This window comes from Pieris brassicae, chromosome 4, assembly GCF_905147105.1.
Source record: "Pieris brassicae chromosome 4, ilPieBrab1.1, whole genome shotgun sequence".
NCBI classification, from domain to species: Eukaryota; Metazoa; Arthropoda; class Insecta; order Lepidoptera; family Pieridae; genus Pieris; species Pieris brassicae.
Window position 1 is genome coordinate 4,535,176 of NC_059668.1, and position 142,192 is coordinate 4,677,367.

General features: G+C 33.1%; 16 protein-coding genes across 27 annotated transcripts; 10 read left to right on the top strand and 6 right to left on the bottom strand.

Moving 5' to 3' along the window:
• Positions 1-352: 352 nt before the first annotated feature.
• Positions 353-11,644, top strand: LOC123708629. 4 transcript variants are annotated; one of them, XM_045659431.1, is made up of 5 exons: positions 353-398; positions 1,372-1,490; positions 6,204-6,304; positions 8,531-8,715; positions 9,252-11,644. In XM_045659431.1, exons 1-5 carry the CDS (start codon positions 365-367, stop codon positions 9,710-9,712), a joined length of 900 nt encoding a protein of 299 aa, XP_045515387.1. In that variant the 5' UTR covers positions 353-364; the 3' UTR covers positions 9,713-11,644. The 4 variants fall into 4 exon arrangements, with proteins under 4 accessions (XP_045515387.1, XP_045515389.1, XP_045515388.1 ...); XM_045659433.1 differs by having other exon boundaries at positions 8,531-8,711; positions 9,252-9,659; XM_045659432.1 differs by lacking the exons at positions 353-398; positions 1,372-1,490 and adding an exon at positions 2,876-3,395 and having other exon boundaries at positions 6,187-6,304.
• A 2,492-nt stretch (positions 11,645-14,136) lies between these two features.
• Positions 14,137-26,235, top strand: LOC123708687 (general transcription and DNA repair factor IIH helicase subunit XPB). Of its 5 annotated transcripts, none has more exons than XM_045659512.1 (17): positions 14,139-14,246; positions 14,900-14,954; positions 15,038-15,103; positions 15,457-15,604; positions 15,916-16,056; positions 16,562-16,756; positions 17,498-17,646; positions 18,288-18,436; positions 19,349-19,515; positions 20,447-20,617; positions 21,682-21,902; positions 22,842-23,025; positions 23,253-23,596; positions 24,270-24,412; positions 24,947-25,030; positions 25,717-25,907; positions 26,098-26,235. In XM_045659512.1, the coding sequence occupies exons 3-16, from the start codon at positions 15,046-15,048 to the stop codon at positions 25,897-25,899; spliced, it is 2,337 nt and encodes a 778-aa protein (XP_045515468.1). In that variant the 5' UTR covers positions 14,139-14,246; positions 14,900-14,954; positions 15,038-15,045; the 3' UTR covers positions 25,900-25,907; positions 26,098-26,235. The 5 variants fall into 5 exon arrangements, with proteins under 5 accessions (XP_045515473.1, XP_045515468.1, XP_045515470.1 ...); XM_045659514.1 differs by lacking the exon at positions 26,098-26,235 and adding an exon at positions 25,980-26,091; XM_045659516.1 differs by lacking the exon at positions 14,139-14,246 and adding an exon at positions 14,309-14,404.
• Positions 14,149-26,435, top strand: LOC123708690 (chromosome transmission fidelity protein 8 homolog). Its single transcript, XM_045659520.1, has 2 exons — positions 14,149-14,246; positions 26,098-26,435. The coding sequence occupies exons 1-2, from the start codon at positions 14,227-14,229 to the stop codon at positions 26,414-26,416; spliced, it is 339 nt and encodes a 112-aa protein (XP_045515476.1). The 5' UTR covers positions 14,149-14,226; the 3' UTR covers positions 26,417-26,435.
• A 5,180-nt stretch (positions 26,436-31,615) lies between these two features.
• On the bottom strand, positions 31,616-39,558 carry LOC123708686. The gene is made up of 5 exons (XM_045659511.1): positions 36,785-39,558; positions 36,425-36,600; positions 35,884-36,094; positions 35,285-35,428; positions 31,616-33,315 (listed from the first exon to the last, which is right to left on the bottom strand). Exons 1-5 carry the CDS (start codon positions 39,296-39,298, stop codon positions 33,157-33,159), a joined length of 3,204 nt encoding a protein of 1,067 aa, XP_045515467.1. The 5' UTR covers positions 39,299-39,558; the 3' UTR covers positions 31,616-33,156.
• On the top strand, positions 33,442-35,123 carry LOC123708689. The gene is made up of 3 exons (XM_045659519.1): positions 33,442-33,585; positions 33,846-34,025; positions 34,300-35,123. Exons 1-3 carry the CDS (start codon positions 33,493-33,495, stop codon positions 34,732-34,734), a joined length of 708 nt encoding a protein of 235 aa, XP_045515475.1. The 5' UTR covers positions 33,442-33,492; the 3' UTR covers positions 34,735-35,123.
• Positions 39,559-39,856: 298 nt separating the features above from the next.
• Positions 39,857-41,770, top strand: LOC123708688 (leukocyte receptor cluster member 1 homolog). Its single transcript, XM_045659518.1, has 2 exons — positions 39,857-40,059; positions 40,174-41,770. Exons 1-2 carry the CDS (start codon positions 40,037-40,039, stop codon positions 41,009-41,011), a joined length of 861 nt encoding a protein of 286 aa, XP_045515474.1. The 5' UTR covers positions 39,857-40,036; the 3' UTR covers positions 41,012-41,770.
• Positions 41,771-42,727: 957 nt separating this feature from the next.
• Positions 42,728-49,148, bottom strand: LOC123708901 (WASH complex subunit 5). 2 transcript variants are annotated; one of them, XM_045659907.1, is made up of 11 exons: positions 48,847-49,148; positions 48,516-48,618; positions 48,249-48,440; positions 47,971-48,182; positions 46,340-47,757; positions 46,010-46,269; positions 45,814-45,941; positions 45,104-45,505; positions 44,818-45,038; positions 44,008-44,158; positions 42,729-43,919 (listed from the first exon to the last, which is right to left on the bottom strand). In XM_045659907.1, exons 1-11 carry the CDS (start codon positions 48,966-48,968, stop codon positions 43,778-43,780), a joined length of 3,351 nt encoding a protein of 1,116 aa, XP_045515863.1. In that variant the 5' UTR covers positions 48,969-49,148; the 3' UTR covers positions 42,729-43,777. The 2 variants fall into 2 exon arrangements, with proteins under 2 accessions (XP_045515864.1, XP_045515863.1); XM_045659908.1 differs by lacking the exons at positions 46,340-47,757; positions 47,971-48,182; positions 48,249-48,440; positions 48,516-48,618; positions 48,847-49,148 and having other exon boundaries at positions 42,728-43,919; positions 46,010-46,303.
• An 80-nt stretch (positions 49,149-49,228) lies between these two features.
• On the top strand, positions 49,229-51,138 carry LOC123708902 (peroxisomal membrane protein PMP34). The gene is made up of 3 exons (XM_045659909.1): positions 49,229-49,661; positions 49,731-49,791; positions 49,864-51,138. Exons 1-3 carry the CDS (start codon positions 49,605-49,607, stop codon positions 50,580-50,582), a joined length of 837 nt encoding a protein of 278 aa, XP_045515865.1. The 5' UTR covers positions 49,229-49,604; the 3' UTR covers positions 50,583-51,138.
• LOC123708900 (nuclear pore complex protein Nup160 homolog) lies at positions 51,137-66,244 on the bottom strand. Its single transcript, XM_045659906.1, has 27 exons — positions 66,011-66,244; positions 65,814-65,919; positions 65,527-65,743; positions 65,355-65,460; positions 64,889-65,084; positions 64,377-64,549; positions 63,818-63,981; positions 63,196-63,289; positions 62,773-62,924; positions 62,238-62,377; positions 61,765-61,846; positions 60,718-60,841; positions 60,063-60,244; positions 58,567-58,690; positions 58,135-58,231; positions 57,568-57,708; positions 55,983-56,195; positions 55,627-55,745; positions 54,915-55,087; positions 54,533-54,628; positions 54,046-54,178; positions 53,424-53,585; positions 52,942-53,108; positions 52,462-52,543; positions 52,254-52,387; positions 51,785-51,982; positions 51,137-51,276 (listed from the first exon to the last, which is right to left on the bottom strand). The coding sequence occupies exons 1-27, from the start codon at positions 66,102-66,104 to the stop codon at positions 51,172-51,174; spliced, it is 3,774 nt and encodes a 1,257-aa protein (XP_045515862.1). The 5' UTR covers positions 66,105-66,244; the 3' UTR covers positions 51,137-51,171.
• A 1,144-nt stretch (positions 66,245-67,388) lies between these two features.
• Positions 67,389-71,821, top strand: LOC123708729 (cAMP-dependent protein kinase type I regulatory subunit). Of its 4 annotated transcripts, none has more exons than XM_045659578.1 (7): positions 67,389-67,658; positions 68,172-68,333; positions 68,441-68,641; positions 69,180-69,399; positions 69,553-69,675; positions 69,958-70,132; positions 71,670-71,821. In XM_045659578.1, exons 1-7 carry the CDS (start codon positions 67,485-67,487, stop codon positions 71,752-71,754), a joined length of 1,140 nt encoding a protein of 379 aa, XP_045515534.1. In that variant the 5' UTR covers positions 67,389-67,484; the 3' UTR covers positions 71,755-71,821. The 4 variants fall into 4 exon arrangements, with proteins under 4 accessions (XP_045515534.1, XP_045515536.1, XP_045515537.1 ...); XM_045659580.1 differs by having other exon boundaries at positions 68,178-68,333; XM_045659581.1 differs by lacking the exon at positions 67,389-67,658 and adding an exon at positions 67,827-67,998.
• A 3,052-nt stretch (positions 71,822-74,873) lies between these two features.
• LOC123708558 (ATP-dependent DNA helicase Q4) lies at positions 74,874-78,843 on the bottom strand. The gene has a single exon (XM_045659331.1). The coding sequence runs from the start codon at positions 78,750-78,752 to the stop codon at positions 74,874-74,876; it is 3,879 nt and encodes a 1,292-aa protein (XP_045515287.1). The 5' UTR covers positions 78,753-78,843.
• A 465-nt stretch (positions 78,844-79,308) lies between these two features.
• LOC123708211 (F-box/LRR-repeat protein 16) lies at positions 79,309-88,010 on the bottom strand. The gene is made up of 7 exons (XM_045658794.1): positions 87,816-88,010; positions 86,545-87,208; positions 86,352-86,474; positions 86,103-86,271; positions 85,805-86,000; positions 84,891-85,039; positions 79,309-83,576 (listed from the first exon to the last, which is right to left on the bottom strand). The coding sequence occupies exons 2-7, from the start codon at positions 87,115-87,117 to the stop codon at positions 83,428-83,430; spliced, it is 1,359 nt and encodes a 452-aa protein (XP_045514750.1). The 5' UTR covers positions 87,118-87,208; positions 87,816-88,010; the 3' UTR covers positions 79,309-83,427.
• A 2,232-nt stretch (positions 88,011-90,242) lies between these two features.
• On the top strand, positions 90,243-109,613 carry LOC123708210 (nucleoprotein TPR). Its single transcript, XM_045658793.1, has 14 exons — positions 90,243-90,476; positions 91,861-96,750; positions 97,030-97,223; positions 97,455-97,544; positions 97,870-97,999; positions 98,783-99,069; positions 99,357-99,485; positions 99,740-99,844; positions 100,106-100,283; positions 101,265-101,364; positions 103,226-103,383; positions 104,877-104,977; positions 105,975-106,071; positions 108,713-109,613. Exons 1-14 carry the CDS (start codon positions 90,299-90,301, stop codon positions 108,793-108,795), a joined length of 6,720 nt encoding a protein of 2,239 aa, XP_045514749.1. The 5' UTR covers positions 90,243-90,298; the 3' UTR covers positions 108,796-109,613.
• A 364-nt stretch (positions 109,614-109,977) lies between these two features.
• On the bottom strand, positions 109,978-111,457 carry LOC123708910 (gamma-aminobutyric acid receptor-associated protein). Its single transcript, XM_045659919.1, has one exon. The coding sequence runs from the start codon at positions 111,307-111,309 to the stop codon at positions 110,956-110,958; it is 354 nt and encodes a 117-aa protein (XP_045515875.1). The 5' UTR covers positions 111,310-111,457; the 3' UTR covers positions 109,978-110,955.
• Positions 111,458-111,613: 156 nt separating this feature from the next.
• Positions 111,614-113,229, top strand: LOC123708306 (general transcription factor IIF subunit 1-like). The gene is made up of 4 exons (XM_045658972.1): positions 111,614-111,883; positions 112,136-112,363; positions 112,785-112,949; positions 113,061-113,229. Exons 1-4 carry the CDS (start codon positions 111,770-111,772, stop codon positions 113,196-113,198), a joined length of 645 nt encoding a protein of 214 aa, XP_045514928.1. The 5' UTR covers positions 111,614-111,769; the 3' UTR covers positions 113,199-113,229.
• A 3,818-nt stretch (positions 113,230-117,047) lies between these two features.
• On the top strand, positions 117,048-120,399 carry LOC123708782 (E3 ubiquitin-protein ligase rnf146). The gene is made up of 6 exons (XM_045659666.1): positions 117,048-117,298; positions 117,445-117,530; positions 117,778-117,931; positions 118,353-118,544; positions 118,719-118,866; positions 119,194-120,399. Exons 1-6 carry the CDS (start codon positions 117,283-117,285, stop codon positions 119,252-119,254), a joined length of 657 nt encoding a protein of 218 aa, XP_045515622.1. The 5' UTR covers positions 117,048-117,282; the 3' UTR covers positions 119,255-120,399.
• The last annotated feature ends 21,793 nt before the right edge of the window (positions 120,400-142,192 follow it).

The following is a 142,192-nucleotide window of genomic DNA, read 5'->3' on the forward strand; positions in this document are numbered from 1 at the left end:
AACCAAAGTTTCTTTCCGTAAAGTATACCTACCTGAGAAGACAGGTATGGACAAGCAGCATGAGCAAGATCACCACGTGGCCAGGTAACGCCAGCTGGAGAAGTTATTTCGGTGATCGGTGGCAGGCCCCGGCAGACCGACACCAGACGTCGCCGCCGCCCCCGCGCTCTTCTAACTACTAAAAATAACCGCGCTGTGCATTCTTGGGCGAACAATGTCGAATTTTTGTTAAGTATGTGCGTCCGTGCAGAATGTTTTGGCCCTAGGGCGACCCTTGACCGCTCCGCTTTACTTACATCTAGGTCAACTGGGATGTACATACTCGTAATTTTCAAGAGCTGGGGAACGACTGAACGAGGAGGAAATGGTGAAACAGCATGCGTCCAGTCAGAACTTCGGTTTGTTATACATAATACATATAATACAAGAAATATTAAATGGGAAGATAAATGAATGTAACATATAAAATGACCTTAATATCAAAATACATTAAAATATTTGCCGTCCCGTTGACACACTCTCATGAATGACGTGGCTTGGTTTTTACAGGTTCTCAAAGGAGAAATTTTATTACTCCCACCTATTGAGAAATTCATAAATAACATCCACTAAAGATAGAATGCCTGCATCCTTTATAATAATTGATAGATCTCGGCACTTTGTAAATAATGTAGTTTTGCTTGTTACCTGATAAGTTTTTAACGTTTTGAATAATTCTATTAGCTTTAACCAATATATCAGAATAATTTCATTTGAATTTAGATATTAAGAGTGTTCCATTTAGGTCACTTTTTCAATTACGGTGGATAACTAGAAGCACGTGGCCTCACTCTTCCTTATTTTAGCCGTCACCTCCCAGAGGTCGTTTCAGTTTAATAGTATAAACACGTGTAATCCTATTTGTATTGTAACAGAAGTATGCATGATCTTTAAATAAAATTACTATTGTAGGTGAATGCTCGAAACTCTGTGATAGTCCTACAGTAAGCGAATATCTAACTTTTGGCTTAGCAGAATAATACTAAAATATTTGTATAACGTCAAATTACTACGTATATATATCTTCAACTAGAAATCACCTTGCTTGGAACACCACCTTTCGAAGAATTTCTCTGTAAATATGTACATTGTTTATGGGTCTTAAAAGACAGCACAGACCGTCCATTATTTAAAGGGTAACAAAAACTAAACAATTTGTATTGATTTATCCGAGTGGATATTGTATCGGGTTCTTCATACATAAGCCTATCGTTTCTTTAACGATAACTGTTTAATTTTTCGTATTATTTGTGTTATGGCCTTAGGTTTCGGAAGGAGAATAGAAACTACAGTCGCTTATAGATTGTGAAGAGGGTTGTCTGATCGTTCCAGGGTGGTGGTGGGCGGGCGCATGTATCGGCGGCGCAGTGTTGCTGTGCGCCGCAGGTGCGCTGGCACATCCGCTGCTACGCCGGCGTCTCGCTGGAAACACATATACCACAGCCAACCCCGTAAGTACGCTACCATTATATATGGAATATTGTTTTAAAGTAAAATCGAGATACATTGAAATGAAATTACTTTAGATGTTGTAAGATTATCTTCAAAGTGACCTCTGGAAAATTTTATTCGGTTTGTGCATGGGATTATTTTTGCATCGAAGAACGGTACTCAAGCCTACTTCAGTTTTAAAAGATTCGAAATTCCCGTATATCAAAAACGTATTGAATTATGTCATACGGGAGTCATAGTTACCCTTAGAATTTCTATTATATTCTCTATATTACACTTCTACTATATTCTATTCCGTCTTTTATAAATATATAATTAATACGTTGTATTGTTATAACAGAAAACAATGTAACTTACCTACCGACTTTTACTCACATAATTTGAAGAAAATTCCTCGCGGTTTTTAGGATATATTCACTATAAAAACTTGGCAGATACATATACAATATACATATATGGTAATTAAGTGTTGCACGTAATTGTGGGAGCAAATTCTAATGGGTATTAATTTTCTAATTCCACAGGGAAATAATTAACCACTAAATTGTTGACGTTACCTTAACAAAAGGAAAAAAATTAAAAAGGTAAAAAGAAAACTTGCAAGTAACTTCCAAAGGCTACATTGACACGTGACATTTTTTACTTCACCTTTTAAACTTTATGACTGAATATCGACCTGACTGGAAATTAAAAGACATTCTTGTTTTAATGGTTTTAATTAATTTTGTACTGGTCATTTTTAATGTTTAACTACGATATAAGAAACCCCGATCGCGTAAAAATCGTAAAACGCGAAACAAGAAAAATAGAAACAGGATATATTTAAAAAAAGTGTTGATGACGAATTGAGCTGAATTTTCAGTGATAAGCGCATGAGTCATAATGACGTTATTTAATTTATATATAATATATATATATATGTACTACATATTTTCAAATCTTTGATCTCACGTTTTAGTTGTAAATTGCGTTAAGCCTTTTATTCATAATGAAAAGGAGTAACTAGAGTAAAAAACAAGTATTTTTTTAACTACATCTTAGGATTTTGTTTGTTACGTTTAATTCTTAACTCCCGAGTACAGCTCAATCATTGAGCAATGCCAACCGTCTCGTCTCACGAGCCGACAAAACGCGTCATCGCTTACTATTACATTATTATAGGTGCGCATACATAAACGCGCCGGTAGCAATCGAGCTTTATTCACTCGTGTGCTACCCCATACGTACACATATGCTACACTCACTGTCGTCTAGTACCACGCACACTAGTAGATCCGTCGTATCATCTCGGCTTCCAATTGAGCACACCACTACAAGCAGACGGCGTGTACGTGTAGAGGTGTTTGTAAGACGAGGTCGATGCGAGTGTGTGCGGCGACATCGGGGCAGCCGGTGCACCCGCGTCGCCCGCCCGTTCGCCCCACTACGCGACTGCGAACACCGCGCCGCGCCGCGGTCGCGTCCGCGTCATTGAACAACAAGACTCGCTCGATGGCAGCCGTATTACTGCCAATATGAAAAAAAGAGTTCATAGAAACTCTGTTACAAAATTCGCGATAGTGGATATTACATGTTATCTTTGTTTTACAAATTATTTATTTTTATAGTGTTATTACATTCAAAAACGATATATTATTTATTAGTGAATGTTAGTTAATTATTGTAAAGTGCTTTAAGGGTGTTGTAATCTCCGTGTATTGCCCTATGATTGTTTTGTTTAAAATATTCTAAGGTCTTACAAGATAAGTTGTAATGTGTGTGATAGTGTTGCAACCAGCGAGCAAGTTAAACATGATAGTGTAATCGATTCGCTTACAAGTGACTCGAGGGTCATAGAAGTTGAAATATACACAGTTCTGCCATCGATAGAAAACACGGCATTGTGGACAGCACTGACTCAAATAGTAAGTTTATAGCACGTAAACTATACATACGATGTAGACAACAATCTTAAAGCTTATTGTTTAATCTTTTTCGTGTTTGTTGTTAGCCATCCGGAGTAAACAGAGCTAGCTTAACGAAAGTGTAAGCAATCAAAACGTATTGTAAATTATTAAAAGAATAAAGAAAGCAAAGAGAGAATAATGTTTGTAGTGTAGCGAGTGAGACTCGAGTCCGATCTCAGTGGAACGGCCGCGAGACGGCGGGAGCGTGCCAAGTGATAAGAGCCGCGGCGATAGCGACGTCACGCCCAGACGTTGTTTGTGTGAATTTAAATAAATTTTCATGACAGACAGTTCCGTAATCACCTCTTGCGATAGTCGTGACATGCCAACTCGATAATATCAGTTGTATTAATAATTCGATATAATCTAAAATTTTGTTTCCAATACTTACTACCTATGTAAATTAGAAAAAATGTTTTACACTATTCCTAATAACTTTAATCTTTAAGATACTAAAAGTATACCTTTTAAATATGTCGGAAGAAAAAAGTAATTTCTACTCAAAAACACGTTCATTCAACTACGTTTTCATAACTAGGTAATTTATATTTCTAACTCAAATCAATTTAACAACACGATCTTCACACACCAACTTTCTTTCTTCCTTATTTAAAGCTTTGTCATAAATACAGACGTAAAAACGACTTATGCTCTACATATAAATGTATGCACGGGTTTTTTTTTCGCTAGCCCAGTTCTATATTAACGAACGTTCTGCCTTATCTTTAGTAGGCAATTAAGATTATTTCATACACTGATCTGTTAGTAGAAAAATCAAGCTTTAGCAAAAATATAAACGCAGGGCAAAAATACGCAAATATTCTTATTCATTTTAAAGAAAAATACTAAGATGAAATAATTTGAATTATGCCTCCTAAAACAAATGTATCATCTCTAAGATACACATAATGCATACAAACAATGATGCACTTGAAAATATGCACTTTGTAAGCATTGGTTTCGTAATTTGAATAACAGCATTTTATTTGTATATAAATTATCATTATTTTTAGGCAGATTAGGCTGAATGATAAAAACCAATTGTTTCGTATGTCTTCGAATAGCTCGCACCACATAGGTGCGCTGCTCGATCATCTGGAGTCTATTAATGAAAGTGGCAATGTCGGAAACTTCAATACTTTACATCAAAATTTCTTCTCGAAATATGATTTTGGTTTTAGGCATACTGTAAGAACAAGAATAATATTCTAAAATATAATATACTAAAACGATATGTAAAACAAATATTTTCTAAATCGCTATCCTCATAATTACATTAGATGTAAATAGGTACGGATTACTTCGACATGTTTTGCGGATATAGAACTTATAATCTAACCACCTTAATATTAAAAAAAATATCCACTGCATATATAACATTTATTCAAATTTTCTTCGGTCAAAGAGTATGTCTAAATAATCGTCTATTTGTGGGCTGATTATTTTGTTGTCTGGCTATATTTTTGTAATTTTCATTGTGGTCCATCAAGCATGTCATATTTCTCAATATAACCACTATTTAATTTGCAAGTACATTTTCTTAGCATTTTTTTCTTATCCATAAGTAGGTAAATAATGTGTTTACAAATAGGCTATCGTAATTTTATTCACTTTTAATACTTATTGTAAGTTGTAGCATTTCTTAGAACTCAAATACGCAAACGTATTACGAGTCGAGGCATAATAATGTACCCGAAGTTTATAAAATAAACAGAATCACTTTCACCTTATATCTTCATTTTGTTCTGAATGAAGAAACATTATTTCTCGTAAAATAAAATATCGTTTTGTTAATTTTTTGTTTCTTGACTATTTTTACATCCATACACTTAGAAAGATTTGACATAAACAACCGAATAATAATAATACAGTGGCTACCTCTATATGGGTCGTGGCTGTAGATCCGTTTCATTAAGATTTTTTTCTTACATGTCGTCTATTTATATGACATGCCGGTTTCGGCACGATATTTGCACAACTATACATTACACATTAAAAGAAATCTATTGGTTCACAGTCATGAACTGAACGCACAGTAGACAGTCACACGCTTTACCAAACACCACTTACGAAACTTGAAATCATTGAGCGTAATTTTTTAAATGTAAATAATTCAATTAATAATTAGTAGGTAGACACGAATTGGGTCAATGGCAGTATCCACGCCTGAGAGCAATATCCTAACTATATCTACCAATAAGCTAATAATAAATAGTGTCGTATGAATGTACCAAGTAACATTTCCCTCCCATTTTTCATTAGCTTCAAATTACAAAAGCGTCGAAACATTTTCGTCGTCCCATATCTAAAACCTAATTTAACTTGCATTTGATTTCAAGGTCTATTAAACTAGTTTTCTGGAAATTTACATTTTGTCACCATTTAATAGTAGATCACGTCTTTAGATTCTAATTTTACCTACCTGGGTAAATTATGTCACTGGATAGTGGACATGTCTAGCATCATAAAGCCGAGACAATGTTACTAATGCTAGAAAGCCCTGTCCGAAACCTAAAAACCCAGCAAACTGAAGCATTCGGGAGGGGTTTAAAAAATATAACAGAAACCTAGACATTTAGCTGGAAATATACTATTATAAAACTCCTTTTTTGTAGCCATTATACATTATTTATGATACCGTACGTATATGTGTACGAAAGTGTATTTGTTAGTGACAATGTTTTTTGTTAAATATGTGTCTTATAAAGTGTAAGTTCAAGCTTACATAGGACCACATAAGTGAGAGCAGTGTGTTGTGATTTACAGATGCTCTCGGTACAAGTGCCGGGGTGCGCGGGCATGGAGCGGTTGGGCGCGCCGGGGGGGACGCGTCTTCGTCACGAACTCAGGCACCATCATTCCTCATTGTAAGTATACCTTTGTAGTCCTAAGGTCAATATGCTTCAACCTGATTTACCACCAGAATCTTATTATATCGGCACCATGCCTCTACATTCCCCCAACTTCTTTTAAAATCTTTTTGTATTGGCTCCTCTAAAACCTATATATATCACAGTATATATGAAATTCGTGAAAGAAATTATCGTGTTTGTCAGATTTGCAAAGTAAGACGGAGAAAAAAACGGCTGAACGAAAACGTTTTTTGAAAACGCTGCCTTAACGTTGAGAGATATATGATTGAATTTTAGAGAAAAGTTTACAATAATCTCCATTATATAGAATAATTTAGGTAAATCATTTTTCTACGTTTACGGGTCACGGTTACCTGAGCGAAGCCGGGGCAAGTCGAAGTAGATATACATATATTTAATTCAGGTCAATTTTGAACACTTATGAAAGTAGAAAAATTACTCAAATATAAGTCTAGCTTTGTACTCGATACAATAGCACTATATTGACTGGGGCATCACGATCAAATGAACCGTTGAATGGCCACTCAAAGCAGATCAATCCCCTTGATCTTCATCCCCCAATGCCGAAAACAAAAGTGAATACCGATTAACAAACCCCCTTTCAAACGATTAACTTAACCCTCTTTCAGGGTATAACGATACATTGAAACAAAAGAAATACTTTAAATAATGTAGTAGCTAATAATTCCTTATATCATATGGTTATATAATAAATGTTGAAGTCGTAGTTTGTAGATGTTACTATACATTGCTAAATCAAAAAAAAACCCAGTGGCCTCATATTTCTGTATGTGTTCTGTGATCATTTATTTTTTCTAACGGGTAGGTAGTCAGCCTTCTGATCCTGACACACGAAGTCGACTTTTTTGGTCTAAGGTATACCGGTTTCCTCACGATGTGTTCCTCATAGTGTTAAATGTTCATATAGACAGAAAGTCCATGAGGGCTTATTTCGAACCAGCCATTCTCAGGGTTAAGAGTCGAACGCTGAAGCCACGTAATCAAAGAAGAAACAATTGTTATTTTTTCATATTAGAATGCAATAACACAATGTGCAATTCGCCCGGTATCTCATTGCAGGGTTTGTTAGAAATTTCGTACGATTATGATTACTTTGCGAACACAAAATCTTATACAGTTAAGGAAATTTTGATAAGCTATAACACGCTAAAGTCAAAAACTTTGTTTCCCCTTTATCTTCGGAACCACGTTACTACTGTAGTAGTAGAGTAGTCTACGATATTGGTCAAAACGTTTGCGATAAGGTTATATTTAAATAGGCCTCATTCTTTCTCTTCTGATGGTCCATGCGGATGGTAAACAGCCACGTTGGTAATCTTTTGCCTTCTTTTCATGGCCTCTGCGCATTGTATGGCCTACATTCGTTGTCGGCATATAGTAGATAAGCGAGTGCGCTTATGCAGTTTATACATTATCATTTATTCAATTTTGCGGACAAATATATATATTTTCGAAATCATCGTTGATTATAATGGATAGATATAATGTCATGCATCATATCTTGCTATTATCATCACCAGTTTATGATATATAAATTAAAATAACTAAATTTGCAATGTCATAGTTTTAATGACAAAGTTTTACCAAAACTAATGTATGATTTATATACAAGACACCTCAGTACTTCCATCAAATGGACAGCATGCATACATTCAGACAAAATAATATTAACCATTGTTCAAATCAATAATCAAATTACAAAAACGTACATGACCCTAATATAATAATTCATTCTAAAATATTCTTAATATTATTTTCGAATTCATTATTAGTAAAGTCCAATCGATCAGGCATAGGACTACTAAACAGCTATTTGTAGTATGTTAATTGCAGATGTTATGGAAAAAAGAGCAAGCCAAAGAATATGACTTGCGAAGTGGTAGTAAATATAAATTTATAATTTAACTTCTTTTCTGACGTTCATAAGTGTACTTTTTTACCTATATGAATAAAGTTATTTTGAGTTGAGTTTATTAACAAAACACATTATTCAGTCTAGTAGATATAAATTTCACGCGTAATTAGTCAATAGAAATAGGCTATGAATATCGTTATAAAACCTTAACAATTTAAGCATTGACTGTGGTTAAGAAATGTGTCGTTCTTATACTATAATAAAATATTTTTTTCTATGAAAATGATAATAACCGCGTTTCAATTTAATATTGTCCATATTATAATAAAAATCATTCATTTCAGGGAATGGGAGAAACAGCAGAGGTTGCAGGCGATGGTTGGTCGTCTGCAAGAGATGGTGGAGCAGGAGACGCGCGCGCGGTCTGCCGCAGCAGCGGAACGGCTTGGCCTGCCTCCCAGCATACAGCTGCCGGACGGCGAGTACGGTCAGGACGCACACCTACAATTACGAGTCCCTTATCAGGTCCGTAAGTACATTTACTATTATTGTAGCTTGTATCGTCTTAGTATATATATATATATATATAAAAGTCGATTATATTTGCATGCAGTTTAAAAATTCTGCAAAAAATACATAACTCTTCCGCGACTATTGTTCCGATTGTTATATATAGCTATCTAAAGAATAATTATGGTTTGGCATAATATACAGTTTATGTACATTATGCCTATTATACAGTATGCATTATACAGTAATATACATGTTTTTGACAGAATATGGCGGAGAATTTAGTGTTATAATAAATATTGAACTTATTAACTACTATAAGGAAAGTGAATACAAAGCTGACCTTTCTTTGTTTAATTTCTCGCAAAACCTACTGAGATTTAAAAGAAACATTATATATTTTGGTATCCGTTGTAGAAAGTCCCGACGATAACTATTCAGACATAGATATGATATCTTTTTCCTTTGATATTACGACGAAACAGTTTTTAACGATAAGCCTTGACAGACACCGATAATTGTCCATTTATTTAACTATGGCTTGTGGTGTTCCAGCAAGCCGAGCTGACGAGAAGCAGCTTCCAGCCGCCGCCGAACAAGTGCGTGAGCGACGTACCCGAATGGGCGGTGGGCGCGGCGGAGCCGGTAGGCGGACGGCGCGGAGCGGGCAAGAAGGACGGGCTGCTGCAGAAAGCCACACGCTGGTGGGTGCGCATGGGTGCACGGCCGGCGTCGCTGCTGCCGTCGGCCGCTCCGCCACCGTGCGTGATGGTGCCGCGTCGTTCCGCGCCGTCACCGCCGCCCGACGCGTGACGTCGCCGCACCTGTGCACCTCTCTACCATATCACGCTTACATTCCATTATCGGGACGACCAGACTCGCCGGCGGGCGCTCGCGTCCCGGAGTATTATAGACTTGCTAATTTATTTATTTGGGGGCGGCGCTGGGCCGGCCGACGGAGTCCCGCGGCGCCGACGGAGACGACGCCGGGAGAGCGACTAGTCTTCGTACTTTAATCGGTTAGACGTAGGAATGATTGTTTCTGTTGAAATTTTATGAAACGACGAGGTCTCACCGCCCGCCGTTCGTGTCGAAGGTGTGGGAGGTGTGGGTAACGTGAAGTGTGCGTCCGTGTTCCTCGCGCTGTCTTTGAGTTTTCTAAAAACTAAGACTGAAATATAATAAAAATATAACACTTTAAAATCTACATTAAATGATAATACTATGTTGTCTTAGATAAAATTAATTCAAATAGAAACAATTAAAATTATATAATATTTAATGAATCTTTGAAATGTAACCTTTGATGATATAGTATATTTTGAAGGTCAGTCAAATGTACGCTAATCGTCTTGCAATGTACAGTAACGCGTATAAGTAACCTATGTTTATTTCTCTCCAGCAGCTAAACTCTGATTAAACAACTTTTATATTTATTTGTAACGATAAAGGTGTATAAAATTATAATGCATATCAGTACAGTAACGGCAAGGAATATTACTTTACAAAGCATAGTTGACTATTTTATTGTAAATATTTTGTCTTATTTAATACTAGAATAATGGTGACCGACGTCACAATGGCGGTCACTTCAATTGAGTGTTTGCTACATTCCATATTTATGTTCAATTGTTTCGCAACGTACTGTACTTGCTTCGTTCATCTGTCCGATGCTCACGTCTGCATGTCCCTTCGCCACTAATGTACTGACAATAATAACTGATAGTGAGTATTGTTATCAATGCAGATTGCATTAGACGACAATCAGTCATTGTTTAATGATGGTTGAATTAGTTATAAGAGCAATGTTTATATGCATGCATGTATTCGAAGGAAATAGCAGGAAATTTAACCTAGAGGTTAGTTCCTTATACATGCATGTTAATATAAATATTGTAAAGTATGTATGTATTTATTTGACTGGTGTCCGCAGCGTCAAATTGCAATGCAATTTCATGAAGTGTTTTTCACCCCGCTTGCTGGTCCGAATGTTATGTAAGTTTATGGTGCTATGCTTTTTCACAGCAATAGTCAAATGTATTAATGTTAGGTACATTGGAAAAATTATTTATTGTTTGTATTCGTCAAACTGCAAACGAAAATAATCCATGATGCTCATGGATTCGTTTGACAAAAAAATACCTGAAACAAAATTACAGATACAAATGTTGCCAACTATGGGCAATATTGGCACCACACACAGACTGAAATTTATTTATTAAAAATTAGTTTGTTAAATTTAAAAAAGTCACATCAAGATATGTCACCGAAAAATATAAATATAACAAAATTGTACATTGTATGCTGCGTGTGAGCAGTATCACATGTTGCCAGTTTATGGCCGCTCTGACACTGTAAATTTTATAGTGACATATTTGCGAATGACTTTATGTATTTGGAACTTGTTTAGTGTGTGGTGGCTAGACTTAATTTTCACTAACTAGTTGGTTATTATGAGATACCTACTCTAACTTAAACTGTCAATTTAGATTGTTTAATTATATCTACAAATTAATTGTGTTCCGTAATGTAAGTTTAATAAAATGTTTTGGGTCTTAAGAATTTGTTCATAATATATACATAACATCTCATAGGTAGTTGACTGGTGATAAGTGCAATAAATTAATTTTTATGGCCCAAATAAGTCCAATTTAATTAAAATTTATGTTCATAGCTTATTGTAATTGGAAATTTATGAATCTTTGAGCGTGTCTTCGTAATTGTATGTACTGTGTAGATACCTATTTTCATAGTCATAATTTATAAGGCGTGGTAGAAAAAGCAATCCTTGTACAAATGCATAGCATATAAATTAATATAAAAGTTGTTTAAAATAGTTTGTCAGAATAGTTATTAATCTAGATAACGAACAATATTCCATTTGTCATATATAAATAAGTGAAGCAAAAGCAAATTATTATTAATAAAAATGCATTAAATTATGACCTACCAGTAATTAATATGAAATTTTATTTTAATTAATTCCTATGAAGGTGCTTTAAACAACTATACTTGACGTGAATAAACTTCCAACATAAAATTCAACAATATATAACATAGAATATATTACACTAGAGTTAGACATGCGAAATTGAAACCTGAGAACCTCTAACTGAAACTCACTGTTAACCCGTGGTTCGTAGATTTTACGGCTTAAATATTTGAAAGACCCGAGGCGCAAATTGATGACGTCATTGGAATTTATTGTATTTATTATTGGAATTAATACTCTTAAACTTTAACCCTGGACACTTAGTGTATTTTTTATAAATTTCATAACTTAGTGCCCCCCTGTAATTTAAAAATTATATAATCATAATTATAATATCATAATATCTTAGCCGTAAATGTCAAATCATTTAACAAATTCGGATATAGTAAGTCCTATGAAATTGACGTTTTTTCGTACTGGCCACTGATCTCAAATAACTCCTCTTTGGTTAGGAATACCAGAGTATTTTCTTTCAGCTATTTACTCGTGCATTTAGTTTATTTTTCTTTGCGGAACTCTATTTATAAAATGGAAAACATGAAATATTACGTTATTTACGAGTACGAGTTCCACCGTGGCACCAGTGCTGCAGCAACGCCTCGAAGGTATAATTATAATATGTATGGCGGCGGTGTCGCGTTCGCCATTCGGTGCCCACGTCCCAGCCACTTGAGTCTGTTGTGATTTATGAGATGGATGATGTTTGTTGTTATCCACATTTACTGATAGGCCATAGAAACTTATATGCGGTATTAAGTAGCGCGATGTTTCTGTAATTAAGGCGGTCCAAAATGTCATCTTTCTTATGTAAGGGTATGATTACTCCCGAGTTCTGGCATAGTCTCATCAATCCACCCTCTCTATAAGCGTGTGGAGGACACGAAAAAGGTATGGCCCCAACCTGTTATAAGATTTCTGATGGTATATATCATCGCATCCTTTGGTTCTTAAGACATTGTATAGCAAAAGAAGTTTCTTCAGCCGTTGGTAAGAATTCGTCATCTGTCCGATTAGTGTCAAGTGTCAATTCATCTTGGTCAGGTATAACGTTTGCATTGGTAGTAATAGTAGCAGCCCATCTTTTCAGTACCATCGATCATTTACAATTTCACCATCTCTGTTACGGCACGCAGTTGTCCTAGGTTTGAATTCTGTTCTCCGAAAGTTCACTTTATTGTAGAAAAGTCGGAGGGCCTTTACTTTGTGCAGACTTTCTATAATGCTTACTTCTCTCATTCATTTTCTCTCTGGCCTCTCTATAACGGGCTCTGTTGTTTCGAGAGTTCTTTGACGTTCAGACGCAGCTCTACACTCTGCGTTGAACCAATTCTTCCTTCATTCCGTCTTTCTCATATCAATATTTCAGAGGCTGCGGTTTGAATTGTTTCACTGCACTGTTGCCAGATTATTGTTGGGCAGTTATGTTGTATGTTGACTGCAGGAAGTAGGTCTTCCAGTTTGCTCGAATAGAGCTCTTTCAGCGCGTCATCTCTCAGTGCTTCCGTATTAAATTTGGGGTAGTAGTCCATATTTGCTGCTCTTCAAGTCTTAAAATTGGCGAGGTTGGAAATGTGGCACCCGTCACTGAAGTCCGTGCGAAGGAGTGCGAAGCGTATCAAGAGAAGGAAATGAAGACCCTTAACAACACAATAACCAACAATGGTCCTTACAGCAAGACTCGGCAACGAGTCATAAAGCTTGGTCTACGCAGTCTTGGTTGGAAGCGAATGTTTCGGATTTCATCAGAGCTGAAGACTCACCGTAGTTTAGACCCGATCTTAATCCGCTAGATTATGATTTATGGTCAGTTTAAGAGTATAGCTTGCTTGAGTATCTAAAAGCCATGGTAATTTGGAGTCCCTAATACAATCCATACGCAGTGAAGAATTTTCCCATGGAAAGAGTGCGTGCTTCTATTGATATCTGGTCTCAACGTTTAAACGACTATATTGTAGCCAATGGATACCACTTCGAATAAGCTTTTTATATTTTTAATTATTTATTTAAAAAAATATGAATTCACCTAATATACTGTAAAAATAATAAATGTTATTTACAATAGAAAAATATTTTTTTTCTTTGTTTCAGTATTTATGGCAAGACTAGGTACATATAATATGTAGATGTACTAATAGATAATGTCATGTTATTTCTATGGCAATTTTAGCTGTTAATATTGAGAGTCAGTACCATTAATAAAATACTCTGACGAGAACTAACTGACGCTAAACAAATTTGTATTAAAATTACATTAGCGCATGCTTTATCATGTGACCATTTTCATACAAATTTCTTTGGGGTTAGTGGGGTTCGACTGTCGAAATATTACGTTGTCCCATGTTCTAGTACTATCCATAGAGTACATTTTTATATATTGAAAGTAGTATATTCTATACTTATTACATACCAGTTGCCACTTGATCTGTGCTCATTCATCACTGCTCAGTACTCAGTGAAGAGGTGTTGTTGATGTATATTCATCATAATTTATATTTTATAAACAAAAATATAAGAGAAATAAAAAGGAATTAAAAAATAATGCAAATTTATATAGATTGGTAAGAATAACTTTAAAAATATAAATATAAGAAGATATAATACAAAGGAACATATTTCACTAATCCTAATTTTATATATACCTAAAAGTGGCTAAATATGTATTATTTCTACTACAAACATTCTTAATACATGTTACCATTTGTTCCGACCGAACAAGGTAATTCTTCAATATTTCTACTGTTATTTACATGACTTGCAAAAATTTAAACTTAGTCTGATTGGATCCAAAATATATTTTTTTTGAGAATTTTGAGAAATTCACGGTAATTTTTCATTAAGTTGTTGTGTATTATGATATGGTATAAACTTATCAATTTGTGCTTGCATAACATTTATTGTTTATTACAATTGCAATCTTAATTTGGCGTAAAATCGGTTTTAATAATATACAAACTTCATTAATGGTGATCATGCCTATAGCCCTGTTGGGGTTTGGGCGGTAAGTAGTTCCATGATTTTAATTTATATTAAAAATACTAGTTTCATTGGATATAAGAAAAAAATATCTTTGGCATCGTGATTTTACTTAGAAGCAGAATGAATTAACAAAAATGATTATGCAGCTCGAATAGTTATCTTAAGATAACTATTGCAATTTATTGCAAAATACTGCTTTTTATCTCTCATATTCAGTTCACATAACTTGTTGCAGAAGTTTGTTAAGAACCTTCTGAATTTTAAAGGATTTTTAACAAGAATATAGAAATGTAAGTAAACATTACAAAGTATCAAGGTAAGGACATTGCTCTATTTACTATAAAGTGTGGTTCTGTTAATGATTTGTTTTTAGATTCAAACATGGGTCCACCAAAGAAAATGAAAAAGTATGATTCTAAGCCTTCAGGAGAGAGATCAGGTGAATAATATTTTACAATTAATTAAGGTTTAACTTCCAGGGCCATAGTGTCAGTTTGTTTACTGATCTATGTTATTAATATGACCATACTTATCAATAATGTTGACTTGTTTAACTAACCACTTTTTAGTTTCCATTAAAACTTGCACTGCTGCAACTAAGCTATTTAAGTTTAGCACTATGTGTAATGGATTAATTACAAATGTTCAAGAAAAACTGCATACATAGAATAAAAAAGAGGAAATAGCACCTAAATGTCTGCTCAGATTCCAAAGAAAATTTCAGCCTTGCTACGAAGTCCACGTGGACTACCAGACTTCACATTTTTAAGAACATTATTGGCAAATTTTAAGGTAAAAAGAAAAAAATTGAAGAGGAGATAACAATAGATTTAGTTGATGATGATATCACTGAAAATACTGGTGTACCTGTGGCTGCTACGCAGGATGCTGAGAAGAATGACCAAGTACCAGAAGATGAGTTTGGAGCCAAAGACTACAGGTAACACTGATAAAATTACTATAGATTGTGAGAAGTGTTGGCCAAGTGGCCTCAGCGTGCGACTCTCATCCCTATGGTTGTAGGTTTGATCCCCAACTTCTCAAATTTAACGTACGCTCAAACGGTGAGGTAAACGGCTTTCCCAAAATGTTGACGGTAAGTGTTAGGCATAGGAAGCTGATTACCTACTTGCCTATTACATTGATCATGAAACACATACATAAATCTGAGGCCCAGACCTATAAAGGTTGTACTATTTATTACTATTATTGATGTTGCAAATTTAGTTTTTCTAATTTCTACCATTTTAGGAGTCAAATGGAATTGAAGTCGGATAATGCAAGTCGTCCCCTTTGGGTAGCACCAAATGGCCACATATTTTTAGAAGCATTTTCGCCTGTCTACAAGCATGCCCATGACTTTTTAATTGCAATAGCTGAACCTGTATGCAGGTAAGTTTTGATTTAAAAAAAGCACTGCTTTCCATTTAAAAAAGTATATGGCATTGATATTTTGATATAAAATAAGATTTCGGGACATTAGTATCCCTCAGTCTTTATTGCTACCTTTTAAAACTATGCTATATATATTAGAGTGGAGTAGGTGGTTATATGCTACTATATTAGAGTGGAGAATGTTTGTTATAACTGTAATTATATATTAATTATGTTGAATAGATTATATGTACTAGATTTAGAGTTGCCGCTTTGACTACCACTATTTATTTTACAAATCTGTTTTTAATAACACAATACCCCACTTAATACTTAATCCACAGTTGCAGTAGAGCTACTGCAACTGTTGCCTTACCGATATTAAAAAAGTAACAAAGTCTGTGTTTTCATATTAACCGAAATTGTTTTCAGTATTTATTACTACTACTAACCATTCAAGCAATACAAAAAAAACTAATTGGAAAAACTTTTATACATTTTAAGACCTTTCAACTTATTACAGACCCCAACTGATTCATGAATACAAGCTGACTGCATACAGTTTATATGCAGCTGTATCGGTGGGTTTGCAGACCAATGACATCATAGAATACCTACAGCGGCTCAGCAAATGTGCAGTGCCTGCTGGAATCATGGAATTTATCAAACTATGCACATTATCCTATGGCAAAGTCAAACTTGTTCTTAAACAAAACAGGTAAGATATTCTAATTACCTCGTAAAGTACTTAAGACTATAAGTGGTAAATCAAAATCGACTCAACATTTATTAGACTTATACTAGAGAAGGTAACAAATATTATACAACATACAGTTTTCTAACTCGTTAACGCGTACATAGTGACAAATGATTTATGTCTGTAATTCAATAATGTGTACATTATAATAACTAATCTTTTTCATTTAGGATCCATTTGACATTTACAGATATCTTGTTAGTTGCATTTTATATACAGTGTAAACACGATGTAACGTCCGTAGATTAACGACGTCCCCCCTTTTTTAAATTTAAAACGTCTAAATCAATTGCCTTTGGTTGGTTAAGCTTTTCTTCCGTACAATGATACGCTATACATAACATTACACCCACTCTCAATAACAATAACAATTGAGTAATAAATTACTTTTTATGTTGCTAAAATTATTAGCTGTGTACGTTCTTTTGTCGCTTTATTATCCTAGCCCGCAATAAACTCGACTATCGGCATCATGCATACAAGCTTTCTAAGAAATTCTTTCTTTTGTTTACAAATTGGGATTGCTTCACGTGTAGACTGTTGTTGACCATGACAAATAAGTAGGAGTCATGGATTATTTATACGTTTTTCTTTTGTCCATTTAACGACACCTTCTATAACGTCATAAAACGCACAGTCCCTTCAGAGTCGTTATATAGAGTTTACAATGTATATATTATATTATATATTTATATAATGCAGGTATTTAGTCGAAAGCAAGCACGTAGAGGTACTCCAGAAGTTGTTAAAGGATCCTGTGGTGCAACAATGCCGGCTACGCAGAGATGGTGATGATGAGCTCATGTCGTCTGTGCTACCGAACAAACCGACCACGGCTACTGAAAAACCTGGTAAAACCCTATTCGTTTATATTAAAACTTTGTAAGCCTGACAATGATATATTGCCGTCGCTTACGTAATGATTGGATGACCCCTAGGTACCCAATGAATAATTAATATAATATATATAATAAAATTATAATTATAGGATATATTGACTAATTACGTAACATATTTGAAAAGTGAGTAATAACGTATTTAATATTATTTAATGCGTTTAAATCAGCTTAGGGTCTTAAAGATCATACTGGTAATTATCCCAGTTACGGGACACATTCTTTATTCTGTTGATTTATTGTCCAAGTTAATGTTAAAGGTATCTACCACGAAATAATGTTTACCTGCTATCAAACCCAAGCCCTGGGTGTAACAATATGGATGTATAATATTGTCTTAGATTTATCAATTCTTGAAAGGCCGGCAACGCACTTACGAGCCTTCTGGCAATGAAAGTTTCCATGGGCGGCGGTATCACTTAACATCAGGTGAGCCTCCTGCCCGTTTGCCTATTGTAATACATAAAAGAAAAGATTCAAACGGTATGTAATAAAACTCTTTACAATTTCGAATTTTATATCCGAATTTAATATTTGTCCCTAGTGTGCGGTATGGATTGTTGATTTTTTTTCATAAATTTATTATATTGTTATAGATGAGAAGCCAGCAGCAGCAAACGGCAGTGTACCTGAAGACATCAGCCAGTTCTATCAACAGTTAGATAAGGATGATGACGACGAAGAAGCTACGGACATAACGGCAAACGCGGCGGTCGCCTTTGAAGTCGATCCCGATAAAATTGAGGTAAATTCCTTTAAACATTAAAAAAAATGATAACATAAATGATGAAACCGTTAAATCACGACCCCAACAACCAGCTAGTAGAACAAGGTTATGTGTAAAGATATTCAGGGAATTTTTCATATAAAACTTATCTCTCCCGACGCCAAGTGAGTTCCAGAAGTTACCAAAATTTACCAACAAACACTTTTTCGTACAATTATCCTTATTAGACTGATACGGGCTCTAGTTATCACCATCTTCTTGTACGGAGCAGAAAGGTGGATGATCTTGGCTTGAGAAACGCAAAGGATCGATGCCTTTGTGATGTGGTGCTGGCGGCGAATGCTCAGAATACCGTGGACTGCAAAGCGTACCAATACATGACCCAACTCCGCATACGGACTCGCCTATCTACCGAATGCCTACAGCGAATCGTATCTTATTTCGGCCATACAATGCGCAGAAAAGATGAGAAGTTGGAGAAACTGATCGTGGTTGGTAGCACAGAAGGCAAAAGATCACGTGGCCGTTCACCAACCAGATGGACTGATCAAGTGAAAGACTCACCGTCCTCAGAACTGTACACTGTCATAAGAGAGGCGCTAGACAGAAACCGGTGGAAAAAGATAGTCCGCTCTATATGCTTCGTTGCTGACCATGACGCACAGACATGAGCCGCCGATTAAAGAGAGAGATGCTTGATGATTTTGTCATCAGTACGTGTTAACACGTATTAAAAATCATTCAATTCATCACCGTGAATTTAGACAAATTGATAACCTTCTATCAAAAAGTCGTCCATCTTAAAAATTAACAACCTTTTTTTATTTCCGAAAAATGAATGTGTTCCGTGTTATACTCAATAGACCGTATATTCTCTCAAGTTCCTAATCGCTATTACCAGGATTGAACATATTTAAAACCACTTTACAGGTGATACAAAAACGATGTATCGAACTGGAGTATCCCCTGTTAGCTGAATACGATTTCCGAAACGATGCAGTCAATCCCGACATCAATATTGACCTTAAACCCACAGCTGTTCTGAGGCCATATCAAGAAAAGAGCTTGAGAAAAATGTTCGGAAATGGACGTGCGAGGTACGCCATTAAATTAACTATATATAGTGAATGAGCAGTGTTGGCCTAATGGCTTCAGCGTGCGACTCTCATCCCTGAGGTCGTAGGTTAGATCCCCGGCTGTGCAACAATGGATTTCCTTTCTATGTGCGCATTTAACATTCGCTCGAACGGTAAAGGAAAACATCGTGAGGAAACCGGCTTGCCTAAGACCGACAAGTCGACGGCGTGTGTCAGGCACAGACGGCTGATCACCTACTCCCCTATTCGATATACAAATGATCATGAAACAGATACAGCTATCTGAGGCCCCAGATTAAAAAAAAGGTAGCGCCATTGTTTTTTTTATCAATCCTTAATATTTTAGAATTCTTATTATGTTGTACATCAAGTATAGTAATAATGATTCTATAATTATATTTTATTTAATAAACAAATCTAAAAGGGTTTATGTTAGACTTGATTAAAAAAACACACTTTTATTTTTAAAATCCTCACTATACCACCGACAAACTATTACGCGAGAGATTTTTTTTATTTATTTCGACTCCCAAATTGCTCACCAGTCAAGCATTGTTCATAGTTTTTGTAAAATTGTTCTCAATGAACGTGTTCTTACTCGGTTTATTCAATATTGAATACAAGTCGAATTGATAACTTCCTCCGTCGGTTGTTTTAATGTAATATACAAACGTTTATGGTCTATATATAACATCTTAAATAGTTTCTTTATTTTCATATACATATATAAATCTTGTTTAGCTTTAAAGACTTATAATAAAATTAATTTAGTTTATATAAAATGTTGAATTTTTTTAAACTGTTGCCATTAACTGTTTTGTATTTTTTCGCGTATATATGAACCACGTATCTGGTCACCCAGGGATGTCACTTGTGTCGGGAACAGCAATTGTTGCTACCATATAATAATGTAGTTTTTTTTTATTTAAAGGTCCGGGGTAATAGTACTCCCGTGCGGTGCTGGAAAGTCTTTAGTAGGCGTAACAGCAGTGTGTACGGTCCGCAAAAGAGCTCTTGTCTTGTGCAATTCCGGTGTCTCCGTCGAACAGTGGAAACAGCAGTTCAAATGCTGGTCTACGGCTGACGATAGCACCATTTGCAGGTATATACTATATACAGAAATATATATGTAGGAAAAATATGTTCACTCATTACCGGACTTGGTGGACGTAATTTGGGTTAAGTGCCAGCACAAAAGACACGTATAAGTATCGTACAATAATTTATTTAGATTGATTCCGTTTAACTAACAAATAATAGTTTTTGCTTAAATTATAAAGAGAAGCGAATTCAGGAAATCAATCACACTTTTAATCAGAATCTATTTAGACTCAACTCGGTCCAACCTCTCAACGTCGCAATATTCGACTCAAATACTCAATCAGTATTGTCTCGCGTTCCCTGAACGCACCGGTAAAAGTTAAGATGGCGGCATTTACTGTACTTGGTCACAACAATATTCGTACTTTTATTATTTATTTATTTACACTTCATTTCACTACAATATTTAAAAAAATTGAACATAATTAAATCAAAACCACTGTGAGTAAAGAAAAAATAAAAAATGTATTAAATTACATAAGATAGGCAAAGTAGTGCAAACATACATGTTATACACATTTATTAAGACAAAACTAAACAAAAAAGATGATACATTAAAAATAGAAAGTAAAAAGACACATAAATCACGATAATTTAAGATAAGTCTCACGTCAGTTAGTAGTTCAAAATATCTGAAAGCCGGTTTTTATAAAACATTAATCTCGACGTCCGTCTTTCCACGTCTACCACAATTCGCTTACCACCATTATCTGGAACCGGCTGCCCACTGTAGTATTCCTGAACCTCCTTCTAGAAAAGAGCTTACCAATTCTTAAAAGGCCGGCAACGCACTCGCGAGTCCTCTGTCATTGAGTGTCCGTGTGCGGTATCGCTATTTGCCCCGTTCTATAAAAAAACAAGAAGCCGATGCATGGTTTATTTCCTCCTATATTGATATTGATAAACTGGTCTATTAACCGTGTTTTACGCACAAGGGACCTATTGAGAGTCTAAGTTTGGAAACTGAGTCCAAACCAAACCCTATTTATATTTAAAAATAGTTTTTATTCGCACTTGAGACAACTGATCGGTATCGCTTTTATACTAATTAAAAGGAAACTTTAGATTCACGTCAGAAGCCAAAGACAAGCCCATGGGCGCTGGTATCCTAATAACGACCTACTCTATGATCACCCATGGACAGAGACGATCATGGGAAGCGGAGCAGACGATGAAGTGGCTCCAAGCACAAGAATGGGGTTTGGTGGTGCTGGATGAGGTCCACACTATACCCGCTAAGATGTTCCGAAGAGTTCTCACTATCGTACACTCGCACGCTAAATTAGGTAACTATATCTATTACTATATTTTGCGCAAGATAGGGAATGATGCCGAAAATCATTCGTAATGTTTAGTACCTAGTGTTAGACCAGCATCGAAGTGCATCGTTTCTCTAGCGGGTGGTCAAGTTTGTTTTAAAAGGGGGTCGCAGTCTGAAAAATAATTAATACAAACTCCATAAAGGATTCGTTAAAAATGTACATGTAATTGCAATTTTACTGTGACGTGGCCGCATGACTGTTTCACTTAACTTTTTGGCTTTTTGTGTGTCGCGACATAAAAATGAGTGAGAAACGATGGACTGGATGGCTGAGCGTGTGTAACGGAGATCGTAGGTTCGAATCCGGCTGTGCCCCAATAGGCTTCCATTTATATTGTTTATACGCTTTCTGTGCTTTATTTCTCTTTAGTCAACTATTTTAGATAAATAATACAAATGTTAAATAAACTATAAACTAATTATATATATATATATATATATAACGATGACGTCATAAGTTACGTACTATACTTACATTTATACAAGCCTTTTATTTATATATTTTTACATGGCACATAAATTAATTAATATACGTTCAACTCATAGTCTAGCTTAGCACGACTTTTACTATAGTTGCAACAAGTATTCGAACTCATAAATTTTCTTTACCATTTGTATAAAGATTATCTAAAGAGCTGCACAAACCATGCATTCGTGCTAAAGTTTTTCCTTTTTGTCTATTGTACAACGATAAATATTTGCATATTGTTCGCGCTAATTGTTATGTAATTGCACGGACAGATCGTACTCATTTGTTAAAGTTATTAATATTTGAAAGGTTTTACTTATGGCGTGCGGAGTATTACTAGATTTTCTTTATATATTTTGTCAATAATAATTAATTTCTTGGCAAATGTAATTGAGAAAAAAAGACGTCTATATAGTAATAAATTGTAATTTCCAGGTCTAACCGCGACCCTCCTCCGTGAGGACGACAAAATAGCAGATCTGAACTTCTTAATCGGGCCTAAGTTGTATGAAGCCAATTGGCTGGAACTGCAGGCGGCTGGCTTCATCGCTCGTGTCCAATGTGCAGAAGTCTGGTGCCCTATGACACCTGAGTTCTACCGGGAGTATCTCGTGCAGAAGTTAGTATTTTCAAGTCTTTCATATGTGTGTACATTAAATTAAAATAAAATCTCTGCGTATCAATTTAAATTATAGAACTTGTTCCTGCGTTTGAGCATGTTACAGTCTTATTACGTTGAAAATAATGTTATAATCAACTTTACTTATACAGTTTTGACACAATGTCGTTATACCGCCTTCGAATGCTAAGGAAATAAATGTTTTATTTTAATAAAAATAATTTCAGAATCAACAAAAAAATGCTACTCTACGTAATGAATCCGTCAAAATTCCGAGCGTGCCAATTCCTTGTACGCTACCACGAACGACGCGGGGACAAAACAATAGTTTTCTCAGATAACGTCTTCGCGTTACGGCATTATTCGGTGAAAATGAACAAGCCGTACATTTATGGACCCACATCGCAGAACGAAAGAATACAAATCCTACAGAACTTCAAGTTTAACCCAAAGGTTAATACGATATTTGTGAGCAAAGTTGCCGACACGAGTTTTGATCTCCCCGAAGCCAATGTTCTTATACAAATTTCTTCACACGGAGGTTCGAGACGGCAAGAAGCACAGCGGTTAGGTATGTACAACGAATACGAGATAAAACTTGTATTCTAGAATGTTAATTAGACTTAAATCTGGTTTTAAGACCTGTCAAAGCATATTTCTAGATAAATTTGGGCATCACATTTATGAGATGGTAATTTGATATACAATCAAAATTCGTAAAAATCATTTACTATCCCGAATATAAAAAAATAGTTCTTTTACGGTATATTTGTACCAATTCTTGCTGATTATATTAAGACGATTCCGAACAATGCAAAGTAATAAATTAAAAATAATATAAGCCCAGATTATAAAATTGTATACGATGTTAGACTAAATGCCATATTTTATGTTAACACGTTCGGGTAGTTAAAGATGATAATAATTTTGAATACATCATTTGCTTTTTAAATAGAAATAACTACAAATACGTGACAGAATATGGAAATCATTTCAATAATATGGAAAAAAATTAAAAATTATGCTAACCAGACTTTATCGTCATTTAATACATATTCGATTATAAGAACTTATACTCCTTCACCTAAACTAACTTCCTTTGTATTAAGATCATTTATTGTATAAATAAATACAATATATATATATATATATTGTTTTCGTAGATTAAATTTCCCATCCATTCCATTTTAATCCTGACGTCAATTAAAAATATAACTAGAAGACATAATTTATTATATTTCCAGGTCGTATCCTAAGAGCTAAGAAAGGCGCGATCGCAGAGGAATACAACGCGTTCTTCTATACATTAGTCTCGCAAGATACTCTGGAAATGGCATACAGTAGGAAAAGACAACGGTTTCTTGTCAATCAGGGATACAGTTATAAGGTATGAAATAAAAAAGAGGACGCTTAATTTCAGGATTTTTTTCGTCTAGAGCACCGTTTCTCAACCTTTTTTATGTCACCCACGAAAAAAGAAATTAAAACAGTCTTGTGACCCCGTGACTGTAAAATTATTAAAATATGTACATAGCACGATATTTTTAACGAATCTTTTGTACGTAATTTGTGTTTATTGCTTGAACGGTGGCCTAGAGGCTTCAGCGTGCGACTCTTTTCTGAGGTCGTGGCTTTCTGTCTATGTGCGCATTTAACACTCGCTCGTACGTTGAAGGAAAATATCGTGAGGACACCGCACACAGACTGATGACTGATCAGAGACATAAAACTGAGGCTCTAAGTGTCGCTGCTTATTATTATCAGATCTTCGATTTGTATCTCGTCAAATTTATTAATAATTTTGTATATTTGATAAGGTTGAAATAATAAGAATTTAATAGAGAAAAAAATTCGCAAATAATAAAAAAACAGTGTTAATTTACAATATGTTTTTTACTCATACTTTAACTGTCTATTAAAGGTAATTACGGAATTGAAGGGAATGGATCAGGAGCCCGATTTAATGTATGGGACCAGGGAGGAACAAGGCATGTTGCTACAGCAGGTATATATGATTTGTTAACTAGGCATACATTTAAATTTTAAAAGCTTTAATTATTTAGATATTTTTGTATCCCGATATAAGGCTGGCCGCGAACAGTTGAAATTACTTTCTGAAATCATTATCCGGAAGCATTGACTTACAATAAAAAGAAATATTTTTATTACATTATTTGCTGTAAGAATCAGAAATGTGTATAAAATACCTTGTTTTCTTCATTCTCCGAAGCAAGTTGTGTGTCTTATAGTGTCTCTGGATAAAGATAAGCCTGCGGTAAGATTTAAATGGCAAAGGTCTAAAAGCTGTATTTTTTATGAATATTTAATATGGTGAAGGATGTTGTAGGTTTTCTCAGACCTAAAGGAGAAACCTCGTCCTCTTTTTTTTCATAATATATCGAGTCTAAGTACTGCGAGTCTATCCGGCCCGAAGGCCCCTTTAATTTACTACTAATTTATATGATAAAATAATGTTTGTTACACGTGCCCATTGTAGGTGCCGCGTACAGTCTCACACACAGCGTATTGTCTCATACAACGTTTAATTATTAATTAATTGAAATAAAACAGCATAGTTGATTGCTCAAAGCATGAAAATTCATGAATTCTTAATAAATTCCTACCTTTATGAAATATGAGGTCGATTAATAATGAAGGGTAAGAAGTAACACGAAATTGAATATATTGTAGGTATTAGCAGCATCTGAAACAGAATGTGAGGAAGAGAGGGAGGGCGGGCTAGGCGGAAGTGGGGGCGTGTCACGTCGCGCAGCCCCTCTGTCCTCTTTAGCTGGGGCTGATGATGCACTGTATCTGGAGCATCGCCGTGGACAGCATAATAAGCATCCGCTTTTTAAGAAGTTCCGATACTGATTTGCTAGGTCTGTTATTTTTGCCTACAATGTGAACTTTTTATTGCCTTCGGCAGAACTTAATTTTTCTTTTTGTTTCAGATATCCATGATCAGACAAATTTAATAAATTAATTACAAAATGAAATCGTTTTTTAAATAATTTTCGCCTTTCCCGTGCCAAAGTTGTTCCGACCCGCAATAATGGTAGTGTTTTTCAGTAAATCCGAGACGGAGTCTGGGGTTCCCGAATGGGCCATAGTCGAAGTGCAAGGGCTCATACAAATTAAGAAGGATCAATCTGGACCAACCGTTGTCGGGGACTTGCATTTCTTTAATAGGAACAAACATCCCGTACTAATCTTAGGACATCATGTTTTGAACGGAAAAGAGATGAAACTAGAACAGCCAATGGCAGTTATTGAAAAAAACGAAAATAACGGCAAAGTTGAATATGCAGTTAAAGCTATAGTTAAAAAGAAATTATTGTTTAAGTCGCGACCGAAACCTATTATATCAAACGTTGCTGATAGAATTTGAAATAAATTATTTTTATATATTTGTTATTTTAATTAAAACTCTTTTTACCTTTAGGCCTGACACGGTGCAAATGTCCTTGTTGCATGCAATAATATTGAACCGCGTGTAAACTGTTGCTATCAATTCTTAAAGGACAATTATTGCGCATAATGTATTGTATGCACTAAGGGCTTTTGTATGTAAATGGGCTTTAACAAAATTAGCGACTTACCTTGCCTATACACGGCATCATATGGTTTTAATCATTAAGTACTATGTCAGATATGGTAAACTTTAATAAATAAATCATATAATTAAAACTATATAATTCATTAACACGCAGGAGATAGTAAACATCAATGGGCTAATATTATTTTTTCTTTGCCTAATGTAAACTAAGTGTAAAAAAATCTGGGGCTATCTCCTGATTGATATTCTATTAGAAAATAAATATCAAAGAAATAGATCAACAACAAACAGACATCTAAGACTGACGGTTGTAGGACACTAGTTTTACATTATATATTAATCGTAGACTATCGTGCTGTTATAAATATAGCTTTTTTAAAAACAAAATTTGAATTTGGAGCAACCTTAGATATGGAGTAGGATACAACTAACTAGGGTTTGAGCGGATGTTGTTTTATAGGAAGCAAAATGTGTTGAAAAGAAATAATGAAGTCAGCTCTAAGGCTAACAGAATAAGGGTGTAACATCTACTGAGGTAAGACTTCGGGGTTATAATTCGAAGTTTAGGAAAAGATATCCTTCTAATGCTAGGTGCTGGTATATGTTTAGTTTGATTAATTTAAGGATGAGAGTGATGGGGTTGTATGGATTCCTGAGATATAGAAGAGGTAATAGAGATAGTTTCGAGTTGTAGGTAAGGCAGCTAGATCTGATTGAGAGAATCTGTATAGGAGACGGCTGCGTTTCTTTATTATAAGAAAAATACAGTACAGTAATATAATTCCTATGATTATATAGAATATGATTGAATATTGAGTCTTGTATTTTAAAATTGTATGTTGATTTATAATTTCATCAGCGGTAGCTGATATGACTTTTGATTTAAGCTCATAGCATAAGTGCCTAAGTTAATATTTAATAATTTTAAAGGAGCCTCATTATTCAATTTCTTAACAATCTTATCTAAATTACAACATGAATCGTTAATTATATTAAAATCTGATTGTACATGAATATATGTGGTATTAAGAGAATATACTTTTAACTAAGAAAATAGTTTTGTACCTTTACAATGTGCCTTACAGTCACTGGGGATTTTAACAATTCCCATGCCGTATAGATTTTTCTCAATTACGTTTTGGTTTAAACATTCTATAAACAGTTTATTGGTTTGAGATTATATATAGCCAATTGTTATTATAAAGAGTTTTGTTCAAATATCTATTATACCATGTATAAATTCTATTTTACATTGGTCTGGGAGTTTATTAATTAAATTTAACAGTATTTCAGTTTCACAACTAGGGTTTTCAGTTGTTGGGAAAGTGTTCGTGACGTCACAAATATAGTTGTTGAGATTAACAAATTTACATATTAAAAGTATCTAAATGACAATATTCTGATTTGTCTTTGGTCACTCCGATATATTTAAAACTGGGAATAATAAAACTAAAAGCGGTTTGATTTACATTGTTATAGGGCGTTGGTAATGCTTTTGTTTCATATAAATTAAAACTAATTGGAGACACTAATGGATTTCTTAAAATGAAAATGATTTTGTTATTAAAACTATAACATGTTACACCGGATACATTAGTTAATGGGTACATGATTTTTTAATTTAAATTCTACTGGGAACTTAATATCTACAGGTAAATGTTTATAATAGTCAACGAGTTCTAAGTACAGTTGTTTGGGCGTTAAGACGTCCGGATGAAGAATGTTTTGATTACTGAAAATGTTTGCGTAGACAATGTCGGAGAGTTGAAATGACAATGTTAGCATGGAAGCTTCCAAGCTGAAGCTATTAGAGAATTAATTTTTGATTTTACTAATATTTCATCGTTGATAGCGTTATTAAGATTGGCTTCGTTATTTTTATATAAGTTTTCATTAATTTTAAACAGAGTGGAACTAGTGACTAATATGTTTTCTTTTATTAAGGAGGCCAACCTTTTTTCATTATTTTCGTTATTACGTATTGCGTTATCATATCTGATAGCATCATCCTCATTTAGGGTGCCAAAAACAATTTTAGCAAGGGATCCGAAGCCACCAAGCCAGGGTGATCTTTTATGTCTGTTGCTGTCCGTTAAATAGGAAATAGAGGAAAACTCATTAACTAGGTCATGGTATCTGACTGTTAAGGGTTCTAGTATGTTTTGACACTCTAGGTTGTCTATTGTTTCTAGCTGTAGTTGTCGACATATGTATGTAATGGTAACTAGATTCGAATTTATGTTTCCTAAGTGTGGTTCTATATGGGATATATCGAGAGGTGATACAGTATTTAAATACCCAGTGTTTATATGGCTAATGAAATAAGATAATATAGTAAAATCAATAATAGATTCTTCAGTTATTAAAATTATAATCATGTGAAACATTAGCGGGTTTCACTTCATCAAAATGATGTGTGACATGACGTCTGTTAATAAGTAAAGTAAGGTTATTTTTACCATTTATCCTTACTATTTCATAACCGCCTTTCCATATCGGTGAAAGTGCTATTCGGAGTCTTCAATGAATTTTTACATAGACATAACCGCCTATTTTATATGTTATGGGTCTTGTATAAGAGTTGTAATATTGTTTTGATCTCTCTTTAGCTTTTGTAATATTTTCGATGGCTTTTTCTCTTGAGTATTTTAATTTATTTATTAACACTTCGTTACAGTACAATATAGAAATAATTGAACATAATTAAATCAAAAGGACTGCAACTGGCGGCCTTGTCGCTTTCGAGCGATCTCTTCCAGGTCAGAGGGTTTATTCTGCTGCACGGATACAGAGGATTTGGAATTGAGGGTGTCGATTTTCAAATTGAAGGTCCCGCAAGACACCGGGACGAGACGTTTACTCGTTTTTGAATCGGAATCGTTATCGACAGTGTCGTAACCCTCGTTTGAATCGGAATTTGAGTTGTCCTATTGAACGATGTCGATTTATTATGGACACGCTGAGGTGTCTTTGGATTTTGAGATTTGATTTTATTATTATATTCCCTTTTTCTGCAATTTTGTAAAGTGTACCCTGATTTTTTACAATATCTGCAGAAAGGAATTGATTTAGGATTTGAACAAGTAGGAGGAGGATCGGATTTATGAATTGAGACTTTGCATTTTTTTCCTTATGGGAATTTGTTTTGAATAAGAATTGTTGGATGGAAATGGCGATGTTGATAGCTTCGTTGAGCGAATTTGGAGATTTACATCTAACGATGTTGGAGATTCTGGGGGACAATCCCATTTAAAAGTGATGGAGGGCTCATTCCTCCATAGCCACGGTTCTGCCATACATTTCCCTGTTCTTATGCCCATGGTTAATCGATATTTCTGTTAACAATTGTGAAAGGTATGTTTCTATTCTAAGTGCATATTGGTTGACGGGTTCATTCGTTAACTGTTTACACGCTTGCAAGTCTGTGAGTAAATGTGTAAGTATAAATTATTTCGCTAAATTGGATTTTAAGAAATTCTTTGAGTTGTGGCCAGTTTGAAAATTCTTTTATTGAGCAAGCTGTTTCTGCTTTCCCCTCTAATTGGCAAAGAATGAATTTAAATAAGATTTCTTTTTGATACTCTGAAGCTAAATCGTAAGCATTATTACAGTTTGATAGGAATGAATTAAATTTGTTTCTGGAACCATCGAATGGTTTAATGAATTTAAGTAGAATTGATAACTCTATTTCGGTGTGTATTGTGGGTGAAGGTTTATTTTTTGATCTGGTGATAGGTTCAGAAGGGGGAAGAAGAGCGTTTTCATCTTCTGTATCAGTGATGCAGACTTCGGGTTTGGTACCACCCGGGCTTAGTATTCGGCTTTCCATCTTAATGTTATATATTACACGAAATAAAATTTATACACAAAAGTGAATAGAAAAATAAAACAATTTAAAATAAATATGACCAAAGACTTACAGAATATTTAATGTCTTGAGAATGGATAGTATATACATCCCTTCAAGGTTGTTGCTGTAGCTTATTGTCGGCTCTCGATGTTGGTGAGATGAGTTGATATCGATTTATGGTTGTTGTAGATTTACGTGCACTTGAATATGGTTGAGTTGTTTGCAGGTATTTATATATTCCTTTTCTTAAGTATGCATTTTTCCGATTAACTCCAGAATATGTATTGCTCTCGCGTGTAGGAAGTGGTGTTGCTTTTAGAAAAAGGGGCACTTGCACTTTTCCACTTTTTAAAACTTTTCACGTGCTAACTTTAGAGACGAACCGAGCATTTATTTTAAAAATCCCTTTGTGCTGCCACCAATTGCTATAACTGAACGTTAATATAGTTTTTTAAAAAAACAAAATTTGAATTTGGAGCAACCTTCTTCTATAAGGAGTAGGATACAACTAACTAGGGTTTGAGCGGATGTTGTTTTATAGGAAGCAAAATGTGTTGAAAATAAATATTGAAGTCTCTCAGACTTACAGAATAAGAGTGTAACAGTGCCATATACTTTATTCACTAAGAAAGAGATACTAAACATAACATAGCTTGTACGTGAATTTATATTTATTCCTTAAGATTAAGAGATGCGTGTTATGTATTACAATAACATTCTAGTCACAGTCGTATTTTATATTATTTAGCACCTTGTTAACAAAATAAAAATCAATGTGCAGCCACTACCACATTGTAGCTACAAGATAAAGAACTCATACATACACTATTTTATATAGGTGGCCAAAAAGTCGTGGATCAAACGCAATTTAAGCAGCAATACGTTACTTTGGTATCAAACCACTTCGGTCACAGTCATAAGGAACAGATACTACAAATTATGAATTTAATCGTGAAATATTAAACGATTTTTACGAGTGAATCTAATTAATGTCTATGCAATATGCACGTATTGCATGAAATGTGATTCGTCGTAATTTCTGAAAGACTCTTGTTAGCAACAGGTTTTATTAATGAAAGAACATTGTCCACATTGGCGCATAGCGTTTAGTCGTTTAGTGCAAATCGATGCAATATTGTCAATAAGGGAAAAGGGTGATAAGTAAAATGATACAATTAATTTAAGAAAGGCACTTTATTTTCTCCAAAAAACAGAAAATAAGTTATTGCTATGCTTAAACACAAATAAAACTAATCAAATTACATCTAGGTAAACCTACTTGTATTCGAAATTAATCTGATACCCCAATCAAGGTGGACTTCACAGATTAGGAGCCCTAGGCAAAAATCCGTCAACGTAGCTGGATGCTATGAGGCAAATTAAAAATTGTAATTTCCACAGTTTTCATGCGACAGCGAGCCAGACTACAGAAACAGGTTTTAGGGCGAGGAATGAATTGCACCGAAAATACAAATGTAAATTACTTAATATTAAAAGATAGTATGTAAATTACGTCACTTATGACAATTTATCAATTTATATGTAGGTCAGTGCATAACTTTGGCTGAAATCATAAACTATTTTGCATCCTTTATATAAAGAAATAAACATCTAAAACAAATAGATAAACAATTAACTCTACAACATAACAATATAATCTATTTATTAAAATCTAAAACCCTTAATTTAACACTTTTTCAAAACATGCAACGTCTTAACCACGTTCAAATGTAAACAGCAGTCTTTTACCAAATAAAACGTGAAAGTGATCTTTAACGTAAAACATTTCTTATATTCTTAGATTTCTTTAAAATCATGGTTTGACGTTACCAAAAAAATGCCAAATTATATTATTCAATTGTCCTTAACAATAATTAATTCTAATTTTGTATATTTAAAACACGTTTAACATTGAAAAACTATTTCGATATGATTAGGTGAATCCCATTCAAACCATTCACTCTATATTTAACTCGTTAATAAAACTAGCCTTACAGGACACCATTATATTACGTTTCATACATAACACATTATCCCTTCATGTGTTTATAAATTGATTTAGTATAATGTATAAAAATATATTTACCGTTTCAAATAAAAATTATAGTTTCAATTACTATGAAATTGTCCACCAACATAAACTAACGTTAATAGCTAACGCAATTGGTCAGAAAGCCTATATTATAGTGAATAATATAAGCTTAAAATTGTATTTATAATTGACCATGTTAAAATTCATCACTTTATACAAAGCAAATATAAATTCTCGATCGATTCATCTAACAGCGTACATTTAAGTATACCGTTCCCAAAAATGTTAAATTAGTAAACAATACTTTCTTTCAAATAGTGTTATAACAAGTTTTAAAAAGAAAAAATAGCGAGATGTTACTAAAAGTTAACTATGAAGAAATTCCAAAAACTTTAACCGTTCCATCTGTTGATTAATTGGACCGTTCCCACGGTTGTTTTCCTCTTTAATATCCTAACAAAAACTGATATATATCATATGGTGACATAGTGTGACTGTCCATATAGATCAATAAAAAAATTACATAAATATTTCAAAATCTAAATGTATGGTTACAAAATAAAGATACTGAAGTACATCGCTCATAGCCGCATACAATAATCGCACAATGGTCATTTAGATAGTAAAGAATTAAAATATTACCTCCAATTGTATCAGATGGAAACGGTTTAATAGTTAAAGTCGTACAGTTTAAGCGGCGTCAAGAGCCGCTCTTAAAAGGGCCTGACCTTCCTCGGACGTCCAGTAAGTAACAAGAAGATCCCGTTCAGACTCCAAGCTGTTCAAGAAAGACGGCTCGGTTCCTCCAGACTTCCTCAGAGTAAGAAGACGCTTCTTAAGCAATGTGCCCTAAAAATATTTTTTTGATTTATTAAATATGTATATACAGTTTTATTTAGTATAAAGTTCTGTTATTCAACAAGTATTATCTTATCAATATGGGTTACGACCTAAATAGTTTTTGTTAGTGTAGCATTAATATGGACAAAGGCGTAATAAATCATCATTATTTAGATTTTATTAGAAATGGATTCATTAGTAACATTGTTCCTTGCTATTTTAATTTTGGATATTACTAGTAGCGAAGACAATGCAACTGTGCTGTACTACTACGGTTTAGTAAGTTTTTTATTTAAAATATAACCATAAAACATATTAAATACCAATACTATATATAAATCGTACTTTTATTCAACGGATTTATCTGCATCCGGATCAAAATGTTTTGATTTTGAAGGCAAGGCACAACTACATAAACAAATTTCCAAAGAAACCGACAAAAAAATGTCTTCTCTTATGGGTCTTTAATTACAGAGCACGTATAGTACTATTAGTTATATATAGATAAAAATTGCACTTTAAAAACTGTAAAATAATAGGAGGAAAGTGAGCGTGGTATGCCTCGTTGTGGACAAGGGCAAGCGTGCTCCGCTCTAGTAGCACGTTACTGGCGTCCGCGTGCGCTACTACGGCTTTGTCGATGCACGCGACGTCAGCGCTGCGACACACCCGCATCCCCTGATAGACTTATGGAACTCAACAATCGCGCTTATTTACAGGTATATTTTTCATTATTATCTTAATTCTATAAACAATATAATATAATATCAATAAATTTAGAATTCGTTTATTCAGAGTTTATACTATTTGTTTATAGTCCAACTAAATCTTAAGTTAACGTATAAAGTATTTTTACTTTTATTTCCAAACAAAAATAAGTACTATGTTTTAACCTAGTCATTTTAAAGGAATTTTAATCTCCCTTTTACAAACGGCAAGTAAAACGAGTACATGTATAAATATACATTATAATGTTAAGAAATTTGATTACAGTTTTGCAGTCCTGTCTCAACTTGGCCGGAGTGTAACCCAAGCGATTCTCCACTTCACGTCGAGACATCTCACAAGATAATGAACCCGGACGAAATAGAGCAAATGCATCATCAGAACATACAACTCACGCCGCCTAAAATAACTCTTTCTTGCCGATGTCGGTATCCAAACTATTGGAAGATAAAAACTGAAGTAGACAATAATGCAACATATCATTGTTCATCTCTGCCCCTATGCAAATCGAACGACTTTTGCGGAAATGTCGATAATCATCTACTATCTCTATACCAATCTTGTTTGTGCCCCAAGAATCATATTTGCGTACATAACGGCGGTGTAGCACACATACAAATAACTGAATTGTTATACCAAGGCCTTGGTTGGAAAGCTTTTTGTCAACCAATTAGTGATGATTATAGCTATGAGGACAATTAGGCAATCGTTTTGGTTTTATATTTTATTGTAAAGTTTATGATATAAATTTAATGAATTTAATATACCTAGTTTTCTTATTATGACAAGAAATACCAGCCTTCATACATTCAAAGCACCGTCATTACTGAACATTATGATGCAACCCATAGCCATTCTCAGCATAGTAATGCATGTAAACCATTTTATCAATGTTTCAAGGACTAACTTTAGAAGTAACCAAGAAACTAGTATTCTTACCGCAGTAAGAATACCGTACTTGTACGGATTTCAGGTTGTAGCAGTTCTAATATACCTTAACAAAACTATTACGTTATACGTTTATATTACGTAGTTCAACAGTAACCATGATGATACTTCTATTGTCAAAATAAAATAATTGTTGAGAATAAATGAAATAACGTGTAGCCTTAGTATTATATTTGTTTGCATAACCACCGCGTTTTCTTTCCTCAAACTCTAGTACCATTTTTACGAAGCCATTAATAAGAGGGTAAGATTCAAGATTGTGAGAGGATCATAACAGAAACATGCAAGATTAATGTGTACTCACGTTTGGTGGTTCCAGGGCGATGTCCCTTACAATGTTTCTGACTTGTTCGTCAAACCTGTCAGGCCACAGAGTCCGACTAATAAGTCCGCCCTGCAGTGCCTCTGACGCTGATATACGGCGACCAAGGACTACCAAATCACTCACCTTGAATCATGTTTTTAAAATTAGGCAATTATCCAAGGAATACTGTATGAAACAAACCTAACAATTGTAACGTTCGAAATATTTAGTAATTTTGTTAAGGTTTTAAAAATTATAAGAAAAAATAATACATAAAAATACAAATCAAATTGAATATTTCACATTTCATATATAGCTAGAAGTTTGCGTCATTTGTCAAATTCACTCATTATAACTGAGAAGGGACAAGCCTATTGCCATGATTATAAAAAAATAAAAAAAATGAGACATTGTAGTATTCTCAAGCGTTATGAATCAATTCACTTTCTAATTAGTTTGTTTCACACGACTTTAATTGAATGCTCCCAGACGTTTTATATCTACCCTATCTTTTAAATGAATCAGTTTGCTTTAAATATAAACCTCAATCAGTCAAAGAATGCTTTGAATAAGAAAGTAGTAGTTTATAAAGTACTGACCAGTGAGTGCGGTAGGCCGCGATGTGGCGCAACAATGGCAGCAGCGCCAGGCAATGGGGGTGCGGCTGGTACGGCCAACGCGAAGGTGGCGCATTCGGACGCTAGGGCCAAGTCGCATAGAGACACTAGTGACACTGCCGGCCCAGAGCAAGCGCCCCATACGCCACAGCAAAGGAGCTTGCTGTGTCCACTTGCAGCAGACAACAGCGCCCTATGGAATAATGATTTGTTTTACAAGCAGTGACTTGGGTTCTTTTACAAACAAGATACATATGTGATAATTTATGACCTTAATTTTCTGGTTCATTTAATATGTTTAACTTCTCGTTAGACAAGGTTATGTACATAAAAAGCTTTTTATAATACAAATACATTTTTGATTTTCCCAATAACTTTTATATATACTGCATGTTAAAACTTGTTAGGCAAAGAGCATGCAGTTAGACATTGCCATTGAAACTGTTTGATAGTACACTCTATTTTACAAACTATTTGATTAATTGGCTTAACTTAATTAAAAGGTCTAAAAATGTTTGCTAACCTTACGGATTCTGCAAGATTGTATGCATTTTTGTGCCTGATTTCAGTAGTTTCATCTAAGAGTATGCTCAAGTCTAGACTAGAGCAGAGAGTTCCACATTGTGAGGAGAGCAAGGTCACTGCAATATCTGGGTTTTCATCTATACTTAACAATGCCTTTTTTATTTCATTGAAAACCTGAAATTAAAAAATATATATTTATGTTAGATTTTGCCATTATTATAAAGAATGAACACACAGCAGATTACCACAGATTACAGTAAGAAAGTTATTAAAATTTTGTGAAAGCTCATAGGTAAAATTATTACAGTTATATTTGTTAAGTTTAACTTAATGACTTAAGAAAACTATAAATATTAACCTCAATGCTATCCTTTAGTCCTGTTTTTTTCAGACAAATTTCTGCCAGGTGCTGTTCTATTTTAACTGATACAAATTTAAACATATTAGAATTTTCTTTTTCACTCAAGTTGGTAACTTCAGGTTTTAGTTTTTTCTGTTTAGCTGGTTTGTCCAATGTCAAACTCTCTCGTTTCCTTTTATTTAGCGCAAGAGACAACTTTGTATTAAGCTTTTCCTTTAAAGAAAGGCAATCTTCTTTGTTAATTAGGTCACTTTTTTCTTCTATCAAAGTTAAGTTTACATCAGATAAAAATGTCGAGTCTTGAGACTGATCTTGTGACTCATTCATTTTTGTGTTGAGAGTTTGTGCATCTATTTTTGTTTGCTTGGTATTTTGAGAGCCTTCCACATCACTCAGACGTCGGGGACTCATGCAGCTACTTGAATATGAACTTGAGGAATGGCGACGATAAATGATTGAGTCATCAGCACTGTGAGTCTCAAAATCATCACTAGCTGTAGGAGATTTTACGGAATTACTTAGTGAAGGTCTATGTTTACCACCTGAAAGCTTTTTTGCCTCACCCTCTTCATATTTCAACTCTTTTTTTCTTTCTCTGAACTTCATTTCCTTTCCATCAGGAGTTGAACTTTGTAATTTTTTTATAAATTCAGCTTTGGTTTTCACATTTTTTCTACCTTTAGAGGCTTCAGGAGTTAATTGATAAATCATATTCACTGCACCCTCATCCATTAGCAACTTATCTACTTCAGTTAATCTTTTGTGCTGCTTGCTGTTTCTTGGACTAGGTTTTTTCCATTGAAGTTTAGATGATGGGCTTCTTGACTTCCTCTGTTGTAATATAGGTGTTTCAAGTTTACCCTTTTTTAGAGATGGTTGTTCTTTGCCAGTGAGAGTTTTTGAAGGGATTTTGCTTTTAGTAAATGTGTCAGGGTTGTCAGGATCATAAATAACCTTTTTCTTGATAACACGTGACAATCTTCTTTTGCCTGTACAATCATCAATATTCTTATTATGCTGCTGTTCTTCACTAACTAAACAATCAACAGATGATTGACTAGTTTGCTCTGCATTATTTTCTAAATTTTCCACTTCGGTTTCTTTCTCATCAACTAAGTCACCCTTTTCAGCCTTTAGGTCTATACTGTTAGTTTCAATTTGTTCATCGTCATCCCAATCCATAACTAATTCATTGACAATATTTTTATCCTTTTCTGCAAGAGATTCAACAGTCACTTCATTTTTGGGTTCTTCTTTCTCTACAGCAACATTTTCAACTAACTTTTCTTTTTCCTTATTTTTTGTTGTGCTTCGTTTTGCCAGAGCAACCAGCTCACTTTTTGTATCTTTTAGATTTTCAATTGATGTTTTTAAATTATCTTTTTCCTTGCTTTTTGGTGTATTACGTTTTATCACAGCATCTACCTCAGTTTTTAAACCATCCTCTTTGTTTTCAAAATTTTCTTTGATAGGTTTTTTTAACTGTTTTATGTATATTTGTTGTTCATTTCTTGGTGTTCTCCGTTTCCTAATTTTTTTAAGCATCGTAATTTGCTTTAATGCTTGCTGAACTTCCTGGTCTGAACTCATTATTTCAGTGTTTTCTTTCACAATCTCTTCAGTATGCAGATCGGGTACATCGTTACCTTCTAAAATATCTAACAATTCTTCCTTATTAAATACTTCTACTTTTACCGAAGAATTATTATTTTCTGAAGAATCATTGACATCTGATGATTGAAGAACTTCACTTAACTCAATATTCTCTTCCAATTCACTTAAAATACTATTATGACTGGCAGAAACAGTTTCATTGCAACATATTTCTGTTTGAACAACATTTTCATTCACATCATTATCATTCTTTTCTATTAATACCTCAGTTTCAAAATGAACACCTTCATTAATTAATGTTGAATATTCTACATTACACAATTCTGTGGTGGAACTCAAACCTAAATTTCCACTATTCTCCTTTTCTTCATGGTCTTCTACCACACCCATTGAGGAGAGTACATCATTTTTAACATTTTTACTATCCTGAGATGGTACAATAGTTTCATTAGTAACACAAGGTTGTTCAATATTACTATCAATGTCTTTACTAGAAACCTCATTTATAATTTCAACAGAATAAATTACTGGGTTTTCTTTACACTGTTCACCAGAAACTGCAAGGCCCTTAGTTTCTTCTAAGCCGCTATTGTCAATTATTTTGAAAGAATCGGTAATGCCAGTATTAACTTTACTTGCAGGTTCAGAGTTGTTATCTCCAGATTCAGGAATTTTCTCTTCCGGTTTCTCACAAACTACATCTTTAGGCACAGGGTCTAAGATATTGTTTTCTTCAACTGATTCAACTATAACTTCTACACTTGAAGTAGAGTCAACTCCATTGGACTTGTGACATACATTCGAATCGGCAATGTCGGTCGGTTTTACTTCGTGGAATTGCGTTTTGACATCATCTATAGTAGAGCTAATTACTAGATGTTCGTCAACCGTTTCCATGATCCCGTTTGAGTAGTAAGTAAATAAAGTAATATAGTTTATATATTTTATAACCTGGTGTTGATAAATAAATCAAATAAACATAAATGGACTAAACATCTTTCCAATGCTTAAGCGACAGTAGAACTAAAAATAAGGAATATATGGAAATCGGATCGCTAAATGCACAAATTTCTGCTACTTTATTTCATTCATAGCAATTTACAAATCTTAATTCCAAAATCTAAATTTTACTCTAGAATCAAGACGTAGTCACTAGACAGACAAAGCTTTAAATTACCACAGCTAACACGCTTACACAGTTTACTTTACAAGGGCAGATAACACATTTTAAAAACTTTTTATAATATTTTTAGATTGTAGGAAGAACTAAAAATATTTCTGTAAGAGGTAGATTTTGAGTACACATCTTTTTTATTGAGAATAGTATTTGATGCTTTTATACACAAACGGATTGGGGTGGTGTTTAGCCTTGTCGCAGTGGCCTATGGACGCGACCGTCATCGATTAGAAGAGTATCTACGACTATTTATAGTCACTAATTCATCTACTTGATCTGTAAATATATGTATGAAGTGTTAAAATTTAAATGGACATATCACAGATCACGTAGAGGTTAAGTACATTCAGTCTTTACCTTTACTAGATGTGTGATATAGTCTTTCGATTATGTGAAGTGCATAATAAATAATAATTGAAGTTGTTATTAATTGGTATTTATAATTTAACATAAACATCATGAATATTCTTCCAAAAAAAAGGTAATTAAGTGCTATTTATATTATATAGTAATCTCATTATTACTATTTGATATTTTTTATTATATTGGATAAAAATAGTTTATCTAAGTACCATTTATTTTAAATATATTATAGGTGGCATGTACGGACAAAAGAAAATATTGCACGAGTAAGAAAAGATGAAGCAGAAGCAGCCGAAAAGGAAAGACAAGAGAAAAGAAGAATAGAACAGGCAGATAAAGAACTACGTTTAAGTATTCTTAAGCAAAAAAGTAAAACAAACCTAGAATCATTGAATATACAAACAAGCTATAATAACTTAAAAGATGTCAAAGGAGATCTAGAGCATATAAATTTATTTGACCATATTGAACATTCCCATAATAAAACAAATAAAGATCATGATAGAGAAGTTAAAGAGAAAAAAGAAGAATATGAAAAACAAATTGGCTACTTGACCTATCTCGGACAAGACACCAATGAAGCTTTAGGCAAAAAAAATTGGTATGACATAGCACCAGGATCATCTCGATTTTCTAGACCAGAAAATGTTAAAGACACATATGTTAAACTTGTTCTTAAAGATGAAGATGGTAATCAAAAGAAAATAGATGTTGATGTGAAAAATGGTGAGATAGGATGGAAATCGAAACAGAAACATGATCCTTTCAACTCATTTAAACATCTAAGATTGCAAAAAGACAACAAACAAAAAGATATATCTACTAAATATATGGACACCACTACAAAAAACAAAATTAAACTTAAACTTAAACCTGAAAAAGAATCCAATCTTCAAAAGCTTAGAGAAGCAAGACTCAAACGTGAACAACAAGAGAAATATAAAGCTGAATTATTTTTATCAACATTATCTGGCATACCCAGCAATGAGAAGAAAGATAAAGTTCCTAAAGTAATACCTAAGTATAATTCACAATTTAACCCAGAGATAGCCAGACAAAATTATAAATAGTTCGAAGTAAACAAAAATTCTAAATAAAATATGTTTATTATGGAATATAATATACAGGTATCACCAATTCCACGTCATTAAATTTGTATTGCAGACATCCCTACTAATTGGCAAAGAAGACAGAGGGTATAGTCCGAGAGAAAAATCCAGATTATAAAACTCTCAGTACTCTTTTAAAATAAATCATCAAACAAAATGGCAAACAACACTTATTGTAAAACAAATATCGCAAATTTATTTGAAGTAGCCTGTCTAGCAATAGTCCCAGAACCTTTTATCAACTAGATAATCGGTAACATAGTATGCCTTTTTACAAAGCTTTTCTTTAATACATTTCTTAAATTTATTAAAATGCTGGGATTTTATTAAAGAAATTACCCCTTTTCCCAAAAAAGAATTACTAATAGTCATAGGTAAAGAATTACTAATACTCGGAAATTGCAGCCTGCGTTTGTTTCGGGTATTAACATTAGACGTACGTTCTATTCCAGTAAACTTATCACTATTTTTGTACATACATAATATTTTCATAAATATATTGCGAGGAAAAGGTAAGTATATTAATTTCCTTGAATTTATCTCTCCCGAATAGCTTTCTACTTCAAGGTGAAAATAGTTTCGACATCAGCAGGAAGACCCTATAATAATAAGCCATAAGTCATTAAGCTCTGAAAGTAACTAAAATAAACATATCTAGCTGTATCAACATCAGTTAGTGCTCACTTTTTAACCGCGTAAGCTGCAGAACTAAGTCTTTTCGCCAATCCATTAATATGAGGGGACCACTGAAGTTTTGAATCCATAGTGATTCCAAGAAATACAGTTGTAATATCCAGATTCAATTCCTTATCATTTATAATTATTGGTCTAGAATCCATGCAAGGGGCATTTTTTGCACAAAATTTCGTGCGGGATATAATTTTTATTATACTTATTGTTACATACTATGAAAAATAAAATTTACATTTATATTTTTTAATATACCTAAATTATTATGAATTAAAAATAAAAAGCTTAGGAATATATATTAAATCCGTTTTCTAGAGGTGAAAAGCTAAGCTTAAATTATTTCTTTATTAAAGGGAATATGGGACAGCCTACACATTCTAGAAAATAATTGATTCAAAAAGGCTTTAAGGAACTTAAACGGTTGAAAACTTAATATTGAGCCTGAAAGATTTAGATTTTAAAAATGGCGCGTTTCAGTAACAAGATAATTGTGATTGCTACAAAGTACTTAAAAACTATAATAATTATAATTAAGGCCCAATTATTCCTTCAAACAATACTATTTACGAAATATACACCTATTTTCACGCCATCCAAGTACCTATCGTCTCTATGTGGACTGTGAAATGTAATATATGTTCAGAGTATTTGTATAGTATATGTTGTATGTATGTATGTATTAGCAAGCTGCACTAGATAACTTAACATATGAGAGAACTAAGAACCTAACACTATGGATCCCTAGGTCCTACAGATGTACCATAACACATAAGTAGTGAATATAAAGTACACACAAGTAAGACACCTAACGTAACTACAGTCGGAGTCCTACGGGTAGGATCAGAGGTTCAAGGACGTAGGACGGGCTCACCACGATACTTCAGGGCTTGAAGGAGGCTTCGCCACTTGAGAGGAAGCGAGAAATAAACAAGACGGTATTAAAATTTAATTTATTGTTATAAAACAACACTAACAACTTACACCTATTGATACACACAATGGTGGTCAAATAATTAGAAACACTTCTTATGAATTAAGAAATTATAACTTCAACACAATTAATGTTCATAAACATATTTAACTTTTATTTATCTAGACCAGAAACTAACCAAGATAAAAATCCAGTTTCCACCAACACATACGGTGCCTTTCAATGGAATCGCACCCAACCCAAATTAACCTCAGAAAATATCTAATTATATAATTAAATATGATAACCTTAAAAGTTAAATATGTTTATGATAGCCGATTTCAGATGAACGAGAACACAAAAAATACTTTTGATTACAAAATGAGTCTTACACGTGTTGGAGTTTATTTTCTGACCGCTTGGACGCATAATTAGAATATTTAAAAATAACATCCATAGCTCGTTCTTTTTTTGTAATTAGAGAATAAAATTTATTTCTCGCCTATTTCTATAATGTTGGCGGCAATTCAATATTTAATCTTATTTTTTCAAAATTGGCAATAATAAAAGTTGTTAAATATAGATCGTGAGCGTACAGAAAAATGTTTGAGCACCCTCCTTCTATCTACCATCGTTTTGGCGGGCCATCGATTTTTCGTAGTAAGAAAGTTGGAGACCGAGACCAACTTCTGGTAAGCTGATTTTCTGCGCAAGAATACGCCTTAAAAATCAGAGATAAGGGTCCAAACGGCGACTATATTCAAGTATGGCGTCCACAAACTTCCACCTCACCAGGACTACCATTGCCACTAGTTCTTGACCCAAAAGCGCCAAGTCACTGTTACGAACGGGCCGCTTAAACAGTAACTAGATGCCGTTGATAATTATTTCGAATGTTAAGACTGGAATAGCCTGATTTTTCCTTTACTCACCTTTTGGACTCTATTTACGAAACCCAAAATACCATCCCCCTCCTCACTGCGAAATAATAGGCGAGACATGAATGAATGGATGAATGAAACGAAGTAAATCCAGCTTTATAAAGTGTAATAAAAAAATCATTTAAATATTTAGATCTTTATATGTATGAATGAATAATAATATATGTGATATAAAAACAATAACAATTATTTTTGCCCTGAATAATTAATGAGACCTAGGGGCAGATCATCTTCTAATTTTGCAAAAGGATATCCAAAGGCTTCACATAAGATTTGTAAAAGTCTCGTTAACATTAAACCTTCACTAGTAGACTCTGCTGACTTAATCCTAAAATAAAAGTGAAGTAGTAATTATTTCATTGTTTTCTACAACAATTTGTATTATTCTGTCTGTTTAAGCCAATGTATAAACTTACTTGTTGAGAGTCAACACTTTCACATATTTACACAAAAAGTTGACAAAGACATCTACATTTTCTAATTTGGATTGCCTTAGCAGAGTGTATGTACCAATCAGCAATGGATATCCATCTATATTTTCTCCGTGTTTTTTAGTTATTAAATCACCTAAAATGATCAAATATTTTTATTAACTGTATTGTAGGAGACTTAGGTCCTTACACCGGTCATAAATTTTTTGACGTGACAATGTCTTATAATTCGGTGCAGCCGGCTGCACGCACGAAAAACCATGGCCCTCGCCTACCTCGCTCTGAGGCATTCCATTTAAGGCTTGAAGTGCAAGCGAGAGCGCGGAACGAGCGACAAAGAGGCACAATCAGCCTCCGCGTTCGGCAGCGTTCGACATTTGTCTCTCTCCTACTTGAGTGAGCGATGAAAAAAATTGACATAATTGTATTTATGCGTACAAATAAATGTAACTTGATCAATTTAATTGTAATTTCCATTTACCTACTTCTCTATATCTATACAAAATATCTATCAAACAAATAAAATTAAAATTTTCTTTTGTAAAAGCAACCATTGCATCAGGATTTTCTTACGACGTCACGTTCAACTATCGTCAGTAAACCGACTTTACAGACACCTGATTTTTCTGGTTAGATCTGGGTTAGATTTTTTATGTAGTACCCAACAAAATCGAATATAAACAACCTTTTACTTTCCAATATATTCATGCATACGATCTCATTACTAAAAAAGGTTTCTATGAACAAATATTAATTAGATATGTCTCTGTAATACATTATTTGGACGGACCTTACCTGTGGTTGCACATAAATGTAGTCTAGGTAGCTGTGCTATGACAATTATAGCTAACAGCTGTCCCAAATCTATGTTGTTAAATTCAGGTGGGCTTTTTAAATATACCTTCTTGTAAGGATCTGTAAGTCCACACCTTACTAAATACTCTTCCAACTCCTGTATCAGTGAATTACAATTCACTTGAGGATCTCGAGACGTTTTAATTTCGTGTATCAAGCATCTATAAAACAATATTTATATTCATCTTAAAGTTATATACATATAAAATGAAGCTTAAAAACATACTCATTCATTGTTCTAAGTGAAGCTTCTAAATGAGCTGAATCAAATTTACAGGTTGTATTCAACTGGTAAGCGATGTGCTTTCTTAGCAATTGCAGTGCACCTACTGCAAGTAGTATATCCGCTAGTTGTAGTATATGCTTTTGATTTTTCACAATAGTTTGCTCTATTTCCTTCAGATCTATATTTTTATCACTAATTAAAATTTTATCTTGACTTGTTCGGAGTATATGTTGAATATGTTGAAGTTGATTTTTTATCATGTAACCATATAATGTATCCAAACCATGTAGACCTACTACTCCTATCGCGTCATTTAGTTTCGAAAATGTTTTATTATTTATAACTTCAGTATAGGTCTTGACGTCAAACCATGCTGCACATATATTTATATATGTACACAATCTGTAAAATAATAAAGTACACATTATTAGAGTCACTGGTTTTCTTGTTGGCTTTTCTGGGTCCTCGTTTGAAACCCATTGTTATGGTTTATTATTAAAAGTGCTGCTTTAATGAAATGTGCTTTAAAATGAATTAGTCTACTTAGTTTTGGAAAATATTAAAAAAAAACAAGTGACATACAAGACATAATATATAGAGTCCTATATTTAGTTCGTAAAAGTTTTGGTTTGTAAGGTATAATAATTTTTTTATTGCTAGCAATTTAATATATACTTATATGGTTTATAGATAATATTTATTTGACAGACCTGGCATCAGTTTGTTGTACAATTTGCTTAGCAAGACTCCCCATAAATCCTGCTGATGGACCATGCAGTGCCACTCCCTTTCGAGCACTTATCTCTTTTACGACATTCTCATTGATAAGAGTGGAAACCTACAAAAAATTGCATTAATAAAGTATTTAAGAATTTAAGCCCTTTTAAAATTCACAAGATTAAAGACCTGTTTTTGCCATATCCTTAAACCATGCATATTTATGTAATCCTGGATGTATTCCAAAGACCTTTTGTAACCTTCCATACTCTCTGCCAGTTTTTGAAGCCTTGAGACTAAATTATTAGGCTTTTTAACTTGTGGTTCGAGATATTCAACAAACTTTCTTCTAACATGCCTGTCTAACTCTCGTAGTAAACCATCTTCTAGTAATTCTGCAGGGTCTACTCGAATTACCCCTACCAATGTTGATCTCATATCCAAAATACCTGATTAGGAAACAATTAAAAAACATGATTATTAAAATATTTTAAGAAAACCAAGAATATGTGTACCAACCACTGGTAAAAGTTGAAGCAGAATGGGTCAGTCTAGCTACTTCCATTCTATGATCAAGCTGTGCATAATCCCTTAATTTATCCTTATCAATTCTTGTTGGCACTTCCTTAATTGACCATGTTTGCAACTCAATTATTTTTTCAACTAAACTGAAAACCATTTCTGGGATAATCTGTAAAACTTTCTGAATGTATTTGATCAGTTCATTGCTGTAATATTGAGAGACAGAGACCAAGTCTTCACTTGCTGCTTGGTTAATTCGTAGAAGAGGTATCTCCATAGCACTAGCTAATTTTAAAAACAATGCTCGTAATCGACTGGTCACTGCTGGATTTTCTTTAATACGACTTTGCATATGTTTTGTATATAGATCAATAGTACACCAAGCATAGCTAAAATCTGCTACTGTCTCTAAAGTGACTAAAGAATCTTCTTTTAACGCTGAAACTCTTAGAATATTTTTTAGAGCATCTTTAGTTTCATTTAGTAACTGAACTACTGTAGGAGTAGTCTTTATACCATGAAATTCCTCCACTTCATCTAAGGCTTGAATTAATTTGGTTACCTTTTTAATGGATTTTGAAGTTATGTTGTCACTTATTGATGAAAGTTGTTTAGCAATATTATCAAACCATAACTTTAATTGTTCATTTTCAGCAACTTTTGTATATGATTTGTTGCCCGTAAAAAGTTCTGACAAGTTATTTAATGATTCTAGTGCAATATTTTTGTTTATGTTCCAGCTTTCATTTCTTGTGTCAAGTAACTTCTTTAAGAACTCTCTTACTTTTAACTCCAATTCTGCAGTTCTTATAAGCAATTCTAACAATTGCGAAGGGTCATAATTTGTTTCTTTTATGACTAATTCTCGCATTTGTTTACTCTTTCTATTGTTATCAAAAAATATAACATCTGTGGTATGTAACAATAGAAGACGTAAAACATGGTTAGAATTAAGTATTACATTTAAAATTTTGCTTGTGTTGTCCAGGACAAAATCATCAGTTAATGTTCCCTCTTTAAGGAGTTGTTGAGTTTTAGTTATGAGCAATGGCACAGAACTACCTCTCTTTGAAAATAATTCTTTAATGGTTTTATTATTGCAAGTATTGCTAAGACTAGCTTTAGCAGCCTTAAAATTATCCCAGTAGTCAAAAACATTTATTGTTACTCCCATATAGATAGGGACAATCCAATTGCTTGGGAAAAACTTATCAACAATTTCTCTCATTTTAGTGGTATCCACATGCAGGTAGTGTGGTGCAAAAAATAGACAAACTACCAACATGGAAGCCTGAGGGGCCAGCGCAGATGCCTGGTGTTCAGGAATTGTGTAAACTGCAAGCTGGTTATAAATATCCTCTGACCTCAACTTCCCCACAACTTTCTCGATAAAGTCTGGATGGACTGGTACTCGACTAGAAAAAGGCAAATTGTTGACTTGTTATAAAAATAACATAACAATTATTAAATTTTTCAAGTAAACTAGATTTGCAAGTAAAATTAATCTTGTTATGATATAGTAAAGCCAAACCATAATCATAGATCAATAATTATTGGATAATTCTATTCATAGACATTCTTTCCTATTTGTGGCCTACAGTAATTAACATTATCAATTGCACAAATACCTGAAATACTCCACAGGATACTCAGAGGGCCTCTTGCCATGTAATTGATTATAGCCTGTATCTCTCAATAGCTTGCAAACATCATCTACATTAGACTGTGATTGATTAGTACTATACCGATAAAATGCTACTAATAATCTCTCTCTAACAGCACCAGGTATGTATAAATCACATAATAACAACATTGCACCATAAAGGTACAAAGATTCACACTGTAAGAAAAAATATTTTTTAAATAAAAAATAAATTATGCACCAAAAAGTAAATATAATACTCACCAATAGTTGCTTTCCTTCAACATCTCTCAAAATAGTATCCATTGATTGCTGAATGAAAGCACTATCACGTAACTGTTCCACAAAAGTATTTAAATCCATTATAAATGTATAAATGTTTTCAAATAATAAGTAAAATCTTGTAATAAGTTCAAGGTATTGTTCTTTTAAGTCTTCATCTAAATCTTGCAATTTCTGAAAGGTATGGCAAAGATTATTATTAAAGATAAGTTTCAATTTAATTGTTGCTAAAAAGTCTTAAATTCTTACAATATTTGAGGAAATTTTCATTTCTAATGTATCAGATAGTTTGAAATAACTAAAATCCATAATAACATCTTGATATCTCTGCTGAATTTCTTTAGTTTCCAACCTGTCAACAAAAACAACATGAAGGCAGATATGGATTTAAAAATTATACTAAACATGTAATGCCTAAAATATGTGTTACTTATTTTTCATTTATATAGATGTATGTTTGTGTATTGTCTACTATTTATATAGTAAATACTAAATATATATTATAGAATACCTGTGTCTCAATCATAGAATTGAAGTAGGCAAATCATAAAATAAATAAATGATAAATTAACATACTTACATATACATAATCGGAATATGATCTTTAAGTCTTAATATCTCTGCCAAAATAGCATTGCCGTGAGCTACTATTCTTAAGAGGTTTTGGGCACAAAGATTATCTTCCGCTAAGAAGACCCTCATTTTTAATAATTGTCCAAAAATTGAGAATCTTTTTAAAATCAAATAATACAATCTTTGAATGTTTAAATTTCACTAATTATGATGACTACCAAAAAGCCAAGGGAAAACATGTAACTTTATTAATTACATTTTACAATTTGTAAACAGAGAACATTGTTGATTAAACAAGTTGACACTATTTATATTATGGCAAGACTGAACAAATCAAGTTTTTTTTTTTAAATATTATATTAATTTTTAACATTGACAATGTGAATCAAGTGACTTTTCCATACAATCGTTTGGCGTGAGGGAGACACGACTGTGGAAAAGTGATTTTGTCTCAAACCCTGTGTCCACTTTCCAGGAGTCCGATGTGTCTGTGTTTCAGGGGAATATAAAAAATACGTTTAATGTTGAATAAATACTAAAATATAGTAGCGCAAGTCGCTAAAATAATGTGATCACCTTCTGCATAAATTGCGGTTGATTTTGTGACAAGTATAAAAAATAACGTTCAAAGTTCAAGATAAATATTGTAATCACAGTTACTTATCTAGGGTACTACGATGAGCGATATGATTCAGGGCATAGCAGAAATCATTTTACTTTAAATTATAATATTCGAACTTTATACCCAAGTATATTTTCCTCATTATGGCACCATTACTGTTTAGCTATGAAACATTGGTGCATGCAGTGGCAGGTGCAACGGTAAGTCATAATAGAAAAATATATTGCTTTTGAATTTAACTGAACTAATAAATCTTACATGTTTAACAGGGAAGTGTTGTGGGCATGGCTGCATTCTACCCTTTGGACACATTGCGTTCCAGACAACAAGGTAAATTTAATATTTTATTTTCAAAAATATATATAGGTTTGTATAATAATAAATCATGATACTTTATTACAGTGGAAGATTCCACTAAGCTGCAAGGTTCTACTTGGGAACTTCTGGTTCTCATTGCAAAAGAAGAAGGTTTAGATTCTCTGTATTGTGGATTGGGTCCCGTTTTACAATCACTCTCTGTTTCCAATTTTGTTTACTTTTACACTTTTCATGCTTTGAAGAGATCGTCTATTGGTTCAACAGCAATAAAAGACTTACTGTTTGGTGTAATAGCAGGTAGTTTAAATGTCTTGATTACTTCACCTTTATGGGTTGTCAATACCCGAATGAAGTTGGGTAAGAACAATTATAAAAGTCTCTCAGCTGGCCTTTTTGAGTTATTTAAAAAAGAAGGGCTGAGAGGTTTATGGTCTGGTACTGTGCCATCCTTACTTTTGGTTTCAAATCCTGCAATTCAATTTATGGTATATGAATCTCTAAAACGAAACTTTATAGCAATGAATCGTTTCAATACTTATAGTGCATTTATGATTGGTGCCATTGCAAAGGCTATTGCCACTACTCTGACTTATCCTCTTCAACTTATCCAGTCTAGGCTAAGAGCTGGCAGTAGTCTAAAACCTTTGTATAAAGATATAAAGTCCAATCCAAAAATCATATTCAGGGGGCTTGAAGCAAAAATTATGCAAACAGTTATGACTGCTGCTTTGATGTTCCTTATTTATGAAAAGGTTGTAAGATTAGTATTAACAATTATGAGAGTTAAGGTTAACAAACATTAAATGTGATTTAAGGGTATATTTCCATTGTTTTGTTTTGTTTTAAAGTAGGTTATGGCAATGTGAATGAAATAAGTTTTTAAATTAACTGAACTGACTAACTGAAAGTCATAGAAAACTTTTTTTGTGTAGGTATTATAATAGATTCCATATTCAAAACCTAGCCAAAGAATTTTGTGTGTTTAAATATGACAATAATTTTTAGAGCATAAAACATTCCAAAGATTTACAGTTACCTAGCACTTGAGGAAAATTAATATTGTTGAATTTACCTTAAACAGGCGTTTCAGACATATTCATGATCTATGAAAAATAATAATGAGGTAATTCATTTATGTAAGTATTTCATAAAAAATAAATTCAAAATATCTTACAATAGATATAAATAAACCATGACATTTTTAACTTATGTTACTTAATTTATATTTTTTTTGTCATAATTTTTTATATTTCTTTAATGTGATATAGGAAAAACTGTGTTATTGGAGTCTGGCTGTGTTTCATTGGGTTTTTTGTTTTATTGTTTATACTGTGTTGGGAAGTAAGTGAAAATAAAGTTTAAAAAAAAGAAAGACTTTTATTTCTTACTAATTCAGTTTACTATAGGATGTTTTATTTGAAAATTTTTCATATCTTCTGAAGTTCGAACTACCACCTCACTATATTCTTCAACTAATTTCTGTAATTCTTCATATATCTGTAAAATAAATCTAGTTTCAACATGGCATAATTAGCTACAAACAAGACCAAACTTATAATGTTAAGACAGTTTTTACATAATATGTTAACACAAGGAAGGTAAATTAATATCACCCCATAATTTAGTCGGCTTTAAGCTTACTGGCCTAAAGTACGTAAGAATTGCTGCAGAAAGATGATATTTGGCAAAATAAAATATTGTATAATATAGTGTTGTTCAAGTATTATAAGCAGATTAACTGTAATTTACCCCACTTCCTCTTGTCAGGAAAAGTAAGTAAAGCTCTCAAAAATAATAGTACATAAATATATAATTTTTTTGTTTGAATCCTCGAAAATACTTTTCGTTTTCAAGCATAGACAATGTGTGTGTATTATGTGTTTAAAAGTACATACACACAAGTTGACGTAATCACCAAATAAGAAAATCAAAGACCCCTTCCTACAGTGCTTACGTAATACTTAAATGGCCCCTAAGAACTAGCTTAAAAATGTTCAATATATACCTGTTTTGATGGTTCATGATTTAAATGGTCATGCAATTCCGCAGTCAGCAAGTCTGCTAGGGCTAATGGTGCTGCAGTAAGGCGAGCTGGTCCCAATGATACTAGCGCAGCTCGCATAGCGTCCACGCAAGCTTCGCCTGCTTCCACAAGTCGCCCCCCACTAAGAAGAGCGCGGACACAGCAAGGACCATCCACATCCTTATAAAATATTAAACATCAGATACAATAGTAGTATAATGAATTACTGAAGTTAGAGGCTTATACGTGCGATCCTCACCCTTGTACTCTCCGAATTTTGTTCTTCTATGAGCGCGATTCGCGAGAAAACGGGGAGATCTATCACTTGCCTATTAAACATGATCAAAGAAACATGTAATCTGAGGCCAGTGGCCGAGGCACACAGGGTAGTATTGAATAATTATGTTATTTATTTTATCCTATATATAAAAACATCATTGACAATATTTACCATAAATCTTTGTAGAAACCAACGTGGCAGAAAGTAACCGGTGCTAATCGTTCTCTTTGTTACTGCTAACAATGTCTCTCGATCTGCATCCTTTAATTTTGGGTATAACGTGTCAAAATCTATGGGCTCTGACTCTGAAAGAAAATTTCGGTTAAAAGGTTTTTTTAATGCAGTAGTCTTAGAGCCATGTAAATATAATTTATTATACTTTTTAAGGCCTGTTGAACTGGATCTAACGCTTCTATGTCACCTTCACGTAGTTCTGCCGCCAATTCTTCTGGGCCAATTACCTGAAACATATTTTATATCATTAAAACTTAACTTTAAGCCCACTATTTAAAAAAACCCAACACATCGACCGTTTTATTATTTAATTTAGGGACGAACCAATTAAGATTATGATATATTCGAAGAAATCTTTAAAAATAATCGTAGGTAAGGTACAAATAGCATCGCATAGCATATTTGACGAGTAAGATGATCTTGTTCGTTCTAAAAATGCTTAATTGATTGAGAGTCAAAATACTGGCATCTATAAATGACAAAATGTGCTTTAATTCATTTTTATTACTTAAAATTGCGAAACCAAAGTCCGCATCTGTTCCGCTTATTTGACGAAGTTGCTAGTGTATGAAATTGTACATGATAAAAGACAAAAATTCTCAAAATACTATATTAACATGAATACCTGTGGCGTAGCATTGTGTCCTTTCGTATGGGGCCGTGCCAGGAAAGCGTGTTGTGGGCTGGCCAATCGCAAGCATGTAAGCGCGGCCGCTATGTACCGACGACGTAACGCCGTACCGCCCCGTTCGCTACCGCAACGGGTAGCCCTTTCATACATCACGGCTGCCGCTGAGGAAAATTATATTAATTTCAACAATATCAAACGTTACTTTTAACAGTTGAAAAAAAAAATGACATTTAATAAATATATGTAATAATAATAATAATCAATGGCGCTATAACCTTTTTAGGTCTGGGCCTCAGATTTCTATATCTGTTTCATGACTATTTGTTATTCGAATAGGCAAGTAGGTGATCGGCCTTCTGTGCCTTGTAATAAATATATGTACTTGCAATTTTAATTGAAATCAATTCTGCAATATAGAATAAAAGATTAAATTAAATTAAAAAAAAAAGTTTAGGAAAAATCTTAAGCCATCTTACCTTTTCGAAAGTGCCCTCTCGACAGATACAGTGAGTAAAGAAAGTCATAATATGGGTTATGCGTGTGAGCGTCGTGTAGCTTGGCTCGAGCCGCCGCCGCACGTTCAGCTTCGCCCGCTAAAGCCGAACAGCGAACTAGCGCGTCAAGTTCCTTACGCTCCGCTAAAAAAATATAAATATTAAATATTTCCACTAGTACACACAAGAATAATTGAATGCGTTTAGCAACTGTAATTATTTCAATTTGAGAAGACGCGAACGAGATGCCCATCAAACGTCTGGAAGAAGGAAGGTCCTGCTTTTCCTTAATTGATTAAAAATCCTCGCCCTTGGCCCGGCCACAGTGACTAAGGTTGTTAAGGTGGAGCTAACGTAAATTATGTATGACGAAAAAAACCAATTATACTAAAAATATAGCCAAATATAAAACACATAAAATATTAAAGAAAAGGTTCATACATTAACGACACTTACGAATAAGAAAATCAATAAGATATACTGTATGATGTCATCGCAGTAATTGTACGTGTTACTACAAATGTTTTCGGGCATAGAACCTCAAATAAGTTGTTGTATAAATTAATTAATTTTATTTTTTTTGTTGGATCGATATAGGACTTACCGAGCGTAGTGAGTAACATAGCGGCAGCAGCCTGTCGAGCGTGAGGAGCGGGATTAGCGGCAGCAGCGCAAAGTGCGCGTTCCGTGCGCCCTTCAGAGAGATGCCATTTAAATACCACCCATTGGAACATCGCCTGTTGATGAACAAACAAAACATTGTCACTGCTGAATAAATAATAATATTATTTTGCATGATGAACAAAAAAATATTGTATTATTTCATACGATATGTATAAACTTAATTGTGTATTAAAATATATTAATTAAAAAATAAAAGAGTTAAATTTTAGCTATAGTAAGTACGGCAACGTCTTACCAATATCCACAACTAAAATTATATTACTTCTCATGTATAAACTCTGTCGTGTTGTGTGACGAAACAATGTTGTGTTTCGTGTAATTGTGATTGGTCCCTTCTAGTTCAAGACGGAACGTTCCGTTTACTGGTAGACGGTGGAAATATTTGCACTAATACAATTTGTACTTACCAGATTTGGATCGTCCTTATCAGCAATTGATATTGCAGTTTCTGCCAATCGAACTACACATGCGCCAGCATCGTGAATCTCGAACAATTTAATTACCTAAAAATAATATGAATTACTTTGAATTTCAAACGTAAATTAAATGTTGATTCTAAATATTTATTAACACTTGATTTCACAATAAAAAAAACTATTTACTAAATATTAAAAAAATAACATGAAATATCGCAACGGGCGACCTGAACCGCGCTACTAAGAACTTCCTTCATATTCTAAATATTATAAAGAGAATTCACGTTTATTCGTTTTAGCCAAACATGTGCCCGCCTACCATTTGATGTAGTGTTCATAGAGGCTAATGAGGTCGGATGTAAAAGATACTGACTTTCATACAAAAAAGCACAAGGGCGTGTTGGTGAGCCAGTCTATCGTGTGGTTCGGCCACTAATTGACGTAGAAATGGCTCGGTGCTAACTCCTTTTGCCGCACGACAAAACGCCGTGTACGCGCCTTCAGAGTCTTCAAGCTCCAGTAGTGAAAGACCCAGGATGAACTGACCTAGTTTAAATAACATATATAACAATTCTTAGAAATACATTTTTATATATCAAACAATAAGCATTTCATAATTTTGATGAATACATATGTTAATTGGAAAAAATCAGTTTCTTTGAGTCTAATCATAAAAAAAGTTGCATCTACTTATATACTACTAAAAGACAGTAACAGATAGTAATTAAAATTTAAAAAAAATTAAAAAGTGTGACTGAATATTAAATTTTCACTACATATAAACTAATACTACTAATAAAAATATTATTCACAAATGTGTTTCGCTTTAATTAAGAAATTTTAACGGCTACACACAAACTAAAATATCAATCTAACTTTAGAATTGTAAGAATAAGCAACGAAGCCTATTTAAGCCGGTCTAGCGATCGGAAAGCAACAAGCAAGCTCCGGTACTCCTGGATCGACTGAGTGGAGGAGGACCTGTTGTAGCTGAAAGCCAGTAATTTAGGGGAAGGGCGAGAGAGCGCTGGAAGTATCTCGTTGCCAGGTGAGTGATTGAATTTAGAAATAATATAGATACTAACGGGAACAAGCATTCCACTCGCACCAGGGTTCCAGCATATTGACATAGCTCTGCACAAGCCGTGGCTGATTGATGGACGCCAGCCACCAACCAAATTCAAAACCTCCGCTTACGGCCCAACTGTACGCTGCTAAGGATCTAATATTATTCTATTTGTACTAAAAGTAAAGTTTTTATGAAATTTTATACCTATATATGATACGTAAAAATAAATTAATTTCTAAACAATCTTCGAGCGAGACCAAAATTTAATTGACTTATGAATATTGTGTGGTATTTCTGATATCTGGCGTTTGTTGTTGAAATTTCTAAAATATATACAAAAATAAGTAAAAACGTTTTATAATGAAAGGATACAGTTGATGTGCAAGGTGGTACGCGAGCAGCGGTAAAGAGCGATGCCAAGCTGTGTGTGCTCTCGCAGTGGCTAGATGTGCACGTGCCCTTTCGCCGCCCGCGCCGTGCACGTACGCGTGTACGACCGCACCAGAGGCCTCAGAGCTCCACTCGATCGCTTCACCGCCTAAGGCGCTTAGCTTAAGACGGAAGCTTTCCGTGCCTCCTGCTGTCCTATATGTTTCGTATATAGTTATAGATGAGAGCATAGGATTCAAGAGTGCGATAGCACATTGTAATATCTATGAGAAATATAAGGATAATTTTTAAACGGTTCTATCTGTCACGGGGTGGACATTTCGTTACCCGACTTTGTTTTATCAAGTCAACTGTCCTTGTGTTTTTATTATTATTACACTTTTTTTCTTTTATCAATAATATTTAATATCAAAACATTTCAGTACACATCCCTCTCATTCTTAAAAAGTATACATGGTAGCCAAAAAGTCGTGGATCAAACGCGACTAGGGATTAGATGGGGTCATCAGCTGCAAAAAATTGTTCTACGGGAGTTCCTTAAACTGGAAAATTGTCTTTTAAAAAATAACTGATAACTCTGCAGGGGAGAGTTATCAGTTATTTTTTAAAAGACAATTTCCTTTTTTTACCAATTCTTATTAAAATTCGTACAAAATCTATTACCTGTATCATTTTCATAATATTTACTAGATTGGTACTGATGAGTCCTTGTGTTAGACATGCTTATGGTTGTTTATTGGATGTATTGAAGATAATATTAAGTTTTACGAAAATTTCTCAAATAATAACTTGACCACACTATTAAAAAAAATACTCTACCGTAAAGTGACCTTGTATTACATTACATTACATACATAGTTTTGGCGCATTTAATATTGATTCTAAAAAGGTATTAGACATGGCCATGAGGGGCTCTAATTTCTTTCTAGGACAAAAATACAAAATAACGATTAATAAATAATTGTTAAAATAAAACAAAACATTACCAATCTAGTAAATAGTATAAAAAATATAGATGTAGATTTTTTCTAATCTTAATAAGAAGTAGTAAAAGTCAATTTTCTTATGAAAACGCAAAATTAATTACAACTCTGCAGGGGTCGAGTTTAAGAACCTCCTGTAGAACAACTTTTTTGCAGCTGATAACCCCATCTAAAGCTTAGTTGCGTTTGATCTACGACTTTTTGGCCATCCTGTATATAATTATAGTATTTTAACTAAAGTGCTCATTCGTCTCTTTGGGCTTTTGACAAATTCGCTTTACGGCCAAAGGAATTTCTATGAGAATGACATGAACTCACGTGACCATTTTACAGAAATTTGTTTGGCGTTAACGGGTCACGCCTAGCCACGTCGAAAAGTGATTTTGTCTCAAGGCCCGGGAAAGAATTTCTGTATACGCGTTGATCAAAAAAAAAACTGACTCCTAGAATAATATTTTCTTAATGATAATAATGCATAAGGAGTAAGCATTATCCTATTCCACGTATCTTAAGTTACAATTGTTTGATGATTATTGATCCAGCCCAGAGTTATTAGGGTAAATAGAGAATTAATTCTTACTAACATGGGTTGCAGTACAGCAGAGTGTAGCCATAACAGTGCCCTATACGCCTGCCAATGTACAGCGCAGTGACCAGCACCCGGTACTCCTCCAGCACCCATTACTGTACCCAGTGCTGCCAGAGCCCCTCGTACCACGCGACACCTGCGGTTGGAAATATATAGTCTAAAATTTATGGTAGATATTTGTACATCTCAAATAAGCCCCCTAGCTTAACGTTAGTAGTAGTAGTTAGTAAAGTTTTTAATACCTTACTTGATTTGATATTTATTAGTCGAACACAAGCGGAAAGAATAGCCCAAGCAAATAAAAAAAAATATATATTCTTCTTACCGCGCAACTATAGAGTTGCCAGGTATATTATAATACCAAATTATTAGACCACATTATAAAATAAATCAATTGTTTTATGAAAATGTTTAAGTACTATATTAATTATAGATTAAAAGTAACTTCTATTAATTGTATAAACCATACAACAATTGTACAAACAATAACGAAAGACAACTAAGACTATTTGAAATACAAAACATAGTTAAAAAATTATCAATGTAAAATAAGAAATCCTACCTCATTTCTGCCATTTGTCGGATCGCTTCAGTAACAATGGCAACACCGAGATCACTTGCAAACAAATTATCATATTCGCTGGTGTCTTCGTCATCGCCTGAAATAAACCCTTGTATTAATTTATCTATACAATGCCTATACATTCAACATATATAAAATATATTTTTTATACTAAAACTGTTTAATAATTCTTTATATAATAAATTATTATTATATAAAGAATTATTAAACAGTTTTTAAATTGTAAGTACTAAAACGATTAAAAACAAGATTTAATTCCAGGTTTTGCCCCTCGGGATCCAGTTCACACAAACATATGTATTCCTGTTTAGTTAAACATTATTAAGACAAGTTGTTAACCAAGTTAAATGTTAATCAGCCGAATCGGAACCCAGGAACTCCCGAGTTATTCCTTAAATAAAAAAATCTTACTTTTAGATGTATCAATTTCTGGTACATCTAATCTCAGCGCATCGTTCAATTCCAGAACAGCATTTTGTAAATCTTTAATCGGCTCCAAGATCGAAGTCAATTTAGCCTGTTCAGGTGTTAAACTCTGAAACCAATTTTAGAAAAATAAAGCTATTTTATTTCCTGAAACATACTTATATTACACAATTATAGCGTTCAAAACAGTACATTCTGTCACAACTGTACGTCCTGGCCATCGAAGTATTTCCGAAGCGACATACGGCAATATAGAGCGCACTAAAACTCAGCTAATCAAACTTTAAATAAACTATGATTTAGCATTTATCTACATTTTGGCCAGTGCTGCCAGTTGACAGATACGATATCACACCAGTTATTTTTAAGATCTCTCAAAAATGGTGTTTGAACACTTATATAAAATAATAAATACCATAATAATGTGTAATTATTTTATTTCATGTATTTCATAGGTGTTTATCATGATCATTTATCATTTCTTTGAATTCAAATCCTATTTTTCCCAAAGTCTATGGAACTCCAGTATAAGATGGCATCACCGTTAATTTTATATTACGACAAAAATAAAAAAGTCACATAAAAGATATGATGGTAAAGTAATTTTAGGCCATTATTTTTGTTAGGCTTATTGTCAAAGTTTTTGGTAAGTCTCGCACTCAGAGAGATTCGCAGAGTTTGCTCTATAAATACCGACTGTGACTTAACTCGAAAGTTAAGTCTGAGCAAAGTCTAAGTGCACTCTATGATCTCGCCCTTACAGTCCTTCAAGAACACAGCGTTCAAATTCCTAAAAGGCCACATAAGCAAGACAATACAATCCCGAGCCTTCTCTGTGTTATGGGCGGTAGAAACACTCAATATTGGTGCTTGCTTGCAAAGTCATTCGCTCCCCATTTTATGGAACACAATTTATAATTATAATAAAACTTATTTTTATTATTCACTTATTCAGTAATTCAATTGTGTTTTACTCTTTTTAAAATAGTAAACTCTATGCAAGGTCAAATGGGTTAGCTATTGTAATAATAAAATATATTTTTTACATAGAACGCCAGAAAACACTTTTACCGTCGCTATATAGCTTAAAGGAATAATTGTCATAATAACGTTTAGGTTAAATGATCGTAAACCACCTCGACTAGTAAAGATAAATTATTAAAAAACATTCATAGTAAGTACATATAGCTGGCATTCAATTGACACGCGATTACAACGGATTTTAACACATTCTACAAAATCTATTGACAGTAATATACACAATTTGAACACAGGTTATATAAAATTTAGAGGTATTATTATTATATTAATATTTTAGTGCGTATTGCATATCGTTTCAATAGGAATTATATTGTCTGGACCAGGATGACAGGATGCTTCATAGTTACAATAACTAGGAGCAACTTGGCAATAATAAATATGCTCCTATAGCTAACATTATAATAAAAAAATATAAAATAAGATGGCTGAATATTCTTTACCGGTGTAGGGTCATGCTCCGTCAGCAAATGTAATAGCCTGGGGAGTAAACGATGTTGCGGCGCAGCACACGCGAACAATCGCCTTTCGAGATCGGCCGCACCCGATGCACTCACTAGACGTTCCCAGCGTGCGCCTGCGCATACCACGCGACGGGCGTCCGTCGACAGGTCGCATATAGATACTGTTTAATAAAATGCGAAGTTATAAAATTATTTTCTTAACTCCTTTGGGAGCGTTCATATATTACGTCACACAATTTGGTGGAGATTCTTGTATTTCGCACCGTAACGTTGTATCCAATAGTAAAACGTTTCGTGACCACTCCCAGTGACTATTTATACCTAAAACTTACCATTATGATATTATTATCAATAACGCCTAATTCAATCCCCGCCCCGCATTGTAACTTTTTACGAGAGGACTCCTCCCCCAAATTCGTTACGTAATACTTGAACGCTCGCTATAGGGATTGGAAAGTTAATAGTGAATTTGCGTATTTTATATAATATTATTACTTAATAATAGAATAGTTTAATTTATCTAAAAAAATCGTTGTTTAATAGGTCCATAAAATTTGAAACTTCTAAAATATTTAATTATCTTTATCTACTTTCTCTTAGTTTCTCTTGAATTACAAACCAACGTCAACAGTACCTGTAGGATGAGTCGTGATGTCGTCGGCGAGCATCATTTGCTCCAAAGGCTCCAGCTCTCGAACCAAAGATACTCCAGAGCGCCGAACTACCGCACACCACCAGCCTATCTCGCCGTCAGTCTTCTAAAATAATATCGATATAATTTAAAACTCATGTAAGAAAAAAAATTACATGTCTTGAAGTATTAAGTTTGATTTACGTTTACGTTACATAGTGTTTTTTATTCTCCCATATTAGGGTTGCCTGGAAGAAATCGCTTGTTAGCGATAAGGCCGCCTATTGCCTAATGACTTATGTAACCTACTTACTTTTTGTGTTTTTTTTGTTTGTTTGTATAATTATGTTTGTATATTAAGGTAACAAAGTATAAATAAATAAATAAGTGTGATATTCAGAAACGAGACTTAGCGTGACTCCCGTATGACGAAAACATTTAGAATAGCAGGTTTGCGATTAGGCTGGATGAATTTAAAACACAATACCAAATATTAACACTAAAAACGGATAGTGCTTATCTGTGATTGTGTTAAAAATGACAAGCTACATTAATCAATGACAAAACAAATTGCGCCACAATAATTCTATAGTCTATCATATTTTTAATTACTTTATCCTACGCTACAATATATATCCAATCGAAATGACTAGGTAAAATAAATAAATATTATATATATAAACAAATATTATAATTAATACCAATATGTCATATTTATTTAATTCACCTACATATTTAGTAAATAATCAATTTTTATTTCACATATACTTTGTCTATCTCTTTGTACAATTATATCTATATATTCTCAATAGCCTCGCAAAAAGTGCTGAGTATACAGCGAAACTAAGTGAGGTCAAGTTGACTTTTTGACTTAGTTGATTATTTTTTGTTATATTTAGTTTTATCTTTCATAATGTTCATTTGTGTGTGATAATAAGTGTTTATCTTTCTTTAATATAAATTGGTGTTACATTAAACTATAATACTTGGATGTATAAATGCTTTACAATATAGTGTACATTTGTTTTAAAAAAATTCTTCACGACTTACTTGTTTAGAAACCATTAATCCCAATGGCTTTTGTAAACCTTCCATATACTGCATACACCAACTATACAAATCCGACCAACATCTAAAATACACATAATAAAATCAATTCTTCAAATCTTCTTATTCTTGCAAATAGAATACAAGTACTTTATTACTTAGTGGATAGCCTTACTTAGCCTTAGTATGGATTTGTTAAACCGTTTCAGTTGTATTTTCAAAAATCAAAACGATAATTGTTTCCTCTATTCCAATCAGTACAATCAATATCTTGCCTTTGACAAAAAAAAATATAAACGAAACAGACGCAAACATATTAAAACCCTCTAGATGGATGAGCGGGTTTAAAAAAACCTTCAATTGTTTGACAAACTATTATAAATAAAATTAAAAATCCTTTTATTTCCCTTATAAGCAGTAAGTTAGTTGTACTAAGGTTTAGTCACTTTGCCTTAAAAAAAATTATGTGTACTAACTTGTGCATAAGATGCGAGTGGTCAGGCGCAGAGGCACGCGCTGTAAGATTTCTTAATCGTGTCTGCACTGCGCTTACGCAGCTATCGCCAAATTCAGTTTCCATTACTGGTTCGTTACCACCCCACGTGCGACGATAAATCTGAAATTATAAATTATATACACATTCACTCTTTTGGTATGAGCATTGGTACAATAATATGAGCGAATTCTAATAACCTTATAGATAATAAAGTCATTTATGTTAAGTATTAATTTACTCTGGGGCACGTGATTTTATACACATAATAATTTGGCCTAAATACAAGGCCATAAACTCAAAAAAAAATTGTTTTCAATTTGTTTCATTAATTTATTAAATGTTAACAACGATTTGTTAATAAATATTGGTTTGATTTTAAAATCAGGCTAAGAAAGGGCTATCATAAGCACATATATCATAATACAGCAAATGACCCATTGTAGAAAATAAATGATCATTAAGAATATTTTATAAGTTTACACAAAACCAACAAATGTACAACGTGTTTCACTCACCACGAGTGCCTTTTTTATAACGGATGTCGGAAATAGTCCAGGAGCTAACAAGCGATCGCGGTACTGTTGATGAGACGATAGTTGTGGGAGCGGAGACAATGGCTCCTTACTGGCCACTGCACGCCAAGAGACGTCAGGACCGATGGCGCAACCTATAACATTTTAAATGTATAGTGTAATAAATACCTCCGATGATAAAAAGTTGAGGTATTAGGAGACTATGTATAAAAAAGTTAAAGGTTGTCTTACAAAAATAATATTAATTCCAAAAAAGCTTTAATATTTGTCTATAGACATGAAATTAAAGTAAGAATACATTGTAGTGGACGTACGTCAAAAAATTTGCCTTAAAATGGATAGATTAGGAATATCCATTATAGAATTTTAAAAGGTTACATTTGCATTATCTTTGTAAAAACATACTTGTTATGACAGCATCTCCATCAGGTTGTGACCATAAAGCCCAAATAACGTGACTGTTGTCACCATAACCAATTGTATAATCAAGGAGATCCAGCTAAAAAAAATTAAACTTCTTTGTAAATTAATTATTACTACGGTAAAAGTCCCAATAGATGATCATATACCAGTATATGATCACTCCATTTATTTGTATATCTCACATCTGTATATATTCACACTGTTTACACACTGTATACGTACTAATACTAATATAAATAAATAAAATCTGCGTTTTCTGCACATGACGTTTTGCGACAGAATTGCCATCTAATGTTATATAACTACTAAACGAATACATCAACCAATAGCGCATATTTTTTCTCGATCTCCCTTTCTCACTCTCTCTCAATCGCTCTCTCCATTTTCTTCGACGAAAACGCTGCACATCTTCGTGACGTTTCATCCGTAAAAATTTTACTTCAAAAATATATTTAAGCAAAGTAAATAACATTGTCATTCAAATACTACGAGAAATTTATAATTTCTCCTTCAGATGTAAATTACATGTTTAGTTTAAAAAGAAAGGTTCTCCTTCCTTTTTTATTATTAATCTTAGTAATATATATTTTTTTAAATAATTTACCTTAGGGCCCATAATATGATGAATTAGTGAAAATTTGACTCCGGCAGGTCCCGCGTCATGCATTTTCATCACAATAAATTTCGACTCATTGGGGAATGAAAGATATGCAACCAAAAGTGTACTGCCATTCAGTCCCTTTGTACTTTGAAGCATATGACTGTGTGCTGAAAATATTTTGTAATAATAATGTTATTTAAAATCCAATTTGTGTTAGGGTCCTTCAAGAAAAGAGCTTCCTTGCGAGCCTTCTGGCAATGTGAGCGTCCATCAGGTGAGCCTCCTGCCCGTGTGCCTCCTATTACATTAAAAAAAATCACCTTTGGCTTTCTTTCATAGTTTATTTAAGAATAGGTTTGGTGTCCAATCTGGGATGGAGACAATTTGTCTCATTGTGAAGGTTACTGATCTGATTTTAATCTATATTTTTTAATCCGTTAATTGGCCTAATTATATTTTACGATCTGTAATATAATATACTTAAACTGTACTGTCATATTTTTTTTGTTGGAACATGAATATAAATAGTTTGCTATGTTTATTAAAGAATTGTAATACTCACGAGGTGGCTTAGGTCTGGCCACTGTTTGTGATAAAGGAGCTGATACTGATATTGGTGCTCCACCCTCATCAAAATGCCAGACACGCAGGCATGTATCCCCACAGATAACAATAGCAAGACCATTTGTCAGAACAACCCCATATGTTTCTATACCTTCTGTGCTGGCTTTACCTCTGAATAGATTAAAAAGGTACAAATTTTATTAATTTTATACAATTAAAAAAAGCAATAAAATTATGCTATATATTAAAAAAATATATAATATTATATCTTACTCCATGTAACCTAATTTTACAATATTTGTTGAGTTTTTATTAAGATGCAACTTATATATATGTAGTTGTTAATTTTGCCTAAAGTTAAAAGAAATTATACTTGGATGAATAATTATTTAAATGAGTGAAAGTATAATGTACAACACCTTTTGTAGGAATAATATAATAGGAAGTCATAATAATAGGGATGTTGTGTGTTGAGATATTTAAAATTTCCCCTTTTAAATTCTCAAATACCTCAAAGCTCCAGTTAGTCCCGACAAAAATCTAGGCACATTAGACTCTCGTTTCAAAACTGTAGTGACAGCAGCACCAGTAACGGGTAGTTTAACAAGTAACAGTCCTCCTTCTCCACCATAACCAAAGGCCAAGGCAAATACAGCTTCCCCATTGTCTCTTAATATTGATGCACATGAATGAGCAACACCTGTATCTGTTTGAAAAATATGGTGAATACACATATGAGACATTGATATTTATATATACTCTAAATTCTTGTAAAAGAAGAAACTGTAACAACATATTACATAAATAGACAGTATTGATAAAATTATTCTAACAACCCCTTTACAAGTTTAAGATCCAATTTATGTAAATACCAAAACTACCCATTAGTATTTTAGTAATCCAAACATTTAAGCTTTGCAAAAAAAAAGCTATGAATTTCTCACCACATGAGTTAAAATTAAAAATGTCAACTTACTTGATGTTGAATACTGATTTAGAATATAGTAGTTATTTGGATTGTTAATGGCACTTGTGTCATAAAATATTGATGTTGTTGTATTGCTGAGAGCTCCAAAAGTAGCCTGAAAAAAGATAATTAGTTTAATAATTAAACACTAAAAAATTATGCATTTGTCTCTGATCCTTACCTTTTTATCTAGACTATCTGGGTGTGGAAATATCAATCTATGAACAGACGACACAGTAGCAGCCAATACTATAACTTGTTGAGATGATGGTTTTTCATAAAATGATATGTTGTTTAGTGGTGGTGTACCTGATGCCACTTTACATCTTAAATTGCAATTTGAAATATTTACATCCAAAGATGCCTCTGATAGTTCAATTCCATCTGATGTAGTTTGCCTATAATTAAAATTATGTATAATATACAATGGCTCTATTAATAAACTACAAAGTAATGTAAGTATATTACCAATATATAAATCTGTTTCTTGTGCTACTCTTTTCAGAATCTCTATACCAATATCCACCAGCTTTTTGAGGTAGTTTTATATCTTGCAACGTACTGTGAGTACCACCTGCGTAAACAAAGTGAGGTTACAAACCATACAAATTAAAAAACACTGATTTAATAACATTAAAAAAGAGTTATTAATCTTCGTAACACACCAGTATTTAAAGTGATTTCTTTCCATTTATCGGGCAAGCAATAACTTGGAGTAATTTCTTTGAAAGTAACCGGTATTGCGTCTGCTAACTCCATTTCTAAGTATTAAAACGGTTTTAATCCCAAATCCTCTTGATACATAGGTCAGGTATGGTATACTGATGATATTTTAATTACTTTTATTCAAATTGTTAAAAATACAATAATAACAAGTCCGCAAAAATTCTCACATAACATTTAAATAACAGATATTTAAAACATTGAATATACTGGTATAATTGACATTTTATTCTGACACTTGAGACGCCCAGACTATTTGAAACAGGCTAGTAAAATAATTTAATAGAAAAAAATACTTAAAACCATGCATAAAGAGATAAATAAATTAAAGCATATAATATGTATTTTGTAAAAAAAACTGTATAGCAATCTAACAAGTAAGAATACAGTAAGGCTTGTTTATTTCAGCTATTTTCATAGTATCATACTGCATAAAATGAGTAATTCTTTCCAACGCAATTTCAACATAATCCTTAGTTATATCCAAATTTTGTCATTAAATAAATTTAAATCGTACGTTAAAGTAAAGCTGCTATTCTAGATCAGGCCTATTTTGAAACAAATGAATATTTAAACGATCCTAGTGCTTGGATATGAATTGCTCCAGTATGAAGAGGTAACGCGACTGAATCTCTCGGCTGCATTTCCAGACTCGGCGGCGATCGTCAATATCCAAGACTATTTTAATGTAAAAAGGAAACAAACAGTGATCTATGTGGTATCGAATTATTTCAGTATAATTAGTATTATTATGTTATGTAGTCAAGTTCACATTTCAAGGAACGTCATAGTCGCTTAAATGTCTTTAAAAATAGTTAAGGGTTTAAAAAAGCAGTCTCGCCTATGTATGTTATTCAAAGTGTAAGGCCATAAAACTCGCTCAATATCTCAAAGACTAATTAAATTACGTAACGGTTAATTTTGTTTCGTATTGCTCTCATTCTTAATTAAAAATGAAGAAGTATTGTATACGAGATTTGTTTGTATACGGTAGTGGCGTGTGTAATTAGGTATCTAAAAATATTACGTAGTAACGTTCCCTCGATTATTGCATAGGAGTGTAGATTACATATTTTTGTGTTGTTGCCCACTCCTCGTAACTTAATTGTACAATATTATTCACTTGTTGAAAAATATTCAGAAAATAAATTTTTTACTTATTAACATGTAAATTTGCGCATTCCCATTTTATGTAAAGTTATCCACACAAAATGGAGTATTGTGCTAGTATTAGTCTGTATACAAATTATGCATTATTCTGTGGTATTGGTGTGGTGGATATTCTGTGCCTTATAGTCAAAAATCAAATGACAGATTAAAACTGTGGAGAAATCAGAAAGTGAAAAAAAAAAACGAATACAAAACATTAGGAGTAAATTAGAGATGAAGTCTGTTTAATTTTTAAAGTATGCAGCGATGATTAAAGAAATGGATTCCATAGAGGAGGAACAATGTTTGAATCAATGTGAAAACTACATCCAAAGTCACAATATTCAAATATTATTAAAAAATTGTATCGTCCAACTTTGTCTAAATAGGCCTGATGATCCCGTGACATTTCTTCGCCAATATTTTCAAAAACTAGAAAGAGTGAGTTCATTACTTAATTTTCATTAAATAGGACTTAAAATGTTTATGTTTATAAATTGTTTAGTTTGAACTTTTAAATTCAGTGAAATTGGTAATAACATTTTATTACAATTTTGACTAGACGTCTGTATTGTGTCCAATCAATGCTCCAGTTGACAGCTGCTGAGACTCAAAATAGATTTGCAAGATTCCACAAAGTTGGCCTTTATTTAGACTACAAATATTGAGTTAACTAAATTTAATATCTACGTAATTTTTCACACTTGCGTAGCTCGTCATTCCAGCAACGTCTCCTTTACGTAAGACTACTACATTTAGTATCTTCTGATTCTTAAAAATGGTGAGAAAAATAATGCTTTAAAGTAGGTTCATAGTTCCAAACTCCGTATTATCTATTGTTATTATTGTATAACTCTGATAATTTAATAAGCTTGGTAATTAGCTTTAATATATTTCTAGCAGCCCAGCACAACAGATTTTTATTAATATTCTACAGTACCCTTTATTTTTAAGGAACAGGTTAAGGCAGCAGCTGCTGCTGCAGCAACATCTGAAGGTGAAGCAGATGGAGAGCTGTCACCACTGCCAGTACTTGGAGGGCAACTGCCTCGAAGACGTGGTGGGATCAGTGCCGAGCCTGTCACTGAAGAAGATGCTACTAGTTATGTCAAAAAGGTCAGTTAAGTTTTTTTTGTAGAAACAGCATAATATTTAGTACATAATCTTCTTATGAAGAAAACATGTTCTATGTGAAAATAAATTAAACTTCTTCTATTATACAGGTCGTGCCAAAAGACTATAAGACTATGGGTGCCTTATCTAGAGCAATAGCCTCAAATGTGCTCTTTACACACTTAGATGAATCCGAAAGAGCGGATATGTTTGATGCAATGTTTCCTGTGCAATGCCTTGTTGGGGAAACGGTTATACAACAAGGTGATGAAGGGGACAATTTCTATATTATAGATTCTGGTGAAGTTGAGGTGAGTTGCACTTCATTTGGACTTGCAATGCTGTTGGTTTTCTGAAATAGATATATAATAATCCTGTGGAAACAGCACAAAGTCATGGCCAACAGTTACATTATTTATTGAATCTCTCAATGAATAGCCAATTACTTTTACATATTAGGTTATGATTCTTATTATTTCTTTTACTACACAATAGTATATTTAATAATGTACTTTTAGGTGCTTAAGTAATCAATAATGAAATTAAATTGTTTACTGTGGAAATTAATTATTGTGCATGACTAAACTGAAGAATTTTTATATTCTAAAGCTGTGGATTCCAATTTCTTTTTCATCTCTTACCTGTCACTGACAAATAGTTTGGGATGCTTTATTTAACAGTATTTAAGAAACATGACATTTTGAAAAAGTTGTTAACACGCCACCTATGTCAGTCTTCTAAAGTTTACAATTTTAAAACAGAAGATATTTAATTGTAAATTTAATTAAATAGTCTATCTGACATATAAAGACAGTTTTAATTTCTTCCCACAATGATCATGGATTTCAGGTATTGGTAAATGGCGAAGTAGTAACAACAATAGGAGAAGGAGGTAGTTTTGGTGAACTAGCACTTATCTATGGTACACCACGCGCAGCAACGGTTAGAGCCCGTACTCCACTAAAGCTTTGGGGACTTGATCGGGATTCATACAGAAGAATACTAATGGGTTCCACAATAAGGAAACGACGCATGTATGACGAATTTCTATCGCGGGTATCCATCCTTGGTAAGTATGTAGATATTTTATAAATGCATATTATAAGTATACTTTTCTGAAACAATTCATATTTCAATATCAGTCAAAGGAATTTCACATAAACTGAGAAGTCTAGTAATACAAATGAAACATGCCTATATATAACCTCTTATGACATTTCAGAAAGTCTCGAAAAATGGGAGCGCCTTACAGTCGCAGATGCTCTTGAGCCTGTATCCTTTAATGATGGTGAAATAATTGTGCGACAGGGTGAACCAGGAAATGACTTTTATATTATTGTAGAAGGTTTGTACATTTTCAACGATTTTAGAAAAATTTAAAAAAAATTACTTACATCTATAAAATCTTACAGAACATACAAAAAAGATTTTATGTTGTTTTATGGCAAATTATCACAAATCCCAAACCATATAGGCATATAAATTATGATTTAAAATCATTCTATGTATTTTAGTAAAATATATTGTATCAAAAGTTGCTACATGAATTATATTTTTTTGAATATACAACGATTACGTCTTTAATGATTAATCTTATGTCTGAGAGCTAAAATACTCTGAAATACAGGTACAGCTGTAGTACTCCAGCAACGTGGTGGTGAAGCGGAAGGTGCGGCAGTGGAAGTCGGAAGACTCGGACCGTCGGATTACTTCGGCGAAATCGCGCTTCTACTGGACAGACCGCGCGCAGCGACGGTTAAGGCAGATGGACAACTCAAATGTGTTAAACTGGATCGAGCCAGGTATATCATGATATTATTAACAGGTGCTAGACCAAACATTGGTAGGAAATATTTGATGAGGTTTAAAGATTTCTTTTTCGCATTAAAACTAAGTGCACAAAAAAAACAAATTTGGAAAACCTTCTTATAAGTATATAGTGTAAGCAAATATTGGTATATGATTGATAACCTAGGACTTATATAAACCCTACTAAACATTATTGAACAAACACAGATACTTTTTGCTAGAATCAGAATTATAGAGAAAACAGTGAAAGTAACAAACAGTTTAAAGGATATATAAACTCTTTTGCACAAGTACGGGCACCTAAGAAAATTTACCTTCTAAGGTCGATTTCAGTTAATTAATTTAAATTCAACTGCCTACACTAATATTTTTAACTATTTCATTTTTAAAAGTACCGACCAGTTATTGTTTGGCCGTGTACATCGGATTTAGAGAAATTATCAAAAAATAGCCAGAATTCACTACGCACGTACGTATTACACGATTATAAGTATACAGACTACGTCACAATTAAATTAATTAACTGACATCTACCGTACAACGTAAATTTTCTTAAGTGCCAGTTTTGTTTTGGAATAGAGTTTATATATATACAGTGTAAACTCTACATAACGACACTCAAGGCACTGTGCATATTTTGACGTTACAAAGGGTTGTCGTTAAATGAAAAGAAGAAAAATCTGTATTAGAAAAAGAAACAGTTTATTTCACACAGTATATTTTAGTGTTAGTATTTACATAAAAAAAAACAATTCTTATTTGAACGCTATTGCGTTTCGTTATTTTCGTCTGACATCTTTTGCTATGATGTATTTATACAATAATGTATTTTTTTTACTTATTTTATTAATTTCTTGCGCTATCTTCGTGATAAAGCACTTGCAAGCAATCCCAATTTTTAAATAAAAGAACGTATTTCTTAGAATGGTTGGTACGTATGACGCAGACAGTCGAGTTTATTATTGACTACGACAATAAAGCGACAAAAGAACGTACACAGCTACGCATATGTAATTAATTTTGGCATCTTAAAAAGAACTTTTTATTATTTAATTGTCGTTATTGACGGTGTGTGTAAAGCTATGTATCATTATATGAAAGACAAGCTTAACTAACCAAAGCTGAGTAATTTCGATGCTGTTTGTCGTTAAATCGAGCGACGTTACATAAGAGTTTACACTGTACACGGATAATCTTTTTTGCGTTTTGTGTTTAATTAGTATTGATTTTTCTTTATTTCATTATATTATTGCTTAATTATATCTTTACATCATATAATACTACATCTTAATTCGGTCTGAAAGGCAAATAATACTGGGTTCTGGTTAAAGTTTTGGAACTACATATTTATGTGCACTGTCTTCATCTCTGTAGAATCAACGTCAAAAAATTACCGTTTATTCTTTCGTCAAACTATTATCAGATATTTAAAAGCCTATATACTTATATTGTTGTGAGTATATTTTTTTCAATAAATGGGTTTGGTAAGTTTACTGTGTGAAATACAATAATATATATTTCATTTGACAGATTCGAGCGAGTGCTAGGACTTTGTGCAGATATATTGAAACGAAATATCGCCCAATACAATAGTTTTGTTTCGCTTTCTGTATAAGTCACAAAATAATTATTGTAAATATTGCACACAGTTATTTAATTTTTATTATAACTTACAGTGTTAATGCGGTTGTTTTATTTTGAGCTTATTAACTTTTTGCATTTGATGGAATTCATTTTTGCTAATTATGCCAGATAGTTTCTTGTAATTGATTAAGATGGAATATTGTAATTTTTCAAAACGTTTAAAATGTATTGAAATGAGACAAAACTTTAAATAATTGGTTAAACAGTTACATGTTTTTATATTTATGGAAGTAGGTACTTGTTTTTTCAAAACAAAGTCACTTAGATTTACCCAAATTTGTGTTAATTAGTTACTTCTTTTATTCCTGAGGCACCAAAAAATTTTACCAAGTAAATGTAGGTTTTATTAAAAGCAACTAATAAAATCTCAGGTATAATTATTTGATTAGAATAATAAAAGTATCTGCATATTGTTACTTCAATGTTTATATCTTGCATAAAATGTCTGTCAAACTACTAAACTGCCTTTAAGTAAGATTATGTAATAAATCCTGATTGTATGATATATCTAATGTTTAAAGCTTAAAAGAAGGCAATACAAATAGAAGAAATGTACTTAATAACATACATATTTATAATATATTCAGTTAGTGACTGCACAAAAATGTTTTGCTTCTTAAAATTAAGTATCGTTGCCCACAAAATTTCAAGTTTTGTTAAAGAATTCATACGTTACTCAACATTTTGATACCTAGTTAATATCAATAATCTTTAAATTTAATTTCAATAAGCTGTACTATCTATATTTAAAATAATTATTTACTGTTATAGCTTATATTGTAGCGTTTTCGAAATGTGATAACATTAATTATTTATTTTTAATTTCAAATAATTAGTTTTAAAGTCAGGTTTTACATATTGTTAATATTGCTTTAAAAAGGGCTCGTCTTGTGCTAAATTAAGGTTATGTAAGTAAATATCTGTTATTATAGATTACCTACTTATTTGTTATTTCTGACTAGATTTGCGCTACTATAAGTTCTGAGGCTATATTCCATAGCTGTTATACTAGTTATTAATAAAAAAACATTACAAAATACTTGTTTTATTAACGAAACATTGATCACAATTAAGTCTTGTATGACTACTATAAGTGGCGTAACTTTATCATCTGGGGCCCGTGGCAAATTCTTTTGATAGGGCCCTATCAATAAAAATCGTCACGTTGTACTCAGTTTAATTTTAATGAACTTCGAGATTTTCAGTGTACTCTATTACACGTTGTATATGTCCCACTAATGCCACAATTCTCTTAGGCGAAAAGGTTTGTAGTCCCCACGCTACCCCAATGCGTATTGCATTCAACCATACAACATAATATCTCAATGCATTCATCATCTATTCGCTAGCTTTTCGGTGAAGGAAACGTGAGGAAACCTGCATACATTTACAATAAAATAAAATAAATTTGAGCTCTTGGGTCGGGGGCCTGTGGCATTTTGCCAGCCCTGCCACCCTTTTGTGTCGCCACTGTATACCAAGTTAATATCACAATATAATAAGGTTTACATTTCGTTATTAAAGGTTATTGCTCAAGTTAAAGTTTATATTAGGTCCTTACATATAAAATTGGCGTTTTGTATGGGAGGAACAAAAAGTCGAATATTTTTAAATATAATATATTTAATTAATCAAAGTATGAACTATTGTTTTCTAGGCACTTTTGCCATCTCATAGGTAGTTCATTGATCCCTTTACTAAAAAATCCTGCCTGTGACTCCTTCACAGATTTTATTGATATTTGGACTGCCCCATCACAGTTAATTTTTTTCCAAGAAGTTGTCCAAATTTCGAAAAAAATGGTAAGCTGTTGGAGCAAGGTCCGGGGAGTACGAAGGATGTCTTAGACATTCCAATTGAAACTCTTCTAATTTGGTAGCCGTTTGTTGTTCAGTGTGTGTGGTCTAGCGTTGTCGTGAAGTAGCAGTGGCATGGAGCGATTGACCAGTCTTGGTTGTTTAGCCGCTAACTTTTCCATCATGGTTTGCAATTGCTGACAATAGACATCAGCCGTAATAGTCTGGCCAGAATTGAGAAAACTGCAATGAACAATACCGGCACTAGTCCACCAAACGCTTACAAGTATTTGGGGTTAATTTTCGCTTGGGGCAGGATTTGGCTGGCTGGCCAGGATCCAACCATTGCGCTGAGCGCTTCCGATTATCGTAAAGAATCCATTTTTCATCACAGGTAAGGATTCGGTTTAAAATGCCTTCATTATTGTGCCGGTTCAGTAATGTAACGCAGCAGTCGACGCGCGTTTACAGGTTTGCTTCAGTCAATTCGTGAGGTACCCACCCACCTTTCAAGCTTTTTAATCTTCCCAATTTGCTTCAAGTGAATTAAAACAGTTTTATCACTGACACCGCAGCCTGCAGCTAACTCGGACGTGGTTAGCGATGGATCCTCTTCCACAATAGCCTTCAATACTTCATTATCAACTTGGGTCTCAGGCCGTCCACGGGGCTTGTTCTGCAGGTCGAAATTTTCAGAACGAAAACGAACTGTGTTTTCTTTTGCAACATGACCGCCATACACATCATTCACCATCATTTATGCCACGGCGGAACTCGTACTCGTAAATAATGCGATACTTTAAGTTTTCCATTTTGTAAAATGAGTGACGCAAACAGAAAAAACAGAAGAAAAAACAATATAAATGAATGACGGTCAACGAAGCACAAATACATGAGTAAATAGCTGTACAAAGTTGAATTTGAAATTCCTTACCAAAGAGGAGAACATCGTGATTAAAGTGGCCAGTACGAAATACGCCAATTTCATGTTTAAGGACCTAATATCTCAATCTAATAAAGTTTATTGGTCAAGTTAAGTAATAAAGTTTAGACCACAATCTAATAAAGTTTATTGGCATTTTGCCAGCAATGCCACCCTATTGTTAAGCCAATGACAACTACTGATGGTGATAAGTAACCTTGCAATCATTTTTTATGCTAGCATAACAAGAAACAGTATGATACTGTGATTTTAACTAGTAAAGCATGTAGCATTGATACATTAATAAATAAAACAAATTAAAAAAATTGCAAAGAGTTGTTATAATTTTTTTTTATTTAAGATAATAATTGGTTACATTTTCATTTGAATTATTTGTTGAGTCGCAATTTTTATAATACCGTTAAAATCTTCTCCTATATGTAAACGCCAATACCTGCATCGGCCCCATACTAGGGCAGGATAGTTGGGCGATGAAATCCCATGAAATATTCTTGCTATACTTCTACCCGAAAATGAACAATCTTTATATGTTGCAATAAGTGCTCTCACATCAGCTATTATTTGTTCAACATCTAGCGGACGTGGTTCAATTACTATATTACTGGGCAAAATTTCCTCTCTTGCGAAGTAGTTATTTATAATACTTTTTAATAAATCAGACTTTTCCTGAAGAGTGTTGTCTGACATATGAGATATTTCACCTGTTGTTGTACAAAGTTGATTGAAAGAATTATTTATTTCTTCAAGTTGATATAACATTTGTTTTTCTTGGTTTAAAACAATGTTATGCAAATCATCTAACAGTCCATCTAATTCAGAGGAACTAAGATCACCTTGAGCTTTAACTTTAAAGCCTAAAGTATGAAATTCAACTTTTAAAGATGATCTTTTCGATATACCGTTACGAACATTCCATTCTAAGTTTTTCAAATGGTATTTTGTCATGCCACTTTCCCAACCTAAAGCTGCAGCAACTTCTATAACATTAAATTCTAATAGACTTTGATTAACTACCTCAGTGTTTCTTTTACCTTCAATTAAGTATGCCATTGCCAGTGGTGGACTATTTTTAGCTGCTTCAAGTATTTTAATAGGGCCACCATATGAGGATATTTTACACATAGTATAAGCATTATTCAATACTTTAATATAGTGTTTTGGATGCAATTCTATGTAACACAAAAGAGTAGAAATATTTTCTGATGGTAAATCAAGTTCTTCAACTGTACTTTCAATTGGTATTCCAACTTCATGTCCTTGGCACTTAAAAACTTTTTCTATATTTTCATCACTATCAGAAGCTGGTGAACATTTGCAAGGAAGCAACACTTTCTGTACTAGTTTTCTTATAATAGGTCTATCAATTGAATTGGAATAAATGTGTTTTAACAATTCATTTTTGTCGCTATTCCTGTTATGGCTCAGGAAAACGTGACAGTATGCTGGTTTACCATCCCGACCAGCTCTTCCAACTTCTTGAACATATGATTCAAAGCTAGGTGGCATATTATAATGAATAATACATCTTATATCAGACTTATTTATACCCATACCAAAAGCAACTGTTGCTACTATAATTTTAAGTGTGCCATCCATGAAATGTTTTTGGATTTTTTTACGTTGAGCTGCTGACATACCAGCATGATAGGCTTCTGAAATATATGACATTCTTTTACGTTTCTTCGTTTTTGGCTCCATATTAACCTTGCCTGGTTGAGATAAACAGGATCTTATCACAGCAGCTATTCTCTCACACTCATTTCTTCTTATACAGTATACAATTATAGAATCAAAAGAACTAAACTTTTCAGATCCCAACAATGCAACTAATGCCCTATCTTTATCTTTTTCAAAAGACATGGTCAGATATAAATTACTTGGTAGTGATGGATTTATCACAACCCCATTTTCACCATCTGGGACTTTGATATGCTCTATAACACTTTTTATTGTTGTCTTGCTGGCTGTTGCAGTAAGTCCAAGAATGCATTTAATGTTTAACTTTTCTTTCAAAACTCTACAAATCATCAAATAGCTAGGTCTAAAATTGTGGCTCCATTGAGAGACACAGTGGGCTTCATCAATGCAGACAAATGCAATTTGAGGCAAAGATTTAAATAATCCTGAAAATCCATTTGAGGTGTCACTAGAAATAAGTGCTTCAGGTGAAATTAACAATATATTAATCTGACCATCTTTTATTAATTCAACAATTTTTTGCCTCTGAGTAGGAGGTTGGTTTGTGTGTAAGCAACCTGCTTTTAGAAATTCTGGCATACTTAATACTTGATCTTCCATTAATGAGACCAGTGGAGATATAACTAATGTTATGCATTTATAATATTTACTATAAATATATGCAGGCAATTGGTAACACAAAGATTTTCCTCCTCCTGTTGATAATATGAGTAAAGTGGATAGCCCACATAATATTCTCTTTATTGCTTTTTCTTGACCTGGGCGAAATTGTTTATGACCGAACAACTCTAGCGCATTGTATAACTCTTCAGATGCTTCATCAGGGCTAGAAAGAATTGGTTTGATGTAGTCCTCACTTGGTGTATCAAGCAACATTTTAAATGTTTCTGGTATTCTACTGGCCTCATAAAGACAAGCATGCAATTCATCCTTAGTGGTGGTATCAGATGGTTTATTTACAATTTTCTCCATATCTTCGAGTGTAGGCATATCACTTTCTTCACAGTTATCATTTAAGGGAAGTAAGGCATTTTCTTTTTGACTTGTGCAGTAACGGGCCATATGACCACTAAGACCACATTTAAAACAGGTAATTTTACCAGATTCCGGAAATTCCATACCAGAGTGTAGAGCTTTTTTATCCTTCCACAATTTTTTTTTATATGTAGAATATTTCATTGATTTCTTACCTCTAGCATAAACTTTTTTTTCTATATTAATTCTAACAAAATTTTCATTTAAGGATCCATTTTCAATCTTCTTTTCAAATTGAACTTCTAATTTACTTTTACTTTCTTTTAATTCTTGATCTTGCTTGTCACTTACTAAGTCAAGTATGTCTGTAACATTAGAGTGCCTGGGAGTAATTACTTCTTTTAAACCAAAGGGTAAATATTCTGAAATGTCAGGTGGTTCAGAATTTATATTATCATTACATGACTGTACCCTATTTTTAACTGTATAATTTTTTTGAGATTTTTTAACATTTAATTTTTTGCTTTGTATATCACATTTATCTGTATTGATATTCATGTGTCTCTCACTCTCAGTTGTATTATGGTCTATCATTAATTTTCTTTTTTTGAGGGCTGGTTTTAATTTTTTGATAGATTCATCTTCATCTTCAGATGCACTGTTTTCTACATACTCAGCACTTTTCTCAGACAGGTTTTGAATAGTAACATTACTTAAACCTAACTTTTCATGACTATGACTTTTAATAGATTCTTTATTTAGCTCTGATGTGCCAAGTGCTCTCTGAAGCCATCCTGAGTTTAATTGTCTCACTGAAGATGTATCATTTAAAGAATTTATTGAAGTAAACATTCCTTTAATATTATTATTCTTATAACTTTTATTATCAATAACACTGGAAGTACAACATAGGGTGCTTTCAGTTTTTTCATTATTATTAATACAATATAAACTGTCAGTACTACTCAAAACAGAATTAGCCCCTGTTTTTTCTTGCAATTGACTAGTTGATGAAGTTAAACACAAACTGGTATTTTGTTGTTCAAATGAGTTATCTGAATAATTTTCATTATTTGGCTGTGAAAAACTTCTAGAGACAGATAACTTCCTTGGATTTCGAATGGAAAACTTTCGATTGTGAAATAATTTCTTAGATAAATTTTCACTGAACTTAGTTTGAGTAACGTGTGGTTCATTTGATTGTTTTACAGATAGAATTCTATCTAATTCTTTGTCAGAAGGTAACATCGGCATCGGTATTTCTTGAAAACTATCGTCTTGCGCGGTGTTACTTGACCATTCTGTTAACCTTAATGATTCTGGCGATTTTAGAGGTTCATCATCTATGTCACAAATGGACAATGAATTTTCAAGTGCTGCACTTTTAAGTTGAAAATACTTTTTATAAGCATATTTAATACTGGCCGGAGCTTCTTTTATATCAAACTTTGAAGGTAAACGCGAATTCTTAATTTTAAATTCATTTTCCCAATTCTTGACTATGCTTTTGGACTTCACGTAAGCTTTGTTTGATTTTATTGTATCTATAATATCCATTTTATATTAGTTTTCCTATGAGTTATTAGCAAAATAGGTGTAATAAACAAAAAGGTAGGAAAACAACAGCTGCTGCTAGCTTACGCGCCAAAACACAACGCACACAGATAATATGATAGTTTACACTAGAGTCGGACAACCACAGACAAACACAATCCAACAGACAGCAGACAAAAAGCAAATGAGGCATAGACCCAGAGTATAGATACATCGGCCCTACACCTGGATGTTTTAAGATACTGTACCTACAAAGTAATGAGTGCGATAAGCAAGGGTCAAGCAAATGTTCGGGTCCCTGAGTGTGAGATAAAATCCCTTGAATATTTTTTACCATAGGTTTATAAATAGGGAAGGACTATAAATTATAGTTTTCAGTCACACGTGACAATCCCCATCTCGACGAAAGTTCTGCTTAAAATCATAGAAATATAATTAACGTGCATATTTGTTAAAATTAATAAATTGTTTAATTAGCCGGTAACAAAAAACAAGGTTTTTAGCTTCATAGCCTGTATAATTAAAACACGTTTTAAAACAGTACATCTATATTGCACTATAACATCTCACTTAGTAATTTACAAATAAACACGCTACCTAAAATATAAAAGACATACATATTTAAGTACATAACCATGTTTTTTCAACTCATAAGGAATAAGGTTCAACACAAAATTCAAATATCAGCCACAAATAAAACACACAAGTACATTTAATAAATGCTAAATTGATAATTAAATAGCTACCACACATATACAAAAATATAGATTCAGACCACGCAGTGACAATACTTTCAAGGTAAAGTTGTAAAAGGATGACTTCGAATTCTTAATGGTGCTGTTGCCCAGAGTTGTCTAGTAGTAGTAAAACGCTGCGTAATACGTTATAAATAGACAAATATTATTGCTTATATTGTTTAATTACAACCATTTCCATTACCAGAATTATCGTCTAAACAACGTTATAAGTCTTATTTGAATTTTAAATTATTTGTCACGAACTATGTACAGAATGAGCACTCTACTATTAGGGCAAAATAAAATTCTACACAACACCAAATATTTGAGAATAATGTGAGAACATATACATATATATAAGTATTTAAACAAGCTACACTAGTGCTACATACGTTAAGAGTCACGCCTATTTCATAATATTGCTGGTTTTACGTAGTTTTGTTAAAGAATTTCTTAAGATGAAATGTTTTATCTACTTTCTACTGTGTCTATAATGTCTCGATACGATTAATTAACCACAAATCATATATACTTGTTAAATCTTCTAATACAAAACCTCTGTTCAGTATTGTTACCTTTAATATTTATCATGCACACTTAACACACACATTCACACACTTGTACATAAGATTCGGACGGTATAGTAATAAAATTTGTAAAAAAACTAGAAAAATCATAAACCTAAAAAAATATCATAATAATAACTTTGTAACGTAGTAATAAGGGCATTTTAGTATTATCAACGAAAATTTAAAAATTACGGAATAATTTTATTACTTATAGCTATTGTGCTTCTAAATGGTCAATACTTTTTCTAGTAATATTGCCCACGGACAAACGTATTTATTAAGCGGAATCTATATAAATTTGATTGTATAATAATTATCATTTCTTTAGAGACCATAAAACTGGTGTCTCCACACGAAGTCCGTCCGTGTTCTAGTGAGCAATAACATACCGTTTTTGCGTCTATTAAAATATTTTATTCGAGAATTGACTACGTACACATATCTAGTATCTGTAAAAATATAGTAAAAGTTGGGATGCAGTAAATATGATACTTCAGTAACTAAAAAAAATAATCAAAAGTTAATACTTGCTAAAACACATATATATTAAGAGATAATAAATAACCTGTTATGCTTTTAAAAAAGTAAAATATTGGCGACGTCACTTAGAGCTTGTGTATGTCAAGTAAGCGTTTCACTCCTAATACATTCGACCAAAGGCGTTTTCAACCTTATTTATTTATTCCGTGTACGACGCACATATAACAGGTTGTACGTTATGTACAGAATTATGCAACTAATTTGACGCGCGATATTTAAGGTCAAGTGTAATTTTTATGTTTTAAACGCAATAAAACTTCATGAGTTAAATATCCGCCAATATCCAAGCTGAGATTTAGATCTTTATTTTTGCAGATTTTTTAGACAGAGTTACGAAAATATGCCCGATTTCTTTGATCAAAATACCGCCATATTTCTCATAGAACCGTTTGTCAAAAGAACATGTTATAGAATAGGCCTTACCAGAGTTTTAAATAATAAAAATCAAAGAATCATTACGAAATTATAGTTGATATTCCTCAAATAACTGATTAGACAAAATATTTTTACCAATTATTATTTAAGAGAGAGAAAGATTTAATATGAGAGAGCGAGATATAACATATTTGGTTCCATGGGCTTGACACAAAATGGTTAAAATGGTCACGTGACTAAGCGTGAGCTGTCATTCCCATATAATTTTACCTAATTACCTTTCGAATAGTGATTTTATCTCAAGACCCCTATGTGTGAACGACTTACGCATACAGGCAAACATGTATAGTTAGCAAAAATGTCTGAACTTTAAATCTCCTAACATACTTGTTTAGTATAGGTATTGCATACCAGTCACACATATTAACATAAGAACCACAATATGTTAGATAACTAAACATAATTTTTTGACTAGACTTAAACTAGAAATAGCAGACATTATAGTTCAATATTGTTTACCAAATGGTTATATAGGTTTCATGTTATTAACATCTATAATATTGGATCCTGTTAATTAAATTTATATTAATTATTTATTTAGTCTTATACACCGGCATTTTTTTAATGACAGCAATGACAAAATATGTGGATGAATTATCTGAGGCCAACTAATTATAGTCAGTAGTTAGCGAGCGTTCAAGTATTACTTAACGAATGTGGAGGGGGGGGGGGGTCCTCTTGTAAAACGTTATGATTCGGGCCGGGAATTGAATTACGCATTATTGTTATATTATTTTGCACTTTCCAGTACTTTACACCACATAATGGTAAGGTATAAAGAGTCACTGGGGTTGGTCACGAAACGTTTTACTATTGGATACAGAAACGTTACGGCGCGTTTCATGGGGGGGGGGGGGGGCAAGAATCTCCAAAAATTGCGTGACGTAATACTTGAACGCTCCCTTAGTCAATAATTTAAACGGAACCACTTTTCAAGCAAAACAAGATTTCGTACAAATATTCTACGCAGTCGTTAACATGCAACACTTTGCCAACAGTAGCACTACAGTAGCCTTACAATGAGTTAGATAAAGTATAAAACGCTACCATACAAAACCTCTTCATTACACATTTGTATGAAAACTATTAATTTTGCGATCTGTAAGAATCTTCATACAAATATTTAACGAAGCCATTTTTATGTCAGCCTTTCAAACTTTGTCACATTTACTTAGATTTTGTTTTCGATTGTAATTTGCCGTGATAAGTTTTAAGAAGCTGTCGATGAGTTAGTTCATATACATAACTTCTATACAAACTAGAAATCTTTTATTGTATCCACGTAATTTTTTTTTAAATTTGATTAATAGATAATGAAAGCGATTAATCACATACGTAACGTTCCGCAGTTAAGAGAAACTTGAGCAAATATAATTAGGTGGGATATTGCGGTGCAAAAATCTAGAGATTTATGCTAAATAATACACTCATTCATAGTTTTATTTAGAGACTAAGTTCTTAATATATCATAATGATCAATAAGGCGATTCTCTAAATTAAATACCAAATTGCACTGCTATGTATCTTATGTTTATGCGTCTTTTCGCCATCTCTTGTTAGTTCACCCTTAAAGCGCTACAATCGCGCGAACATTTTTAGAATTAAAGAACATAAAAACGATAACAAACACTTCACTGCTTTATAAAAAAATCGCCGTAAATATATTTAAAAATAATATTCGGAAATTTGAGCTATACTATAATAACGCTACTTCTGTACAATACATAGAGAACGGTAGTCTTATGCAATAAATCCAAGTCTCGTGAAAAGCGTACAATTGGTCAAACTTAAATTAGCATTCAGCACCACACAAATAGCGTAGTGAAAATATGAAGCTAAAAATATATCGAAAATAGTCATTTTGAGATTCAGATTAGTCTTAATCGAATAACGCATATTGCAACTTTAAAAATTGACTATTAGCAAATACTGTATATTTATTTTATATTGAATATAAATTTTACTCTTCGGAGGCACATGCACTATGACCATTTAATTTGTAATTCAAATAAAAAAAATATTTTAATATTTTAGAACAAGACTTTTTATCATAAATTAGATGATTTAATGATTGTTAACGGAAATAGTGCATATGGCAACACTCCAGGGTCATTTGTAACCACATATCAAGTATAGATTATTAACAGATTCAGCAGACTTGTCATTTTCTGTAACATATAGTTTGAATTCAGTGACAAGTAAAGTCTATGGTTGTATCAAGTATCAAGGTAATGTTCTATACCAATAAAGTATGACAATTTTAGATGCTCAAGAATATTCAACAATCATAGAATTTCATAAATGTTGAAAAACGTTTCAGAATTCAAATTCTTACAAGAACACTTTCTTAGTTGCTACACAAGCCACGTGCAATCCCTGAAGTAATACCTACGCATATTATTCTATGATGACACATCTGGGCAGGTGTTCCCGCAGGTAATCGAATAGTTCTGGCGAAGCCCCTGGACAATTCGTCAATTCAAGTTCTCGTAATTGACGGAGCTGTATCAAACTGGACAAACCGCCTGACGTTAGCAATGGGCACCCTGGAATTGTCAGTTTTGTCTTTTTTACTTCAAAACAAAGTAGTATTGAATTGGTGATTGTATCTCCAGCCTTTAAACTTTCACCACTTTTTACTCCGTTTATAATTGGTTGTATTGAATATTGCCACATAAATAAAAGCAAGCAAAAACAAATTTTATAAATTTGACGAATATTTAAATTATCGTAATCCTTGGGATTGATTTGCTCCAATTCAAACAATTTGTATGAGTTAGCGATTAAAAAGAGTGGCAGACGAGGATTCAATTATTTATCTTCTAATCAGTGTATTTTTGTATTTGTGACTATCTCTACTAGGCTCATAAGTAGTGCTCATGAATTCCTAAAGTTTACTAATTGTTTTTTACATAAGCGCCTTACTTCACGACAAATAAAAAACGCTAATTCGGCTTTATTATTAATCGTGGACCAAAGATAGCAAGCGTAACCATGTTTGTTATCAAGTTAGTTGTTTTGTTAATTATATGCATAAAACGTTAGTCTTCAACCGAAAATAAAAATTGCCTAAGGAAAACCAATATATATAGGAAAACAATCTTTATTAAGAAAAAAGATGACTCTATTTAATGTAAACACGTATTTTCAACGCTCTATGTTTTATAGTAACGCACATTAGGTTATATTGAAAAATAGGGACATTTAATATCATTTTAAATTAAGTCACAGGCAAAAATGGGGTGGTCTTTTTATTTTTTTATCTGTAGTACAGTGAAACCTGGTTAAATTAGAAACCTCTATCATTGAGAGTTACAATGAGGTCTTGGTACTTTTCCATTAAATTACCTTTATTGATAGGGCGTTTCGAACCTAATTAATGGAGATTTGAATTCTATGATTTTTTCGATGTTAGCCTCTATGATTAGGACTCTGTAGCTCAAATTTATCTATACGTGAGACAGATTGGAACAGGGTTTGACACGTTTGTTTAAAAAAATTGCATGTAATGCGCTCATGATTCGTTTGTTATTACTATCTCATGTTTTAACAATGCATTTTTTTATAATTAAATTCCGACGTAAGACCGAAAATACGAATTTTTATCAATATTTCCACCCCTAAAAATGGAATAATAGTACATTTTGACTTATATAGGCCGGGGCCTCTGTAAATGAGGCAACTACAATGTTAAAGCTGCTTAATTGTAAAACTGGATAGATGGATACCCTCAATAAATGATACATAATTTTTAGTTCAATTTTCCAATTCCAATTAGTTCCAATTAACTGAGTTTCACTGTATTTCATAGAAAATTTAACTAGTACAAACAATTTAAAAAAATGTATACTTATACAGACCGGCCAGCGAGAGCAGTTGCAATGCGCGCATAGCACATAGATGTTGTACCCCAAAATCTCGGAGTTGTGAGCACCAACGCAGATACAACGCGACCAGAGATTGCATCGTGCTGATGTAACCCACGCCTATGTCGGTTATGTGCACGCACCTTGAAGGATATTAAAAAAAACATTTATTTTCATGTAAAATAGTTTACAGTAAACGGGCCAGCCTGTTCATAGGGGATATAACTATACCGCTATGAGCAAGGTTACTACAACTACAACTATGACCATCGTAGAACAGAGACTCGGAAGATAAGAAAAAATACTGATAGTTGTATATGACACGACAAACAAACTTCAATCCAGTTTCAAGAGTTTCAAATCATTTTCTCCTATATTAGAGGTGGGTTCACTAATAGGAATTATTTATAGGTTGACATATTTCATAGTGTTTAAAGGAGGTTGTGACTTGAGAGACGGATTATAATATTTTTTTTCATTATTGACGTTCAATCTTGAAGATTTATCATAAGAAAATATAATAAATGCACTAGGCGAAAAAAAATGTGTACAATATACGTTATAATTCTTCACAAACGAACTCGTGAGGTGCTCATAAAAATAACGCTAGATAAATTTCCCTTAAACGTTGCTGGCTGATTCTAAAATTTTATGTAGATGATGCAGTATTTCACAGGTACGAAACGAGCATGTACTTTTAGTAAGGTTGATCTAAAATTGATTTCTAATTTAATGACACGTACCAACTGCTGCTGGACACTAAAAATGTGTGGTAATTTATCAAAACATGAAATGTTCTGAACAACATAATATTTTGAAACATTCTATTTTTAATTTATTTGAGAAGTACAGCTAAAAACATATACTTATCCGGTGACTCGAAGTAAAGTAGAATTATATAAATATACCTGTCAAGTGTCAATTCTTCTAGTTGGTTGAGATCACAGGCGATGTACTCCAGCGCGCTATCAGTTACTCGCGGACACCAGCTAAGGTCGAGGCTTCTTAGACGTGGAAGATTCTCTGCGACCAACTCCACACCTTCGTCTGTTACTTTACTGCACCCACTTAGTGACAGCACCGTTAGGTTCGGTAATGAGTGAACTGTCAAAAAATATTTACACACAGTATAGAATAGAACAATCACCATTGTTCCAAAACATACTTTAATAGCTATCAAATGTAATTTAAACAATATTGTTTTACCTATGTTTACGACCCCATGATTTGTAAGTTCCCAACAACTGTGAAGCCTTAATATACTGAGTGAAGCACTCTGCTTTTGAGAAAAATAACCCAAAGCTGCATCTGTCACATGATAGGCTTGAAGAGAGAACTCATACAATGATGGTAAGAGCTGAGCCACAGCACCAACCTATTTGGTAAAACAAAGAACATTATTTAATTATTGGATTATACCATGCAAAGTAAGCATACAAAATACAAATAACTTACAGCTTCATCTGCAATGTTAATACAGTCAGTAAGTGTGAGTGAGACAATTCTTGGGGTTAAACATGCCCATATACCAGCCTCTGTTATTTCATTACAGCCTGTTAACTCAAGCTCAAATAGAACCTAAAAAGCAAAATAAAAGCATTTATGATCATAAATTATTTAATGATACAATTCCTATAAGTGAACCCACCTCTAAATGATCCAGAATACACTCTAAACCTCTGTCTGTTACTGTACAACCCTTCAAACTTAAAGCATTAACATGGTTAGCTGACAATGGAAATACTCGAATAAACTCATTAATGTCCTCATCTGATGCCGCCACCAAAGCCATTCCACGAACACCCCTCCTCACCACAGAGTTATAAAATCTTTGCATGCAACATTCAGACTCAGATCTACTCTCACGGAAATCCACTATGGCAACAAGACCCATCCACCAGCGGGTAGACGAGTACAGAATATCCCTCCACTTCGTGCATACTTGAGCAAGGGTTCTTCTATCATTTGAATTGAAATAAAGAAAAAACTTTTCAAGAAATTTTTCATCTAATATAAACTGACTCCAGACTAGTGGTCTCGGTGAGGGTCTTCTCCGACGGGGTATTCTCGGAGCAGATGAGGCAGGACCACAGAGTGCGTTAGCAACCCGTTCCACTACGCCAGGGGAACGCTTTCTGCCACGGAGGCCGAGGCCGGTGATTCGACGCGAGAGTTCAGCAGAAGCGCGCTCCACCACGCCTTGAGCAGAAACTGACGACATCTTCACCTTGACGCGACGTATTGTGTCGCCCGGCCGCCCGCCCCCCGAGGCAGCGCCGCTAGCTCCGTGCTCACAACCCGCCACTGTGACGCTGTTATTAATATAAATAACTTATTATAAAAAAAAGATTTTGACTCCTATATTTTTTTTTATATACAATGATTGATTAATATTTATTCTGATTAAATATTTTGCCTTAATTAAATAGAAAATATAGAAAGAGAAGTAACATTGTTCTTTAATGGTTGTTCAGAAACAGCTATGACAATAATGATCTTTTATAAGTGCTGTCTCATTTCTGATACCATACAGGCTGACACTTCTGCTGATTATTTTTGACTTTAATTTTAGTTTAAAAAGCCATTTACTCTAGTGCTATAAGGTGAACCTTAGAAATTAATGTGATAAATAATAAGAAACACACTATTAAGATCTGTTTAATAAAAAAATATAAAAGAGAAAAAATACTATTATGTAATCAAATTGTTGTATTAAAATTGTAAGAGATATAATTATTGGGTAGAAATAAAATTCAGTCATTTATATTATATTATACTGAACCTTTATTTATTTAGTTACCAATACGGGTATTAAATGAGCTATATTGATATTTTTTTAAATACTTAATATTTTTATAGACTGTTATATTGTATATACTGTAAATTAAATAATTATAAAAGAAAACCTTTGATACAAACCTATAAAAATGAATTTATATCCAAAATCCACATAGTGTCGCAAGGTTAATAGTATTCCGCTTTAATAATTTTTTTTGCACGCAGAAGCTTCAGAACTTGAAAAAAATATTTAATGTATTTATATACAAAGGCACAAATATATTTTGTAAACTTATTCTGTATTTTAAATTTTATTTTTGCGAAAAATTAAAATCTAAATTATAAAAATTATGGATCATAGCTGCGAAGCTTGAAACCACAGACTATGAAGTATGAACTATGAAGACAATAATTAACCTATCTTAAATATTGTCAGTTATCACTGTCAAAGTAAGAAATATGAACCGATCTTTAAAAAAATGGAAATGAGATGCTTTTGATTAAACCATCGGGATATATGCATCGGAGCGATTCATACCCATTATTATCAAAACATTCCTCAGAAACTAACAGAACTAAAAACGAGTAAAAAATTTACACATGACAAGAATTTTTAGGATAGTACCGTATTAAAAGGTAATTCGTGTTGCATTTGGTAAGTATATATAACTAATTAAGTATGGAAAGAATACTGGAAACACGCTTAATGTCTAATGTTTTCAAAAAATTAAGTGATACAAAAAAATTAAATGCAATAATCAAATTTTAATTGTTATGTCGGTAAATTTAAAAGAATACATTTGATCGAGACGTAATTATCGCCAAATAATCTTATGTCAAAATTATTACAAATTCAGATTATTACGATTGTTAACTTTTTAGTCTTATGATTATTTAAATAAATCTTAACAATACTCAATGTATGCCGTATTGGCAATAACAGTACAAATACCGTATCCAATTAAATCAGAAGTGAACCTACTGAATTTATTATAAAGATCAAAAGCATCTTGGAATCTAGCCATATTGCTACTGAAACGTATTCCACATACACTACCGCTTTTGCGTAATTATCGAAAACGCTTCGTTTGCAGCCAATATACATGTTACAAATATAAGTGTTTAATGGGCAGCAATAAATCTCAATATCGTGTTTGTGTGCTGTTCTATACAAAAAAATGTTCAATTCATAAAACCTAACGTCAGATGTTGTGATGATTTCATTAAATTGTTTAAGTACTTTCTAAGGTTAAATACCTGCATTCATTTTGATACATAACAGAAAAACCCATCCAGTTACTATGATAAGATAAATCCTGGGCCATTAAATAAAATTGTAACAAACATTGTAAATAATAATAGTTGTTGTAAAGATATAATTCTTCCTAAAATCTACAAATACAGTGTGTTTATAATTAATATGTTATTCACATCTAAACTGCCGAATTATTAAAATAAAATGTGGAAGAACATAGTTTGAGTTACTGTTTTCTGTTCTTGAGGTAATGTTACTTAAGATCACGCAAAAACATGAAAAGACCTCGTTTTTTCTACACTGCCGAAACATTAATTGGCCGTTGACTACCGAAAAGAGTGAGAGTTAATGTGTGTCTTTTCGTAGAACTGTCATGGCGTCGCTTATTGTATCCCAACTCACGCCGTCTCTCAGACACAAGGTGACCTTGTACAAGGCCTGCATCCGACCGTGCATGACATACGCTAGCGTAGTCTTTGCGCATTGTGCCCCCTCCTATATTCACCGGCTACAGGTGCTTCAGTCGGTGCGCCCTTCTATGTGAGAAACGTCGATCTCCACCACGACCTGGAGCTCCCTACCATAGCCCTTTGGATGAAGTTGGCGTCCACACCACTGGCGCCACTTTGACAAGGCTAAACACCATCTCAATCCGCTGGTGCGCAAAAGCATCAACTATTACCCCTTCCCGACAAAAAGGGCTCGTAGGAGGCCCCGACACATTCTAACGGATCCGGACGATCCAATTACTGTAGCAAACGATAAATTCAAAGCCGCCCGAGTGGCCAATAATAATAAAAATACACAGATTAGGGTAAAAACCGCCTTCTCCGGGGAAGGCGAGGACCTTTACTTCGCACTTCGCTCACTCCAGTGAGCTTCCGTCCTGCCCTTCAGGCGATTGACCAGCCCGCGACGGCCCAAGCCGAGGTTCGAGTCTCACAGGAGACGCCCTTGCGCTAGCCGCGGGATAAAACGCCATTCTGGCCGAGCTACGCTCGCCAAAACAGCCCGAGCTGAGCTGTAAAGGCCCTTAAGGCCAACAGCGAGATTCCATAACAAAAAAAAAAACAACTCCTTTTGGGTCTAGGCTACGACTGTCGACACGAGCTGTCATTTTCATACAGATTTAGTTTTCGATTATTTACATACACTACTGTTAAGCCTTGTCTAGACCCCCTTGTCTTAACCCCCGGGAGTCATAGTAGAATACTGACATCCACAGATAAAAATTCGACAGAAAGACATGTATCCGCCATGGATATGGAAAGATAAAAACTAAGGTACGCGTTGCCCAAATAGTCAAATACTCATTGCTCGAAACTCAAATGCAAATGTCAAGCTAAATTAGAGTGGTAAAAGTGCAAAAATGGAAGTCGCCACTGATGAAGCCGGTGATAAAAAGCATCTTAATAATGTTCTATCTGACACAGAAATTGCAAACTTGCCTGTTGGTGTCGAGGAAAAACTTAATTCATACATTGATACTAAATTTGAAGAATACTTAACATCAAAAGCTTTGTTCGAAAGCACTAAATCACAAATCGGTGAGTTACCGGCCTTTTATATGTTTCGCCAGTGTTTTCTCCAGTTTCGAAATTCTGTAGATTGACTGCATGCTATTGAAATATGATTTGCCATCTTGATAGGACTCTCGAAAGAAAAATGCGATGTAAAGGCTCTATCTCCTATCTCTCAAATAGGCACGTTTTCCAGACGACACACTGTATTTAAATTTATTTTACTTATTAGTCATTAAGTCATCATTGTCTTATTAAGGATTTCTAATTATTGGTGAGGTGGTCTGATATCTACCCATACATTGTTTTAAATATGCTCTATATACCGTTTTATTCTAAGATAATAAACTCCCTAACTAATGAGCTCATAAGTTTAGAGGATTAGATTTTTTTACTAGAGAGAGAAGTAGACACATTTCAACACCTGTTGTACTTAATTTTTATATATAGGCAAGTAGATCAGGCTATTATAACCCAAAATATAAATAATATGCAATTATTAATTTGGGAATGAAACTCAGAACCTCTAGGATTGCCATAATATGGATTGTTATAACCTTAGTTTTGTTTGAGGCTTCTGTAATTTTCTTGTATGTAAATTACACAACACTGAACTGAGCTACAGCCCACCTAAGATTTTGGTTATTTTTATTTAATAAATATTGTGCTGCTAAGTATACAATCATAATAATTAAATTAAGGTTTTGAATTACTCATTGTGGAACATTGTGTACCATGCACATGTAAGAATACATACAATACACTTGCACATTTAGAAAAAAACATTTATATGTAAATTTGGTTTAAGAAAAAAAAAAATGAATGTTGAATTATAATCAAAGCAATATTTATATAAATATGTTAGCTAGAATCAAGTATATTACAACTAAATTTTATAAATTTTAGTAAAATTACTCTGTATAGTGTACATGAGCAACACATAATATGTGTATGTTTTGTGTTAATATTTGCATATTCTTTAATGTATTAACTATATGCATTCATATTGACATAAGTGTAAAAGTTACTGTTATGTTGCAAAAACAATGTTTATCAATTTAGAGCATTAACATATACTTTGCAGGATCTATATTAAGATTAAGTACACTTATCAAGAGTATTTGGGTCCCGATTTTGGGTTTTTCTTATATACTGTCTCAGCTTAATTTAATGATGAGGTTAACTTAAAATGAAAAAAAATCAATGCTTATTTTATTTTCGTAATATGTATTTAAATATAATAACTAACAACACTGTCTTGTTACTTGTACTACTACAATTTTATGTATGAAAAAGTCCCTATTTAATATTTTGTTAATCAATTTTAATTAAACATATTTTTTACAACAATAAATTATTGTTGATTGATATATTATATAACAGTTGACACTACCCAAATGTTATTTTTCAGATGAAAAAGTAGCAGTTTTAGAAGCAACTGCTACAGAAACAGCTTTAAAATATGAGGAAGCATCAAAAAAGCTTCTGCTTTCTGAAGAATCTGACACAGAATTGGAAAACAAGGTTTCAGTACTTAACACAGAACTTGAGAAGTCCCGAGATACAATTTCAAGATTAGAAAATGAAATTATTTCCCTTAAAAGTTCAAGAGATGCAGCTGTTGATGAAAGAAATGACCTTACCCGCATTTTAGAGAGGCGTAATACTGAAATTGAACGCCTCATAGCTAATGAAGCTTCTATATCACAACAATTACGTGCTGCAATTGATTCTAAATGTGAAGCCTTAGCTTTGAATGATGAAATTCAAAGCAAAGAACTTACATTGCAATATCAAGAGAAGAGACTAGACCAAGAAAGAGTCCTTTTGAATTCTCAAATTAAAATCTTAAATGAGGAAGTTGACAGGCTTACATCTGAACTACAAACAGTAAGGTTAAACAATACCAGCAGATTAATAAACTTAGAGACACAACTTACAGAAAAGGTTGAGGAGTTGAATGTTGCAAATGATCAAATATCCCAACTGAATGAAGTAAAGAAGAATTTATGTAGCCGCGTTGAACATTTAACTCAGAGGTTGATGGAACAAAGAGAACTAGAAAATAAAATGGCAGAAAATTATAAAAAAGAATTGGAAGCCAAAACTAAATTAGCTGACTTATTTAAAACTATGCATGATGATGCGGAGGCTAAAACCATGGAATTAACTGAGGGTATAGCTGAATTGCAAAAGTTACTAAATGAAGCTACTGAAAAGTATGGGGAACTGGAAACTAAGTATAAGCAAGCAGAAGTGGATCATGAAGAGTTAATGGATAAGAAAACTGAAATTATTTCATCTCTAAAAAATGAGCTGGAACATGCAAATGATTTACTAAAGGCTGCAAATGCTCACAATTTAGATATGGCACTTAGTGACCTAGCTCCATCAGCAGCAGTTGCAAGTAAATTAATAAAATCAGGCATGTCTCTTACTCAAATTTACTCTGAGTTAGTTAAAGTTAGTGATGAACTGTCTCAAGAAAAAGAAGAAAATAGAAAACTGAATGCAACAATCAATAAAATTGTACAAGAGTTGGAGGAAAAAGCTCCATTTTTACATAAACAAAAATCAGAGTTATCAGATGCTGTAGAAACTAATTCTGCATTATCTCAACAAATTGAGTCTCTTACTATAGAATGCAATAGACTTAGAGATGATTACACTGAATCTTCAAAAATTGCAAACCACTATAACCGAGAAAATAGTAAACTTAAGGCAGAGTTAGCTGATTTAGGCAGACAAGTTTGCTTCTTACTTAAAGAAGTTGAACACAGACGAGGAGGACTTGTAAATGGTGACCATGATCCCTCTCAAAGTAACAGTAACACTACTAATTCTTCTGACTCTTCAAGAATAATTTCAAAGACACTTGTAACATTCACTGATATTCAAGAGTTACAATCAAATAACCAAAAATTGTTGCGTATGATAAGGGAACTTACTAATAAACAAGAAGAGTTAGAACGTCAAAAGGAACAGTTTGAAAGCGGAGAAATGGAAAGTAGAGTAGAATCTTTAAAACAAAGAGTTTCTGAGTTAACTGAAGCCCAAGATCGTCAAACTAAAATGGTTAATGGTCTCATTCGGCAGCGGGATATGTTTAAAAAATTATATCATGATCTTATGAGAGGAAAACGTCACGAGATGTCTTCAGTTATTGATCCTACTGATTTAGATAGAGCAGAATCATTTTCAATGGACACATCACAAGAGTCAAATACATCAAGAACTCAAGATGCTGAAAAATCCAACTTTGAAGTTAAATACAAAGAAGTTGAGAAGCAAATCGAAATGTTAAAAGAAGAATACAAAACTTACAAAGAGGAAAAAATTACTAATGAGAGGATGCTATTTGAACAAATTGATAATATGAGACAAGAAATTTCAAAACTCACAGCTGCTAATAGCAAATTTGCTTCTACATTGGACTTTAGTAATGAGCGCATCAAAGTTCTGCAAAGTAATATAACAACATACAAAAATCAAATACAGTCATTAGAAGAAAAAAATAAAGCCTATAATGCAACAATTGCAAAACATGAGGTATCCCTCCAACATTTAAGGGATGAAGTTCTTAACGCTCAAGGTAAATTGGCAACAGCTGAAATTCAAGCAGAAAATTTAAATACTAAAGTCAAGTTGTTAAAAGATACTGAATTACGTTTACAAACTGAAAAGGAAGTATTAAATAGAGAACGTCAAGGACAAGGATTGTTATTAAAAAATCTTGAATTAATAAAAGCAAGTTTAGAGCGTGTAGAAGCAGAAAATCGTACTAAACTCGAGTCAAGGCTTGATGAAGCAACTCGAGAATGTTCAGCCTTAAGGAGAAGGCTACAAGAAGAACAAGATAGATTTAGAGAATTAGCAGCTCATCTTGAACGACTTACAGAGACAGCGAAAGCACGAATGCAGGAAGAAAAGGATGCTGCAGATGTACTTAGAAAAGAAGTGCAGCAGCTAAGAGAAGCTTTAGTGGAAAAAAATAAAAGTAACGACGAACTCGTAAAAAAATTAAAGGACGCTTTAACTCCAAATAGCGATAGTTCACTTAACGCAATGAAGAAAATAAAAGAGCTAGAAAATAAGCTATCTGATAAAGATGCTGAACTTTCTTCACTACTTGATCAATTGAACACAACTAAAGAGCACATTAAGCAGTATTGTAATATTTCGGAAGAATCAGAAAAACAATTGAAAAACGTTAATGCAGAGTATGAGAATTATAAAACAACAACTACTGCTAAACTTGAAGAAAATGCCCTTAAACTTAAGGCATTAGAAGATAGGTGCTCGGAACTTGAAGCAGAGTTGTCGTTGCAAGGTAATGGAGAATACTCTTCTGTAAGTAACAGCTTGAAAGCTGAATTAACATCAGCAAAAGAAGAACTCACAAATCTTAATGCCAACTACGAAAGCTGTCGCAGTGAATTAGATATGGCTCACATTGAAATAAACAAGTTATCTGAGGCTGTACAGAAAGCTGAGGAAAAGTATAGTCACGAAATGATTTTGCATTCATCAGATATACAAATGCTTTCAAAGGTAAAAGAAGATCTGACCAGAGTACAAAATGAACTTAATGAAATGGTTGCGTTGAAAAATAATGCCATATCTAAAATGGAGTCTGAGAAGGCTTCCTGGTTAGAACGAGAGAAAAGCATAGTTGCTGAAAACGAACTATTACTTCAGCAGTTGAAAGATATAAATCAGCAAAATGCGCTACTCCATGATCAAATTCAGGCTTTGGGTACACAACTTTCTGTTACCCATGCATCGCGATCATTCTCAGATAGCATGAATGAATCAACAAATGAATCAAATGTTAATATTTCAATAAGTGAAGATGACGGAAAATCTTCTGAACAACTCTTCCGAATTATAAAATTTTTACGAAAAGAAAAAGATATAGCAATGGCTAAATTTGATATTTTACAAGCTGAAACAATGAGATTACGATCACAGTTGGAAATTAATGAAAAACAATTAGATGAATCTAAATTGGCATTAGCAACAGAAAGGGAAAGATCTGAAGTTACAATGGTGACAGTTAATAAACAATCAGATATATTAAGAAAAGTCGAAACACTAAATGCTTTAACTGACAGTAACCGAATTTTAAGGGAAGAACGGGACAGTTTAAGTCATCGCGTAGACGAGCTAACATCGCAGGTGAAGCTGTTGGAAGAACAATTAAGTCCATTACAAGAAAAAATATCAGATCTAATATCCAAGAATGATACATTGCAATCGGAAAATACATCCATTAAGGGCGACTGTGCACGGTGGAGAACAAGGGTGAATGCCCTCGTCGAACGTGCAAATAAAACTAGCCCTGAAGACTGGAAACGCTTACAAAACGAAAGAGAGACATTAGCTAAAATGCTTACTAATGAAAAAGAAGCACTTCGGAAGATCAATGAAGAATTAACAGCTATTAAAGTTGAAAAAGCTAAGTTAGAAGAACAGAATACAGCCTTGTCACGCCAGCAAAATGTCCTTTTAGAGGATAATAAGAAGTTAAATGAAGAACTCCTAGTACTCAAAGAAGACATGTCAAAACTTACAGAAGAGCTAACTAAGCTTAAAGCTGAACACTCAACGATGGCAGATACTAATACTAAATTAACAGAAGACTTATCACAAAAAGAAGCGTCTCTAACAGATATAAAGAATAAAGAAATGCAAATACGTAAAATTGCTAAAAAGTATAAGGGCCAATATGAAGAGCTCGTAAAATCCGTAGAAGAAGAGAAAAAGAAAAGTGAAGGTGATGTGGTAGCAGCTGGTGCAGTAGCCGCAGAGAACGCAAAGAAGATAGAAGACCAGCTTAATGAAATACAAGCACAATTAGAATCTGAAAAGGCAAACAATGACAAATTAAAACAAGAATTGGAAACGTTAAGAACGGCTAACTTGGATAAGGAAGAGAAAGCAAAACAAGTTTTAAAGCAAGCAAAGAGTAAAATCGTTCAGTTAACGGAATTGAAAAATTCACTGAGCCGTGAATTAGATGAGTCTCGTACCAAAATTGATTCTATAGAACAAAGTACGCGAGACGAGCAGGATGTCAGATTGGCTCTTATAAAATCACAATATGAAGGACGAGTGTCCCGTCTTGAAAAAGAACGAGGTGAAGCTCAAGCCGAGCGCAATAGAGAAGTTGAGGCCCTTATGCAAAAAGTCAATTTGTTACAGCGGCAATTAGCCAGCCAAGCGTCAGCATCAAAACAGCAATCCACGTCAGAAAAGACAACTACAGAACCTCCTACTGCAAATATCAAGCCTATGGCCGGTAAGTTGAAGCCATCTCTATCGCAGCTTTTATAATTTAAAATGAAACTTAGCCAATTGCAAGTGACTATCTATTTTTATACAATTTTCGTGGGCATTTTTTATATACTATTACAACTAAAAAACGCCCTAAATTATTGTTCAATCCGTGTATAGTGAACTTCGAAATCAGCTCCTCAATTTGAAACAGATTGTTTCAATGCGTTCAATAAAGCATGGATCATCTTAAAAATAAAATAGTCCATGTTACGGATCTCTCATGTTATTATTTTTTATTTAGGTGTAGCCCAGCAGAGCGTGTCGGGAAGCCGACGCGGTGGTGAAACTCCATTAGCGTCAATAAGACCCATGGCCCAGGTGGGGCCAACGGCGCCTCACGACGCTCACACAACAGAGTATATGCCAGCTTCTTCTTCCCGTCCACTCACGCGCGCCTCACTAGCTGCTTCTACTGCGCCGCCGGAATCGACGCAGGTGATATATTTTAACTTTAATATGTTAATTGTCTTATTGATTTTTTATGTAATTTAATGAAGCTTTATCAATATTAATGTTTTTTTTTATGACAGCAAATATTAATCATCCAATTCACCGCCAACATTGTTAATTTTACTTGGTACTTTGTATTTTTTGGTGTACCTAATAGATTATTACGAGCCAAGATATTTAAGTCAATTGTTATGTTATAAATATAATATTTTACAGGATATGGATACAAGTGAAGCTGGAATGGGCAGTTCTGGTTCCAGTGATAGCACTACACAATCTACGACACATTCACAAACACCTCAGCAGGTATTTATATAATATGTACTAATACTATGTTTCATTTTAATTGCAATTTCTTAGACATGAGAGTTGTTCTAAGTTATTTATTTCAATGTTACATAGTAACCGAAAACTTACTCGTTAACATGAATATAAATAGAACAATAAAAGAAACAGTTTTTACATAGAAATAAAACTAATGAAGATAAGGTTTGTATGTTAATTAATATTTTAGTGTACAATTTTTTTTTTTGATTTAAACAATTTTTTAAACGAGATATTTCTAACTGTACACTTAAAGCCGTACTTACGTGTAGTTACTTGTGTTTGAAATATATAATTGTTTGTTTAGGCGGTGGCACTAGTATTGCCCCGTATTGAGCAGCCTAGCGGTGGACCTACGGGCTCCCTCAGTAGCGCAGCCAGCTCACCGGTTGCAACGCCTGCGCCTGCGCAGCCTCCGCCATCGGCACCCTTGCCTGGTTAGTTTTAATTTTAAGCTATGAAATTCATAGATATTTCCATTCCATCGTTATACTGAATACATGCATGTACTGTTGCGATCTCGTGGTTAACTATTTACAATAAATACCGATTAATTATCTGGTGGCCTACCATGAGCTCTTATTGCGACTGTACTTTTTATCTTAAAATAAAATTCATGCCTGTTTTCAATACAATGGGTGTGATCGAGAAAACTACATCTCTGAAGACGAAATATATCTTATTCTAATTTAATTGCACCATAAAATTATAATCCACAAGAGATTGCAGATAAGTTATTAGGTAGCATTTTTAAAATGGTTTCATGTTTGCAATATCGTAGAATTGTATTTTTTACAGTTAATGAATGATAATTAGGATGAAGCGGGAGTGTCTAAGTTACCAGATGTCGTGAATCAAATTAAATCTTAATGTCGTAATATCATTTAAATGATTATTTACCAATATTAAGTTAAGATGTATTTTAAAAAAACGATGACTACGAAAAAAAACTCAATAAATGTTTTCTGGGCTTTTTCCATGTTTAGAAATCCAATCGATCGTTTTCAATCGAAACTTGGAGAAGCGAAAGAATTAGGACGTGTAGGTTTAACAAACGGGAGTTACAGTTTGCCCTAAGAACTCTATATTAATTTTACATTATAATGGGCCCTCAGTGTAGTAGTATAATAAACGACATGTAAAATGACTTCCTAAAAAAAATCTATTTAAAGGCTTCCAATTTTTTTCCATAATGTATTAATATAAATAATTTATAACAGTCAGCGGTGCCAGCACAACTGGGCAAGCGTCGAGCGTGAGCACGTCACATGCGGCTCCGGCTGCTGTCAGTACCTCTCATGCGGCCACCGTAGGCACTTCCCATCCAACTCCAGTCGTCACTACCTCTCATACAGCGCCAGGAGGGAGTACCTCCCACTCCGGGGCGGGAGTCAGTACTTCCCACGCTCCGCCAGGTGTCAGCACTTCCCATCCACCTCCAGATGCGAGACCCTTGAAACGACGCCTACAGTCAAGACCCGTTACGTCTAAACGCACACGGGTACAGGTACATATGTTTTATTTGTCTAGAAAATAATATCTAAGTAAGAACTCACTTTCAAGCCAAAGTGTCGAGTCTTTTGTTAATTTATTATATATTATATTATATTTTGATATTCGATTTGTTTCAGTTAACTATTTACAAAATATAATTTTATAATTATCGTTTGATTAATAAAAGCTTATGCCTAATCAAAATATAAACGTAATAATTATTGCATTATCATTAATTATTTAATTTCAATATAAGCTTTATAAATATTGGTATGCGCTACACGATATGTATCTATAAAGGGCTTCGAACGGTCTGTGGAGGTGGAATATCAAGTTCCGACGTCTTCTCGCTGCGACCAAGACGACGAAGGAGTTATCGTGGTGGACTCTGAAGAGGACGACGAAAGGTGTTCGGGAACTATGTACCGGGTAATAATTTTTTTATAGCTTTTTTGTCTTTGTTGCTCTTTTATTTTCTCATACGTGGGATGTTTATAACTAAAAATGTACTTTCATATGATTGACTAGTAAATTATATGAATCAATGGTATTCAAAAGTATGTTTTTAAATTTTATGAGCAAAAGATAAATTGTATCTTTTTTTGACCTGGCTTGAGAGATGACACGAAACTTGAAATTGAAAATACCTAAATTTATTTAGTAACGTTTGAAATATATTGAAGGAGGGCGAGGAGGATGAAGAAGATATGGAAGAGGAACAGGAAGTGGAGGCAGGGGAAGAGGAGGAGGAGGCGGAAGGTGATGATGAAAGTCCCGCTACCAGACAGGTATGTACAGCACTGTCCGCCTGGTATTCGATAACCGGGAAACCGATCATCTCGGTTATCAAATACTAGTATTTTAGCAACTAACCAGTTTGGTTTATCTATGCATTATACAAATTCTTTGTGTATAACACAAGGTGCAAAATGTGTCTTTGTGTATCGTAGAAACGAAGAAAGCATATATATATATATATATATATATATAGTTTTGATTTCTCCCTGTTCACAAATACTTTATGTTAAAAAAATTCTGATAATTTAAAGGAATCTCCCGCTCAGTCACCGGAAGCAGGTTCAGCAGAGTCAGCCGGGTCGGGAGGGTCCGAAGAGACAGGGTCAGGCGTAGATGGTGACGTGGGAGAGGCAGAGGGCGCTCGAGAGGCGGACAGCGACCCTGCTCCTGCGCACGCGCAGATCGAGGCTATTAGCAGCGGGACTGAACGTATGTATTCAGTTTGACAAATCCCACAGTTAAATTACAGAAGAACACTTATAGCTAGTTCTTAAAATAAAAAGAATGTAACGTATTCGAGTCGCGTACAAAAAAAAAATAAACTCTTAAGCCCCAAATGAATGTTTATTAATCCTATGAGATTGAAATTTAAAATGTTAAGAGTATACATCCCGATGACATTTTATTTATTTAATTTTAAACATGCAGGACATAATGTTATATCATATATCCTATGTTAGTTAAAACCAAGAAGATGAATAATTTTTGGGGTGACGTAATTCTTCCATACTTTCGTATTGTAGAGCACTTAAGTTGAAGAGCCGTCCTGTTTTTATAGGAATAGTGTCCATGTAAATCTCAGATCTCATATAAATCTTGGTTATGGTTAAAAACTTAACATTTCCTTGACTTAGTACATGTGCGGAACTAACAATTTGTAGTCCTTCTAATAAAAGTAGCAATAATTTACGAATGTAGAAATATAAACTGCATTCTGCGAAAAAAATATTAAACATATAAAGGCGGCAAACACAACTGAAAGAGTTGGTGAGGAATTGCGTCCCGGCTCGCCCATGAATATTGTACAAAAAAAAAATATTACCGATGTAGAGAGTAAAAAATTGAGAGATAGAAAAAGTCCCTGGACAATACTTGACGGATATTTGGGATACACAAGAGAATAAGAATAATTATATGCATATGTATAATTATACATATTATTAATTAACTAGTAATCTAGTTGACTTTTTATTTAACTTCAAATTTGTTTGCCTACCCATATATGTACTTTTTGTTAGCACTCAGTATGACTTTGCTGTGGAATGGAAGCCTGTGCATATCACAGGTTCATACCTAGCTTGGAAAGCAGGCTTCCAAAACCTTCTTAACTGTAATCTTATTGTTTGTTACAATCTTTATATTGAAGAAATTTTATTTATTGTTATTTAATTATTAAAATATTTTTTTTAGCAAGCGGTGCACTGTCAATAGGCGGGAACAATGGCGATGACGGAGACGATAGCATCGTGCCGTCAACTCCTACATTGTATGTTCCTAGACGCAATGATGGGTGAGTTTTTCGTAATTTTAAGTAATATATACTTAATGTGCCATTTTTACATAATTTAATTCTGTAAGCAATGGATGAGAGTTTTAGCATAAGCTGGAGGAGGCCTATATCCAAGATGAGGTTTCCATCCTACACTGAAGACCCAACCAAACACTGAACATTGTCAATGTAAGATGGCATTGCGTAGAAATGTGAGGTCTTTCTGCATCTTCTACCGCATTTACCATGGAAAGTGTTCTGAGGAGTTGTTTGGACCAATAGCTGAGTTTCATTATCGGACGTCAAGGCAGAATACAAAATGTTAGGTCCTTACATATGAAATTGGCGTATTTCGTACTTGCCACTTTAATCACGATGTTCTCCTCTTTGGAAAGGGATTCCAAATTCAAATTTGTACAGCTATTTACTCATGTATATGTGCTTCGATGACCGTCATTCATGTGTTCTTTTCTGTTTGCGTCACTCATTTTACAAAATGGAAAACTTAAAGTATCGCATTATTTACGAGTACGAGTTCCGCCGTGGCATAAATGATGGTGAATGATGTGTATGGCGGTCATGTTGCAAAAGAAAACACAGTTCGTTTTCGTTCTGAAAATTTCGACCTGCAGAACAAGGCCCGTGGACGGCCTGAGACCCAAGTTGATAATAAAGTATTGAAGGCTATTGTGGAAGCGGATCCATCGCTAACCACGTCCGAGTTAGCTGCAGGCTGCGGTGTCAGTGATAAAACTTTTAATTCACTTGAAGCAAATTGGGAAGATTAAAAAGCTTGAAAGGTGGGTGGGTACCTCACGAATTGACTGAAGCAAACCTGTAAACGCCCGTCGACTGCTGCGTTACATTACTGAACCGGCACAATAATGAAGGAATTTTAAACCGAATCATTACCTGTGATGAAAAATGGATTCTTTACTATAATCGGAAGCGCTCAGCGCAATGGTTGGATCCTGGCCAGCCAGCCAAATCCTGCCCCAAGCGAAAATTAACCCCAAAAAAGTTACTTGTAAGCGTTTGGTGGACTAGTGCCGGTATTGTTCATTGCAGTTTTCTCAATTCTGGCCAGACTATTACGGCTGATGTCTATTGTCAGCAATTGCAAACCATGATGGAAAAGCTAGCGGCTAAACAACCAAGACTGGTCAATCGCTCCACGCCACTGCTACTTCACGACAACGCTAGACCACACACACTGAACAACAGACAGCTACCAAATTAGAAGAACTTCAATTGGAATGTCTAAGACATCCTCCGTACTCCCCGGAATTTAATTTTATAAGGTTAAAAATAAATAAAGGCTGATAATTTGTTCAAATATTTTTTTTAAATTTTATGTGTTTCATGCCATTAATTGCTTGTACACTATTTCTATTAACAATTTATACCAATAGATTATAATATCGCTTCTCCACTCTTAAATTATTGTATTTTGTCAATATAAAAATAAAAGAAACAAGCCGCCTTAAGTTGTACGTTTACATTGATTCAAATTTTTTGTCGTATCTAAAAATGGGAAAATTTTATTTTTTTTTATTCAAAAAAATTGTGAATTTACTGAAAATTACATAGCCTTGAGAGATTCTAGCCCGATGAATCGAAAACAATATTAACACGTGTACGCGCCATGATTTGTCGTGTCTGATTAATTTTACGTACCTATGTTTTTAAATAACCTTATTGATGCATGTTAGTTCTAATTTGTGACACGATAAAAACTTAGTCATAGTTTATTTAAATACATTCAAAATGGTAATCAGTCGCGCTACAACCTTTTTAGGTTTGGGCCTTAGATTTCTGTGTCTGTTTCATGATCAGATGTAAATCTAGTAATACCAATGGTAATAGCAATTAATATTATTAGGTTTGGTGAAGCAGTAGTGTCTCCCTTGGGCGCAGCGGGTTCTGCGAGTGGAGGCGAAGCCCGTTTTACGTTTGCAGAGGCTGGAGGCGCCGCGTCTCACCTTGACACGCACGCCGATCTCACAGCTGCACTGCCGCCAGCACCGCGTACAGACATACGTACGTACATATCCAATCATTTCAAATTTCAAGTATAGATATGGTCTTGGTATATTAAAAAAAAACTAAGTTAGGTTTATACATTTACTCGTCATGCTCACCCGTTCTTCTAATAAATTCTTCGCCGTTCCTATTGTACGTATTTCCTTCCAGTTTTTTTGGTTTGTTTTTATAGTGTAGTTAGGCAATTTCTAAATCACTTACGATATAAAATGTATAGGTTAAAATGTTCTTGTTAAAAAATCGCCTCGTTTGGTTGTGATTTGTCAACATCAATGAGTCCTATTTGATTCACTAGTCATATAATAATATTCTAACCTCGGACGGGCCGTATAATCGCTGTTTGACACATTACGACCGACAGAATAAATGGTTATACATTAGACAGATTATAGTGTAGCGATGGGAGTGAGAGATTTTGTAAACCTCAATCGTACCATGATTTTACGTAAAGGCTTTTCCGGTATATGTAAGTAAGAGGAACAGAGTAATTTCCGTCATAATTATATTTTCTGCCTCTGTGCACTTGTTACATTGCGTATATGGGCGACTCCATACTCAATGTACGCTACATCGCCCTTGGTTTATACCAAAGGCAAATAGACGTAGAAATGCGCGAGATTAAGTAAATGTACTAACTATTGAATTGTGTTTGCTTTTTCTTCCGCTAACGAACCTTAGCATAGAAGAACCATATTTTAAAATTCAGGTCATTAAAGCCATTAAATTTAATTGGACTGTATTTCGTAATTAATGTAGTCTCAAGCTGACTTTGCTTTTAATGGATTCTAACCGTTTAATATAATTATATATAATTTGTATTTATTACTGACGGTTGCGAAAACCAAACCTGGTTATTCGGTGAACATTTTTTGTCTATAAATATGGTACTTTTGTTGTTAAGACATTCCACATTCTTTTTTCTTTTATTTATTGTACAGAATGATACAATCTGTGTTTTGTAACAACAATAGTCTTGTCAGAAGCGTGACAATTGCATGCGGAAAAAATTGTTCAACTTGTTTTTTAATGTCAGCAAAACTATTTCATAACTGACCGGGTAGTACATTTATTAGCCGCGATAGTGTATACTTCAACGTTATCTCACCATAGACGTTGTTTGTTCTTGAAGTACAGAGTACCTACGACATGCCATACATTTTTTTTATATTATCTCGAAAAAAAATGCTCGATTAGTAGACATTTTTTAAAACTTTTTTGAAATATGGGTAGTATTTAAGTGTTTATTGATTTCCCTTTCTTCATTTTTATATGCGTCGGATCTTTTTTGAGACAGCATGTTTGAGGATTCGCAGTTGGAGGTTATATATACGTTAGGTACGTTCAACTTAGACCGTGATTAATTATTGATTCGCAAAGAGTGTTATAAGTGTAAGTTTAACTATATAATAGCAGTTAGTTGCACAGATCTCAAAATTAATTTCTTTTTGAGGCTTCTAACAAAGTACTGAGAGTAGTAATTATTTTAACAGGAAGCGAAGGGAATGAATCACGTGAATGGGAAGAGTCAAGGAATGAAGAAGAAGCGGCTGCTGTTAGTTCACAGGGCAGCGAGCCTTCCTCTCCACAACAGGTTATTATTTTTACGGTTTTTGTCTACGGTCCACATTCTAATTCGTATCTCATGTCACTATATTGAGGGCTGAAAAATATGTCAATAATGGTTCATACAGATAATATGGTTTGATAAATCTTGAAACTACATTTAAACTTGATTGATGTTTTAGAATACGGGCCTATGTCTTATAGTTCGACTTCTTCTGTGCCGTAGGGGATTACGTGCTAGGAGTGGTATTTCGGGTCTCAACGCCCAGTAACAACATTCACACAGAATAGGAATTAATTTTAGGATTTTTGCCTTAAAAATAGTCATTAATCAGAGGCAGTAATGTGGGTAGAGGAGGTTAATTCAAAGAAATATAGTAGAAAACAACATTGCTTCCAATATAAGATGATTAAAAGAAAAACTTGTATATTGAATTGCCCCACTGTAAGTCAATTAAAACTTACCTCCAAAACGATTTCGCTTTCTGATATTAAAAAAAATATTTTTAAATTATTAATATCGTGAATCATTTCCTGTTATATTTATTTCGTATCAAATAAGAATATAACATGGGGGTTTGCTGAATACTAGCACAGATTAAGCTTAAAATTAGATCTGAAATGTACGTGCGTCCTACAAACAACAAGTCAGACACCGATGAATCTCAATATAGAATGTCCCGTATTTGGAGCCTCCAGATGCGACCTGAACAAAAAAATCCATATAAGGTTCGAGCATTTACCCGAAATATTAAGAAGCTTCAGATCGCAACTGGAAGATTTCTGCAGTAAAAGGATGAAATGCGTCACTAAAACACTCACACAAGACCGAGACGACTCGCCCCACTATGAAGTATAGTATATAATACATACATATAGTATATATATATAGGGAAATTTCTATATTTATATTTGTACAAGATATGAGTATAAAATCGGGTACCGCATCACAAGAGTCGAGGTTATTAGGAAATTTAGAAGAAAAAAAGCAGCTTAATTTAAGTGAATTTGATGTTTTCGTACAGGTAGCTGAAGAGGGGCGCGAGGCCGAAGCCAGCGCAGTACCTCGACGTACGCATTCTGCTACCCCTTCGCCCCACCAGCGGTGGATGAGAGCTGCCGGTGAGTTTATTTTGTCTACGACTTTGTATACTTTAGAATCAGCAGAATGTCGGAGTATCCCGAACATATCATCAGATTTTTTAAATTGTTATTAAATTAAAGGCCCTCAGATTTCTATATTAGCTTCTTAATATTTTTTTTCATAATAGGCAAGTAGGTGATCCGCCATCTGTTTCATTCCATTGTTGGGTGTAACGCAGAACATTCTTTGCGGTGCCGGTCGCTGGTAGACCCCAGCCTTGGTTTAAACATCCTTGCAAGGCAGCCTTGCGTCATAAGCGAGAATGCTTTAAAGCCTGGGCTGAGGCGGCGACATCCTGTGATGCAACTATCAGCGAACGGAAAAAAGCATACAACACAGTCTCCAAGTCCTTCAAACGGGAAATTGCTAAGGGAAAGTCAGATCACATTGCCAGAATTAGCGAGAAATTGCCTCACCTCCCTTCGGGAACTCGAGCCTTCTGGTCTTTTGCCAAGTCTTTGTCCAAGGGAACAGCACCACTGCACAGGGAGGATGACTCGCTGGTCCATACCGCGAAGAAGAAGGCTGATCTCCTAGGCTGTCTCTTTACGTCGAATTCCACTTTGGATGACCAATGGAAGGAACTACATACATTATTACGATGCCTGAAGTCATATTCCGGCAACGTGTTATTCGCTTTTTCTTCCTTCCTAAAGTTTTATCTTCCTTGGACATCTCTGATCTGTCAAACTATCGCCCAATAGCTATAACCTTCTTGTTCTCCAAAATAATGGAATCCATTATTAATGGCAAGCTTCTGAGGTATCTAGAGGGCCAACAGCTGATTAGTGAATGCTGGCGTCCTTTTAGCCTGTGTTCTATCCTCAACCCTGTTTATTCGGCATATCAATATCGATATGTTGCAACTTAGCAACATTCATTGATATGCGGACAATAGCACTGGGGATACTCTTTACACTGGCCGGGCAGGTAACTTTTCTGACAGTTGTCGATGAGTACCGGAACAAACTTGTGTATGAAATCGAAACTCTGCTACGTGGAGTTTCGGACTGGGGTAGACTAAATCTAGTCCAATTTAACCTCAAGAAGACACAAGATTGCGCGTTTTCCGCAAAAAAATCACCCTTTGTCAGTCAAAAATCACGCTACTCCTTTCTTCGATGACACTCACCTTAAAGCCTCAGCTAGCATCGGGATACTGGGCGTTCACAAATCGAATGACGTTCAGTTTCGCGGACATTTGAAAGGAAAGGCTAAGGTAGCTTCTAATTAGCATAGTGTGCTCAGCAATGCCAGAGGGTACTTCACCCCGAACCACCGTTTGCAATTCTATAAAGCGCAAATTCGGCCTCACATAGAGTACCGAGGTGTGGAATCTCTGCATCTTGTACTGCATTTACCATGGATAGTGTTCAGAGGAGTTGTTCGGACTGCCTGCTTACCTGCAGCTGAGTTTCATCATCGGACGTCATGGCAGAATACAAAATACTATCCGTATCACCTTGACCTCCGTCGTTCCACAACTGAGCGTTTCATAAGGCAATTTCTGCCGCGCACCACCACCATGTGGAACCAGCCGCCCACTGAAGAATTTCTGAAACAATTCGACATAGGTCCTTCAAAAAAAGAGCGTACCTATTTAATTACCTATGTAATTATTTGGTTATCGCAAGTGCCTATGTGCCGCGATAATTTTTTTCCGCAAGGTCACCTTAATTCGTATAATTTGCTTAAGGCAAAATTGTATATAAATTATGTTGTACATATATATTTGCTTTTTTTTTCAATTAGGCATGCCATGCTGGCTTAGCCTGGTATCAGATCACCACGGAAGAGACCATAATGTATGTTCGTAAAATTTATTCTCTGAACGTTTATTTCTCCAGAAGTTTATTTTCGTTTCTACGCATTTAACATTAAGAAAGAAGAAATATAAATAAAAACAAAATTACTTGAACGTGAAGCCCTATGTCGCTATCGACGTTGCTACTACAAATAAAAATATTGTTTATAGTAATAAAACATTAATGATTTTCTACATTTATTATTAAGTCGAATTATTTTTGGTATTTAAAAGTAAATTTAAGTAAATTTTCAAGTTAAGTAAGTATGAAATTGTATACAGCTGTGTAAATATGTAGCAAATTACGGACGAGAAATTCGATTTCGTGTCGGAAGTCTATTGTGGTACGTGACCTAAACGCTGATAATTTACTTAATTATATTTAAATTATAATAAAAATGAATGATTTAATCGCATTTGTGCTATTTCTAAGATCAGCATGGTTTTTAATGACTTCAATGAAGCATGCCCCATATGATATAGTAACCAAACTTTACGTGACGGATACTTTCAACAGACTTACAAACATAAATATAATAGTGGAGCATGTTATTTATTATCCCTATCGTAAGTATATATATTTAAAGGAAAAAACTAAGAAGATGGACAAAGATTATGACAATGACATACAAAACATGCATATCTGTTACAATTATATATTAACACATAGACAAGTACCTGTTAGGTATTTAGTTTATTTGGCTTTATTTCGTTATAATTTTTATTAAAAGTACATACCACAGGGTAATAATGTACCATGGAAGAGTCTAGACACCCACAACGAATTAACGTATGTATGATGGTTTTTGTTTCAGATAGTGAAAGCAGTCCCCGTGGCCGAGGAACACGTCCAAGAGGCAGGCCCCCACGGAGGTCACACTCATACATGAGGTTTTAAATATAAACTTACCTTAGAGACTTTGTTAGTTGGTGTAAGTTTCCTTTTGATACGCTAATTAAGAATTCTGCGTTTCAACTTCCTATTATACGAGTAGCAGTTAAAGCGGAAGCAATGGTGAAAGTTTTGTATTATGCTTGTTGTAGCGTAAGAAACCAGCCCCTGTAACAATTTAATTATAAGACATGTCAAACCTTGTTCGTAATATATATGTGCGTGCTTATAAGTGAAGACACTGTTTCCAAGCTTAGTTTAATAAGTTAATAATTTTTGTATACATAATTATATCGTTAGTAGTTGCTCAAACAATAGTTTAATCACCTTAATATTTTTTCTCACCAGAGATGTGGTAACTAAATTTGGCTGTCAAAACATATACAACTTTGTTGAGCTTACTGTGGTTTTTCTCTGGTGACTACAAAATAGACTAGTAAATTTGAAACTGCCTTTTGATTTTATAAAGCAACATTATTAGAAATAGGTCCAACATTGAAGTTATAAAGAAAAATATAATTTAATACTAAATGTTCATTTATTGTCGCCATAGCTTGTAATCAAAACGCAAATGCTTTCCAAATGGAAAAGGTTTTTTTTATGCCCATGAAATCAATTAGTAATTATTAGCATGAAATATTTCCAAAAAATTCGCCAATACTTGAAGGATCACCATATAAAAGCAATTACTAAGTAAACTTTTTCATTGGGTAAACTAGCAATACAAATCATTCAGCCAATAAGGTTATTTCTATCTTTAATTATGTGGTAAGATTAATATAAAACAGTGAACATTTCCATAAATTTAATGACTCTATTATTATGCTAACATATTTTGAAAAATAAATATAGTAAAGCATATCATTTTTTTATTTAAATTCTTCATTCCTCTTGTATTATTTCTATAGTGATATGTAAAAGATTCTCTCTCTGAAGGGCTTGCCCCTTTAAGCTATATTAAAACAAGGTTAGACTATTTTAATGTTATGATCAAATATATTCTGAAAGTAAAGCCTGCCTAAATACATAATTTAACAGAGAGGATGTATGCAATTTCATATATAATTGCTTATATACATATACTTTTATATTTCAAGGCTGATGATTGATTTAATTTTAAAGACTAATATTCGTAAACTTTAGTAGAAAGTTAATAGACTTTAACTTTAATAGTAGTAAAACAAAAGATACACCTTCATACATATTTTTATTTTGCTGATCATTTTTCTTCTTAATGGAACAAAATAGTGACGGATTAGGATCTCTTCTTTGATTACAACGCAAAAAATTATTCATATATAGGTCTGACAAAACAAAGCCATTGTAAAATTAAGGTTGCTTTAAACTAGTGTATCAATATACAACTACATTTCAATAGATGGTTAATGTTTCCATCAATGTCATTATAAAAAATCTTACTTAGCCATGTTTTAATAAAGAACTTAAATTTTACTATTTGTAATCAAAACAAATATCTAAGACATGCAAATACTGTATATTTGAATAGTATGTTTAGGTTTTAATAAACAATTTCTGTATAATTCCTTGTTGAAGGTCATAGTACCACTTTATACTACAGAAGGTAATTGACTGATAATTTACTTACAGATTATATTTAATTTCCATATTCATACTTTCTGTAACAAAAATTCTAAAATTGTATAATATCTTAGGGCATAGTAGTTGAATCCTGTTAGTTAAACAGGATTCAAAAAGACATCTTAAGTTTGGTTACAAGGAAACACAGGTTGATTAGCTACTAGCTTTAACAATATAGGAGAGTAGATAATAGTATTTCAAAGTTGACTTAACATACAATTTTGGTCTGAAAACTTGTTTAAGAAGTTTATGGAACACCGGGTTGGTGAAAATTGATTAATACTTGTTATGATAGTTTATTCTTTATTTCAGAAATAGTACACACAATATAGATGATTTAAACATTTCTTTAAAGTTCACATTCGTGATAATGTTAAATGTCTAAAACTAATGATGCATAATATACAAGTCAGTGAGGAAAGGTTGCAAAATAGAATTAATTATCACAATATAAACATAATACACCAATATTCTTAAGCCTTACACCTAATTTCACCATATTGTGGACAAAATACTACCAATTTAGTGAATTTAATTAAAAAGATTATTATTTTAAGAAGAACTTAATTAATATCCATAAACATTTTCATCAGAAAATGCTATGTACAAGAAAAAATCTTCGTCATGATGTTCCTGATACAGAGATCCCATCGTGGCAGATGTGGGTGGAATTACGTTGTTAACAAAGAAAAACAATGCGTCTTCGGGCCGTAAGTGAATACGTTTTCGGATCAAAAAGTAAAATTGTCCAACAGTCAAATCCGACGGGACCAAATATTTCTTCTTGTCGAGGTCGCCAAGCCTTGCTTTGGGAGCTTTCTCTACAATTACAGGCACTCGGTCAGGGTACTTTCTGCGTATTTTCTCTCCTTCCGCCTTACGTTTTTCAAAGGAATGTTCTTCTTTGTATTGAAACTTCATTTTCAAAATTTAACAACGAATTTCCAAATTTCGTATCTTGATACGTAAATGCGACTTGTTTTTTTGTTTTTGCGTTATTGTTTTACAATCTCAATAATAATGACGCAATCAGCTGATATGACATAAAGACACAGACACAAAGCGTCTTAAAGTAAAACATATTCCATTTCTTAATATATGACCGTGGATACAAGTCTTTTAGTCTGAAACTACTGTGTTGTCATACGCTAAGTTTTAATTTGCCAGTCACTGTGCCGAACGCTCCAGCTCTAGATATTAGTCTAGACACTAGCAGCTAGCTTCTATAGTCTATACTCTATTCTCCAACGCCAAGCTCTTGTTGGGAAGCCGATAGGCAGTAATTTTGACGATTGAAGTTTTAGTTTTACTATAAACTATTTTACAAATCAATTATTTAATTACAAACGTTATTTATTCTGCTTTTTAATATTCAATAAACATGCGCAAAAGGAAGTCGCTCAAGAAAGGCGATGATTCTGAGGGATCAGAAGGTGGCGGTGAACCAGAAGAATTTCAAGATTCGGGAGAGGATTGGACGCCAGATGCTGATTCGGTACATTTATAGCGAATTGCTATATGCTATTCTCATATATTTTAATCATTTTTTCATTTGATAGGGTATATTGCTGTCTAATAAGGCGCTTTTTGCAATCGAGACATTCTTGTAGGTTAGGTGATTCTGTTATAGCCATTTTGTTGAAATTGATATAAAGGCCATAGCTTTTTGTGTTTATAGCCATTCCTTTATCATAGTAATACAATTCATGTCCAACCTTAATAAAATATTGAAAAAATATATATTCAGAATGAGCAGCCAGCAAGAGCAGGTCGGAAACGAGCACCAAAAGCGTCTGTGAACAACGCTAAGAAAAAGCGCAAAAATTCAACATCTGAAGAGAGTGAAGGAGACGAGGAGGAGGAAGGTGAAGAGGAAGAGCTTGATGAAGAAGATGGATCAGATGATGAGAAGAATGGCTCTGATGGAAACAAGTCAGATTCAAGCCAATCAAAGGACATACCAAAACATTTTCATGTATGTATAAAACTTTGGTAGCATTATCCAACTTAATACATTATATAAGTAGTATTAAAACACTAATACTTACACCTCAATAAGATTCTAGTTGTGAATATTTTTGTTAAAATATCTGACTAAATTTTGGAAATCCATTATGCTTTATTTTAGAAAGCTGAATAAAAGTTGCTAATGATTAATATACCTAACTGACTGAAATAAAATGTAGAGGATAGAGTGAGAATCAGTTTCACTCACACACAGCATATTTCTTCTTCTTCTTTCCTCTGAAATTTTTCTTGGATACTACTTTACTTGACTTCTTTTGTAAACTAGAGATGGTCAGCAAACTAGCATGTTCATCTTATATAGTTTAAAGGATACTTAGTAAACATTTTTATTTATTATAACAATTAACATAAGAGATTTAATTTTTCAGTCTGCAAACTTTGTTTTATTAAAATCCGATGTTAAATGGGATGGAGATACTGTTACTTCAAAACTGAGTGATCTTAACTTATGGAAGATTGATGGAAAGGCCTTATTACAAAAGTTTATACCCATGGAATGCAATGGGAAAATTCTCCACAAATGTACTTGTGTTGTGAGTATAACTATTAAATAATATCCATAAAATTTTAAAATATTTTCATTTTATATAATATATATATGTATATATGCAAATAATCTAATTATTTAAATTGTTGCATTTCAGTATTCAGGGTGGAATGTTGATAATCGTGATAACTACTATGCTATAACTGAAATATTAGATCGCAACCCCCAAACAGATTCAAAAGAAATATGTGTAGCTTTAGATCTCAATGATCTAATTAAAGTAAGGGACAAATGAAGAGTATGTCATCGTATAGTTAAGTCTTAAATGTTATTAAAAAAATTTGGCACTTCATTCCAAGTTACTTTGTGTAAAACAATTTTTAAAAAGGGGAATAAACTATAAATTAAATAAACAATTTTTTTATCAACCCATGTTTAGACTGAAATATCTATAAATTATACAGGAGATGTCCAACTTATTTGTTTAAAAATTTTAATAGTTCTGTTCAATGTAGTTTCTATAATAAAATACTTTTAAAAAATAATTCTAAACTGTGTTTCATAGTAAATGCCATCTTCAAACTTAAGATTTTATTGCTGTTAATTTTCTGTCAATTTTTTCAGTTGCACTTGAAGTGCGTTTGTTTTTCTGGTTTTGAATTTATTCTATTTATCTTGATCCTAAAATCAATTATCAATGTATTAGGTAATTGTCCACTGTTTAATAAAATCATATTTGCTATTAATTCCAGCAAAAACTACTTAAGAACATGGGCTATATGTACAATGCTATAAGTTGTAATATAGCTCTTTCGCTTTTTGGAAGCGAAATTTTGGCGGTTTTACAATATATCCCTCTAAAGGAGGTGAAATATTTTGGGGACCTGTGTCAGATTTAAACATTGCTGAAACGGAGACCTTGGGGTTCGTGTATGCGCCATAAGTTCCGTAAAGTATCAATATATTGAGAGTGAAAAGACAGGAAATAGGAATACCTGGGTGGGCCCATTTAAACCTATACACAAAGCCTTGCCACTTGGTGCAATTCCACCTAAGTTTTAGCAAAGTGCCCTCTATTTGGATTTGCAGCTGATAAACAGTAACTGATATCAAAGACAATTAAAGTAATAGATCGGCAACTATACCAGTGGGATTTGTCGGTAAATAGAATTAAAACAAATCAGTTTTTGTACTGCTATAATCAGTAGGATGCCTACTCCTACTATATAGTGAAGGTAATAGACTCGAATTCTATGATAATTCTTGAGTGAGAGAGAAGGGGAACGGTAAGTTAGACGTAACCATAGTAACGTGTGCGTCGATCATAAATCTGATCCCGTTCCCCTTACGATTCGTACTTACATTTGAAGTGTTTTTTTTAGTATTTTATTTCGTATTCTTATTTATTCATCTTTAGTGAATGAATAATACCGATGAATGAATGAAATATTTATACTAATATTATAGAAGATTTTTTAAAGTTTTGTATGTATGTTTGTAATGCTTTCCAAACACCAAAACTACTGGATTGATTTCAAAAATTCTTTTACCATTAGAAAGCTGCAAAATCTCTGCGTGACATAAGCTATGTTACATTTAAAAAATCATATAGCGTCGGTGTTGTGCGGTGGTAATATAGGAATCCCTAACAAAAAGAGCATAAATATAACCCAATGTGTGAAAAAAATATCCATAAAAAACTGTCATCGCATGCGCTGTGGAAACTGTTGAGTATAGAACAAAAAAATGTTGTAGAGTATAATTTATTTTATTTATAAAACGTATCAATATATCTACAAAAATAATGTATCCTGTAACAAATGTATATTCCCATGGGCACTTGTATGTTGGCCTATCGGAACTCCAAAACATGACATTATTTTGCTATGTTCAGTATAGGCCTCCCTATACAAAGATAGAATATTATAAGACACTCTGAGTAATATAAGTATAGGGAAAGAGAGCGCCCACTCGTGGCAATTTTGCGTGCGCCCTCTGAGTATTGGAACAGGAACTAGTCTATAGTATATATAACGACTTATTGTTTTTGATATCTGAATAGAGTGCATTCCCCAGGAACTATTTTAAGTAGATAAATTCGAAAGGTTCCTGGGAAATACGCTTAATTTAATAAGGGTAGTATGGGTGAAAAATAAAACGATACAATTACATTATTAGTAATACATTTTTATTTTTATAATTTTTATATTTATTATAATAGTTTTGGGCTGCAATTTTTTATTCATTATCACCGTCGTATGTGATTTTGCCACTTAATATTATATTTATACTCCTACACCAACTATAAATTATTAAAACATTTATTGTAGCGTCAACGAAAAAGAAGGTATGCATTATTATTCACATTTTGTGATCTGTTGTCTATTAACTCTTCCCTTCCTTCTTTACAAACTTATACTATATATTTTAAAGATTTCTTCAGGACCTATCCAGAAACATAATTCCAAGTATCACTAATGCTGGTTAAGGGACCAGATTAGATAGTGTAAGCTGGTTCTAACATCAGGATTAACAAACTCTCCCCTTAAAAAAAATCTAATGTTTCTAAACATTCATTATTGTCAGCTTCGTAATTTGCTCTACGCGAATCGGGCGCACTAAACTATTAACAATAAAACTTTATATGCCCCTTCAAAAGCCACTGCGTTTGGGGAGACGCTTCTGCCGCTAAAACTCCTGATGTTCCTAAAAAAGTTTTCTATAGGATCCTGATAAAATTTTCTAGATAACGTTGCATCTAATTTATATCTTTTAAACAACAGTTTTCATACATTCTCCATACCTTTAATTGTTGTTGTAACTATATTGATTACTGAAGGCACAATAAGTTCAGTTTCTGTCAAGCCATCTTTTTTTTACAAATCTAACTGTTTTTAAAATAGTTTTGGCTTTTTGCCACAATTGGTGGTGAGGCTAATTATGTTTTATTGAATCCTTATAATTTTTTCCATTGGGAATAAATAAATTACTTCTATTCAAGGAATCAAATAAATTATTAATGAATATAGTTAAATCATCTAGATCTAGAGAACAAACATCTCATATGTTTGTTCTCTAGATCGCTCACAGTCGTTAAATGTTCCGTTACTACGACTACACATTTTTTTCAAGAACAATATGTTCCTCTGTAATTTTATGTAATAATCTTAATTCTTCTTATGATTTTTCCACCGCATACACCATTTGATAGTATTCCCATTTAATTTTTTTTACATAATTTAATTCAATTCCTAGACTACAGACATAATATGAGACCTAAGATCAAACGTATTTCAAACAGATACCGTTACAACATAACACTAACGAAATTTGTCACACATTGATACACAATACTAATTTTGTTTACTGAAAAATTGTGAGTATGTCGTCCAGTCTCTATCAACATTCTTACTATAATTTTATATTTCTGGATTACTATCAGATTAGTCAAAATTAAACACCTTTCACAAATAAATAATTTTTAATCTGAACTGGTACTGCCGCGGTGGCTTTTAATACTTGATTATTGCTACTATTATTGAATCATCCGGATCCGACGTATTGGGATCCCGTAGGAGGTCCCAACACGTCATACTTGTTTGTCGTGAAGGGGTAGTAGTTCATGCTTTTACGCACCAACGGGTTGGGATGGTGTTGTGTAGCCTTGTCGAAGTGGCGAGAGGACGCCAACTTCATCCATTGCGCTATGTTAGGGAGCCTCAGGTTGTGGTGAGGTCTACGTTCCCCACGTAGAAGGGTGAAGCGTTCGTAATTTTTTTTGAAGCGACTAGGGTACATATAGCTAGCTGGTGGATATGGGAGAGGGATGAATTTATCCACGGTTACTATTAGCCCTGCAATGAGAGGCTCTGGCTAAACAACGTGCAGAAATCTTCGGAGCAGTGAGGTCGCTCCGTAAAGTCTGTGAAATGCCCAGGAGACTTCTGTGCTTCTGGAAGGAGGTAGGCTGGCTAAATTAGCCAGGACTTAACGTGCAATGGACCAATTATGAGTCTAAGTGCGGAAACTGAGTCCACTAACCTATAACCTATAAGGTACTCACACTCGTTCTCTTAATGTATGAACGACTATGAACAACCGCCATAAGATTTCGTCACTACTAAGTAATCTGTGCTGTTATTTGACTTTCAGACATAACTGTGGTTTGATAATTATAGAGATATTATCCTGGGAGTGTGGTGTTAATGTTCAAAATATTCTACATGAAAAATGAAAATACTTAAAATTTAAAACCCATGAATGCTATTATTACTTCAGGTTACACCATAGTTACACTCCAAATAGTATATAAGGAAGTTTACTATAACGCAATTTAAAACGCTTTTAATTTGATACATATTTTTATTTTGTTTATTACGATGGATATAATTCAAGGTATGATCCAATTCCGATACATAATTTAATAATTTTTTGTTCACATTTGAATTTAGTAGTAGAAAGATTATTATGTCTTTTAATAAACTTGCCTAGATTTTTACAAAACTTTAAGTTTTTGTAAAACATGCTATTTTTATTTACAGAAGGCGATTGCGCAGTGTGTATGTTAAAGTACAATCATCCAGCAAAGCTTCCCTGTGATCATATTTTTTGTTTTCTCTGCATCAAGGTAATTTCAATTTCTGAAGCCAGTTAGTATTTATTTCAAAACTGGATGTAAACAGTAACGTTATAAAGTGCCAAAAAACATAGCTTAGGTGTTTCAATAAAACTTACATACATATTAAGTTCTTATAAATAAGTATATATTATATAATAATGTAATATTTCTATAATATCTTCTTTATTATTAAAAAAAAAATTCTTAGTTAAAAGAGTATTGAATCTTATCATGATATAAAAGTATTTCTATTTAGGGTGTATTTTTAAGAAGTCATACATGTCCAATGTGTCGTACACCAATACCTGAGGACTATCTAGATAATCCACAGCTGTTAAAAGAAATACTGGATGAAAAAACTGAAATTGATGAATGTGATAAATTTTGGTGGTATTATGAGGGTCAAGATGGTAAGTGTTTCTGTATAGTTTTGAGCCTTATCACTATACATGTACTCAACTAGTGGAGCTCCTTTTAAGGTTTGTTCACTATACAAGTGTTGTTAGTAGTAGTTTGTTTGTAGCATACAGAAAGTCACAGACTACCTCAGAGATGAGAGTCACATACTGATCTGAAAAAAAATTAACCATTTTTAGGGGAGTGTCTATTGAAATGTGGTGCTCAATATTCTTTTTCAAATAATTTTCACTATTAAAAAAATCTGCCACATAAGAAAATCATATAGATATTTTGTTTGCCAGCTCTCTAGCTATAAGATTCCATATAACTTCATTTGTAGATCCAGATTAATATTATGTAAAAATAAATATTAGAAGACAGTTTTGTAAATAGTATGTAGTAATATATATATAATATTTCTTATAATTGAAGGGTGGTGGAGTTATGATGAAAGAAGTAATGAAGATATTGAATCAGATTTCAATGATGGAAAAAGTGAGTGTAAATTATTAGTTGCGGGTGCAGTTTACTGTGTAGACTTTACCCAGATGATACAATACAGACAAAGCGATCCACGCAGAAAAAGGAAAGTGAAGAGGGATACCCACACTCATCCATCTAAAGGTAATAAAATGGTGGGGTCATAGTAATAAAACTATTTTTTTCCTAAATATTAATTCCCTGTTTGATATTATTTTACAAGTGAAAAAATATAAATGGGCCTGCCATTCTGTTTAACATTGTAAAACAACACAATGCTAAATTCCACTTTCTTATATTGAATTATGTTTTTTTAAGGAATAGCAGGAATTTTAAAAGTTTGCCCTAAGCAGGATGATTTGAGTGCTGAGAATATTAATGCTACCATTCTGGATGATGATATTGATACCATTCAAAATATTCATGAAAATGAAGACGACATTGATAATATGTCTCAAATTTTAAGGTATTTTATAAATATTAATGTTCATAATCATTTTAAACTTCATAGGCTATAAGCTAATTCAGTATAAAATCATTAGTGCTTTAGATAGGTAGATACTTAATTTTGGCAGTTAATACATAGTTACTTTTTGATTAGAAGTGCTTTTTGGGAAAACTGCACATAAATTAGCAGCAGTAATTGTTACAACAATTTAAGAAATCACATTGTTTTAATATTATGTGGTATTAGTATTATTATGTTTATTGAAACAATTTTATTATGTAAGAAACTTAACTAGTGTATAATGTTATTATTATATCATAATATGAAGTCATTAAATATTTTCAGATCTATGTCAATTCAGGAACCAGAACTGTCATCTGGTAGTTCTAATACAGAAGAAACATGAAATTATGAAGATATAAACTGAGTTTTTTTAGTCAATTTCAGCCTTCATTAGTTATTATTAGTTGGTTAAAGAAATTAGGGGAACAAAAAATTGTTCTAAGTATCATTTGATTTGTTTATACACTGTACTTGCAAGTAGTTTTATCAAATAATCATGTTATCGGAAATAAAGTACTTATTATTTTTTATTAATATAAATTTTAGGCAACTATTTTGCAAGATTGAAGTGAGTTAAGTGATGGTGCCGCCTATACATACACTTGACAAAATCTTGCTAGGCTTTAAGTGACTGGCTTGGATATACCTGCTGGTGCGTCACAGTATTGAGTAGAGAAGTGTAATAACAAATATCACGGTGATATGAGTGGGATTACTCTGCCTTAATGTCTTAATCTAGAATTCAGCAGTAGGCATTAATCCCAAAGAGTCCATAATAAATGTGGTAGAAGATTGTTATCTCCACATATAAACTAATAAAATATAGAGTAAAGATTTATATTTCTATAATGTATAAATTCAAAAACTACTGGATCAGTTTGAAAAATCTTTATCATTAGAATGCTGCATTGTCCCAGAGTAACAGTCTATATTTATTTTAAAAACATTAAAAATCAATAATTGTTTAGCCATGCAAAGTCAGTCTGGAAGCCATTTATGGACATGTAATAATTTAATAGTTTTGATAATTCTATTTTTATACATATTTCTATTTGGGTGTTTTTAAATTTAGTTAAATTTAAAGTGCTTAATTATATAAAAAAGACTAAAACTAGAAAATATGATAATATATTGTTAGTTTTAATTATTAAAATTTACAGAAATGTATTTTTTTACCTTTTACCATAATTTATTAATGATTCACCTAAAATTTTACTTTGAATAAAACCTTCATGTTATAGAATCAGAAATGATAAAATTAAACTACAACATCTATTTTAAACTATATTATACAACTAAAGATATATTGTTAAATATTTATGGTTTATTACCATGGTCTGATTTTACTTTGACTTGCATGTGTTAATATCCATGTATTGATTGGTTTTGGTGCTCTCTGAACTTGCTTATGTCTTGGATGTTCATGACACATAACAAATAAACGTTCTTGCCTGTAAACAAGATAACATGACCTACACCGTCTCTTTACTTTGCCTTTTACTTTTAAACTACAAGTAGGAGTTATTGTGGGCAATGAAGCCCTAAGTAGCTTCTCACTGCATACTCTATGCAGAACACTGTACTTTGCCACTGAGGTATTTAAGATGTTGCTTGAAAATAGAGGTTTGGATATAACAGATCTTGCAATGGATAATATTCGCTGCATCATCTGAAATTGTATTAATTTAAAGAATTAAAGAAGCGGTACTTATGCGTTAATTAGGTTTCATAACATGAAAAGGTAACACCAAACTGTTCTTTCATTTAAAAAAGCTTACCTATTTTGTTTCATACAACTTTATAAGGGCAATTTCGGAAAACTAAGAAAATAAAAAATATTATGACAAATAGTAAATCGAAATGTAACAGAAGAATAAGAAATCAACACATGGGTTTTTGCCCAGTGTTAATAACTATTTTATCAATGATCAATCCCAATCCCAATGGAATGGTCATTAGACAGGTGGTTTACCACAGCGTCTCTTTCTAGTCTACACAGTGGCCACAGATAAATTATTAGTTTAGTACCACAGACTTAGACATGTCTTCTATTTTCATTATACTATCACAGATACGAGTTAGTATAGACTAGAGAATAGAGTTACTCTGTAATTTCCTATAGCGATATTCTGCGAGATTTCTTTTCTTTTAGTGCTTTTAATATCCGTAGCGCTAATGTCGCAAACTACGAAACGATTCTAAAAAAAGTCTTAGCGCTTAGTGTGACTTCTGTCTTTAAATCATCAGAAACGTATTATAATTTGACAGACAAAAATTATAGTTCGCCATAAGTCTCATTTCAATGTATACCGTATGTCAAAAATGTATTGCATTTGACAAACGTAATTAAACTTAGTGCTAGGACATAACTCTGAATTTGTTCATAGCCCGGATTTGAGGGGTCGCGCCATCGACGCGTACGTTTATGACATTAGGCACATAACTCACGACAACAATCCCACATGAATCGTTATTTTATTTTTATTTCTTTCGTGCAAAGTTTATTTGAGACAATAAGTTTGGCGTATCAAAGTCTTATTTCTTCATCTAAACATATTATAAATAGTTATGTGTAAGAAGGATTAGCTATTTTGGTGTAATGTGGAATTCGTTGTAAATATGTTATTATAATGACATTTAACATTTCAGACCTGAGTAGTCATGCACCTGCATCATCAAAGACAATTACGAAATAATTGAGCTTTTAAAATTATATTATTATTTTTGTCAAGTATTGGAACGTTCAGTAACTTTGCTTAATTTGTGCGCTGAAGCTACAAGTTTAAACGCAGTTAAAACTCAACGTCACCGCTGTGAAAACTTTCTGAAGTCAATCTACATAAATAATAAGGTGACAGTAGAGTAAAGTTTTCCGCCACTATAAAACGTAAGTTTGTATCAAGTGTTAATAATGTCTTATACTTTTATATATTATTACAAAGACAATCAGTGGGAAGTTGAAGAATTTTTTTTAACGATTTTACAGACGTTTAAGACAACCAATTATTTGACAAGTGATAGAGTAGAACTAGAGTGTTAAGTATTAAGTTCATTAAATATATTAATTATTATGTCTGTATGTTAATTATTTTTTCTTCTTTTTCAAACTCAATTTGTTATATTATTAAAAAAAAGATTATGGCCAAGACTAATAAGACTTAGGCACGAGAGGCTTCTCTATTTAAGAAAGATTAGCAGTAACGTTATATAAAAAGTGTATTTTAAGGAATAAAGCTTGTTTATAATAAGCAGAGAGTAAGTACCACATTCACAAATATGAGAATTGAAATTCATATTAGTTTTATAATTGAGCACTGTTGACTTAGTGGCTTCAGCGTGCGACTTGAAGATATTATTAATAAATTCATTTTTAAAATATGGATTTTAATATGTTAAAGGCTGTATTTACATCTGGTAATCAATAAGTCATAAAATCAAAACTTAATTTTTCAACAAACTTGAGTTTAATTTACTACAAAGACATCTGTATGCATGGTATGCCTGGGGCACCCTTTCCGCATTCTCACTAGTTCAGTTTCCACTCAGACGCACAAGTTAGTTCCGAAACGATAAGTCTTGTTAATTAACGAGATACATCAGCAACACTGGTTTATAGCTTCTATCTCAGTGAACTTACTTGTTAGCCTGGAGCGATTGACAATGTACCTAAGTTTTAATAAATGTAACACCACGGTTCCCTTGATATCATAAAAAGCAGTGAGAAGTCGTATCTACCGTTTATTACCTCGTTGATTTGCCCTTATATTTCATAATGCATTACTGTTCGTTATCCTCTGGTTATAGCTATGTAAAGTAATATAATGATACTTATTTAAATATATTACCTAACCCTATGATGTTTATATGTCGTGACTAAAGATGACCCAGGGCTTTACCACTGTTAACAAGGTTCTATTTTATTTTCATGTATTGATATCATATCAACGAAGGGAAAACAATAATAACTGAGCCGTTTTGTAAATACAGTCAAAACCGTTTATGACGACATCGTGTAGATTAACATACCGGTTATATTGACCAAAATCAAAGGTCCCGGCTGAATTCTATTGCATTAGATGCTTAATAACAACGTCATCGGCTGTTACGACTGTTTTTACAACCAAATATAGTAGTCCCTTCGATGTTGTTATAACAGATTTTGACTGTAGTACTACGCAATTTGTGCTCGAACACTTCAGGGTACTGCATTGGTATTCATCGGGCACTTGCAGATCATGTAGAATTCCCAGTGTGTTAAGAATGCTATAACACGTCTTGCTACCGGTTAGATGTTTGTACGGCCTAAGTGAAAATTGTTTGTACGCTGTTGAAAAAAAATGCCACTGTTTTAAGTAATTATTTTCATAGTAATAGATGATGTAATACTACGATCGTTGGAGTCACGTATCAAATGCGATACTTAGAAGTAAATATTACCCAAAATAAACGTTCTTATCTAGAGTGCTACACGTATGCAAGACGCGTTGAAGATAAAGCTGAGCTTTGCAGGAATATTCCACGGTTTGCGCTCCAGGGTTTGCACTCTTCGCTTGACATTTTCATATATTATAGTTAATATCACTTCCATTAAGTACATACAGCTAGTTATATTTTGTTCAAAATTGGGATTAAGATTATTTTTTTGGAAATCTTTAGACTTGACGATACTTGTTTTAAGTCAAGGGTAGCCCTTAATACTTATACTGATTAAATTTCACATATGACTAAATAAGAAATTATAATAATATTAACACAACACAACAAAGTACGTGTTTCACTGTTAACCGCTGAGCCTACTACAGTTCAGACATAGGCATAAAACAATCGATATTATGTATTTATAACTTATAACCAACAATTTTGAAGTAATCAATAGTAACAAAATAACTAACGTTTCAAAGTATATAGGCCAATCAGAATATTCGAAAGCACAAAGGGTTAATGAAACTCCTGAAAGCATTCGTACCTATCGCACATTGATCCGACCTATGTCCTGTGACGTTACAGAGACCTCGAACGTTGTCTGAAATGGTTTATTAGCTCGCCGATGTTGGCAGTTGGAGATATCAAAGCGACCGCATATTTGCTAGGACTGAGAATCAATTCGATCCTCCATTCAAATTTCAAAGCCCTAACCTAATACAGTAATAGCAATAGATGGAGATTTAAAAAATCAAACACTGTGCATAAAGGCATCGAAATAGTATCTTCTTCTTAAATTTAGAATTCAGTTGAGTTAAATTATTACACATGTAAAAGTTAAGCTGCATAAATAATCGAATCGAATTAAAATATTATTTATTGTTTAATATTCGTTAATTAATCCGAATTGTGAACTATTCATTTAGCATTTCGCTATCGTTGTTTGTCTTAAAATAGAAACCTAAAATAAAGTCTTCGACTTACATTATCCAATAAATATTTACACAAAATCTTTACTCTATTTTTGCATTTTCAGATTATTCAAACTGTTCGTCCATTCACTAACTTCAAAAGGCAATCACGAAGCAAAGACCCTATGCATCAGATTGGCTATTACAAAATGGCTGCCTGAATATAATTCGGAGAAGCTCCAGTGGACTTTATAGCTGGTATTACAGTGGGACTAACTGTAATCCACAGCTAGAGCTTATGTGACTATTTCCTCTTTGCACCTAATTGAGATATCTCGTTAATTCATATTCTATTTTCTACAATTATTATCGATGCGCAGATCTTTTATATCTTCAACTATATCTATCTATATAATAAATAATGTTTTTTGAAGAATCACCAAAAACAAAACAGGGCGATAAAACTATCGAATTAAACGCGAAAATCATGGGCACCAGCTATTGCATTCTACTTTAAAGTATATAAATAAATAGGTTTAAAAATTCCCAATAAAATACTAAATGCATTAACTACTTTTGGAATTAGTGCAAAAACGTGTCGTTAATTAATTTTATTCAAGTTTCAAGAGATTGTCTTGGCGAATGCTGTTTGGCACGATTTCAAAATGAAGCTTAAAGGACGCATAATATAAAAATATATTGAAATGGTTTTCCTTCAGTTACCTCCAAACAATTTCATACATTACATCAAATTATACTATTTTTATTTTGGTTAGAATGTAGTATTTTCGGAGGTCACTTACCAGTACCTCATAGCGAGGATAAAAATTACGACAATTACTCATTTTTTTATCAAGAAGACTCCAAAGTTATGATTATATGACTGAGTTACGTCGACGCCAATCAGTCATGACAGGTCTACTTAAACCGTCTCTGTGTGCGCCTAAATTTTATAAAAAATCTGATTATAGTAAAGTATAAACGTATAATGTCGGCGTAGTAGTTCAAAGACAACGTAATTGATGAGAAAATGGATAAGTGCATGCCAGCGGTAATCATTTTGATCACCTGTCAAGTTTGGATAATGAAGTTAAACAGCCCGAAACATGGCAGGTTAATAAATGAATCATCATCCTCTGATATACATACCTGCCTAAAAATATTTTGCAGTTAATTCTTGGATCAGTCTATTAAAATAGGATAAATACAAATTAACGTGTAAGTCATTCAAGTATATGCAACCTTGCCCGCGTGTTCGAAGTAGTACGTGTGCTGTTTAGTTACACATTGCTATAAATGTAGCCTGGGTTTATAAATAGGTAGATAAAAGACATTATAACAACTTAAAGACAAGTTTTAGTTCTTTTGTCAATAAAGGTGGTACGATAGAGACTTGCTGCTTAAAGTTGCCGTAAAATAGCTTGAGGTCCCGCGACTCTAACTTTACTTCCTGACCTACGAACATTGTACAAATATTGAGACGAAACTTCACCTGGCTATTCTCTTACATAAAAGTTATAAATCACGTTCTTGGGTGGGTTTTAGCTAACCCAGGACATGTTACTGGATAAAATATTTTATATTAACTTTCATCTTGTAAGAGAAATATGACTAAACGATGTAGCATAAAATAGCTGAACAGGTTAATATAAAGTATATTGAGATAGACAGTTTTTTTTCTCTTTATTATACAAAATAATATAATATAATCAGAATATGTTACATTTGACAACCGCTAATGTAACCATAGTTATAATAGGTTTTTATTGAAATTTATACTAGGTATTAGTTTCTTCGTACGAACATTTTTCGGAAGAAGTGTATATGAAACATTTATTCTTATATAATTTATGAAGTCAAACTTATTGACGATCGCTCATTTCCACCCATCCATCTTCTATTATATAAGGGGCAACACGTAAAATCTCAATTTGTCGTCAATTTTATCAGCGTGTGTAACAAAAACTTTTTGTATTTGTATACGTATACTATAAATAGGATATATATTTTTGATGTATTAGCTTAAAAATTCTAATAAATAAATATAATAAGACAGATGTCGGAAGTTCGAACCCTGACGGACTGACTTCGACTGTGCACCAAAGGTACAATGGATTGTCAATGAGCGCATTTAACACTCGCTTGTGTGGTGAAGGCAAAATCGTGAAAAACCGCATGCCTTAGACCCAAAAAGTCGACGGCGTGTCTGGGCACAAAAGGTTTCTATTTGAAAAGCAAATAAAAAAACACATATACAAATTTGAGGCCCAAACCTAAAACGATTGTAGCGCCACTGGTGGTCTATCAGTACAATTCTTATTATCTCCGCACATACTATGGTAGGCTGAAGCAACAAACGTTAGAGATCTGAATTCCGTGAATTAGCCTTGAGCTCAATGGTCGAGCGATTATTGCAATATCAACACAACTCTCCCAGCATTTGTATTGGTGGCCGCTACATCTGAATTTCTTATTAACTCACGTATTTTACTTACTTTACACAGGTATATAATGTAGATGAGTTTAAATAAAAAATTGTGCATGTACTAGTGTACACACGAAAGAAGTGAAACTTCTTTATCGGAGTTGGAAAAAAATTACCGTCACATTTTTCCGTTCGAAAAATATTCAGTATTCAGTAATAAACATATAATTTAAGCACTTTGAATGGTAGTTTTTATGTGAGACGAGGATTTTTTCTTTTACTATAGCAGTAACTTTTTGTTTCATCATCGGACGTCGAGGCAGAATACAAAATTCCACCCGTATCACCTCGATGTCCGACGTTCCACGACTGAGCGTTTTTCAAGGCAATTTTTGCCGCGCACCACCGTATGTGGAACCAGCTGCCCACTGAAGTATTTCCGAACCAATTCGACTCAGGGTCCTTCAAGAAAAGAGCGTACACATTTTTAAAAGGTCGGCAACGCACTCGCGAGCCCTCTGGCATTGAGAGTGTCCATGGGCGGCGGTATCACTTAACATCAGATGAGCCTCCTCCCCGTTTGCTCCCTATTTTATAAAAAAAACAGTACTTGTGTTAGCTAAGCGATTACAAGCGTCAGATGCATCAAGGCGTCAAGGGAGGCAGCACGTGCTAGAGCAATCAATTGTAGCCCCCGTCTCGATCGCTCAACGTTATCGGAGCGCACAGCTCTTGAACAATGAAATTAATTTCCAATATTATAAATGAAATAAAGTCTATGGAATGCTCATTCAACGTATTAATTATGCAAATATTTTTAGTGTGGTGTTATAATGCACAACATATATTTTTGTTTCTCTACAGCACGTAAACATAAATATATATGGATTTTTAAAATATCATTGCTTAGAGACAGCATAATACCATTTAGTATCCGTGGCCGAGAAAATGCTGGTGACAATTTAAGCGAATATATCGGATTCGCACCGTAATGTCGGAAAGCTAAAGAATGGCAAAGATAAAAGCTTTAGCACATTCTACCTCTAATGTTAGAAAACATATATTCATGGATATCAAAATATACTATTGATGTTTACCTCCATGACCTCATACAGCTGAATGTTTAGTTTAAATATGGTATTCTGATTAGTCCTGATCTCTATTTCTACTATTCGACAACTTACATGATTAAACTTATTGCGCATTTGGCTTTGGATATTTTCTTTCACAGTGCAAATCCCTTGACGTATCAGTTTTCATGTGTCATAAATTAAATCATATTATTATAAGCGTAGATCCTGACATTGATGACTTTATAGATATATTCATGAAAAAGCTGGCAGAATATTGGCAAATATAGAGACACATGGAAAGAGTTAGAGGACGCCATCACCCAAGACTGGTCCATATCTATAGGTGACTAACATATGAATACTAACATTTAGCTATAACGATATGGAAATGAAAGAGGCTTTATTATTATTAAATCCAAATGTACGGGTATAAGGTATATGGAGTTTTTAAGTATGATTGACAGCTGACACTGACAGCTGACACTGACAGCTGACACTGACAGCTTTTTAAATCAGTTTAAATATATTGGGAAGCTACCATACTAAAGGAACTGAACTACGAAGCCAAACCATATGGGAGCGTCTGTTAAATTTAAGATTGTAAAAGGTCATCTTGAGAACCCAATACAATTCATTATGCGAATTTGCTTTGTCCCTTCCCGACAATCTGTGAATGTTCATGTATCCCTATAGAGGATATGTTGATTTATTACACGCATTTGTATCTAAATTCTCGTACTTATGAACATTTAAAGTGATTTATTATTTATAGATATAGAACAAATATAAGTTTACGTTAAATATAAAAATCATAATCAGTATAAGTCGTAGATTTTATACAAAAAAACAGCTGTCAAATTACATAAGTTGTAGTAAAAGTAAAATCAGTGAAGGTTTGTTTATAGCTGAATATAAGATTTTTAATCTTCTCTTATAAATGATACAAGAAGCGTTGCAAATTGGCCTTTTAATATGACATTAAATATTGATGTTTATGCGCATTAACGAGCGTATAAAGAGCTTTCCATTATAATGTCAAGATTTATCTCTTAAGACTTTGACGTTGCTATAAATTCCAAAGCAATATCTGTTTATTGTTCAAAAAATCAAATGTGAAGTTAGCACAGCACTTACCAGCAGAGCACAAATTAGACTTCTAGTAGTCACACACAATAGTTCTATAGTTCCTGATAGTTATTAGAAAGGCCAGAAAATATATTATTTTTATCGTAAAATGCTGTGCCAGTTCCGAAACAGTAAAAAACTATCAGGCACTATAGAACTATTGTGTGTGTAACTAGATCTCTATATTTTGTTCTCTGCTGGTAACTGCTTTACTAACTTCAAAGACACGGCAAGACCTTGGTATAGATTAATATTAAAAATAATAAATCGATCTGTTTATTTTAATTTAAATAAGATCAAACCATGTATCTTTCAAATTGTATAATTTAATTCCAAAGTTGTTTTGCCATAGGGGCGTATCTAGTAGATAAATAATGAATGAAACATTTTTAATTTCAGCGCCTGAAAGTAAGAACGCTCTAGAGCCGGTGGCGAGGTAAGATAAGACAACAAAGCTTTATCGCCCCGACTGTAGGCGCGCAGAGCCCAAACTCAGAAACATAATATGTTGCGGCCTCGCCTTGGCTTGGCTCTTATCTATCAACAAAATACCTGAAGCCGGTATCTCCGGCAAAGACATTTCTGTAGATGTTTTCTTTAAGGCCAATGATAAGCTTTTGTTATTTTCATTTTAACGAGATTATTTTCGGTAATTAATGTTTTGCCTGTTTTCTCTTTATCTAATTTAAATTGGTTATAAATAAACGTAAAATATCATGTGCCTAATAAAATTAGAACACTTCCTTTGATATTGAATTATATAAACATGACCAGAGTTGTATTGTTATTTTTTATTAATTCTTATGTACTACGAGATATTATCATTACTAAAAATTTTGTAGCCTCCATGTATTCGTGCATAAATAAAATCTCTGTCAAGAGATTTCTATAGAGAGGATTTATTGAAAGAAATTTCCACGCAGTGTAGCGTTCTCAAGCAAAGGCACAGCCTCATCCGGTTCAATACAGTGTGTCCGATAAATAATATAGCGAGCATTGAATACTGAGTGACAATTGCCTCGGTCAATTTATCCCGATCGCCCTTGAATCGGATAAATTGCGAGCAAATTTTGACATTGTGTCTTGCTCTCAAAGAGATTCGTAGTATTGGGTTCTTGTTCTTTTTTATTTTATACCTTGTATTTTTCACTTAATTAAAATAGATTTTTCATAATACTCATCAATAGCCCCTATTTGCTGTCATTAATTTCTCTAAGAATACCTCCACCGTTTACAACAAGATATTCGCAATTGTTTCATATGTCTCGTACTACAGCGCATTATACAGGGTAATACGCCTATGTTCCGGGTTTTATCTATGACCCTTATTGTAAAGATGTTATATTCACCGTACCAGAGAGGATGTGAGGAAATATTTGAAGGAGCAGGAAGACCTTACCTTTTTTTAGCGTTTGTTCAAGGTTTAATTTAGGTTTTCTTTATCTTTTTGTCTATTAATTAAGTACATTAATGTCTTTTTTTATAATTTTGTTTATCATACTTTTATACTATGGATATGTGTTAGCTATAAGATTATTAATAAAGAAATAAATTTCTAGGTTTAATGGATTACATTTACCAATTACATTACATCTTAGTAGCTTTCATCTTATAAAAAATGAAATTTTTTATTCGTACATAAATTTACATGAAATTTTTAGTAGCTATCGTAATATTATATCAGAGGTTAGTGAAATTTTATGACGTGGGTCGATGTACCTATCTCACGTAATAGCAATATCGTGCAAATTGCTAGATAACGTTATTTAGACTTCGTAACACGCGGTTTAAGCTGAAATTCTGGTAAACACAATTATCTAATTAGAAATTCCAGGATATCAATTATTTTACAATTATTATGAATAAGCAAAATTAACGCAACATTATGTATATGTATGGTATAATAACATATTACAAAAATGTCATTTAGTTTTAGTACATTTTCATGTAACCCTGTTCTAATCAAGGGACGTAAGGGTGCTCGGAACCTTACTCTGTAATTTTCAGAGAAGGCTCTCTGAATACATGTAACTCTTTATTCAATAACACTAGGTTTTAGTATTTTTATAGAATACGAGGTGCTCCTGTTATGACCAAAAATTTAATCTATTGGATGTGGATAGTTTTATTAATTTGTAGAAGTTCTGTGCGAAGAGGATGTTACGTAAAATTTCTAAATTTGATTCCAAATTTTCTAAATTTCCCTACCTGGTGTCGCACAGAAAAAGAAAGAATGGGGCTGCATCTTATGTTTTTAGTTGACAAGGATCTGGACACCCTAAAAGTGGGACACTGAAAGGAAGAAGCGATGGTGAATAATACGCCCATTACAAGGCCTTTGATCATGTTTGAAAGATGATTTTGTTACTACTTCTCCATTTGTATTTATGAAAACGAGCATCTTATGTTACTGACAATTTGTAAATCTGATCAGTCTTTTAAATAAATGTAAATTCGTACCATACTCGTACATTAAAATCATTAAATTTCGCACTTTTCTTCAAAAATATACAATAAAGAAAAATATTCTAAAAATAAAGAAAAAAAATATATAAATACATCATTCCATTCGAAGAAAATGTTTTTTCATTCTCTAATGGATTGGTGTTTGGGAATATTTGTCGAAAAACTTTATCAGATACAAACATTTACATAATAAAAGAAAGGGGTAAAAAGTCTCGAACCCAATGTTCCTGAAGCATATCCTTATTACTGTTCAGATTTATTGGTTAACATTTTTGCTATACACTGTATACTTGTAAAGTATTTAAAAAAATGCACTTCATAAGTATTCGTATGCATATATATTTCATATTGCATTCTATGCCACCTGCCAGTGTTAATCGTTTTGATCGTTAATTTTATTTTCTTCAACCCAAACAAATTAAATTCAATGAAACATTTTGAACTGATTTTATGGATATTTCATACAACAACAGATGTCATTAATGTCTCTTTATAAGATATTGGTATAAAATCGCTAAGCTAAAAACTATTTGACAAGTTTAAAAATACTCGACACAAACAAAGAAGTCACGAGTTCGAACTGTTACATTGTAGACTGAGATCGAAGAAGTATTTTGAGTATACAATTGATGTGGCAAAATATAGAGTAACCTATTTCACTTATTAATCAAAAAACACAAAGTAAATACAAATATTTTTTTATCCATATTAGATTATCAAGAAAGTTTCTATTATCTGCTTACAGTTATTTTAGTTTTAGTAGCCTAGTAAAATGCTTAAAGTAGGAACAAACCTTTAAGAATGATACATATTTTTTTTATTTTATTCATAGGCTTCCACTGCTGTGTCCTGTTGAACTAAAATGGAAATGGGACCTGTTGTGTTCAATAAACTTGATGGACAAGTATAAAGGAATAAGTACATGTATCAAGGTACATCTTTGTATAACTTAATCAAAAGTATAATTCTTACAAACTCCATACTTTCTGCTTCGGTGCAGAATAATAAGGAGATACGAGATTGTCTTGTTTCGGAGCATTGAATAACTTCTTATTAAATACAGAACCAATAGCTTGGTATTTATCAAGCAATGAGTATTTCTTATTGCCTTATCTCTTCTAGTTTGTCGTTTCAGTTGAGATAGTTTCGAAATGAAAGGAAATTGAATTTATCTGAAGACGAGTATTTAATTTAGGACGAAGTTATAAGTTTTTATGGTAAATAATAGATGAAATTTTGTCACCACATATTTTAAAAACAATTTCAAATTATTCATTAGTAACTATAGAATCTTTACAGTTTGTTTTAGTTTAACAAATTCAATTTAAACATTCATTATTTCAAGAAACCGCCAAATGCATCTCTAGTCAATATGGCGTCGCACCAGTCCCGGTGACGTACCATGTCATCAAACCTCAAGTTTTTTAGGGCTTAGTCATCATTCTTAAATAATACAAATACTAAATATATTTGTATTTACACCAAAAACCATTTATACTACATGAGAGTATAAGGACAAGAGCATACATAGTATTTTCTAGCATGGTACGTCATCATCGATTCGTATAATCTGTAATCGTTTTGTATCACGTAACTGACGTAAAAATCAATATTTTTTAATAAAACATAACTCTTTTTTAAGGCATGTTGTATACAGATTACTTTCAGTAACACTTAATTTTTTATGCTGTCAGGGAACCAATCATATTTGTCAATCTGTTAGTGTTACTAAAATAAAACATAAAAGTCAACGTCAGTATCATTCACGTTTGTGTACATTATATTATAGTTTGAACGATGTGATAAGTGACTGAAAACATTGGTAATAAAAGCTAACTTACCCTAAACCCCGTATAAAAGTTCAAAGTCTTTCTTCCTACACAGCTAAAATATCAGCTATTTACTTCGTAAAAGTTTTGTCGTTTCTGTGTGATAACTATCTACATTCTACATCCATTGTGCACTTCGCAGAAAATAGAACTTTGTCGAAATGACATACAAGTACTCAACTCATAAATGCTTGGTGAATTTAGAAACATTTTCATTCGCAAAAACAGTGTAAAAGTCAATTACTAAAAAACATTTTCAACAACTTTATAAATTATTTAGTCACGATTGTTTTAACTTATTTTATATTATATTTTTTATCTCTTAACTTTATTAGATATAATATTATTTTAAGCACATCATCAAGATTTAATGATAAATTACCACAATCCAACCAAAATACTAATTTGGCTGCGATGTCGACGTTAAAACATCTATTGGAAACATTATTTAAAAAGGGAACCCCTAAGTGTAAAGCCTACGTGTGAAAGATAAAATAATCGTTGATTTGAGCAAACTTATAGAATATATAAACATTAAAAGACCCATAAGGTCCCTTTAACTGATATTGATAAAGGATTAATTGATAGAGGATGGCTAATTATAAATAATTGTCTATGAAATAAGGCAGGATAGAACCAAAAAGTTTTCTCTTGGATGGAGCAAAGTTTTAAAACATTTTAGTTAGGGTCGTGCGGTTTAATTAGTGAATTTTACATTAGTTCTATAAAAGTTTACGTTTGATTAAAACTTCGGGTGGAGATAAGATACAGCATCATATATATTTAAATAAGATTACGTAAAGTAAACTAGCACTTCAATGAGTTTTCACTATAATATTAATAGGTATGGTTGCTTCGCAGACATAAGGTCTAATAACATTAAACACAATAATATTGCATATGCATCTCCGGAAAGTGGATGAAGCGAGAGTGGTATGTCAGGCCCGTTGCAAGTAATAGAGTAAATATAAAAATAAATAACGATATTTCAACATTTGAAATTCTTACGTTCCTAATCCATATGCAAAACTCGCATCAAACAGGGAATCCTCATTTTTATTTCACAGGCAATAAATTATTAAAACAAGGAAAAAAGAAATATTCCGGAAGAAGGCTTGAATGTTTAAACATTGAAACATGACACCGGCAGGCTTATTACGACATAAAAAGCTCTATCTGCTGGCGTAACTATTTACCCTTCTTCAAACTTGATTTCAAAGATCCGAAAGGGAGGATTATTTTGCGACTTTTAATTTTAATAAACACATTTTTTCTATTCTATTATTTTAGTTCCGCCATTAGTTATTATAATTTTTATTTAGAAATTTTAAATTTTAAGTGTCTTTGTTTAAATAGCATTCCATACTCTATTCTTTTTATAGCATATGAAACTGTGAATTAGGTCCTAGTCTTTGTAACTACGTAGTTAACGATTGTTACATGTAAAAGACATTCGATATAAATAAAGCGATACACAAATCAATACAGAAATCTAGAAGAAAAGTAATGAAACCATTTCGCTAATAATGATTATACTGTAGGACCTTGTCTTGACAGCAATAATTGCTTTGCGATTTCGATTGTCTGGATCGGTAATAACGGTGCGGAGCATCGATACGCCTATCACTGGCTCTTTGTTCAATAAATTTTACTTTACCTTGCTCTAAAAGGTGTCTCTAAGAGCTTAAAGGTTCTTTCATTACGTTCATTTACTAAAGGTTCTTTTGGAAAAGATTTATTGGTGGACCAAAAAATTCCAGTATTTCACCTAATTGCTTTTATTTCATATTATTTGACGTATGTCAGTTTAGTCTATTTATAGAAAAGCTTCAATATATTACCAAATATTCTGGAAATGTCGCGTACGGTAATAAATACCACTAATATTTGCGTCCAATTGAGATTCGTAATATATTAAAAATATAGACAGTTTTTTAAACATTATGTATTAGAACTCCGGCCTTATTGCACAGTTTTTATTTTTTTATTTGTTAACGCGAGTACATAAAAACATCGAGTTATGTAAATAAAGTAATTGGTTTGCGTTTATATAAACGTTAATTTAAATGTTAAAATTTATATCAAATTATCATATATGACATTTATCTAATAGTTGTTAAAGACCGCCACCTAATACCCACTTTCAATACATTATCGGCCAAATACCATCATAAAACAAAAGCACGTAAAACTGTATCTAAAGAGAACTGAGATAATCCTATCGAGGCTATTCGAGATATGGCGATGACCAATAATAGATTGGACGATCGCTTTGCGGAAAACTTCTCCATTATCACTCTCAACATACGTACTTATATATTTGATCTACGTAGGTCCTCAATATTTATTATTTCAAGAACTATATATTCAAATTGTACTTGTTACGCGACAATAGCCAAGGTAAAACCCTTATTATGCACTTATATATTCTTTAAGTGTTATGTGGGCATTGTTTTACGGAATATTTTTTTTTAATTTATAGGAATAAAAATATATGAATATGATAACAATTTTGACGCATTGAAACGATGGCCACTCTAACATTATTTAATATCTTAAATTTGTATTGTCAATTTAAATTTAAGTAAACAACTCAGTTTTTAACGATAGAGCTTTTGTTAAGAAATTTCTTGCCGCCTTTATAGAACCAGCAGTTAACTAGAAATATGTATGTGTTGTGGACTCAATTTCCACACTTAGACGCTAATTTGATCCGTTGTGCGTGGATATTTTAGGTATTTCCGAAGCGTTGCGACTTGAAGAGCGTTCAACATCCTTAAAGGTCGGCAACACACTACTGTCAATTCCTGGGAGTCAATAACTAGGTTACTCGTGTGCCTCCTGTTTCCTAATAAGAAACCGACAGCTAAAAGTGTATTGTTATTGATATATGTAGAAACGTTCTTCAACAATACATAAAATTCTTGTTCAGCAGCCTAAAATATTTATATAAAACGTAATTTGGTAGCAAACCCCATCTAACGAGTAAGTATATCAATGACTCGAAATCGTGACAAAACTTTAAAGGACTCATTAGTCCTAAAACAACATTAACTGGTGGATTATTCAAACAAAGACCGACACTGAATGAAAAGTGGAATCAGTGCGCAGTTTCATCATATTAAACATTCCTAAAGTTCGTGGGACCCGTTCGTGATGAGGAAAGAAAGACATAAAATGAATTCGGAAAGTACACTTTAATCACTAGTCTTTTAGCATCCTTTGTGAGGACTTTTTTAATTTACCCGTCGGCACTCTTAAATTGATGACGCTTTTAGGCGTTTGTGATTTTTAGGCGTATTAGGCGGTATAGTGTATTGAAAGTTAAATTAGCTTTTTATTGGCAATGGTGAATTGTCAATTTTCATTTACATACGAGTCTACTACTTTTTGATACAATATGAAGTGACTCCTCCACAAGTAGGAGTTTGGCTTATTTCACTCATTGCAAGAATGCTAATATAAACATTATATACGATTGAATATTAAATGTGACCAAAAGAACATCTATGATTGTAGTACGCAGTTGAAAGTAGTTTATTACTTACAGTAAATGTTATATTGACTTAATAGTTGGACTAATTATTGAATAATACACCAATAATGCAAATGGAATTAAATTAAGTATGTTTTAATAATGTAAATTATAGAAAATTGTTCACTGACGACCCTTAGCGGTTCGGTTTAATTGGAATTTATAATATTAATTATCAACATTAATATTTTAAATTGATTATTAATTTTACTTTGCAGTAATAATTTAAGGTCATTAGGTTATTGTGAAATAAATATTGCAATATTGATCTATATAAGTCTTCAGGTGCCGTTACTTCGAAAGGCTTCTCGCAGTGCCAAACAAAAAGAAAACTACTTTATATTTCTATAACTATTTAGATAATAGACAACTTACTAATTTTGTATATGCATATTATGATATGACGGTTTTGTTCTAACCTAACTCAATACATAACTCCAAAAATATTAATTATGAAGTACATTTTATACGCCTGATTGAAAGATAATTGAATAGTATGCCCATACCTATCGTTCTTACACTTAGTTGTAGTCTGGTAAACTCCATAAATATTTATAAGTAATATTTATAAGATGTTACAATTTGTTACGTATTGACGTACATTGGTAAGAGAGATCAATAAAAATATTTATCACGCGAGCTGTTGAAATGGTTCCCACTCCATCATTTCAGCCATCTTCGTTTTTCATGCAAACGTTTATTTCATTTCATTGTTTTGTTATTATAAGAGTTCGTGTTTGTGTTGTAACGGGCTTCGCCCCTCTTGAGATACGCTTATTGTTCTTGGCAGATTTATTGTATTACTTGAATTTGAGATCAATTATAAAATAAACCCATTGTTAGACAATTTATTATAATAAGTCAATTGTATTGTGTATATGAAATCTATTTCACGAAAACAATGTTTTTGATATAAAAATAATGTTCTTGTTATTTAGGATTTGTAGACTAGGTAAGCTAGAATATTATTACGGTTATTCAAGTCAAGTCAAAATAACTTTATTCATATATGTAAACAAGTACACTTATGAACGTCAGAAAAGAAGTTAAATTTATTCTAAACTTGAGTCATACAAATTGTTTGAATTGGAGCAAATCATTCCCTAGGATTAGGATCATTTAAATATTCGTCAAATTTATAAAAAAAAGCTTTATTAATTAAATTACTTTTGTCGAGAGCTTTGAATTTATTTAGTGAGAATTCTATAATTTCGCTTGTGAGTTTGTTGTAAAAACGAATACAATTTCCATATAAGGAGTTGTTTATCTTCTGGTGCCTGGTTGGTTAAATTAAACGTAATTATAAAATTAATTAATTAATTAAATTAAATTAAACGCTTAAATTAATTCTGTTTAGAGTATTAGTAGTAGTATACAGTAGTATACAACATAACTAAAATTAAACGGGTTAATAAATGTGTCCAGACAAGTTTTAAATTCTGAATAAGGTTTTGTAGTACGATAATTTTCAATGTGTTAATTCTTCTTTCTAAACCTTGGGTTAAACAAATTAAAATGGAAAACACCAACGCGTAGAAATATAATTATAAAGCTTATTTCGCTAGAGGTGATTCATCTTGTAGCAATTTAATTGATTATCAGTACCTTAGAACTAAGCGCGATGTTTCCACTTTCCTCTTTCGCTTTAATTACGGATCTAATTCTTGTTTTACCACGCGAAACGTAATGAAAAATAATTACCTAGTAATAAACCAACAAATATGTGTCTTTTCAAATATTTTTTTCCAAATTTTTGTACCTATGAATAAAATGTTATTTTTGACGTGTACTTGTATGTATTAACGGCTGTTATTTCGGCAGGTGGAAATCTCAAACTGACAAATATTTCTTCATCATTCAAAAATCAATTCATCATTCATTCAATCATTTGCTTTAATGTGCCAAATGAAGCATGTCGTAATGATCGCAGTTCCTTACAATTTCTTTGTAAGCCGAAACCTCGCCAATATTTACCAATATGAATGATTAGATTTTGGTTTAATGGCAGTGTTCGTCTAAAAGACTTCAACTTAAAGTCCACAGCAGTATATATCTATCTTTTAATTTTATGTTCGAAAAATTGATATCGTCTCGAAATTTTAAGTAAATAATTTTTAGATAAATAAGTTTTGTTTATACGTATAGGCAGTTCCTTATTAAGTTCCAGCTTTACTAATGACTGTTGTACGTAAATTAGCTTTAAGTATAATAATATCCTTAAATTCAGATATATTTACATCAAAACACATTTATATTTCAATCTTCTTCTAATGTGTGTGCCCTTTTTTGGCAAAGGCCTCCTCCAAATATACTTAAAGCGGGTTAAGTATATTGTTGGTATAAATAATAAGATGGTATGACTTAAAACTTGGCCTACTGAAAATCTGTTAATGTTTAAAAGCTTGAATAATCAAACCACATTTTACTAATAAGATTGAGACTGACTACTCAATCAGAAGAAATATTTCAGCGAAAATTATATTATAAAACATTCTTGCGAATACTGGATATTCTATTTGTAAGAAGAAAAATAAGAATGTCTAAAAGGTAAATTTATCAAAAGAGCCGGTTACTATCGAGTTAATGAGGCGACATTATGGCGATAATGTCCCTACTTGCTACGAAGTGCACGGAAAAAATTGCGGGCTGGTATTTAAGGATTTAGTTGAAAAATCTTTTGAAATAAAGAGTGTAACAGCTGACGTAGTTTTTACGGTTATTTTCTTAGCTTGGAACTAATGGGAACATTTCTTGCATAGTTGTGGTTTTGGTATTAAGAGCCAAGTGAGAGGGTTAAAAATTACATTCTAGGATTGTTACTAGTATGGCTTTAATCAATCATTTTTACATTTTATTAAAAATAGTTCTAAAACACAGAGTACAGTACATACATTCATTTCAATTTTTTTAATAGCTTAATAAAAAATCTCGTTTACAACAGTAAGATACATCTAAAGAGCCTTTTTAGAAATACAATTTTGTCACAATAGAAGTCTCAATAAAACGCCATTTGTGATGTTATTAAAGTTCAATACAAAGGAAAACGTTAAGAAGCCAGTTAGTTGCTATTGCCTGTTAACCTCAGAAATATTGTATAGGTACAATACCGGAGTACAAAACAATACACTGTTGTGTTTATTCTATATTTACTGACCTTTTTAGACATATTGAGTTGGTTTATTTTATATTTAGGAGGAGGATGAGGTATGTTATCATTTGTAACTAGTATTTATAGAAAATTTTGGAAAGAGATAACTATAAATTTTTGTTCAAAATTATTTCATTGAAGTTTTTTTCTATTGTTCAATAAATATTGTTTATAATTGGTTCGGTGTTGTACCTTTCGTATCAATATATTGGACAGTCAGTCAGAGCATGTACAACCATCTCTTTCGCTGTATTGTTGTTGAAAGGGCAGGCTGCATTTGGTTTAACTTTAAATCTTGTAGATACTATGTGAATCCACCATGATCTGTTACCAGCCTCGTTAGTTTTATTTAATGGGCTGGATTGGACTCGATAGACCTAACTTAGTTGTTACTGCTGTATCACCGTTTGCACATTCAGTTGGTTGTAATCATTGTCATCATTGTTTGCTTCAAACATTTTAACAAAAAATTAAAGTTGCTGTGCTAAAAAATTTGCCGTTTTATTCGAACATTTGAACCATCGGATTATTAGACTTTTACGTACATAAGTTACTCATTATTTTTCAAACATTTTGAATGAGTCAGAGAAAAATAATCACAGAATATAGGGGGAAAACGGCTACTCGTTCCAGGTACAAGAAAAGGGCAGAACTTTCTGACCATTAGATACTTATTTTTCGCTTACCTTCTACGACTATCAACTTACAATTAAGGGATTAACCGCATCAGCAAAATGTAAGGAACATGAACATTTAGTCTTCGTGAACAATCCTCCTATATGAATTAAGAAAATAGTTTTACTACAGTTTCTCTTTTCCATTCAGGACATTTGGAAGTTATCGCTAGTCTTTCAAAGAAAGTTCCGTTTGTATGTAAACGTATACGTATATATCCTGGGTGTATAATTATAGGTGTTAGGGTGAACCGGATGCAGTAATAATAAAAATAATAGTTATGGTTTTATACTATTATAAGAAGATGTCCTACATTGTTTCAGAACATAATTTTTCTAATAAAACATATGTACAATTCGGAAGGGTTTTACTTTTATTAGGTTTGTTATTTGGAATCAGTGAAGACAAATATGTTATTGTACAGGAATTCCCTTGTCGGTTATATGCCTGGGCACCTTAGGTAGAATGCCTGATGCGACCCTAAGAGTGGCATGAGGGAGGCAATTGGATAATTTTAATAGTTACTCGTGCATTTTCAAAGTTGGTTAACAACTGATTACCGATTTCACTGGATTGAGTTAATATCTGAACATAGATAATTATAAATCTGTGTACGTTAAAGATGTGGAGCAGTAATTATTCGTATAAAATCTCATTTCGTGTATCACGTCACAGTATGATTACTACCGTATTAAATTCCAAGTAGGTACTATATGTCCTTAATTAAATTTTAAGCTTAATTTTACACAGCGGTCTCTATTCACCTCAATGTCATATAGGAGTTTATAAAAGCAATATAACATATAATTTAACTTAAGGTAATTTAAGCGTATACATAACAAAGTCCCATTTATAAAGTCACTTGTTCTAATAGTAGTAGTTATAATCTATTTCTATGTAAGTGTGGAATCACAGAATGTGTGAATTGCACAGATAGAAGAAACAATCGTTGGCATATGAGGGGTTCAAACGCGATTGAGAATTGCTCTCTTGATCACAAGTACAATCTTCAAAAAAAAATAGATTTCTGCGAAAGCTGTTCAACACGTTAAATACCTAAAGAGCAATTATGGATTTGGCAGATTATATTTGTCTTATGAATCAACTTCCTTACAGCGTTAAGATTCAATTAAAACTATTCCATTTCAGCAAATTAAGGGATTTCCGTCTCGATGCGAGCTTTCCCAAAGGGTTTAGCTAGTTTAGAACTTTGTGTTTGTATTGAAGCAAAGTTGTCATAAATATCAGAAGCCTTCGCCTGTCTAACTCGAACGAACTACATCAAACTGTTTTGTTGACGCTAAAGTTACACTACACAATATCCTGCCAGTCACGAAATGAGCGATTATGGACTCCCGCCTTCAATTGAGTAGTTTAATGTGTGAACTTGTTGATTTTTAGTTTGTATACATATATATACGTTGACAATATTCTTGAATGGTGTACGAAGTACACGGATTAATAGTATAAGCTTTTAAGCTAAATAAATTTTGAAGTAAGTTTCTTAAACTATACCTTTTTCTGTATAAAGATTTTTACAAAGCATTTAATTGAGTATCATCTTTGTAAAACATGAAATTAACAATAACAGACTTCTTTTAACACATTGTTATAAAATATTTAGGCCCTGTATACTGTTGCAAATTTATAAATAGTAATAGTAGTCTATCTC

What these genes read in the sequence shown, in the direction of transcription:
- LOC123708782 (XM_045659666.1), top strand. An exon ending in GTATTATGAGGGTCAAGATG is followed by an intron (nt 117,932 to 118,352) that starts GTAAGTGTTTCT and finishes TTATAATTGAAG; the next exon opens with GGTGGTGGAGTTATGATGAA. An exon ending in AATATGTCTCAAATTTTAAG is followed by an intron (nt 118,867 to 119,193) that starts GTATTTTATAAA and finishes AAATATTTTCAG; the next exon opens with ATCTATGTCAATTCAGGAAC.
- LOC123708629 (XM_045659431.1), top strand. Translation starts at nt 365, where the DNA reads ATGGTGAAACAGCATGCGTCCAGTCAGAACTTCG. An exon ending in CATATACCACAGCCAACCCC is followed by an intron (nt 1,491 to 6,203) that starts GTAAGTACGCTA and finishes TGTGATTTACAG; the next exon opens with ATGCTCTCGGTACAAGTGCC. An exon ending in AGGCACCATCATTCCTCATT is followed by an intron (nt 6,305 to 8,530) that starts GTAAGTATACCT and finishes CATTCATTTCAG; the next exon opens with GGAATGGGAGAAACAGCAGA.
- LOC123708211 (XM_045658794.1), bottom strand. Translation starts at nt 87,117, where the DNA reads ATGTCGTCAGTTTCTGCTCAAGGCGTGGTGGAGCGCGCTTCTGCTGAA. An exon ending in GAAGAATTGACACTTGACAG is followed by an intron (nt 85,040 to 85,804) that starts GTATATTTATAT and finishes ATATCCTTCAAG; the next exon opens with GTGCGTGCACATAACCGACA. An exon ending in GCAACTGCTCTCGCTGGCCG is followed by an intron (nt 83,577 to 84,890) that starts GTCTGTATAAGT and finishes TGACAATTCCAG; the next exon opens with GGTGCCCATTGCTAACGTCA.
- LOC123708210 (XM_045658793.1), top strand. Translation starts at nt 90,299, where the DNA reads ATGGAAGTCGCCACTGATGAAGCCGGTGATAAAAAGCATCTTAATAAT. An exon ending in CGCCGCCGGAATCGACGCAG is followed by an intron (nt 97,224 to 97,454) that starts GTGATATATTTT and finishes AATATTTTACAG; the next exon opens with GATATGGATACAAGTGAAGC. An exon ending in GTTCCTAGACGCAATGATGG is followed by an intron (nt 101,365 to 103,225) that starts GTGAGTTTTTCG and finishes TAATATTATTAG; the next exon opens with GTTTGGTGAAGCAGTAGTGT.
- LOC123708901 (XM_045659907.1), bottom strand. Translation starts at nt 48,968, where the DNA reads ATGAGGGTCTTCTTAGCGGAAGATAATCTTTGTGCCCAAAACCTCTTA. An exon ending in CATATTCCGATTATGTATAT is followed by an intron (nt 48,619 to 48,846) that starts GTAAGTATGTTA and finishes TTTTGTTGACAG; the next exon opens with GTTGGAAACTAAAGAAATTC. An exon ending in TTGAAGGAAAGCAACTATTG is followed by an intron (nt 48,183 to 48,248) that starts GTGAGTATTATA and finishes TTTTTCTTACAG; the next exon opens with TGTGAATCTTTGTACCTTTA.
- LOC123708688 (XM_045659518.1), top strand. Translation starts at nt 40,037, where the DNA reads ATGAATATTCTTCCAAAAAAAAG. An exon ending in AATATTCTTCCAAAAAAAAG is followed by an intron (nt 40,060 to 40,173) that starts GTAATTAAGTGC and finishes AATATATTATAG; the next exon opens with GTGGCATGTACGGACAAAAG.
- LOC123708689 (XM_045659519.1), top strand. Translation starts at nt 33,493, where the DNA reads ATGGATTCATTAGTAACATTGTTCCTTGCTATTTTAATTTTGGATATT. An exon ending in TGCTGTACTACTACGGTTTA is followed by an intron (nt 33,586 to 33,845) that starts GTAAGTTTTTTA and finishes GTAAAATAATAG; the next exon opens with GAGGAAAGTGAGCGTGGTAT. An exon ending in ACAATCGCGCTTATTTACAG is followed by an intron (nt 34,026 to 34,299) that starts GTATATTTTTCA and finishes ATTTGATTACAG; the next exon opens with TTTTGCAGTCCTGTCTCAAC.
- LOC123708910 (XM_045659919.1), bottom strand. Translation starts at nt 111,309, where the DNA reads ATGAAGTTTCAATACAAAGAAGAACATTCCTTTGAAAAACGTAAGGCG.
- LOC123708686 (XM_045659511.1), bottom strand. Translation starts at nt 39,298, where the DNA reads ATGGAAACGGTTGACGAACATCTAGTAATTAGCTCTACTATAGATGAT. An exon ending in AATCTTGCAGAATCCGTAAG is followed by an intron (nt 36,095 to 36,424) that starts GTTAGCAAACAT and finishes ATTATTCCATAG; the next exon opens with GGCGCTGTTGTCTGCTGCAA. An exon ending in GCGGCCTACCGCACTCACTG is followed by an intron (nt 35,429 to 35,883) that starts GTCAGTACTTTA and finishes ACATGATTCAAG; the next exon opens with GTGAGTGATTTGGTAGTCCT.
- LOC123708729 (XM_045659578.1), top strand. Translation starts at nt 67,485, where the DNA reads ATGATTAAAGAAATGGATTCCATAGAGGAGGAACAATGTTTGAATCAA. An exon ending in ATTTTCAAAAACTAGAAAGA is followed by an intron (nt 67,659 to 68,171) that starts GTGAGTTCATTA and finishes TTTATTTTTAAG; the next exon opens with GAACAGGTTAAGGCAGCAGC. An exon ending in CTACTAGTTATGTCAAAAAG is followed by an intron (nt 68,334 to 68,440) that starts GTCAGTTAAGTT and finishes TCTATTATACAG; the next exon opens with GTCGTGCCAAAAGACTATAA.
- LOC123708687 (XM_045659517.1), top strand. Translation starts at nt 15,046, where the DNA reads ATGGGTCCACCAAAGAAAATGAAAAAGTATGATTCTAAGCCTTCAGGA. An exon ending in TTCGGAAATGGACGTGCGAG is followed by an intron (nt 19,516 to 20,446) that starts GTACGCCATTAA and finishes TTTTATTTAAAG; the next exon opens with GTCCGGGGTAATAGTACTCC. An exon ending in CGGGAGTATCTCGTGCAGAA is followed by an intron (nt 23,026 to 23,252) that starts GTTAGTATTTTC and finishes AAATAATTTCAG; the next exon opens with AATCAACAAAAAAATGCTAC.
- LOC123708900 (XM_045659906.1), bottom strand. Translation starts at nt 66,104, where the DNA reads ATGGAGTTAGCAGACGCAATACCGGTTACTTTCAAAGAAATTACTCCA. An exon ending in AGAAATCACTTTAAATACTG is followed by an intron (nt 65,920 to 66,010) that starts GTGTGTTACGAA and finishes TTGTTTACGCAG; the next exon opens with GTGGTACTCACAGTACGTTG. An exon ending in GGTTTCTACAAAGATTTATG is followed by an intron (nt 51,983 to 52,253) that starts GTAAATATTGTC and finishes ATATTTTATAAG; the next exon opens with GATGTGGATGGTCCTTGCTG.
- LOC123708558 (XM_045659331.1), bottom strand. Translation starts at nt 78,752, where the DNA reads ATGGATATTATAGATACAATAAAATCAAACAAAGCTTACGTGAAGTCC.
- LOC123708306 (XM_045658972.1), top strand. Translation starts at nt 111,770, where the DNA reads ATGCGCAAAAGGAAGTCGCTCAAGAAAGGCGATGATTCTGAGGGATCA. An exon ending in GGACGCCAGATGCTGATTCG is followed by an intron (nt 111,884 to 112,135) that starts GTACATTTATAG and finishes ATATATATTCAG; the next exon opens with AATGAGCAGCCAGCAAGAGC. An exon ending in ACATACCAAAACATTTTCAT is followed by an intron (nt 112,364 to 112,784) that starts GTATGTATAAAA and finishes TTAATTTTTCAG; the next exon opens with TCTGCAAACTTTGTTTTATT.
- LOC123708690 (XM_045659520.1), top strand. Translation starts at nt 14,227, where the DNA reads ATGCAAATTTATATAGATTG. An exon ending in ATGCAAATTTATATAGATTG is followed by an intron (nt 14,247 to 26,097) that starts GTAAGAATAACT and finishes AGTGTTTTTCAG; the next exon opens with TAAATCCGAGACGGAGTCTG.
- LOC123708902 (XM_045659909.1), top strand. Translation starts at nt 49,605, where the DNA reads ATGGCACCATTACTGTTTAGCTATGAAACATTGGTGCATGCAGTGGCA. An exon ending in ATGCAGTGGCAGGTGCAACG is followed by an intron (nt 49,662 to 49,730) that starts GTAAGTCATAAT and finishes CATGTTTAACAG; the next exon opens with GGAAGTGTTGTGGGCATGGC. An exon ending in ATTGCGTTCCAGACAACAAG is followed by an intron (nt 49,792 to 49,863) that starts GTAAATTTAATA and finishes ACTTTATTACAG; the next exon opens with TGGAAGATTCCACTAAGCTG.